Source organism: Ambystoma mexicanum, chromosome 5q, assembly GCF_040938575.1.
Source record: "Ambystoma mexicanum isolate Mex_15411 chromosome 5q, UKY_AmexF1_1, whole genome shotgun sequence".
In the NCBI taxonomy this organism is placed as follows: domain Eukaryota; kingdom Metazoa; phylum Chordata; class Amphibia; order Caudata; family Ambystomatidae; genus Ambystoma; species Ambystoma mexicanum.
Genome location: NC_090933.1, coordinates 283,028,411 through 283,172,589, shown reverse-complemented (window position 1 = coordinate 283,172,589; position 144,179 = coordinate 283,028,411).

Sequence of the window (144,179 nt, the reverse complement as noted above, 5' to 3'; positions counted from 1 at the left end):
ATGCAACACAGAGGAACAGATACATCAAAAAATATAGAGAGGCTCTTTCATCATCATTCTGTTCCACATCCTGTAGTATCATCAGTCAGCGATCAGTACAACTGAGAGCGTGCACATACAGGAAATGATAATAGAGAGGAAAAGGCATAAATAAAATCCGATTATAGAACATTCTTTTCAAACATTAACAATTTTCCCGTCCCCCCTCCCCTGCCCCGGGAAAGAGAGATAAGTCCTTTAGGGAATAAGGTGTTATGTTGCTGTGGTCGTCAGTAAGGGTGAAGTTTCTGTTGTGTGTAGTATGTTTTAGGGGTTCGACACGTGGGAGGAGTGCCTGAGACCTTCAGGCAGTGCTTATGTAATGGAGAGGGGAAGGTGCATTCCATGGGGGTGAGAGTCAATGTGTACTTTCCAAGAAACGTGTTTTATTTCATTCATGACGGGGGGTCATCCGCGTCTGAAGTTGGGTATTCGATAGACGTGTGCGCTCTCAGAAAGTCCGACCATATGAGTTCGGATTGTGTCGCTCTACCGTGGATGGATGCAGTGATTTTTTCCATGGTGCATATGTTCAACACCACATTGATCCACTCTTGTTTGGACGGGGTCGTGGGGGATTTCCATTTAGTGGCAAGTAAAGCTCGGGCCGCGAGCAATAAGTAGGGGGTTAGGCCTCGGACCTTTGTCCATTCATCTTCAGTTTTCTCGAGGCCAAACAAGACTAAGTGCGGATCTGCTATCCTGTAAATCCCATCAGTGTGCCTGATCCATCCCAGGACCTCATCCCAAAAGATCTTGATCTTGGGGCACTCCCACCACATGTGCCAGTAGTCTGCAACCTGCCCACATTCGCGCCAACAGGTGGGGGAGGAGGATTGGTACATCTTGGATAATCTGTACGGATCATATTGCCAGCGATGTAAGAGTTTTATGGAGTGGAGTTTATATTGACATGATATGGAGGTACGTGACGCCATGGCACACATTTTGTCCCATTCGTCATCATCTATATCAATCTTCATATCGATCTCCCATCGCCGTTTGAGTGTGTGTGAGGATTTACCACCTGCGGTCAGAAGTAAGGTGTACATGAGGGAAATCAGGTTCTTCCTGGTCGTCTTGGAGTCTAAGATTTTTTCGAAAGGGGTCAGATCTCTACTCAGTTTTTCTTTCCACTCGGCTTTGGTCAATACCCCTTTAATTTGTAAATATTGGAAGGTGGAGAGGACTCCAATATTTAGAGCTTCTGTTAACTCTGGGAGGGTGATAAATGAGTCACTGCGGAGGAGCTGCCCCACTCTTTCTAGTCCCGCTTCAAACCATGTCTGAAACCGCTCGACATTGGGGATATAGTTATTAATGCCCGGAGACCATAGATGGCTTAGTGGGGACGGCCACGTCGTGATACCCGTCATCTCCGAACCGTCTTGCCATATTTCCCATATAGCAACAAAAAGCGGGTGGTTTCTCGTTCTCCCCAATACCCGGTTTCGCGGGGCCCATAACCATTCCCCAAGTGTTGCTGGGGTCAAGTAATGATTATCCATCGCTACCCATTGTGGTTCTTTGTGATTGCGTAAGTGGGGGATAAACAGACGTAGTTGAGCAGCAGCATAGTATTTCCGGAGATCAGGGAGTCCCACCCCGCCTTTGTCTTTGGGGAGCGTTAATATAGAGTAGGCTATCCTGGCCCTTTTGCCCTTCCAGAGGAATTTTAGAATTTCCCTTTTTACCTCATTAAAGTATTGATCCGGTATTTTAATTGGTAGCATTTGGAAGGGATAAAGAAACCTCGGGAGGGAGGTCATTTTGACGGCGTTAAGGCGGGCAAGCCATGAGATCGTCAGTTTATCCCACCTGGCGAGATCTGCGCGGAGCTTAGTAAGAAGTTGTGGGAAATTTGCCTCATATAGGGAGTCTAACTGTTTCGTTATGCGTACCCCGAGATATGGCATCTTGTCATGTTCAATCGTCAAACCCAAGGAGGAGTATTTTACAGTATTCGCCTCAGCGTCGCCCTGGAGGGGAAAGAGCGTGGTTTTAGCGCGATTGATCTTGAAGCCCGATAGGCGACCATATTCCTCCAAGAGGAGGATGGCTTGGGGGACTGATTTCTCAGGATTAACCACATGTAAAAGGATATCATCCGCATACAGAGCGAGTTTATATTCAGTGTCTCCTAGATGGATCCCCTCTATGGTTTCATCTTCTCTGATCTTGTGTGCAAGCGGTTCAAGTGACAAAGCAAATAAGATAGCTGAGAGGGGGCATCCCTGTCTAGTGCCTCGTTTTAGTCGGAACCACCTGGAGTACTCCCCGTTAACGAATACCGAGGCGATGGGAGACGAATATATCGCTTTAATTCCCCTCCTAAGGTTGGGACCTAGCCCGATATTTTGAAGGACTTCCATTAAGAAATCCCAGTTCACCCTGTCAAACGCTTTTTCAGCATCAATAGAAAGCAAGGCTGGGTCAGTATTTAGGTTGTGCGAGGCGTGCACCAAGTGTAGTGTCTTGCTCATGGTATCTGCGCCTTGACGGCCGATTATAAAGCCCACCTGGTCGGGGTGGATAAGGCGGGGCATAAGGGATTCAATCCTAGCTGCGAGAACCCTGGAGTATATTTTGGCATCTATATTTAATAGGGAGATGGGGCGATATGATCCACATTTCGTGGGATCTTTTCCCTCCTTTGGGATAACTGCTATGAGTGCTTTGACAAATGAGTCTGGAGGATTTCCTGTTTCTAGAATTCGATTGAATAAGTCAACTAGGAAAGGTGTAAGTTGCGGGGCAAATGTTTTGTAAAAACCCGCTGTATACCCGTCCTCCCCCGGGGATTTGCCTAATGTAAGTCGCTTAATAGCCTCTTGGATCTCCTCTCCTGTTATGGGGGCGTCAAGCGTATCTGATTCGGTTGTTGTCAATTTGGGCATGGTAACGTCATCCAAGTAGGAACGAATGTTGGAGGTCTGTGGGTCATCTTCAGGGGTATACAGGGTCTCATAGAAATCCGCGAAGGATTCCGGAATGGTAGGTCGAGGCGTTCCCACACCCGATTCCTCCTCTAGTATCTCCTGGACCCTGCGTTCCGCCCTTTGAGCACGGAGTCTAGCCGCTAATAGCGCGTCAGCCTTGTCCCCTTTCTCATAAAACTTTTGTTTCAAGAGGAGAAGTTTACGGGCTATTTGCTCATGTTCCAGGAGGCGTAGCTCCTCCCTTTTTTCCCTCGCCTCTAGAACTTTTTCAGGGTCAACAGTGTCCCCCTTCTTCGCGTCACTTTCTAGTTGGATAATTTCTGCACGGATTCTGTTTTCAATTAGGGCCCTCTCTCTTTTTTTCTTTGCACCCTCCCGCATGAGGATTCCCCTCCACGTTGCCTTCCCAGCCTCCCAAACCCCTTGTTTCGAGACTTCCCCTGTATCATTCGTTCGGAAATATTCCTCAATTTCAGTTTCCATCTCTATTTTAAAGACAGGATCCTTCCATAGCGTCTCGTTACATCTCCATTGTCCGCATCTAACGGGCAAGGAATCGCATACTAAATCAACGGATACCATTTTGTGGTCGGACCACGAGATGGTCCCGATTCGTGAGTGTATGGCCGTGTCAAATAAGTCACTGGAGGAGTACAGGTAGTCTATCCTAGTGAACGTGTTGTGTGGGGCCGAAAAGAAGGTGTATTCTTTCTCCATCGGGTGCATGCAGCGCCACACATCAAGCAAGCCATACAAGTCCATCATTGCTTTGAATTGAGTGTGGTCCCCTCTGCCTGTCTCGCGTTTTTCTGGGTTACCAGGGTGCCAATCGAGATCTGGGTCAGCCCATATGTTAAAGTCACCGCCAATGATGACGTGGCCTGTTGCCTCTAGCATTATTTTGGGGATTGTTTTGGATAGGAATCGGAGTTGTCCCACATTAGGGGAGTAAATCGTGGCGATCGTAATGGACAGCCCGCCAACAGTCCCTGACACTAGAAGAGCCCGACCTTCTACATCGGACCAGATTTTCGAGACCTTGAAATCTAGCCCCCTTCTAATGAGTATTCCCACTCCCCCTTTCTTCAGGGGTCCCGAGCCCCAAAATTCCAACCCAGTTCTTTTTCCCAGGATCGTCCTCTCCTCCCCCCTCATGTACTTGGTCTCCTGCACAAAGAGTATATCCATGTTCGACCTCCGAAATTCTCTAGCAAGGAGTGATCTTTTAGTGGGGGAATTAAGACCTTTAACGTTAAGCGTTCCCACCCTTATGGAACCCCTATTGCATGGTTCAGCGGTCAGTATAGCAACATTTTGAGTGCTCGTGTGGATCTGATGATCGCTGTAACTTCAAGCCCTGGAGTTTTGACGACCGTACCAGCATTTCCCCTTCTAAGACTTTCAAGTATTCCCTTGGTTCTGTCCTGAATCTCTTCCCGGTTTCCCACCCACCGCCCCCCCCCCCCAGTTCGGTGGCTTTCGATCGAACCCAGTTGTAACCACTGGTCCGAGATCGAACCACTAGAGGAGACCGTTACTTCACGGTCCCCGTATCGCATAAACATTATTAATATCCAATGAGCCCCCTATATCCCACCCCCAACAGTAATCAGTGCAGTGTTATATAGGCAGAAGATTCAGAACCAATTTTAAAGCACATAATTTCGAAGTCTTCATATCAAAGATTGATTCAATATAGGTGGGTTACACTTGTTCGGAGTCAGCTGCCTCCTTCTGAAGGGCCATTTTCCCTGCGGTACTTCCTCGAGCCCTTCACCTTCCTCCGTTTCGGGCCCTGCACTTGCCATTCCTCTTGACTTCTAGGTGGTTGGCCGCGATTGTTCTCGTGTCCCTGCGGGCCCAGTAGGTCGGAAATGCAAGCTTTGATTTCTTGTTCCGAGTTTAGTCTGATTCGTGTGCCCTCATGCTCGAAGGAGAGGGAGAAGGGGTATCCCCACCTGTAGCGCGTGTCCCGACTCTTAAGCCAGGTAGTAAGTGGTTTGCACATTTTCCGTAGAGCTAGAGTCAAAGACGAGAGGTCCTGGAAAATAGATATTTGGGCCCCACAAAGGGTAATAGCACCTCCACTCCTCGCCTTTTCCAACACTCTCGTCTTGTCCTGGTAACGGTGAAACCTGGTCTACACCGATCGTGGGCCTCCAGGTGGGCCTCCAGCTCTGTGGATGCGCTCCGTTTTAGGCTCGTCTATGCTATCGTCTGCGACGAGAAGCTTGATGATGTCGTGGAGAGTCGATTTCAGGTCCTCTTCCGTTTCCCCTTCTTTCTCTGGAATCCCAAAGAAGCGCAGGTTGTTTCTTCTTTCGCGGTTTTCCAAGTCATCCATCTTGAGTTTAATTTCCTGTTCCCTTCGTTCCAAGTCTGTAATTCTGTTGTCTAGCTGTGTTTCGTGGATATCAATTGAGGCCTGATTATTTTCGACTCCTTCGACCCTGTCTTCTATACTGTCCAGGCGCTGTGTGAGCTTATCGATTTTCCCTCCAATGTTGGCCCCCATGTGTCTTATTTCTGCTAATAAGTCCGCTATATCCCCCTTCGTGGCGGCAGTTTCTTTATCAATAGTGGGAGATGCAGCCATTTTGGGCCCAATGTAAGCGAAGGCAGCAAGTTTCCGTCGAGCGGTCATGCGCCTGTGGACCCGCTCCCTACACGTCGATTCATGGAGTTGCCGGAGTACTCTGAGGAGGCACTCGCCCCTGTTCCCTGTTCTTCCTTTCCTCACCTCTCGGCTGGAGCCGGGTGTGTCAGAGGGCCATACCCTCTGAGGAGCTGTTGTTATTTATAGCTCTTATTTTCCGTCCCTTTAGGGTCCCGATGCAGGGGGTCTTTGCCGCATATGGTGGAGTCAGCAGCGTGGGGGTCGGCGCGTTATGGTCCCCTGGTCTTCCGCGGGGTAATGTCACTGGTGTCTCGGAGGTCCGAGGTATCGGGGTGGGAGGAGGCACACGCCCTGGAGTCAGGGGCCCTACCCTCCCGCTTGAAGTGAGCCACACGGTTCAATTGTGCCTCGTGGGGGCCAAAACGTAAGCTGGGGGCGACCATAAGCTTGGTCCGTGCCGTTCGCGCTGCACTGTTTGCCGGGGCAGTGAGGAAGAAATGGGGCCCCTGGGCGGGTCGTAATAGAAGCGGGCCGCAACACGCTCCAAGGAACGTGCAATGGGGAGCCGCGCTTAGCTCCGCGTATCAAAGGCGTGTGGGACTCACCAGCGTGGGTCTGCGTTCAAGGTGGGCCGCATCCGATTCCCCGAGGGGAGCGGTCGCCACTCGTCGAGGGCTCTCCCGTTCCTCGAAATCCTCCAGGCGGGACGTCGCTGAGGGAACTGGGGCGGGGAGCCGGAACAGGGCTCAACGGCGTCGCTGGTCTCCGACGCAGGGGTGCCGCGTAGGAGGCCCTGAAGGGAAGTTCGGGCCGGAGCTCCTTTCTCCGCCAAAAACGCTCCGATTTTCACCGGAGTTTCGCCAACTGGGTGGGGGCCAGGGTCAGCAAGGTTGGGCCGTCGATGTTTAGCAGGTTGGGGGGCCAAAAGTGGGGGCTCAGGGCACTTTTGGGGGACCGTGAGACGGAGCTCACACGGGGAAGGTCTTCATCCGTGCGCCCCCTGGTGGCCAGTCATAAATATGTGTTTTAATGCATTATACAGCACACTTTCTGAGAAAAATTGGCTAAAAGGTCAGAGCATTAGCAATTGTTATGCAGGGTAACACCAATCCAAAAATCCAATACATGCAAGTCAGCAACAGTGCATAGGAACATTAATGCTCTGATAAATATAATTGTAAGGAACTCATGGTGGCACAGTAAAGAAAAACACAAGTGATCACAGTTCAACAGTGTTTATTAAAGTGTATATGTGGATTGGAAAAATGCCTAATCTAAACATATACCTAAGATGCGAGCAAGCTACAACCATCAAATAAAAATGAAGCCGTCCTAGTGGTGTCTTGTCAAAATAAAAGGACCTATATTAAGAAATACCTATTGCCAATCCTTACGCTAAATACAAATAAAGAGTGTGGGATGGGCTTCATAAGCTATCAGAGCCTTCAGTGGTTAAGTCTCATTTGTACAAAAAGTCTCTTGCCTCAGAGGACCTGATGTATTCCAAAAAAACAACAAACAAAAGTGTCTTTCTACTTGTATGTTGGGTGATGTCTTCTCACCCTTGGATCCCCTCTTCCGGGCTCAGACTCTTCTCGAATATTAGCTTCCCTACATCGGGTTCACTACCGCTTTCAACTCAATTTCATCTGTGACATTCACGACTCTTAATTTCCTTTGAAATAGTTCACTGCGGACATCCCTCTGCCGGATTCACTCTTGTCAACACACCATTCATTGGGACTTTTGGCTTCACCCCCTTTCTATCGGCATCCCTCCGTAAGGTTTACTCTTGACAACTTTGCCAATCACACAGTTTCTTGAACAGTTCTTACAATGCTTGATTCACTTACCTTTCACAATCATCTGTCGGTCAAAGACTTTCAATTGTAGCAAGGATTTCAGTAGACCCCTGTGTGACCACTTTGACCCCTTTCAAGGCCTTTCCCAAGGCTTTCTGGTAACAGTAGTTTCAACAATAGGGTAGTCGCCCAGAGTTTTCTGAGTGTGCACCAACGTGGTGCCTCACTTCTCTGTAGCTGATTTTCCCCTTTCGTATTAACAGTTCTTTGGACGTTCTTCAATTAGCCACTTGCTACTTTTGTTCGACACAGTTCGGTTTCTTATAGAGTCTCCCCTCGACTCACCTGTTGTGATGATCGGCTTGGCCTTTCTTGTCTCTGGAGTCAAGGCCCATACCACGGTGGCAAGCGTCTCTGCCCTGCTTGGTTATCAGCAGAGGAGGGCCCCCTGTACCATTGGCATCTGCTGCAACACACGCTGGCTGTTTTTTGATGTGTGTCGATTCCGTCCGTGGAGGATTCATTGGCCTGGCTCTGTTGCTTCTCTCCTTGTCACCCTCTCGATTTGCGCCATCTTTCACCTCCTCTTGAACTGCCATGCTGAGTTAGCTCTCTCATCGTGTGGTCTGCCTTGCTTGTATTGTGCTCTCGCGCTCCACCTTTTATCCCTGTGGGGAAGGGAAAGGGCTTTCAGGCATGTGTGATTCAGGTGAATTGCCTGACCCTTGTGGTGGGATATGTCAGGTAAACAGCTCTGGTGTTTGTGCGTCATCTTTTGTGGTGTGTGAAAGTGTTTGTGTTGGAAAAGGGTGCGGGGGTAGAGTGTCTGAGTATCCTACGGGGATCGTGGGGAAAAGGTGTCATAAGAAGGGGGATACCGCGTCCCACCTGTCAGTGTTCCACTTCCATTCCCAGAGGATCCCCCATTTAGGTAATTCACCCTCACTGGTCCATACTCAGGAACTCAATCCAATAGCGATGGTCATGTTCAGGCCACCTGGATGACAGATCCATGGGGACTAGTCAGGGAGACACCTTCAGGTTTCTCAGATAATGCTTTGCTATTATACATGCCATGCCACAATGAAAACATGGCATTACTCTGGGCAACGCTCCAAACCATCATTCTTCAGCTGTCAACCCATTACAAAAGGGGAAGACAATATGCAAATCAGGCTTGGACAGCCCAAATGTGGCAGGCCAGCGTGAACTGCTACAACACATCCCTTCTGCACAAGACCACAAACATCCCCAATCATCTTTCGACCTCGTTTGGCCTCATCATTGAGGAGTAGATTGGTTCTCTAGGCCTAGCAGGCACAGGACCCACGTCTGGGCAAACCTGTCCCATTCAGGGTGACTTCAGCAAAACAATAGATGTGATGGCTGGATGGTTTAGAATTAATCTTAACCCCTGGCATTGCTCTGGGCAACCCTCCAGACCATTGTTCTTTTTCGGCTGCCAAGCCATTACAAAAGGGGGAAGACAATATACAAATCAGGCTTCATTCCACCCCAAAAGGTGCAGGCAAGGTGAAACTGCTTGGTCACATCTCTTCTGCATGAGACTGCAAGCATCCTCAAACACGTGTTGGGCCTCATCAGTGAGGAATCGCTTAGGTCTCTAAGCCCAGAAGGCACGGGGCCCAAGTCTAGACATACCCGTCCCACTCAGGGTGACTACAGCAAAACAAAATAGGTTGTTGGCTGGAAGGTTTAGAATTAATCTAAACATCTGGTATTCCTCCAGACATCGCTATAAGGCTGCAAAAAGGGAAAGACCATATACAAATCAGATTTGGTTCCACCACAAAAGGGGCAGGCCAGCCCGAACTGCTAGTTGACATTCCTTTCGCAAACATGTTTCAGCCTCATTGGGCATAATCAGTGAGTAGCATGGAACTCAGGCCTCAGCAGGAACGGGACCCATGTCTGGGCATACCCGTCCCACTCATGGTGACTACGGCAAAACAAAAGAGGTTGATGGCTGGAAGGTTTGGAATTAATCTTAATCCCTGACATTGCTCTGGGCAACCCTCCACACCATTGTTCTTTGCCTGTCAAGCCATTACAAAAAGGGAAAGACCAAATGCAAATCAGGCAAAGTTAGGAAAAAAACGGTGGTGTGAAATGTTGCCAGTGGTTCAGATTAATTCAAAGCCTTCCACCCATCACTTTTTTGGTTATAGTTTGTCTCCCTAGGTGATAGAGGGTATGCCCCGATGTGGGTCCGTTGCTGACTGTGCTATAGGGAACCAAGCTGCATCTCACTGATGAGGCCCATAAAGGCTGGAAGAGGTTTGGGGTTGCTTGTGTTTTTGTGCAGAGGGGACCTGGCCTAACAGCATGGGCTGGGCTGCTCCCATTGGTGGCAGTACCTGCCTGATTTGCATATGGCTGGACCCCTTTTTCAGTGGCTCAAACAGGCTATAAAACAGTGGTGTAGAGGGTTGCTCGGAGCTTTGCCAGTGGTTCAGATTAATTCAGAATGTCCCACTGATCACTTTTTTGGCTATAACTTATAACTTATAACATGCCAAACTGCCTGTCTCATGATACAATGGTTTTCTAATATGTCCAAGTGTTTCTAAAAATAAGGAACACTTTGCCATATTGTTAATATTCAGCACTTTTCCAATTGCACTGGTGCAAGGTTTCTGTAATATAGCCCCAGTTATCCACCTACATGAATGCCTTCGTTCATGACAATTAAAGCAAACATGTCACACTTTTATAAATATCTATTTAATATTCATGTGTTCTTATTTGGCGCACCAAAAAGTATATTTTTTTGTTGAAGTCACATTTACCTCCAATGCCTTTGTGAAACAATAAAAACAACCAGGTTACCTTTTCACACATTTTTGTTCTGACTATAAGTCTTGAAAGTACAATAACAAAAAACATAGGTAACTGTTTTGCCTTCTGCTACATTGCATTTTGGTAATAGTAGTCTTCCATTCAAGATGAGGGAAACAAACTCCACAATTATACTCTTTTTGCTCAACATATTACTTGAAATATGGATATTTGTACCTGAGTACTTTATTATAATGTGTATATTTTTCAAATCAGCTTGATAAAATGTACTATTGTTGAAAGCCAAACATGGGGACGAGGAGGCAAAAGGGGTAGACGGCATGCCAGTCATGATCTTTATCTAGGGATGTGGGAGATTGGATTGCAAGCTTGCATTCCCTGGACTTGGCCTTCTGCTAATTTTCTAGGCATAAGGCAAGGGTACACATGGTGGCCAGTGTCCACCCACTTTTTCCAGAGGGTAGATGCTACCACCCTTGGTTTATTGTGAGGGTGGCATTTAAAAAAAATATTAGTTTGCTTGTGTGTTTGGCCACTGGCATTTGAGCCCAGGTTATCACATTCCCAAGGCAGACACTTACAAGACCACATTCAAGTGTCATCAAAACAGATCTGGTATTTGGGATTTTGCTTTTCAGGGGATGTTTCAGTGTGTATTGAGAGCTTATTGGGGTGTGCAAATGTTATACTTTGCTGGCAACATAATCGGAACATCTTCTCCATTGGGTTATTTTTCCGGATTATGTTTTTTTTGATAGGCCAATGCTCATTTTATCCGGTGCACTTTCTTTTATTAAGAAGTCATCTGAAAAGAAGGTCGAACCCAAGATTGTTGATTATCGAGGGGTCTGTGAAATATGTCTGTATTTATATAACGAGAAAATAAAATGGGAGAGAATCACAGACTTCCTCCTGCTCTTGCTCAACAGTGACTCTGTATCGTCATACCCACAAACTAGTATCCAAGAGTGAACCATTATTTTACCTCTTGTACACCAAGAAATCTACAATTTTCACATTGTCGGAACACAGAACCATATTTTATTCGTTTCTGCATTACGGTTTCCTGAGTTGCACACAACCATTTCTCTTTCAATAAAAACAATATAGCACATAACAAATAAGAGAATCACAAATAGCATGTTTCCTTATATACACATCAAATCTGGTTTGAAATAGCACAAAATCACAACTGTGTGTCTTACTTGTTACTCCATTCTCCATAGTTATAGAAATGTGTGTAGCTTTAACAAATCTCTTAGGCAGAGTAACGTTAGAATGGGGTTTCACCAAGGAAGAAAAACAATCATGTATACAATACATCAGACACAATAAGTTCGAGGGATTGATGTTATCTAATTTAAAGTCTCTCGATTGGTGTCACAGCTCGTTTAGTAGCAGCTCTGTATAGTAATTTCTTGGGCTTCTCTGCTCTAACCCCTTTTGTTATCTCTGTGAGGTGCTGACTCCCTGTCACCTCTAATGTATCCTTGGTTCACAATGGATATCTTTCCAGATATAGTGTTGATGCGGTGCATTTCGGCCCTAGTGGTGGAGATAGACCACATTCAAACTTGGTCTTCTCGATATTGATGCTGGGCCTTCGTCAGGACAATGATGAATAATCGTGTGAGATCTTTGATCTTCTAAACCCAGGTAGGTATGACATTTCTTATTGTACGCACAGCGCAAGGATGGGGTACAATGTTGAGGCGTCACATAAATCACTCTGAGGTATCGGTACCTTTACTTGGTGATTGTCTAGTGTATTGCAGTGGTTCTTCATCTGCACGCTCTGTTGACTTCCACAAAGTGCCAACTGTTTCCAGCTTGCTTTTAAACACCTCTTTTGGTGTGCAGAAAAATGTGTGATTCAAAGTCTCCACCAGGAAACCATTCATGGTACTACTTAGTGCTTCCGGATTCTCTCATTAACCAGGGCTCATTCCTGCATTACTGGTAGGACACGGCTCTGGTGATGATGCGCGTGACCATATTCCAAACCCCATGTGGATATGACGATGTAGAGTCAGTGTTGCGCAAGAGCAGGAGGAAGTCTGTGATCCCCCCCCTTTTCTTTTCTTTTTATTTTTATTAAGAAGGGCTAATTGAATTCAATTTGCAGATTTCACTTTAAGCTGTGCTCACTTCTTGTTTGTATATCAATGAAACCCCTTGCCCGGTGCCTCAGTTTTTAGGTCTTGAGCTGATTTTGGTTACATGTGAAGACATGGAAATTGCTTGCTCCCACTGTTTCACAGCCGTTCTGCTAAGTAGGGTCTCCTCAAGCACAATCTCTGCCCTAAGATTCTTCAATCCTGACGTCACAGCAGCAGACGTTCTCTAGGTATGTGGATTAAAATAATAAAAAGCATTGCTTGGAGATTCATTCAAAATAATCCTCACCTATACTTCCGAATGAAAATCATAGTGGTACTTTTGACGATATGCCCAAATATATACAACACAAAAATAAAAGCAATCAATAACTGTTATATAAGCCCAGCAGTTGACATAAGTTAGCAGAACACAGCCGAAATTGTTTGCACTGCATTCCAAAGTCAGATGTAGTTTTCACACCAAAGTTGTAAAATGTAGTGTAGCAAATAACTGGACATAACAGTTTATTCTCTCTGCTCTTACTCTTGGCAAGTTGGCAACTTCTTTTTTTATGAAACTTCACATGGTCACATCAAGTTTTGCAGACTCATTCTGGGACCTCATTGAACATGCAAATAAGTGGAGCCCCACATATCTCTTGCTGCGCAGGGCCCTGCAAACCCTAGGTCCGGCCCTCCTCCTGAGGTGTGTTAAAACTCTACACCAGTGATTAGTCTGGCATGGATACTGACACGGGTATGGCATTATCCCTGATGACTGGAAACTAAGTGTCTGTAGGTAGTACATGCATCGATTCACGAACAACAGCCTTGTGATAGCTGTCTGTGTGGTTGCAACCGCAAGGGTGCACCTTCATGTCTGCATGACAGCACCGAATAAAGGAATGCGGGAGTGGACGGGGCCTAAAATGATTTCCAATGGGAATTCAGGACGAACATACACGCCCTTAGCAAGTATGCATTCCAGGGGCCAGATTACAGAAACACAGTATTAGCAATAGGGGAAATGTTGCCCTATTTTTCAAAACACTGGGACACATTAAAAAACTATTGCACCTCGACAAGTGTAGTTTGTCATATTAAAAGCACCAGGGCAAAGAAGATGCATTTTCGTGACATTTTTTCACCAGGGCAAACTTTGTCGCCCTGGTGCTAATATTGTGCAAACTTTGCACTTGCACCAGTGCAAAGTTTCTGTAATCTGGCCCAGGTACCTTAAAGCCCATCCACCGAAATGCATAATTTCCTCCGTTGGGAATGGATGGCCACAGATTTGTTATATTTCACTTTATATTATTTTATTCGTAAGTGTTATAGAGCGCCCAAAAGCACCAAACTCTTTTGAGACGCATCAGGAAACAACATAGGAAAGTAAAACCCAGCTGTCAGGAATAGAAACACGAAATCGTCCTGTGTTCTATAAGGGAGGGAGCTGTGCAGCGCTGTGTTACAAATACAGGGTTCAATGTCAAACATCACAGCACAGAAGACTGTACATTGCTTGGTTTCAGTCCAGAAAGATTCAGGGCAGGCATCTGCTGATAGGCGTGGCTCCTGTCCCTCCACCCTTGTGGACGGTCGGAGACACATATGCATCTATGCAGAGGTGGCCAGCGAGTGCAGTCCAAGCAATGTCTGCCCACATCTCCCAACATCCTGCAGGTTCAGTTCCTGAATACCACACGAGTGCTGCACACCGATCAACCCACGCCACGTTTCCCACTGCGCTTCTTGCCAAGACCTGCAAACAGAACAGACTGTTCACTGGCTGCCTCTCCCTTCACAAACGCTGCAACTCTCTGGCTCGGAAAAGTGCGCTTTGAGTTTCCAGGTGATATATCTGCATCAGTATTAAAATATGACAGTAGACGGAATGGAAATTGGTGGACTGTGAACGAATTAGCGTCTCCGAAACATGCCATCATCGCAAATGTTAATGTTCCACTTAAAATGCATTTAGAAAAAAAATATATTGAACAGAAGGCTGCCTAGATTTTATGAGCGATTGCTCTCGTTTATCCCAGATCAGAAGAAATTAGAATTTAGAGATCCGTACTTCAAATTAAATGTTTGACCTCTTTAAAACCTATTAAATGTATCAGTTAACAAGTTGCCTGGGGAATTCGAAAGTACTTTAGAGTCTGAAGCAAACAAAGGATACTGGGCCTGTGCAAGGCTCACGCCCCTAAGAAACACGTCACACAGGCACACATTCTGAATGTAACTCGTTGAGTTTCCCAATGGCTTGCAGCTGTATTATCATGCATAAAATCGCATTTTTAGGGAAGCGTTTGCAAATACTAGACTGATATTTACTTAACAGCACTCTGGTGGGATGTTGAGAAACAATAGTACTGCCGATAGCATCACTGCTGTCTGCTTTAAATTTTAAATGTAAAAGTAATTTGTATCGTAATTTGGAGTGTGAATGTTGGCATGACCACACCTGGATGGAGTCCTCAGTGTTGGCCTGCCCCGCGTCTAGATGGGAATGTGAGGGCCAACAAATGCTGCACTCGGACAGAACTGTAAATGTTAGCATGGTAAAGGTCAGGTAACCCACTAACCAATATAAGCTCAAACTCTGCATACTTATCTCACTCAAAAAACTCACACAACCATCTCTCGCACAACAAGCCGCACGCACTTCGCAACACTGCAACAACACATAAGCCGGAACAACAGCACACGCGGACTGACTCCGATCCGATACCCGCACCAAAGCTCAGCACCCGGTGTATACCGAGTTGAAGCTGCCAACAGAACACCATTCCTCTCACTATCCTACTCCCTCTTCACCTTACTAACCCATCCCACCTTTATCGTTCACAGATCCGCCTGAGCGCCTCGGGACCAATTCCGTTGGTGACGAGATGATTAAGTTACAGTGTTTGACAAGCAAGTACATAACTCCAGTAATGATATTTAATGAATTTGTTAGTACATTTTCTGTAGAAGAAAAGCACATTTGTTCTTGTTTCTGTTGATAGATGGTTAATATGTTCCACTTGCCACAGAGCAAAATCAGAGCAAAATCTTAACAATGATTATGGGCCTAATTCATAGAAAAGTGTGCATAGACCCTGCAAAGTTTGTGCGGTGTCAAAAGGAGTTTGCTTGCCCCCTCGTGCACGAGGCACCTGTTCACGGTGTGCATATTCATGGAATCCTTACGCAAAGTAACCCTATGCACAAGTCACGGCCGGAACGCCCCGACATAAAGCCTCCCGCAGAGCAAATGTAGCCTCTAATACCTACCTATGCGCGGTGTTCCTGTGTGGTGTCCTCCGCAACCAAGCCAACACCCCGGCGGCACTGCATAGGGCCCCCTTTAATTGTGCACAGCACCACAACAACATGCACACTATTTTCCATAACAAGAGTAATTTCATGATCAAACTGCGTGTGAACCACGTAAACCACGCCTGTACCCTGCTACTCTGCATATGCACATCTACCTGCGATCGGCACCCTGACTGCGTGTTTGCAACCCTATATTTCTGATCGGGCCTTAACTTTCCGTCATGCGATTCGGGGCACAGTGTAATACCACATTTCACTTGGGGTATTCCCCCCAGCATATCCCCATCCTCCCCTACCCAGATTATTCTCCCTTGCTCGTCCGGCCCCAGGGTTGGGATCTGAGAGCGCCAACCCTTCCCGGGCCACCCGAATAAGGGATCCTTGCGGTCTACTTCGGAGAATATCCTCAGGTTTTTCACACACCCCTATCCACTAACAGGACTGTAGACTTTAGGAAGTGATTCTCTCTGTTCCTTTGTAAGGGCAGTTAACACCTTTTCCCCATGAAAGCCTCTCCTGCTCTGAGAACAGAAATCAAAGGGCACATCCATTCACAAAAAGCTAGGCCGCACACCAAGGGCTGTATTTCTAAAGGTATTTGTTTCTAGTGAGAAAGAAAGCAGGTCATCAGAGATCTGTACAGTTTTGGGAGGGTTCTGTCATCTTGAATCTCTCTCCCTGTCTTTCTCCTTCCTATCCCCTTCACTTCCTCTGGAGCAAAGCAACTTGAGTGTGACCTACACATTTCAAGAGCAGGAAATGGACCCCTAAATCAGGCTAGCTTTAGTCCAATTACCTGGGGACATTTGCCTATAAAAGAAGGGGTCTCCCACCTCTTCTCTGAATCATCTGGACTCATTTTGAACCATCGTGAACATTTGGTTGGACCCTTCTGAGAGAGCAGTCCTTCGTAAAGTCCTCCAGTTGTGGGGTGGAGTCAGAGCTTCCAAATGCCGAAACATGATCTGTCCTCTTACAATCCCATGGACCATTGGGGTGAACACTGCTGCTGGACCATAAGCCTGCCTCTCTGCCAGTCACCCTGTACCTTGGTCTTCACCATGCTGCATGTCCCCTGAATGTGTGTGCCAACCTCCCCCATGTTTGGGAGCCTGAGAAACGGATTGACATTGCCCCTCGAGACCCTGTAGTGGGACTCACAACACCTGGAAGCCAGAACAGTCAAGATCCCTTTAGTCAGTGATGACCTACTCTGAGCCGTGACTCAAGTGCACTCGACGCCAAGCAACTCTAGCAGTACCTTTCAATGGTGCGCTTTGATGTCCATTGTTCGCAGAAACTATGTCTGCTGTTTGACTCTGTTTGCCGCTCCTCACCTAGCAAAAGCGATTTGTTGCCTTGGCTCGAACCATCAAGTACACCTGCCTTGACTTGTTCGAGCCGCCGTATTAAATGCCAGCATATTCATCACTGCCCCTGTAAATCAATCAGCTGGACTATGGTGTTCCCCAAACAGCAACCTCCGAGCCTCTGCATAGAATTCACTTGCCTGCAAATCCTGGTGCCAGCTCACCGCCGGCGAATTACAACCAACGACTGAACCTGGGGACTGCCCGATTCGCATTGCTTGAGAAGACAATTCTATACCAAGCCACCTTCCGTTTCACCACAACTGAACGCTAGCTTGCCGATGGGACTTTGAGTGCTGTATCCTCGAACCGAGCCGACACTGCAATCAGTACTAAGCAGCCTGTTTCAGCACTGTCGAATCTCCAAAAACTGCAAAGAATGTACTAATGACTTCTAACTGCCCCCTTCGTCCATTTATGGATCCTAGAGACTGGTTAGGTAACTTTGAACCCTTTTTGGCCACAAGTACATATCCTTTTTCAAGAACATTGCTGCTTTTGCTTGCCTTGCACCCCATATTCATTACCCCTTGTACTGCACCTACTATCTTTGCTTATTATGTGCTCTTTCCTCAGTGATGGATTTTGTGTGGTGTTATTTCCATTAGTTATTGTTGTACATGGTGTTTTTAATTAAAGAGTATATATTTTTATAAAACCTTGATTGGACATTCCTTTATTTTGGACTGTAATACTCCGCTATTTGGGTTGCTACTGAACCACATTCACACTCCTCTTAAGTGTATAGCCTTCCCCTGGCCCACGTTACCACAAAAGGCGGAGGAGATATCTCTTGACTGTGCCTGTTGTACCTTATGATTGTGTTGGCTCTTGGTTTGTAGACGTGTGAGGGCTGAGTGTTCTAGCCTTTACTCATCATTATACCCTTGCAGGGCAGAAGCCAATTCAAAATATCTGTGTTCTGCAGTTTTAATGAAATATAACAAGAGATATGTGGCCTTGCACTGCCTCGTGCTTCCAGCCAAGTAAGACTGTGAGAGGGCTTGCCTGCACTTTGACTTCAAATATTTTCAAATGTATCTTACGCACCTCTTCCAATATCTGAACAGCTTTTATTACCATAATTAGACCCAGCATGGCAAGCATTATGCTTCATTGCCAGCCAGTGTATTTATTTTCTGGATGTGAAAAACACATTGGGCCTCATTACGACCCAGGCGACCACGGAATGAACGGTGCCGGTAAGGGACCAGCAACGTTCATTCCGGGCCACCAGGCGTCCTTAGCGGGACTCGCTAGCAGACCAGGATACTAACAACGGGCCCGTCATTAATGGGCCCGTTGTTGGCATCCTCCCTATGGGGGCTCAATGGGAATGGGGATGTACTGGGTCCGGGTCCCCCAAAAAGGATTTACCGGGCCCTCCAAGGTCAGAATGGACAGGTAAATCCCCTTTTTTAAAGTCATATTTTTTCTTACATCTTGCATTGTCTTTAGTATTGTATATAATTTCTCTGAATACATGGGAAATTGCAGTATTGATTTTTTCTTCCCAAACATTACTTTGGCTTGTGTTTTACTTTCCTCCATTAATTAATTCCTCCATTTAAGATGGACTTTGTCATACTTACTTTGCTTAAAGAGGGACTGTATGTTGAAGTTTACATGTTTGCTGAAGAGCTCAATATATTGTTGCCCTCCTATTTTTGTGATTTCTTATCACACAAGTCTGTCAACTACTTAAATCCATATTTACAAAATGTGTCCTTAATCACTTCCTAAAATTTTGAATTCCACATCAGTAGATATCTAAAAAAATGTGAGATGTTCTGGAATCTCCTAATTTCAACCAAATGCAACATGAGAGTTGAATACGTTTCAGCTTGACTTTCTTGAAATATTGTTTATTTCCCAAAAATGTATTGTATTGTCTACAGTCCTGGAGAAATGTCGATGCCTGTGATCACTTATTTTGATGTGCTGCATTAATTTTTATTTAATACACCCTGATTTTGTTTTAACTATTCCCAGTAGCACACCGGTATGCTTGGTCTAGAGCACAACTCCATTCCTTAATTATCTGGTAGATTTTTCCTAGATTATGACCAGGGATTTGTGGCAAGGATGAAATTCAAAATTATGCCACCACTTCATTAAAATAGAAGGTTGGTAGGCATCGGATGACTGTATCAAACAGAAAATAACAAGTAGACTCAATTCTAACATGTTTCATGAAGGTTGCACTGGACCTGATGTCATGTTGCATCTTCAAGAAAAGAATGTTGCTTGCGTTTGCTTTGATGTGTACACTCACAGAGTGTGACACATTCAACATTATGATGATGTTCTCTGAGAAGCAACAAATGGGAGACATATAATCATGCATTGTTTTAGATGGGCAGCTTATTCCACTGGAATTAGGTAAGAGGGTGAAAGCATGATTAACTCTCAATTGGAGAAATCCATGTAAAAAACAGCAGGTCTAGAGTCTGTTTTAAAACTGTGCATCAATGTTATGTTATGTTATTGGGCATTTGTATAGCGCCTTATATACTATTAGTATGAGCTCAAAGTGATGTGGGTTGAACGGCCTCAGGGACTGTAGTGCAGGTCAGTGGAGAGAGTAGGGTGATTTAAAGTGCTTGGGTGTACTCAGTAAGTGTGCAGCCGGTGCGTTGAGTAGGTTAGTAGACTGAGTGCAGCAGGGCTGATAACCTCAGGTGTGAATTCTCGCAATAATGATGCTTGTTTATGACATTATGTTTTATTTTACCGTGGGGTATTGCTGCGTTCTAAAGACTGTTGAGGTGTTCATGGATGTGAGTAGGTATGTGTGCAGCTGGCCCGAATTAATAGGGGGGTATCACTGCATTCTATTATTTGTTGGTATAGAGGAGAGAGTACGCATATTGGTATCTGTGAGTGCCATTGCGGATTGTTTGGAAACCCTTGTTTCTGATTTTTTTTCCAGTGTTCATTGAGCTGACTGTGTCTATTCTACTGGAGCATTTGTTCTCCGAGAGACATTCTCTGTCAGATTCCTCACCTGTTTCAGAGTGTCTTCCAATGAGTTTGGACAGACATTCTGTTTCAGAAGCTTGGTTATACGTGCTGGTGGGCCCATTGTCAAGGTCCCAGGCAATAGTTTGCAGCAGTTGGTTGGGCATTCCTGTCATAGTTTATGGTTTGTATTTTGGAATTGTATTGCATTATTGTCCCTTGTGGGAGATGTGAGTGCTCGAGAGCTCCTTGGATCGGAGGGTGTTGTGCATATCTGCAGGGGACTAGAGCAAGTCCAACCAAGCGTGGTTGATACTGCGTCCCGGGTGATGGAATTCATTGCATCAGTTCCTAGGCAGATGTATGGGAGGAAAGGTCTTTAGGAACCCCCTCCCCCACCTTGCACCCCTACGTGAGGCTCATGACTCGTCAGCAGCCCCCATGCTCTTGGGCCCGGGAGGCAGGGTGGCTGCGGATCGACACATGGGGCTGCACCGCTCACCTTGTAGCATAACATAGACTCCATTTTGTAATACACTTAGACTCCATTTTGAGCATACTGAACCCAGGCCTCTGTGGAACAGGCTGCCTACAGAAGCTGCAGCTCACTCCCCACTTGTCTGGGCACAGTGAGCCTTGCACCTCCCCCCAGCCTCCTCCCCATGGTGGATCCGTTGAAGGCCCGTTCTCACGAGCAACTAGATGAAAACAAGTAACAGAACAAACACTGTATCATTTACCTTCCGCAGTACATCATTGCCCTGGCGGTGACCTGACTTTTAGTTGAGGTCTGGGAAATAACAAAGTCGTCCCTATCGAGTATACCTCGACCCTGCGCAGACCCACCCAAACCCATGATATATGGTGCTCATGATCCCCAACCCTGTTCCCCCAGCTGAAGTGTTAAACACAAATGTTAAACCCCTGGGTCTCCCAGCCGTATCCAATGCTGCTAAGTCTTTTGCTGAAAGGCCCCAAACCCATAGTGCCAGTTGCTCGTGTTAATATGATACAACTCCCGCCTACCCCAGGACATTTCCGTTTAAGGGTGTCAAGCGTATGGACACTCAAATGCTCCTTTTACTGACCAATGTTTGCTGCTAGTGTAAAATAATTAAAAGACCAATATATAAAATGCTTGTGTATAGTATGATTGAGAGTGTTATTATATTTGTGAGTTATTTGAAGTTCTGAGCCACATCCGCTGTGGTTGAAATGATAAGATGAACTCGTTGTATTGCTGCTCCTTGAGTCACAAATCCTAATCACACGTTTAAAGTTGTGATATGTCACTGAGACCCATGCATCCTCCAACTAGGTTCTACCTCACGTTTTGTGTACATTTTTCCCCCTGTGGGATCAAGGCAACAGAGTAATGAATGTTATATGATGTGATGTTAATGAAAACCTTTCACAGTATTGATGTGCCCATTACATAATGCCCCCAAGCCACCCAGCCACTCTGCCCAGTAAGAGCATTCATGCTTTTCCATGAACAGAGGCCCGCAAAAAGTTACAAGGCCATCTCCCCCTCCTTCTCGAGAGCTGCACATCTAACTCCCCTCCTCCCCTCAAGGCTTGCCGTGGCTTGAAGGTCCCCGGTATTCTGTTGTTGAAACAGTACAGCTACACCTCACTGCATTCCTGCTGGACCTGCACCAATCGTTTACCTTCCCCCATGCCTCCAACGCCAGATGCTATCATAAAATCACTATGTGCCGCCCTGGCCAGGCCAAGAAGAATTACGACCCACACGACCACAACTCCCACCACCTTTTGAGGTATTAGCTATGTGGCCCCTCTGACCCAATGGTATTTCAGTTCACTCTAAGTTGAATGGGCCATAGAAACAGTTATTCACCTTTGTACTAACATACCGTAAAACAATTACTCACTACATCTTACAGAATATAATGATGAAGATAGCCATAACTCGTGCCCCTTGACAAGACACCTGGGCCCATGAGATTGGATCCTTTGTTAGTGCCAACTTTATGATGATGTATAAAGGAAGCCTCGTATTGCATACTGTGTTCCTGTGTCCCCTCCCTGGTACTAGATTGATGTGTTGAAGGTTCTACATACCAACTTGACATAGACGGGTGTGATGAATGTGTATGAGTGGCCACAAGGGCAAGTTTTAGTATTGAAGTAGTGAATCTCCTTGGAAAGCCTGTGCCCTGGCACCTCACCCCGATGAGCCCGGCTGACCCAAGCTCTACGTGATGCCACCACGTGGATCCCTGCCAATCATGGAGCACCGTGCCTGCAGCCGACATAGTAGCTAGTCGTCACCATCCAATCCCAAAGATTATGTAACCACTAAAGCTTAGCTCATGCATGACGTGTATTTGTGATATAAATGACTGTCTTTGCTATTGTCCGACAGAGCGCTCTCGGAGTTTTCAGAGTCCTTTGCATGCCATATATCGATTTAGATAAAAAGACTTTTAATCTCAACCGCACTTGGTCTTGGTCTCATTCTCTCCAGTGGTGTTTCCATCATTGACTCTCATTGGGGAGTGTTATATGCCTTTTGGGGGACGCTCACTTTCACATATCAGGGTAACCTGGCTTGATCAGAGACCACCTTGTATGCCTGATGGATGATATGATCTGTCCCAGTCATATTGTTTGTACGTAAGTGCTGTTAGGTTCCTGAATTGTAGTTCTGTGCATTAATTCCCAGATGAGTGAGATTGACACAGGTTAACAAGAGCAGACCTTATCGTACTGTTTAGAAAATACACGTAATTGCACTGTGGTTTTAGAGATCTGCGAATTGATTTATAGATAGTAAGTTTGACTTAGGTTGTCATCTCCTGGACTTATATGAACGGCCTACTCGGAGGAAGATAATGATCAAGCTCAGTCCAGGTGAAGAACCTAAGTGCTGGTAGGACTCGGGTTTGGAGATAGGGTTTTGGTTTCTAGATAAATGGGTGGAGATAAACATCTTCTAATTTTAGAGTGTAGTGCATCTTTGGTCGAGAACACTGAGGGAGCCCTCTCGTAGTGCAAGAACATTGGTGTTATGTTTAGGTTTGGAGTTGTGGGAATTAAGATTTTAGCGATGTCAGGGGTGGCATGGTTAGCATTATTCTAACGTTGAGATGGACTGGTCATTCGGCTTCTGAATACTGACTGTTCTTACCTCCCTGTCTTGATACAGTTCCAGCCAATTCTGGCCATTGGTGGTGGGCCGAGTGGCCAAATCAGTCACTTATTTGCATCAATTGATGAAGGTAATCATGAACCCAGAGTAAGTACCCATATCTACCTGGAGGTGCAAGATGGGACTACATTCAGGAGCCACTCTCAGAAGCTGTTTGTTCCCGGTAGAGAGTCAGAACTGTGAAGAAGGAGTAAAAAAAGGAGCAAATCCTGGAGTAACCAGAAGCTCAGCAAAGACTATCCAGTCATGAGCAGCAATGTGAGTATTGCAGCTGCACACAATGATAATAATTTAGCATTTATATAGCGCAACAAACCCTCAGGTATCTTAGCGCCGCTAATTATTACCCATGGTGTGTGGTGTTCAATTATCAACCTCAGAAAGATGAAAGGCTGAGTTTGGCCCTGCCGGGATTCAAACCTGCGTCAGCAGGCTCTGCACAGATACCAAAGCGAGCGCTCTACTTGCTGTGCTATTTGACCGGCTATAAGATGGGGAGGAGCCTGTGTTTTGGAACTTGTTCCATGCTCCTACCTTCCTAGTTTTGTACAAAATCCCTTCTGCTACCATGTCCTGGCTCCAGTACAGCTACAGTTTGTGGAGGAATGTGGATTTGGATTTCAGTGCTATGTTCCGTTGCCAACATAATATCTCTCAAAAGAATGCTTGATTGTAAATGCGACTACAGAAGTCTTTGTTCTAGACTTCTACCATACCATATGAAGTGATCAAAATAAGAGAATAAGCTTCCCAGTACATTCCTTTGCAGCAGTGTTCACAACTTTGTAAAAGCACACTACAGATTAACACCATGTAACGATATTTCATGAGCAACCAAAGCAGAAGAATTTCAACAACATGCAAGGAAACAAATCTACCTTCCTCACTTAGGCTTTGAAAAACATAGTTTTAGGCTCCTCCCACCCATGCCTAAAATGATTTGCCCTGATCTGGGTTAGCAAACTAAAAGGTTGTCATGGGTGGGGTAAACGTCCTAATCTGTTGGCATTGAATGGCAGAGAATCATTCACACAAATGGGTGTTTAGTTTTAAGAAATATAGCCACAAAGTTGTGGGAGCTATCAGACTGCATATTTGAGTGGCTTTGAGAATTATGAGTAATGAGTTCCAACTGTGTTAAAAATAGTGATTGGCGAATCGTGTAATTCTAGTTCAGTAGTAGTAAAGGATGCTCAACTTGCCTTCCGTTCTAATACTCAAAGATTGACAGAGCAAACCACATGCATTTTCATAAGCAGTTCCTATACAAGAAGAATGTGTTAGAGCTAGATTGTTATAGAGCTGTAATGTTGCACAAATTCATATAATGAATTGTCAATGGGCCTCATTTCCGAGTTGGGCAGTAAGGGTTACCAGCACCGTTAAGGATGCCGGTGCCGGCAAACCCTTACCACCCAATTCCAAGCTCCCTTAGCGGGACGTGTGGAGCGACACGCTGGACGACGTGCCTGGCTGCTTGGTAATTTGCATGACTGGCACATGGCATTGAAATGGGGGGAAGAGATGCACACACCACCATGCTGTCAATGTTGATGTGACTGCACAATGTGCACTTCACTGAACACTGTGCCCCAAAGCATCACAAACGATACATGACACCCAAATCCCATAGGAATGAAGTAAGGTCGATACCTATCACTACATGACTATCAGTAAACCACCCCACATCCCACAACACGTGCACCACTCATCAGCAGACCTCACCCTCCATAACGCCATCCAGCAACATGCAGCGCATATGCACTATGTTGCTGTCTCCAGCAAATCACCACACAGGACAAGCATCCCTGGGAGTGCATTGAACTGAACCAACAAGGGAATCCACTGTTTGTCACAGGACCGCCACACCCACAGGAATGCTGCATGTCACCATATAAAAATCAGTGCTAAATGCCTAATATTGCACAGACTACTGCCAACGCTCCCTGTAAGTAAATCTCACAGAACACAACACATCACAAATTTGACACGACCACAGCTGTATGCTTACAGGATGCATGTGCAACAAGACAGCAGTGCACACCATGTATCATCTTGAAGATTCAATCCACACTATGAGTCTATGGCGCATGACACACTGAGGGCCTGAAAATGGCGTGCATACAACCAGGGACATGTGCATGTGACCAACGATAATCTGCAGGCATGTGTGACTAGTACAGCTGTCCAACATGATTAGACTGACATGTATTTGTTGTTGCCTCCCATGCAGGTGACAGTGGCTATCCCTTGAAGCCATGGCTCCTCACCCCTATCTGAAACCCACAGAACAGGCATGAGGAGGACTACAATCGTTCCCACACCCGTACCTGTGTGGTCATTGAGCAGATGTTTGGCCTGTTGAAGGCACGATTTCATTGCCTTAGCCGGTCGGGTGGGGCACTCCTCTACAGGCATGAAAAGGAGGCCAAGATCATCATGGCATGTGTCATGCTGCACAATATGTGTATCCGCCGGCTACCCAGACTATTAATTAGCACTCCCTGGACCTGGCGGTGGCATGTCTGGCCAGCGCAGGGTGCATGATGACCTGTGGAGCAGGCTCGTCTGGGTAGAGCTAGACGAGGATGGTGTGGCCGCCTGCTCAAATTATGTTGCCGGACGCCCTGACTCCATGGCATCGGCTATGCGGCTTAGTACCTGGCGCAGGGCGGATACCTCCTCGCAGAAGCGGCTAGTGTTCTCCGCAAATATCTTGCCCATGGAGGTGGTGTTGTCTGAGATGGTCCTGCCTAGAGAGGGTATGTTCTCCCACCACTCCTGCCTTGCCTGTGCGTTGTCGTCAACGAACTGCTGCACAAGGGCAGTCAGCTGCTCAACACGCTGTGGCCCTGCGGGTGCACCTGTGGAGGTGGGCGGTTCCTGGGTGTCTTGCTTGGCCTCACTACTCGCCACTATCGGACTAAAGGGCCCTTCAATTAGCTCCTGCATAGACTGCTCCGGGGTGGTGGTGTGGTCTGTCTCAAGGGATGAGATTTGAGGGGATGCCTGTGGACTGGGCGTGCGGGGCAAATCTGAGGAATTGTCCTCTTCGTGCACCGATACCTCATCGTGTGCCTCCTCCACAGACTCCGGTGCTGTGGCTGCCACCTCCCCAGCCAAACTTGACTCCTCCGAGTGTGGTGTCTCGGCTGATTCCTCTGGCTGGGAGTTTGTTTGTTTGTCTGGTTGTTGTTTGTTCTATTATTTGTAATGCACGGTCATACCCTCAGGTACCAGTGTGCAGCATTTACAAGAGATTGCAAAGCTCAGTTACAGCAGCAAAGTAAAGAAATTATACATATACATAGTAAAAATAATAACCGGAAAAATATACATATATACAGATGGGCTATAAGTACACAGTAAGTACAATCAGTAAGCAGTGCAATATATATAGCTGGCAGTTTGGGGTTATTCATAGGCCTACGTTTTCAGCCATGAAACGACCTTAGAACGGAAATTCTGAAAGGGAAGGTCCATTCTGAGAGTTGGCAGAAGGGAGTTCCACAGTTTAGCTGCTTTCACTGGGAAGCTGTTACCCCCTATAGTGGAACATTTGAAGTTGGGGACTGAAAGGCAGTCTTTGTAGGCCAATTTTATGGGTCTCAGAGAAGTCTGTCTATGAAATATGTCGATCAAATAGATAGGGGCAGCGTTGTTGAGAGATTTGTGCATGAAAGAAGCAGTTTTTAAGAGAATTTTGTCTTTGATAGTGAGACAGTGATTCTGTTGGGAATGTACTGTAATATGCTCTCTTTTGGAGATGCCTAGTGCTGCTCTAAGAGCATTATTCTGGAGAGTTTGCAGTTTGCTGGTGGTGGCTTTGGAGGACCCGAGTTAGAGAGCGTTACAGTAATTCAGGCGGGACAGTATGAGGGCTCTAGCAAGGGTCAAGCAACTAGTGTCGGATAGAAAGGGTTTGGCTGCACGAATCAATTTGCACGTGTAGGCCGTGGAGGAGGCTAGAGAGTTCACCTGTCTGTTGAAGGAAAGGGTAGAGTGCAAATAAAGGCCTAGTGTTTTAACCTCTTGTCCTACGTTGATGCTATGGCCATCGATCGTGAAAGAACAGTAGGCAGGGTCTAATTTCTTTAGGCTGGTGGTAGTGCCTAAGATGATGAGTTCTGTTTTATCATCATTCATGCCTAGTCCATGTGTGGCCATCCATGCCTGGATGATGATGTACACCCTATTCACCAAGGCCAAATCCTTCCTGTGATCTCCCGAAAGTGGAAGGAGGATTTGGGTATCATCTGCGTAGTTCGTGTAGATGATACCAAGATGATCCAGATCATCAAAAAGGGGCTTGGTAAATATGTTGTACAGTGTGGGGGAGACACAAGAGCCCTGTGGCACACCGCAGGTGATGGGTATGGGGTCTGCTGCAGGTGTGGGTGAAAAGACCCTCATGGTTCTGTCATTGAAGAATGATCTGATCCATGTGATGGCCTCAGCCGAGAAGTGAGCTGATGTGTGTAGGTGTGTGCATAGGACAGAGTGATCAACCAGGTTGAATTCTGCAGAGAGGTCTAAGAGGAGGAGTAAGGCTGCTTGGCCGTTGTCTCTAAGCTTGTCGTTCTGTGCTTTAAGATGGATGAGAGCAGTCTCAGTCCCATGTTGCGGACGGAAGCCTGATTGTCTAGCTCCTAGTAGGTGGTGTTCTTCCAAATACTTCTGTATTTGTACATAGGCGACCTTATCCAATATTTTTAGAAGGAATGGTATGGTCGTTATGGGTCTATAGTTTGTAGGCTGTTACGCTTACCTGGTATCCACAGGGACTCCACCCAGCCAGGTTTCTCGCTGGTATGCTTCTCAGCTTTGCCCTGATGTGGTCTGCGGGGAAGGTTCTGCCTTGTGGTAGAATTAGGCGTGCTGTCCGTCCTGCCTTCTTTGCAGGGGCGCATTGTCTTTCATGGGCGAGTGTGGTCCAGTTACTTCACTGATGCCGGCCCGTTTGATATTGTTCAGGTAGGTCTTTTTGCTGTTCTTTAGTTTTGTTGCTATCCTGCATGCCTTTCTTTGTTTAAAATGTCTCTTTTTTCTCCCTTAGATATGCAGAGCTTCAGTGTGGCGAAATGTCTTGGCTGATCCCCGCTGGTAAATGATGGCGCATTAAGAGTACTATGATGCGGTAAGTAAGTGCTATGCGTAGCGCTGCAAAGTATTGCATTTGCTAACCTGTGTTTTCCTTCCTTGTAATGTCGCAGTGTTCTTCAGCGCGAGTGGAATGTCCGGAGTGGTGCCAACCGAGAGGCGACCAGCGAGGTAAGCCTTTTGAGCAGTTTGTAATTTGTAAATGTCTCTACTGCTTTTTTTAATGTTGTCTCTATCTTCCTCTTTCAGGTCGTTCTGTCCAGGAGGTGTGCAGATTCGAGGAAACTGTTCACAGTAGCTGTAAGTGTTTAAAGATGAAGACTGAAGGTACGATTCTGCTGCTAATGATGTTCTTTTTGTCTCCTTACAGGTTCTGCTTCTCCGAAGTTCGAGGGAATAGCTGGACACGGTGAGCATCACGTTGCAAGCTGCAAAGTAACGCAAAGCGTGTTGTCTTGCTCGGGTGTGGTTTAAATAGCCCCATCAAAATAGTCCAGGTAAAGTAGTCCCTAGGCTACCACATCCAAAACACTAGACCACATAGCTTGGTTCTTAGGAACCAAGCTATGTGGATGCCTCCATGTTGGCTGACAATACAATAAAGTAGGCACACCAGACTGGCCCCATGAGCGCTTTTGAAGAGGATGCCAGGCTCTAGAGGCCCGAGTCCTGACTCCACCTGGCCAATGGGTTTTCCAGAGGGGGTTTTGGGTGAGGGTCGTGACATAGGCATGGCTGGGTCAAGTGTGTGTTTTTTTTTAGTATTGGGAGTACCCAGGGTTGTGTTAAGTTGGTGGGGATGAACCAGTGGAGAAGGAGACGTTGATTCATTTAGTGATGAAAGGGGAGAGGTCACGGGCAGGATCTTTAATAAGCTGTGCGGGGCACAGATCACCCTGACAGTTGGAAGGTTTCAGGGACAAAATATTTTTTCTACTTCTAATGGGGTGACTTTGGAGAAGTTGAAGCGGGTAGTTTCCTTTGCAGTAAGCTTCTCAGGAAGTTTGGAAGGGAAAGGGTCATTCAGGGAAGCTTTTTTGCTAGAGATTTTGTTTTGTAGGGTGGCAATCTTGTTAGCTAAGGTATTTTGGATTTCTGAGCACCAGTTTATATCTTTGGAGCAGGTATCTAGTGGTGCTGTATGGGTTTCTTCTTATTTAAGGATAGAAAATAATTCCTTCAAGTTTGAATTTTGCCTGGGATTTGCGGGAGTCAAAGGAGGTTCAGTTTGCAAGGTAGATTGCTTTTTTGTAGAGGGCAGCTAGTTTGGTGAGTTTGAGTTTGTTAGCTGCTGAAGGGAGTTTTTTCCAGGTGGCTTCATAGTTTCTTTTTTGCTGTCTTAAACTTTTGAGGAAAGGTGTGTACCATTTGTTCAGATGGTTTTGGGCTTGCTTGGTCTAAGTTTAAGTGGGGCGATTAGATCCACTGAGGTAGAGATGATTTTGTTGAATTCATCAACCAGGGTCTCTGGGTTCATGTTATCAGGGAGTGCGTTGAGTGTAGGGAGTAAGTTCGGGATGAGTCTCTCCACAGTGATACTCTTTTTGTTTCTTGTAAGTGTGGGTGGGGCCCTACTGATTGGCAAGGGTGGGGGATGGATAGTCGAGAGCATGAACGATACCAGGTGGTGGTCGGTCCAGGCTAATGGTGATATGTCAGTGATGTTAGCTAGGCAGTTGTGGTCAGCCACCCAATCAAGGATTCTGCTGTGTGTGGGTTCCATACATCTTTGGGTAAATCCTAAATCGGAGAGGGTATTGAGTGTAGTACTGGCCATTAGGTCTTCTGGGTCATTTAAACCCATGTTATAGTCCCCAAGGGTGAGTACTTGGGTGGAGCTTTTAAGGTTGCTAGATAGTATAGTGCTGATGTCCTCATCAAAAGTGCCTAATGGGCCTGGGGGCTGATTGATCAGATGGATATTGAGAGTTTGGGCATTGATGAGAGGGATTTTGACCGAGAGTAGTTTGCAAGAGGGGACGTTGATAGTAGTTACATTTCTCATGGTAAGACTACATTTCTGTATAATTGCAACACCCCCACCTCTAGAGTTGGGTCGGTCTTGTCTCAGGATGGAGTAGTTGTCTGGAACTGCAAGCATGAGCATTGGGCCTGCTTCTGAATGTAGCCAAGTCTCTGTAATAGCAAGGAGGTCAAGGTCTTCTTTGAGGATTAAGTCTGCAATTTCTGTAGCATGCGCTACTAACGACCTGGCGTTAATTAGGGCTCCCTTGATTTGGGGGCTAGCAGTGGTGTTGAGGTTTGTAATTTGGGCTTGGTCTTATAGAGGTTCAGGAGAACCCTGATTAGAGGGACTGTGTGGAGGTATAAGGTTGGAGTTCTGGGACGAGTTGGAATTTATGGTAGTTGGGCTGGGCCGGACAGTCATAGTTCTTAGTCTCTGTCTGGTGGGCATGGAACGGGAGAGGGGCTCATAAATTTAGGCTAGTCTGGCTGTGAGACCTAGATTCCTATCATTAGTAGAACGGGGGAGGCTGGTAGGTAGCAGTGGTTGTGGGTCATTTGTATGTAGAGAAGGACTACTAGGTGACTTAACTTTGAAAATTTTCAAATGCATAGTGATAGGTGGTTGAAGTGACATTCTAAGCAGTACTGTGGTGTTTATGAGGAGCAAGAGGCAGGCGACCAAGCTGATGCTTGGGAGACACATACTAGGTCATTATGAACTAGTACAATTGAACTGGAGTGCACAGGGGTGACACCTGGGTTAGAGATAATGCAAGTGTGCTAAAATACAGAAAGGTAGCACCTAAATTTGAAACAACACTGTTGGGCTAAAATGCACTAGGGTAGCACCTAGATTTGAAACAGCACAGTTAGGCTAGAATGCACAGGGTAGCACCTAGATTTGAAACAGCACAGTTAGGCTAAAATGCACAGGGTAGCACCTACATTTGAAACAACACAGTTAGGCTAAAATGCACAAGGGTAACACCTAAGTTTGAAACAGCACAGTTAGGCAAAGTACACAGGGGCAGCACCTAAATTTGAAACATCACAGTTAGGCTGGAATGCACAAGGAAGCACCTAAATTTGAAACATCACAGTTAGGCTAAAATGCACTAGGGTAGCACCTAGATTTGAAACAGCAAAGTTAGGCTAGAATGCACAGGGTAGCACCTAGATTTGAAACAGCAGAGTTAGGCTAAAATGCACAGGGTAGCACCTACATTTGAAACAACACAGTTAGGCTAAAATGCACAAGGGTAAAACCTCAGTTTGAAGTAGCACAGTTAGGCAAAGTACACAGGGGTAACACCTAAATTTGAAACATCACAGTTAGACTGAAATGCACTAGGGGAGCACCTAAATTTGACAAATCACAGTTAGGCTAAAATACACAAGGATAACACCTTAGTTTGAAAAAGCACAATTAGGCAAAATACACAGTGGTAGCACCTACAATTAAAACAGCACAGTTAGGCTAAAATGCACAAGGTAGCACCTAAAAATCGAGATAGCACAAATAGGCTGAGATACAGTTACGCAAAATGCATAGCATAACGGTGCTAACATGCAAAAGGCAGTATCTGTGCACAATGGGACGCGTTAGACAAGGTGCATAACATGGTTAAGCAGATATGCTGTTTGGCAGCAAGACATAGTTAGTCTAAGGTGCTGAGGGCAATATCTAGTATCAATATGAGGCAACGGGCTAGTGTGCGGAAGGGAGGACCTAGCATTAGGCTGAGAATATAAGGGTAGCTGTTAGATTAAAGTGCTCTGGGTTACAAGATATGCAGAGCCTGGATTCAAATAGCATATGTGATTAGGGGTGTAGTACGACTGGGATCAGAAGATTGCATTGGTCTATTGTGCCGTGGGGCAGCAGAGTGCCAAGGTAATGACATATGTGTTATAAAATGCGCATGCCAGTCAGGGGTTAAACAAATTGTGGATGCGCTAAGGCAAAAGTCAATTGCAACAAAAGTTCAGGTATGCTTGTAAATGAGACAGCTTAGGTGTGGTCTTAGTGGTGCGTTATGGCTGCGAGGTGCATAAGAGTTACCTTAGCAGGTGTGCGTGGGAGGACCAGGGGGTCTGGCTGACAGCAGAGTCGGCAGAAACAGGCTGAGAACAGGCGATTGACTTGTTCCCGTGGGCCTTGGAGGGAGTGGGTCGGCTTACCTGCCGGCGGCCAATAGGGCAAGGGATAGGCCCGGTGGCCAATCGACTGTCTGCTGGTGGCCTAGTTCGGCATATGGGACTGCAGGCAACAATGGACGGCCATCTTGTAATGGATGGGTGCCTCGTGTGCTTCTATGGTGGCGAGGGCTCTCTGTAGCCTTTCCAATGCAGGCTGTGTGGATAAGGCCTTCGCGTTGGTAAATTCGAAACGTGCTCACAATCAGCAAAGTACGGGTTGAAAAGGACAAATCTGTAGAAGGTAGCGCAAGAACATCAGCGCTTACCGTAATTCGAAACCTTCATGGGTGGATCAGTGGCTGCCTCCGTGGGTCCTCTGCTCCTGCAGGGAATCGACCTGGAGCTCCTGTTCCTCAGTTGGGTGGTGGGGACAATTGGTGTTGGCGCTTCCACCTCTACGGCCCTTGAACACACCGGTGCACTGGCAACCTGGGGGTGTCTTCACTGGTGGTGCACGGCGGCCCCTAGGTTGGCCCTTCAAGGTGGAAGGCCCGTTGGCCTCATCCCGGGACCTCTTCCGGGGTGTGGTTTTCTCAGGGGTTGAGTCGTGGGCATCGCTGTCATGGTCAGAGCCTGTGGGGGTCAAAGCGAGGGACGGCATGAGTGATGTTTTGATAGGCATGATACATACATTTGGACAATTGATCATCCACACAATCGAGGGTAATAGGCATTTGAGTTTGGAAATCATGTTGTTTGATACATGGGTGGGTTATGCAGGAATAGTTCGGGGTCACTCATGTTTGCCAAGACCTATGCTATGTGACATGCATATTTGTTGGGGCCTGCATGCTGTTTGACTTATGACATTTACATTTTGTGTGGTATGTGTCAGGTACGGAATTGCCTTGCTGCAGTCACCTGCGTGTGTCTGTGATGCGTCCGGCTACTTTGCTGGGAGTGTGTGTGTTTTGGGCCATGGTTTGCTTCTTTGGACGGGCATATTGGTTGACTTTCATCAGACTCTGCACTACAGTGTTTTCTTAGGACACTCACCTCCATCGGCCGATGTGGCACCAGACTACATGTCACCGACACCTTCTATCCCCTCAATGCCAATCATGCTGGTGCAGATGTCCTCCCATGGGGTCAGCTTGATGGGGGAGCAACCTCCGCCTGTTGCCATTGCCTGGCTCCTGTTGACGGAGAGTATGTTCTTCACTCTGAGCCGCAAGTTGTCCGTGTGCTTCCTACAGTCTTTTATGGTGCATGGGGTGTTTCAGACTGCACTCACTTTCTGTGCCACAAGTGCCCAGATCTCTTTTTTCTTAATGATGGCCTCCCTCTTCATGCTGTTGGCGAACACAATCTCAGCATGTTCCTGCAGTGTCCCGGCTAGCATCTCCAACTCGTCTTCGTTGAAGCGCTCCTTGCGCTGGCGGGCAGCTCCCTTCTTAAGGGCCTTGGGCATTGTGGTGTGTTGGATGAAGGTTTTCAAATAAACAGCAGAGTCCCACAGGTCCTGTGTGCTGAGGATAGCAATGGATTGTGTTTTTAAAGATGGCCGCTGTGCTCCTTCCCGTTCCTGTGCGATGACGCTACTTCCGGTTCCGCTTATTTACGGTGACTGTTATTAGCGGTCACCGCTAATTCCACATTTGTTCATGCCGGTAGTGCAATCTGCGCTATGCATGATGCCGCATGGCGCAAAGCTCGTGCCCGTGAAGTCATAATAGCCTTCTATTAGCGTAATAGTCCTCTATTATCGGGATATTGACTACACGGACACGCTATTTGCCCCATGCCGGTAAGGACCGTTCCTTACCTCCAACCTCTGAATGACCCCCATACTCTTTAAGAACTAAAGACTTACCTCAAGAGCAGAGTTGCAGCAGAACTGGACTCCCGGGCCCACACCAGTGAAGTAACTTGGCCATAAGGTGCCCAGCCATGACGTGCCCCTGCACAGAAAAGCAGGACAGAGAGCGCACCTTATCGAAATACAAGATGAGGAAGGCTCTAAGGGGATCGTTAGGGGGGCACTTGGGAGGTGGGCCCCGAGAGAAGTTGATTGTGGCTAAAACTGAACTCTTGTCTTCCAGAATAGACCCACAGCAGCACAAGTCCCTGGGGGAGGTGAATCCAGCTCAGAAGCGATCCAGTAGGGTGGTGTCCCTGTGGATACAAGGTGAGCGCTACAGAACACAAAGCCCAAACATTATAAACTACCCGGGCACCTAGTATGGAAAACTCAAAAACTGACCAGTTGGCTTAGTTGTTGAGGCAGTTACACACAGAGGTGCATTCAGCCCGACAAGAAACCAATGCCTTGCGGAGAGAACTAATTGTGGCCAAGGAATGAACGGGTAACCTCGGCAGACAACTCCTTCAATCATAGGCCGGACAAGCCCCATTGCCTGGAATTAGCCCATCAATGCCAACCCCCATGAGTAATCCGGTGCAGATCAACCTACCCGGGGCAGTTCCACTAGCTCCACCGGAGCGTTTCTCTGGGGATCCTCGAAGTTACGTGACTTTTATGAATCAGTGTCGCCTCCACTTTTTGTGCAGACATGAGGCGTTTCCCAATGACCAGTCGCGAGTGGCCTTCGTTTTTGTCATACTTGAGTGGTAGTGCAGCAGACTGGTCGGTGCCGTTCATTAGTCGGGATGATCCACTGCTACACGATTTTGAGGGCTTTCAGAAGGAACTGGAAAAACTCTTCGCCCGTCGCTCTCATGGACAGGCCTTGGACAACAAACTTTTGTTCCTCCGTCAAGGAAACCAAGATCTGTTGACTTACATAGCCACCGTTAATAGGCTGGTGGTTGAAGCAGGATGGCCAGAGGACAAAAGAACCACCTTGTTCCACCAGGGCTTGCAAGGGGAGTTAAAGGATGTACTGGCGCAAGTAGTGGACCCACTCAAGGACTGTGCCGAATTCATTAACCTGGTGGTACAACTAGACCTTCGGTTGCAAGATCGGAGAACAGATCGAAGTAAACCAGATGCACGCCCCATGTTTGTGCACCCCAAAGATCATGCTCAGCGGGGAACAGAACGTTCCGTAGAACCAATGCAACTAGGAGGAGTTAGACCCCTTTAACCAAAGCAGAACGGGACAAGAGGAGAGAACAGCAGTTATGCCTGTACTGCGGAAAGGCAGGCCATTTCCTCAAGGAGTGTCCATTAAAACCACCAAGAAGAACCATAGGAGCCCCAGAGAAGGAGACACCAAGTGAGGAGTCGGAAAACTAGCAAGCCTGGCAATTGTAGGGGTCCAATTGTCGAACAAAGAAATCCAATTACAGACCTCCCATTTTGCTTAACGCGTGATCCTGATCACCCATCAACAGCCATCAAAGAAGCATTTGTTAGGAGCTTCCATTGATAGCAGAGCCGTGGGGAATTACATGGACCAGGATCTTGCAGCAAAGATGGGTCACCCGCTCTGCTCCAAGCCCACCACAGAGACTGTAACCACTGTAGATGGCAGCGAAATGGCCTCCGGTCCCGTGTCTGAATGTACCACTGAACTCAATCTCTTATTTCAAGATGGTCATCGAGAATCCATCACTTTTGACCTCATTAAAGCACTGCAGTTCCAATGAATCCTAAGGATGCCGTGGCTGGTTGCACATAACCCACAGATCAACTGGCGTGTCCGTGAGTTGGTCTTCTCCCATGACTGCACACATACCTGCTATCCCAAAGGAAGGAAGGGTAAAAATGCCGGCTCATCCATTCAGGGAGGTGCGATAAGTGTCTTAGGTGTGGTTGCTACCTTGCCAACTCAATATCAGGACTTTCAAGAGGTGTTCCAAAAAGAACAAGCAAATACTTTGCCGCCCCACAGGCCCTATGATTGCCAGATCAATCTGATACCAGGTGCCCAAATTCCTTGTGGCCGTATCTACGCACTCACTGAACCCGAGAACCAACATTTGAAGACATATCTGAAACAATATCTAGCCAACGGTTTCATGTGTCCCACAAAGTCATCAGCAGCGTCTCCCTTATTCTTTGTGCCGAAGAAGGAAGGAGAATTGAGGACCTGCATCGACTACCGCGCTTTGAACCAAGTCACCATCAAGAATCGCTACCCCCTATCCCGGAATTGTTGGACCAAGTCAAAGATGCCCAGATCTACACGAAATTGGACCTTGCAGGGGCCTACCATCTTTTGCGCATTAAAAAGGGTGACGAGTGGAAAACGGCATTCTGTACCAAATATGGCTTATATGAGTATCAAGTGATGCCGTTCGGCCTCTGCAAAGCCCCGGCCGCCTTCCAATATTTCATGAACAATGTTCTGAGAGAGCTGATTAACGTCTGCGCCTTAGTCTACATAGACGACATCCTGGTATATTCGGCCTCAGAGCAAGATCATGTTAAGCATGTACGGTCCGTCCTAACCAATCTCCGTCAACATCATCTCTGCTTGAGAAATGCTGATTCCACGTTACAAAGTTCCTGGGTTTTATCCTCACTCCAAAAGGAATACGAATGGATATGCACTTGGTTGGTGCCGTCCTCAATTGGCCAGCCCCAAGTTCATTAAGGGAGTCCAGAGCATGCTAAGTTTTGCAAACTTTTACCGCCGATTCATCCCAGGGTTCACGCAAATAGAACACCCGATCACTTCGCTGTTAAGGAAGTGCAACAAAACATTCCAATGGACAGAAGAGGCCAAAAAAGCCTTTCAATAACTCAAGGCAAAATTCATAACTGCTCCAATCTTACGACATCCACACCCAGACCTTCCATATGTGGTGGAGACAGACGATTCCAGTATGGCGATGGGTGCTGTAATATCACAAAGGGTCCCTCACACCGGCCAGCTACATCCTGTGGCCTTCTGGTCACGTAAATTCTCACCACCTGAGCTCAACTATGCCATCACTTATAAAGAGCTGCTGGCCATAATAAGCTGCCTTCAAGGCCTGGCGACACTATCTGTTGGAAGCCAGACACCCCATAACTGTGATAACGGACCACTGAAATCTACAATACCTAAGGAGTGCGAAGGCTCAATCCTCTCGACAACTATGCTGGGCTCTTTTCTTCGCTGAGTATGACTATGTGATCACGTACCGGCCAGGAGTCAAAAATGGCAAAGCTGATGCCCGTTCAAGCATGGGCATCGACGAGTTGGTGTATACACCTCCTGACCCCGTGGCCATCATTCCGGGTGACAGTCCGGGTGCTGTATGAAGTCCGACAAGTATTGACTCAGGAGCAACTACAAGAATGGAATTCGATAGGAGAACACTATAGCGTTAAGAACCAATTGCCTTACTACAGGAATCGGCTATTCGGGTCTATAAAATAACTTCAAGAACAGGTTATCTCGGAGTACCATGACTCCCTCATGGAAGGCCACCTAGGAATTGCTAGAACCCTTGTCAAGGTGAAACAAAATTACTGGTGGCCAACGTGGCGCAAAGACGTTATTCAATTAATCACCTCTTGTGGTATCTGTGCTCAAAATAAATCGTCAAAGCAAAGACCTGCTGGACTCCTGCAACCACTGGACATCCTGTCGGCTCCATGGCGTACGTTGTTGCTTGACTTCATCACTGATCTACCCTCCTGTCAAGGTTACAACACCATCCTGGTGATCATAGACCTGTTCTGCAAGATGGTCCATTTCTTTCCGTTTAAAGGTTTACCAAACGCATCCAGTCTAGCTAAAACCTTCCTTGAACACATGGTACGGCTGCACAGGTTCCCATCAGTCTTGATCTTGGATAGGGGAAACCAATTTCTGTCTAATTTCTGGAGGAAGTGTTGCTCGATGGCCCAAATAGACATTCTATTATCCACTAGCCATCACCCCCAAACGGATGGTCAAAGTGAGAGAACGAACCAGACGCTCGAGCAATACTTGCGCTACATGCTTCACCAAGTGGAAGGGAATTGGAAAGATTTATTGTGGATCGCTGAGTATGCCTATAACAATTCACTACACAGCAGTACCCGGCGGACTCCATTCTTTACTGTGTATGGCAGACAACCATGCACATCAGAACTGGACATTCCTACGACTCTGGAAATGCCAGCCATCAAGAACCTACACGCAACTATTTTGCAGGCTTTCACGAGAGCCATGGAACATCTGCACCAAGCCAAAGTTCACCAGAAGAAATACGTGGACCAGCATTGCAAAAAGGCCCCCGACTACCAAATAAGGGACAAGGTGTGACTAGCGTCTAAGCATGTGCCTGTCAAGGAGTTCCCCCCTTCTCACCTGGGTCTGTTCTTTGCTGGAGTCCTTGGTCGCTGCCTTCTTGCGGACAGACCTGGTTTTGAACAAGACTGCCCGAGTCTCTTCCGACTCCAGAGTGCGTTCAGTTTCCGGGACGTGGGTCCTGGAATCCGGGGAACTAGGGAAGGTGCAACTAGCACACAGGTCCAAGAAATAGGAGGAAAGGAAGTGGCAAGGAACGGGTAGATAGACAGGTACATGGAAACAATACCGCGAGCTACGGGACACACGTCGGATCGCTACTTTGCAATAGCATTGAGACGTGCGGAGCCGCAAAGGCGTGGTCTATTAATAGAATATGTTACGTCCAGCGCGTGGAGCGAGAAAGGGGTTTCACGCTGGATGACCATGTTGGGAGTATTATGGAGTGCAAGCCCCGTTGTGACAAGGACCAGGAAGTCCAAAAGGGACGTGTTTTGTAGTTCATGACAGCATGCCTCCTCCGAAGACCCTTTCCTCCAGGTTTGCCCGGGTGTATGAGGTGAAATCTTCTGAGCAACCGAGGGGCCTTGATATTAGAAATAGGTTCCCAGGTTCTTTCACTAGGAAGTTATCCTTTCCATTCAACCAGGTTTTAAAGCTGGCCCCGTTTATACGTGGAATCGCAAATCCAGGATACCTCATATTCCAGTTGGTTGTCGACCAGCAGAGGAGGAGGTCTACAGGATTTCCGGTAGGATGAAATGTAGGGTTTCAATAAGGAGGTATGAAAAACTGGATGAATTTTCTTCCAGGAGTCTGGCAGTTTGATCCGGTATGAGACGGGGTTAATCATTTCCTTGATGGGAAATGGACCACAGTACCGGGGGGCCAATTTGTTTGGCCGTAGATGCCGGGGTAGTAATTTTGATGACAATCATACTTGGTCACCGACTGCATAAGAGGGGCCTGGTCTTCTTTTGGAATCCACATATCTCTTGGTCTGCGTTCTGGCCTTCTCTAAATATTCCTTGGCCTCCTGGTGTATGTTGACGAGGGTTTTGATCCAGGAGTCAACAGTAGGTACCGGTGTAGAATGAGGAAGAACAGAGGGTAAAACCGATGGATGAAACCCTTGACTACAATAAAAAGGAGTGGTTTTGAGCGCTGAATGTTCGGAGTTGTAGGCGAATTCAGCAACGGGTATCAGGAGTGACCAGTCATTCTGGACCTTGGCGGCGAAACATCGAAGATACTGTTCCAGGGTCTGAGTCGCACATTCTGTTGCTCTGTTGGTTTGGGGGTGATACCCTGAAGAGAGGGCACGTTGGATTCCCAGAATTCGACAGAGATGTTTCCAGAATTGCGAGATGTATCGGGGTCCTCTATCAGATATGATCTTGGAAGGAAGTCCATGCAGGCGGAATATGTGTTCCAGAAAGATTCCAGCTAGTTCGGAGGAGGATGGTAGTTTACTGAGGGGCGTAAAATGAGCCATATGAGTGAACAAGTCTATGGTAACCATGATAGTAGTGTATCCTCGAGATGGTGGTAGTTCGACAATGAAGTCTGTAGCGATGAATTCCCATGGCCTAGTTGGCAGTGTTGGTTGCAGTAGAAGACCCGCCGGTCTCTTGTTATCATGCTTATTTTGAGCACAAACAACGCAAGCTTGGACGTAGTGCTGTACGTCAGTCTTCATCTTAGGCCACCAGAACTGTCTCTGTATATAACAGAGGTTATTGGTGATGCCACGATGCCCGGAGTGAAGTGTGTCATGACAGAGGTTTATTATTTTCTGTTGTAATTTCTGTGTAGGAATGAGCAGTGCTTTGTCCTTGAATAAATATCCTTCCTTGGCTCTTAGATTCCATTGATTTTTCCTTGAAATATCCTTCCATAACTCAGAGGATTGGGTTTGTGCTCGGATTTCTTCCAGGAGGTTGATTGCTTGAGCTACGAAGATCGTGGGGGAAAACATCTTAGGATATGCCTTATCTTCAGTGGTTATGTAGTCAGGACGTCGAGACAAGGCGTCAGCAGTCAGGTTATGTGATCCGGGGACATGAGTGATGTGGAACTGGTACTGGGCAAAAAAGTAGGCCCAACGCGCCTGACGACTATTTCTACATTCCGATGACTGGACAATACGGACTCGGACTGGATGTCTAGCTCCCAGAAGTAGATGCTGCCATTCAGTGAAGGCTTGGCGGATGGCTAACTATTCCTTTTCCAGGACAGAGTAGTGTGTATTACTCGGAGTCAGGGTTCGTGAAAGATAAGCAATGGGGTGTTCCAGTTTATCTTCTAATTTCTGTTTCAACACTGCTCCTGTGGCAAAATTAGAGGCATCCGTTTCCACTAGAAATGGTCGGCTTATGTCGGGTTGGGCTAAGATAGGAGCATGTGTAAACTCGATCTTCAAACACTGGAACGCTGTGTCTTGCTGTGTGGACCAGATAAAAGGGATATCCTTCTTTAAGAGAGCAACGATCGGTTGAACAATCTCGGAAAATGTGGATATGAACTTTTGGTAGAAATTGGAAAGCCCCAGGAAGGATTGAACTTGTTTCACGGATGTGGGAACAGCCCATGCCAGAATGGCCTTTACCTTTGAAGAGTCCATACCAATTCCCTCTGGGCTAAGGAAAAATCCTAGGTAGTGAACAGAGGTAACGTGAAACAAGCATTTTTCGGGTTTGGCCAGGAGTTGGTGTTCAGGGAGTCTTTGTAGTACTGCCTTTATGTGTTCTTCATGCTTTTGAGGGTCTTTGGAAAAGATCAATATGTCATCCAGATATACAATGACAAAGAGGAACAACATGTCAGAGAACACCCTATCCATAAAACGTTGGAAGACACCCGGGGCATTAGCTAGTCCAAAGGGCATGACCCAGGTATTCGTAATGGCCAAAGGGTGTTCTAAAGGCGGTTTTCCACTCGTCTCCTTCCAGATACGGATCAAATGATAGGCACCCAGGAGATCCAACTTGGTGAATATTACCGCGCCTCTTACGGCTTCCAAGACATCTGAAATCAAGGGTAGTGGGTATCGGTCTTTGAGGGTGCATTGATTTAGACCACAATAATTGAGGCAGGGTCTGAGTTCCTGGGTATCCTTTTTGGGAACAAAGAATAACAAAGCACCTGCTGGAGATTTTGAAGGTCTTATGGTGCGATTTTCAAGGTTGGTATCCATGTATTCTTTGAGGGCCTTTTTCTCGGGTTCAGAAAGGATGAACATCCTGCCGAAGGGAATCACTGCTGAGGGTTCCGTTTCTATTGCGCAGTCTTCAGGCCTGTGTGGGGGCAAGGCCTGGACTATGGCAGTCGAAAACACATCAGCGTAACCTTGGTAGGCCTCAGGGACATGTATAATATTGGAAACCATGAGTGGTGTTTCTCGGTCTTTATGCGGTTCGTTAGGGGGTGTTAATGAAGGTTCCAGGAATAGACAGTGAGACATACAAAACTCTGAGCCTAGGAATAGAGATCCTGCTTTCCAGTTGATATACGGATTGTGTTTTTGTAACCAGGGCATACCCAATACCATGGGGTAGTGGGCTGACTCAATGATGTCGAACCTAATCAGCTCATGATGGTGATTTATTGAGAGCTGGATCTCTTTGGTCTGCAGGCTTATGGTCCCCGAAGTGAGGGGTCTTCCGTCGATGGCTTCCACCGGCTGCAAGGTACTACGTGTCTCGTGCAGAATCTGGTGACTAGCAACCCAATCATGATCAATGAAGATCCCCACAGCTCCGCAGTCTACCAAGGCCAAAATGGGATAGGTCTTGCTCTTGGAGGGTGATAGAAATGCCTGTAGTATGACCAATTTTTTTTGTCCAGGAGAGTTCAAGGATGGAATTTATGTGGAGAAAAGATCTCTCTCCCGAAGCTCTGCTCCATCTAGGATCGGGATCTGGCATTTCCTGAAGGCCAAGGGAGGGCTAGAGGATATTCCCTAACCAAATGTTTGTCCGAATCACAATACATACACAAGCCCGTATGAATCCCTCTCATCATTTCTTGCGGGGATATGGGTCCATGGAAGGCTCCTATCTGCATGGGTTCTGGTTCTGTGACTGAGTCTGGGTTTGTGTCCGTTCTGACGGTGCTCTCAAAGGACACCTTGGAAGGATTTCCCCTGGATTTCTTCTTTTCAGCCTTTCTTTCCTGGATACGGAAGGGTATTTGCATGGCAAGGTCCATTAGTGCCTGGAATGAGTTTGGTCGAGCCACTCTGGCCAACTCATCCTTAATCTCATCATTCAGTCCTCTCCTGAAGAGGGTGAAACTCGCCTCAGAGGACCAATCAGCTTCCTTGGTCAATTGTTTGAATCAGGGTCACATAAGTGAGCATATCCTGGGAACCCTGCTGTAAGTCTAACAGACGTTCCTGGGCACTAAAGACTTGCTCCGGGCGATCAACATGTTTTAAGGGCCTGTATTAACCCATCATAGTCATCTAGGAGGGCATCGCCAGAGTTGAGGGGTGTAGCCCAGGTTAAGGCATTCCCGGAAAGGTGGGAAATTATGAACCCCACCTTAGCCCTGGGAGTCGAAAAGTAATAAGGCTTAAATGTAAAGTGGACCAAACATGAATCCAGGAATCCACAAAGGGTTTTTGCCGACCCATCGTATTTGTCAACAATGCCGCCCAACAAAACGCTTTCTTTTGTGGCCGAATCCCGGGATAGGACCAATTGTTTGAGTGCAGCGTTTTCCGCCTTTAGATTTTGGACCTCGGTTGATAGTTCTTGCATGCGATGCATCAGGTCCTGAACAGTGGCTTCCATGTCGCTATCGAGTTCGGTCGAGTAGCATCTCAAACTGTCACGGAGTTCCCCCCTTCTCACCTGGGTCCGTTCTTTGCTGGAGTCCTTGGTCGCTGCCTTCTTCCGGACAGACCTGGTTTTGAGCAAGGCTGCCCGAGTCTCTTCCGACTCCAGCGTGCGTTCAGTTTCCGGGAAGTGGGTCCAGGAATCCGGGGAACTAGAGAAGGTGCAACTAGCACACGAGTCCAGGAAATAGGAGGAAAGGAAGGGGCAAGGAACGGGTAGATAGACAGGTGCAAGGAAACAATACCACGAGCTACGGGACACACGTCGGATCGCTACTTTGCAATAGCATTGAGCCGCGCGGAGCCGCGGAAGTCGTGGTCTATTAATAGAATACGTTACGACCATGTTGGGAGTATTATGGAGTGCAAGCCCCATTGAGACAAGGACCAGGAAGCCCAAAAGGGACGTGTTCTGTAGTTCATGATAGTGCCTCTAAAGGTAACCCGGCCATTCCGCCCACAGTTTTTAGGGCCGTTTCCCATCAAGTCCATCATAAACCCGGCCGCTGTAGAGCTGACATTGCCAACCAACATGCGGATACACCCGGTGTTTCATGTATCCCTTCTGAAACCAGTTCAGCCTGGAACTCGAGTAACTACCCCACCAGGACCTGTAATAATTCACAGAAAGCCAGAATTTGAAGTAAAGGGCATCCTAGATTCAAAGTACATCAGAACAAAACTTTACTATCTAGTAGACTGGAAAGGATATGCCCGCAGGACAGAACGTGGGAGCCCAGAGACTACATTTATGCCCCACGTCTAATACGACGCTTCCATCAGGAGCATCCCACCAAGCCGGACCGGAAAAAAGGACCACCTTGAGAGGGGCCTTAGGGGGGAGTGCTGTCACGACCATAACCCCTGGCCTTGGAACTCGGGGTCTCTGGCCCTCGCCAGAGTGTTCCTGCAAGGCCCAAGGGCCCAATCATGCCCCTCTCGGATGTCCTGGAGTCAGTCCTGGCGCCTTTGTCACCAGGCTCATATGGCAGGTGGAGTTTCCATTGGGGAATGGACCAACATGGCTGCCCTCACATGGTTCGGCGTGGAACTGCACCATGCAGTCTAGCATCTAGGGTGTGGTCCGCCCTGGAGGCACCTGGGATATCTGCTGGCTATTTAAGCCACGCCCGAGCTGAGGCACGCACTTCGCGTTGTTCTGCACTCGCAGCGTGACATTCACCGAGACCTGCTCGCAGCATCCTTGGCCTGCATCTACAAGGGGTGTGAAGAAGAACACCAATGTACCTCCTTACCTGTTCAGCAACCAACTCCTCAACCGCTCCATTGTCTTCTCAGGAGCTCGTCTTCAGCCGCAAGCAACATCCTAGGGAGGAAAAAATAGAAGAGGACAATTAGTAAGCATTCGTCTTCTGATTCTGTCACCTTTCAGACTCACGCTTACTTACCAAGGCTCTCCTGGAGTTCGACAACGGTCTGGACATCTTCCACGCTACGTCCCATTTCCATCTTCCAGGAACTTCTCGGTGACTTGTAAGGAAGAATAGCACAGGTTAGCCCGATTCAAAAGACGCCATAGCGCCATGCTTCACGCATTCCTTACCTTCTCAAGCACCGCCCTCTCCATAAGCTTGACGTCCTCATCATCCCTTCTGCATCTACAAGAGAAGGAGAAGGTTACCAGGGCAACTACTAATACGGACACATACTCTTTAGGAACTAAAGACTTACCTCAAGAGCGGGGTCGCAGCAGGACTGGACTCCTGGGTCCGTGCCAGTGAAGTAACTTGGCCGTTAGGTGCCCAGCCAAGAACTGCCCCTGCACAGAACAGCAGGACAGAGAGCGCACCTTATCAAAATACAAGGTGAGGAAGGCTCTAAGGAGATCGCTAGGGGGGCACTTGGGAGATGAGCCCCGAGAGAAGGTGATTGTGGCTAAAACTGAACTCCTGTCTTCCAGAATTGTCCCATGGCAGCGCAAGTCCCCGGGGGAGGTGAATCCAACTCAGAAGCGATCCAGCCGAGTCGGGTGGTGTCCCTGTGGATACAAGGTGAGCGTTACATACACCTGTGCAAACAGTTGTCAAAACATGCACCTAAGCTAAAAAAATACAGAGCAGAATGGGTTAAGGGAACCGCAAACAAAATGTTTATGCCTTGGCCCCAGGGTGGATCGTTATCTAAAATGGTCCTGCAACATATGATGACACATTTGCACGCTACATACGCGGGCAAAAAGTTAGACAAACACCTAGCTAGTCTAGAGTTGTGGAAAATGTACCAACAAGATAAAGAGGAGGAGCCACCATTAGATTGGATACTTAATGTATGCACAGAGGGGGGTGAGACACCCTCAGCGCCACCCGCCCCGTCTGAAACATAAATTGAAGACAGTAAGGACGAAGGGTTATACCCACTAAGAGAACTTAAAGCAGCCACAGGGTATAGCAACCTGGCATATTACCCACCTACACAAAGCGGTGACAAAAATCTAGACAAAGATAGAGATAAAGATCAAAGTCCCAAGGGACAAGAAGAGATGAGAGAACGAGAGAAAAGACCAGACACAAGCAAGTACATCTCTTGATACAGAGAGAGAAGTCAAAAGATGGAAAGGGAATGAGGATTGAACAGATGAGATAGCACTCATACAAAATTAATGGATGGGAGGTCAGATTTTATTGAAACACGATAGCAAAACCATTGATGACGCAAAGAAAGAGAGAAGCTAGATGATGTACAGAGATAGGAGAAGGGAAAAGAAAAAGGGTTGAGACATGAAAGAATAAGGAAAAATGATAGATAGAGACGAGAACAGTTATATCACGAAGAGCAAGAAAGGCAACATGATCATAAACAGAGAGTAGCCAATGATCAAGACAGACAGGAGCACCTAAGGATAGAGTAAGATCAAAGGATATGAGAGAAAAGAATAAAGAGATGAGGGATGAGGAAATCTGAAGGGCAAATGAACGTAGGGATGCAAAGAAAGAGGAAGAAGATAGGGTCAGAGAAGAAGCGAGGAAGGGCAGAGAATTCGATGACAATGTAGAACGTAAGCAAAGACAGAGAGAACGCAATCTCGAATATCTGGAAAGAGAGGTTAAAAAACCTGAACCAGTAGTAGATTGGGAAGACATCGAAGAATTATTTCCTGAGTACGATTCAGTACCAGGCACGTCTAGGGCTAATATCAAGGATGACTTTGACGCTAGAAGCATGGGAGAGACGATCGATAGAATATATGATGAAATGGGACTAGTACAAGTACCCCAAGGGGAGGGGGAAAACGAACGCCAGGAGAGCCCTCAGCTTTACGATACTGAGGATGTCTCCCGAAGTAGTGGAAATAGAGAACTGTCCCTAGATATGTTGGAAATAAGTAGGAACAAAGAGGACGCAAGAAGTTGCACGAGTTGGGGGCAGACAATGTCTGAAACCGAAAGAGAGAAGCATGAGGAAAAGGAGGAAGAAAGCTGACGTGAAAAGCGATTCCCAAGAGGGAAAGGGATAAGATGGTTAGATCATCAGGATCAGCCACGCAGTCAGACTGACACAAAGAATTATCTAACGGCCAGAGGGGGGTGTTTACACCACCCTACGTGAGGCGGCTAAGGACGTTGCCAGGTAGACGGCGATGCAGGAATATTACTCCAGCAATAGAGAGGAGAACAATGAGAGAAGAGAGAGAGGGCTATGTGTCCCAATTTCCGTTGCTCGAGAAATGAGGAGCAAGACCACAGTATATTCCATGGCCACACATGGATCGGGAAAACCTAAAAAATAAGCTTCCAATGCTGACATCGGGAGCCGGAAAATGGATACACAGGCTAGAAAAAATGACAGGAGGAAACACGTTAGATAGAGGGGATATCAAAGGTCTCTTAATCGCCATACTTGGTGATAGAGTTGACGATGCGTGGACACGGGCAGGTTACCCTGGTGTGACCACAGATAATACCGCACATAACAGAGCTCCATTTAATGATTGCAGAGCCGCAGCATGGAGAGCATTACTATTGCTATATCCAGATACTTCCGACATGGGAGCTATCATGACTTAGAAAATGAAGGAGTCGGAAGACCCGTTGATTTACATTCAGGATTTCCAAGATGTGTGGATACTCGAGACTCAGGAATCTTGGGGGAAATCAATACCCGTGTTCTACCATATATTGTGCCAAGGACGGCCAGAGCCGGTACAGAAACTGCTCAAGAAATTAGAAGGAATCGAGGCCAAACCATGATCAGAAATACAGCTGACAATCGCACATTATTGCAGGCTATTGCAAGAAAAGAATCACAAAAAAGAAGCTGCACAAAAGGCTGAAGAGGCAAAATTAGTGCAGAAGAAATTGTCAAAATATGCCCTTGAAGGAGCAATGACAACTAGCACAGACAGATCAAATGTGCAAAAAGCCAATAATCCACAGTAGAATAATCACGGCACTACTGGATTTTACCCCAGGGGAAGAGAATTTAGAGGAAGAGGATGGCAGAGTAATCAGGGAGGTTTTCAGAGTAATCAGGGAGGTTTTCAAAACATGCAAAATGGCAACCAAGATTTGTCAAATGGGCAAATGATCAGACCACCGCCAGTATGTTGTTTGTGTGGGATGACAGGGCATCTAGCACGCACATGCAGAAGTCAAGTCATGATGCAAAATGGCCAAGAAACAGGAGCAGGTATGGTGAATCCACCTGTGTTTTTACAGCAGGGGGGAAATGGAGTTGCACACAATCACACGGTGCAACAGCAAATGCCAGGAGCACTGCAGAACTTGCAACCTCAGAACTCGATGAGTTTTCTACAAGGACAGTCTCAACAGTCGCCAATGCAACTGACACAGACAGTAAGTGCAGGACAGGCTGCGAACCCTGGAATGAGGAGTAACACTGGTGATGGGGGAAGTCCATTTGCACAAGGTGGGACAAAATGATATATGGACTAGGACAGCTCACTGGGAACCCAGATGTGTTCTATCCTATCAGTGACACCAGACCCTCACCAGGAACCAAGGGTGGATGTCATTGTAGGGGATAAAGAATATTCCTTCCTAGTTGAGACGGTCCAACACGTTCGTGTATATGTGGAGGCAAATTTTCCTTGTCCGGTGATGCTATAAATACTCACAGTTTCACAGGAGATACAAGTCATGTTCCTTTTATCAAACTCACTTCAAGTCTCTATGGGAGAATGTGATATGGATGTACCTTTGTTATATTTGCGACAAACCCCAGTAAAAATGTTGGGTCGAGATTGAATGACAAAGTTAAATATGACAATCTCGTTCACGGAGGAGGGCATAGTATGTTCAACTCCAGGAATGCACTATTTGAACGTATGCGTAATGATTAGAGTATACGCAGGACACACGGCTATGAGGGCTATACCATTAGAGCCTGAAATATTCGGGTATGGAATACGTGTGCTAATGGCAGGGCTGCCATGCCTTGCTAATAAAACCATGAGGACCCCAGATGAATTTCTCTTTAGGCCAAGAATACCTATGCACAAGGAAAAGGGACAAGTATGTCCTTTGGTGATACACACAGCTGCAATACGAGGGAAAATGGTTGTGATGACGAAGGCCGACAATGGTGCACAGTAATCACCACTGAAGAAGGGTACAGATTGACCAACGTCACTGATGACAATCTGTTTGATGAGCAAGCAGACAAGGACGAAACAGCAGTTTAGGTAAACCTCACTTTTTGGGTGAAAATGATCAAAAGAGAAGTGCTTCAGAGAATGATGTTGGCACAGAACCGTCCTGAATATTTCAAGGAAGACATGGCCCAGGTACCAGTCTCAGTGTGCACCAGAGGCCCCTATGAGGTAGGGTTACTGAAAGGGGTCGGAGAAGTGAAAATCAATCTGAAGCCAGGAGCAATTCTTACAAAAGCACGACAATACCCAATGTACATGGAGGCAGATGAAGAAATATTTAAGTCAATTTTGGTTAAGATGGAGCAGGGCATCTTAGTGACATCAGAGTCATCATGCAATACTGCAGTTTACCCTATCAAAAAGGGAGGGTCTTGGAGGCTAATTCAAGATCTGAGGCCGATAAATGATATTGTTGAAGCCAAATTCCCTTTAGTCCCTAACTCGGCTACAATCCTATGTAATATACATGTTGAGGCAAAATATTTCACATTGATTGACTTAAAAATGCATTTTTCTCAATCCCACTGCACAAAGACACACAAGATCTGACGACATTTACATTCAGACAGATGCGTCTGAAAAGTGCGAGGCTACACCAAGGGTACTGTGAGTCTCCTTCTATTTTTAACAGAGTCCTGCAGATGGACCTAAGAAATATTGCATTAGAAAGTGTTATCTTGCAATATGTGGATGACATCTTAATTTGCAGCATAACAGAGGAGCAATACAGACACGATTCTATTCAGCTATTGACTATATTGGCTGAGAAAGGATATAAGGTTGACAAAGAGAAGTTACAATATTGTCAACAAGAAGTGTTGTACATAGGTCAGTTGATCACTCATGAGGGGAAAGGTTTACCCCAGAAAGAGCTAAAGCCATAATGAACACAGCCAAGCCACACACAATAAAGCAGATGCAGAGTTTTTTAGGCCTTTGCAATTATGTCAGAGCATGGTTTGTCGACTACAGCTCATACACCAAGCCTTTGCTTCAGGCCCTAAAGAAGGCACAAGTGATGAAAGGGAAGATTAAATGGTCTGAGACCATGGAGAAAGGATTTGCTAAACTCAAAAGAGCAATTTGTATGGCATCAGTTCTAGAGATTCCCAATTATGCAGAAAAATTATACCTGTTCTCACACACGAATGGCAGCGTTATGACGGCAGTGCTCACACAGAGAACCACATTGGGTTACATGCCCCTGGCATATTATAGTGGGAATTTGGACACAGTGATCAGGGGCCATTTCCCATGTGAACAAAGTTTAGCTGCCGCAGCGGTCACCATCGAGAGGGCTACTACCATTGTGATTGGATGCTCAATGACGTTGTACGTCGAGTACTCGCTATTTGCTATTCTAGAGAAACCGAAGGGCACACTAACATCTCAGAGAGCTTCTGCATATGAAGTGATCATATTGAATCCATCGATTAAATTAGTCTGATGCAAACTAGTGAACCCAGCTATGCTCATAGCCGAGCCAGTCACTGAAGGAGAGCCAATACATGACTGTGCGAATTATGAAGAATTCTATGATGAAATCCCCAGAGTGAAAGAAAATGCACTGGCAGAAGGAGAAATTGTCTTCATTGACGGTGCTTCGAGAATCGATCAAAACGACGGGCAAAGATATACAGGCATTGCTGTAATGAAGCACACAGCAAATGGAGAATTTCGGGTGCTTCTTAGTGCATGAATACCATCTCATTATTCAGCAGAGGCTGCAGAATTATTAGCGTTGATACTCGTGATTGGGAATCATGCAGACCAGGAAGTAACGGTGTACAGTGACTACACCTATGTGACCTCACAGTGCACGCAGGCTTACTGCACTGGAAAAGGAGGGGCTACCTCCGAGTGGATGGAACGTCAGTGCAGCACGCAGCCCTATTGGACAGGTTGATTAAGGCACTACAACTCCCAGTGCGCATAGTGGTCGTGAATGAGCCGCCCACACGAAGGGGACAGATTTTATCTCACGAGCAAATCAAGCAGCAGACACAGAAGCCAAGCATATGGCATCTAAGAGCGAGACGATCATGGATGTGGAAGTCACTAACAATAATGAGAAAATGTTTGTCACACAGAGTGAACCTGAGAGTTACAACAATATGGGACAAACACAGTTAATGGAACTCCAAGGGGAGGCACCACAGGAGGAGAAAAACCTCTGGAAGCTGTGAGGGTGTTCTTTAAACCCCTTGGAAAGCTTGTGGCGACAAGACAGCACTGGTAAACCAGTAATGCCTATAGCCCTGTTAAAAATAGAGCTGGAACAGTTACACTATCCAGCACATATGACAAAAGAGAATCTAGCAGCAACACTTGCGGAAGACTGGTTCATACAGAACTTAGCAGAGCATGTTGAATTTTTTATGGTGAACTGTATAATTTGCCAACGGTTCACAGCTGGGCACCCACTAAAGATAATTAGAGGAGTTATCCCAAGGCCCAATGGACCTTTTCAGCACTTGCATGCCGCTTACGTCGATATGATGCAAGTATGTAACGGGTACAGGTATCTAATTGTTGTGGTGTGTCCATTCTCCTAGATGGATAGAAGCAGGTCCATTTACACACCCAGACTCTACATGTGCAGCCAAATATCTAGTGAGAGAGGTATTTCCCAGGTGGGGGGTATGCAAAGTCATGAGATCAGATAAAGGGACTCACTTTGTATATGAAGTTTTCGAGCAGATTAGCTTGTTGCTTGGTATAAAGCGGCGTATCATCTGCAAGGTAACGGGACATGTGAGAAGCTCAACGGCTTATTTAAGGAGACGATAGTCAAGTTGAAGCTTACTCTAAGAAAGGGATGGTTACACTGCCTTCCTTTGGCACTGTATGCACTCAGGAACCAACCTGGTTCTGACCATCATCTTACACCGCAAGAAATAGCCACAGGAAGAAGAATGCGCACTCCACTGACACCCCGAGGCAGAGCTATATGTGATGCCCAGTCAACAGGAGAAATCTTAGGTCTGAAATGTAAAATTACTTTAATTACATGACATCTTGCCTTACTGTAATTTCAGGCCAGCTGCAGCGATGAAGAAAAGGGTGCAGGGCAGCACAGAACACAGAAGGAGATCTTACTACAGACACAGCTCAAGGACTACATCTTCCATCCATCTTGCTTGGAGACACCATCCCGGTAAAGAATCATACGAGGAAAAGGTGGGACGAGCCAAGGTTTAATGGTGCCTTTACAGTGGAAGACTGACTCCCTCTGCAGTAAAGCTACAAGGAAGAAGAGCTTGAATCTTTTTGGGTGACATTAAGCCATACATTGGAGAAAGCCCCCTGCCTGCACCCAGCGCGAGGAGACTACAGACGACGGGGAAGAACCACAGCATGTCCAGACAAGATCCATGACGGGGAAGAAGGACGCATGAGCAGCAGCAAAGCAACATTTTGTGCAAAAATTGTGGCTTCATTTTGGACCTTTCTCTGAAAAAAAGTGGGGATAAGGACATAATAAATGGACACTCTGTGCATCCTAGTTGCAGGGTGAAGAAGAAAATTGCATTCATAATTCACAACTTAGTCTGTTGACTTTGAACTTTGGACTGAGGCTCACTGAAGCCTTGACTAGAAACGAATATGCCAAATTTTGACCAAGGACACATAAATTGGAAGAAAATACAATAACCAGACTCTTTCAACACAGAGACCTTGTTCAAAATCACTAATGGTGTCCCTCAGTAGCGACATCACCAAAGATGTGGTGACATATTTCAATCTAGTGCTAAGATCGTACCCATCACTGGTGGGGAGGCTCACCAGTATCACTGACTTTCTTCAAGATCCCAAAAACAAAAAGACTATAAGGGGGCTGCTTACTGTAATTGCCAAACAGTTCCTCCTACTTCCGGAATATAGCGAGGAAAAACCAAATGTCCCAAGCGGAGGAAGAAGCAAATAGGCTTATCAATATACTATTATTTTGCCTAATTGAAAACTGTCCAGATCTTGTCGGAAGAACGACAGATGTATTGACATTTCTTCGAGATCCAGCAAATACAGAACGTCTGAGCATAATCCTAAATAGTATTATAATCCAAGTTGCTCTTCACGCACAGCGAAATTGCAGAAACTGTTCACAGTGAGTGACAGCCAACAGTCCCAAACTTCTGCAAGACAGGACAAATGTCCCTGTCACCAGAAGACAGAAGGTTGGTGCGTAATTGTCTTCTTTCGCCTAATCGAGGATTTTCCAGAACTTGTGGGGTGACCTATAGATGTTGACTTTCTCACATTCATCAGAGACCCAGCCAATTCTACAGAGGTGAGCATGCTCTTGCATGGTATTGTGATGCAAGTGGAACTTTCTAACCATCAACAGAACTGTTTGAGAAGATTTCAAACTTTCCGCCGAGGGACAATACCAGAGAGCAGTGCCAGAGATTTCATTTCTTATTTTTATATTGACAAGGACACAACATGTCTTCGGAATCAAACAGATCAGAGGCGTAGATTGGGAACTAATATATTTTGAACATGCACAGTAAAGAGACTTGCTAAATTATTGCCTGATTTGGTCACTTCCCGTAGCCTACAAGAGAACTGTGTCCAGAAATAATAGACAATCCAGTGTTCAGACAAAGGGGGACAATTGTGTAGTACCTTCAGTCCACAAACAGAACCAACAGAATCCAGAGATAATATTGTTTAAAAGTCATATTAAAAGTTAGCATATTTCAATGGATGATCGAGATGGGGATCCAGAGCCGCAATCTCTTCCTCCCACAGGAGGAAAGAAGTCCATACTTTTGTGGAAGTAAAGGCTGCCGATTGACCTACAGGGGCATAATGTATTTATGTATTGTATTCATCATTGTTTTACTGTCACTGACGATCAGAACTGCATTTTTTATTGGTGCACAAAGCGTTCCAATTCCAGTGCACCCACCGAATATTGCATACATAAAATCTTCGAAGGAACCCAGACCTTACATAGTCATTCCAGTCCCTAGAAGATCTGATAATGGAGTGAGTGAACTTGAGATGGATGTGATTAGCAATGACATACACACACTTGTGGTAAAAAACAAAAAGTGAAAAGCCAGAGACAGGGTCGGCAGATTGTGAATGTAAAAAGGTTACTGACAACCACACGCATGCAAACATTGAATGCACACACACTAGGCCTAGTGTCAACAACTGCAGAACCACAATCCAAAGAATGGGAGAAGAAAAGACTACCTACTATGAGAAGTTCCACTACAAGTGAAGTGAAAAGACAAATGGAAAAGGGTGAACTCCTGAAGAGACAAGAGGAGTCAGAGAATAAGCCACCAGAGACAACATTAGCAAGCACACATGACCCAATGAAGGGGACAAGTAGAAGTCTTACAATGCAGCCATATACTGGACAATTGACAGAATGGATATCGACATTCTTAACCAAAAGAAGAAGAATGCAAGAGGATTTGTAGAAGAAACCAACCAAAATAACATTAATGAACACACCTGATAAAACACGGAGAGGGGCAGAGACAAGCACAAAGAAAATCACACGAGCACAGCTGATAGCAGAATCAATACGGCCGTCATTAGCCAGAGCCAGGAAGAAACAAGAGGAAATAGAAATAATTGCCAGACTTTCCTCCACCCGACTGGCACAGATGAAAATACCTGCACCATGGACCAGGATACCCGAGAATCCTCCAGAAAGGAGAAGCCATACAGATGCATTCAGGGATGTAGTTCTAGCGAACTACTTGAGAACTTTAAGGATCAAGAGAAGCATACAAGGAGACAACAGTGAACTAGGCAATTACTTGGACAGCACAGCACATTTGGGAAACAACATCTGGTACCAGCATATGAAAGAAGTTGGAAGACGGAGTTCAGAAGGGGAATGCTTTATTTGTGCACTCCTATCGTAAAGCATGGGGAAGTCCAAGATCTTCGTAGCTGTAGAAATTGATGTCCAGACAGCACACTGTCTTTCACACATAGCAATGTGCAAGACCAGAGGCCAGTTCATGGGTAGTGATGCCTCACTGAAATGGGCAACTGAAGCAACCGATCCAAATGAAGACGATTATGTCCAGGACATAAAGACAAGAAACAATGGAAATATGAAACACATTGTGATCAGATATGAGAAGCCTCGAGTTCAAGGAGCAGAAACCAGAAGAGAAGCGAACCAGAAGCTAAATGTCCAAGGAAAAACTGCAGAAGAAACTCGGAGATGGAAGAACAGAGGCCAAATGCAAATATGGGGAACAGTGCTTTCACCAGACAGATGGGAGAAAGAAGTAGTGATATGCAGGGCATGGATTGTCTTCGGTCACTACAAGCCTACCATCAACATTGTGCGAAATGGATTCAAGCCATTGTGGCCAAAGCTTGCAAAAATGCTGACATGGGTCGAAGACAGAGGAGGACCCTTGAAGATAGTGCCACCGGAAAGCCCAAAATCTGCTTCAGGAATAATGACACAAGAAAGATGGGAGAAAATCAGAACTGTGGACACGTTTTTGATGCTCCAGGAATGGTGCATGTACCTGCAGTAATTATGGATCATTATTGGGCATGTGGATCCAAAACATACATCAGACTGCCAAAAAACTGGGGAGGTATATGCACAATAGTGAATGTCCACATTCCAGCGTTGGTGATCCCGAAAAGTGACTTGAACATTGACAGTTTCCGAAAGCAGATGCTCACCTGAGAAAGAAAAGATCTGTGGAACTGCTGAATCGAATGAAGAGAGATAATTACTTTTCTGCCAAATCAGAAGAAGCTTTTCATGCAATCCCATATGAACACAGGCCAAGATTTCAAGTTAAAGCAAATACTAAATGGTTGCAGATAACCAGATGGGAGCTGCTGCAGACCATCAACACAACCATAAATGTATTCAATGCAATCAAGGAAGAGTTAAGGGCAGTCTGACTTATGACTCTCCAGAACGGATATGTACTTGACATGATCACAGCTATGGATGGAGGTGTTTTTGCAAAAATTGGAAAATCATGTTGCACATTTATACCATCTCACGATGAAGAAAATTGAACTCTCATGGAGGCCATAGGTATGCTGACCAAACTACAGAACCAGATGATTGATGAAACTGACAAAGTTGATGATGACAGTTGGTTCGGATCACTATTCTCATGGGGTCCACAATGGAAGGCATATGCATTCAAGTTCCTGGGAGCCCTGCTAGTGATGATATTGCTAGGATTCTGTGTTATCAAGATAATATCTCAATGCCATAAAACTGTGAAAAAAGCCATAGGGATGAAGATCATGATTGATGTCAAGCCAGGATGGAAGCTCAAAGACCTAACTAATGAAGAAATAAGAGACTTTGTGAAGGCCAGCATTCATGCACCAGAACTAACAACGTTTCTATATCCAAAGAAGCATAGAAATTATGTGGAAGATGGGTTTACTGCAGCCCAAATGGACAGTGTCAACTGATGACGTGGAACAAGGATGAACACGTGAGAACAGCAGGAAGTTTAAAAGGAGTCATAAAGATATGGACTGCCAAGAGACATTTCTTTAGACCACATGTATAGACCCTGAAGATGAAGAAAGAATGGACTCAAACAATGGAGCAAAACAGAAACTGGAAGAACTGAAGAAAGAGGTGAAAGTGGTCGATGAATCGCCCAGAGGGGGTAGTGTAGAGGATGTCCCAAATACAGCCTGCACTCCAACCGTCCATTTTGAAGTACCGGAACGTTCACACCGAAATATGTGACATGTGATTAGCAAATAAACCACCAGAGAGCCGCGGTGGGACCCTGTCTAGTACCTATCAGAAGAACAGCACCTATTGAAGTACCAATACTAAGGAAACCGTGGACAGTAAGGAATCCATTGAGAAAGCCATATCAACAAATGAAACAAAATAAAGATTGTCTAAGTACAGTCCCTGAGGAAACCAAAAGGGTCTTAATGGAAGATGAATGGTGACGTCACGAGAACCCGGACTGACTCACATATAAAAGAAATGATGACCAGAGAATGACGTAAAGAGACAAAACTCCATGTGCCAAGGATATCATGAACCTAAAGTGAAAGGATGATGTCAAATGTAAGAAGCTTAAGCCGTGAGCATGATGAAGATATTCGAAAGTTTACGCACGTACATGTGCTTGGAACGGTAAGAAAGCTAAGAAAACCACTCGGCTTGCTATGCTTAGTAGAAAGATAGTGCGGCAAGCACCACTATACATAATCTACCCCAAAATAAGCACATTATATAAGTATATTTCCACTTTGCACTTGCACTTTGCACAAAAGCAGAATTAAGCAAGGGTTACTAAAGGCCACACGAGGAAAACTTCATATTTAGCAAAATCGAGAAGAAGTAGCAGAAAAGAAATTTAGAAATTTAGCAGAGGCAACTCGTGCCAGGAAAGCCAAGGTCGTATCAGTAGAAGAGACGGACAGTAGCTACAATTAATTGAAACTAAGAATAGAATATCCTGCTGCAGAAAGGTCAAAATAAGTGTTACTCACCTCTCCGGTAGTAGGTCAGGAATGCTGGATTCTAGGACCTTGGAGACGATAGTAAGACAGGAATCAATGTTCAGCCTCCAATATTCGTGCTCCCCTGAATACAAAGATTCAGGATACCTCAAAGAGGGGCTCTTTTCTACCATGTACCTCTCTACTATCGACCTGAACAGGCAGAGGTGTCAATTGGATAAAAGAGTGGGGAGAACACACACCGCCAAAACCCAATGCTGAAAAGAAATAAGAGAGGATTAGCAGTGTTGAGAAGAACCAGTAATAAAACTCAAACAACAGTCGCAGAGAATATACCTAGATATGAGTAGTAGCGGATTCCCCCAGTGATGGAATTTGTCTACAAAGAAAAGTAAACACAATTATGAGATGTAAATAGAAATGATGAGTTTCTATTCCTAGAATAACTAAGCAACAGACCTGAGTGGTGGGATATCCAAAGGTTAATGAAGTCCAGCACATAACAAAAACGACAGGAAAAAGTAATAAACAGGTAAGGTTAATACAGGGAAGATAACCCGGGTGGCACGAGGGTCGCCATAGGTCCGGGTTGGTGCAATCTCTGGAAAGCGTCAATATTGCACTTAAAAAGTGGGTGAAAACGAGTCTTCCTGAATTTCCCAAGAGTTCAGCTACCTAGGGCTACCTGGGGAGGTCCAAGTACTTTCAGCAGGGGTGGATCCTGAACAAGTGGAGCAATAGTAAATGGGCAAAACTAGCAGACAATCAACACACGAAACACCTCAGAGTGTAGAATGGAAGTCTATCATAGTGTCTGAGGGCTTCTGACGTACTCTGCGTATGGACTGTAAAAGGTGGTTGGGCGAGGACACAAAGCAGAGACGTACCGTGTTGTTCCCTGAGGCAACGGCTGTAAGCAGGCAATCCAATAGCGGTCTGGGTCAGTGGCATAGAGGAAAAAAATGCCAAATCAGAAGCAAAATCAATCCAGGAAACGGGCAAGGGTCGGAACCAGGAATTCAATCAGGAAAATGCAGATAAGTAAGCGAAACGGACGTAACTATGGCAGCGAGTCAAGCACAATTAGCAGCAATGCGCCCACGGAAGACGGCAGCTTTTGTGCCATAAGGGGGCGTGGCCTACCTACAAGCACGTTTCCTACGTGCACGGCCAGTCAGCTGACTCGAAAAAGCGCCGACTGTTACACAGGCGCCATGGCAACCTGTAGCGATCCCACAAATATGTCCGTGAGTGATCAGCAGTCCGCAGAGGAGCCAATCCCTGCCGAACCGTAACAATAAGAAACTGGAGGCAGGTGGTGAGCGAAACGAAAATCAAATACACAAATTATGCGGAGAAGAGGCAAATTCACGGTGTCTGAATCATATGACCAGCCAAGCGAGAAGAAGCAATATTTTCACACCTACGCATGGCAGCAGGCCAGGTGAAGACATCAGAACTTTTCCAGACAGTAGGTACAGTCCCGAGGCCACCACAGTGAAATAATTAACACATAGCCAATAAATTGATGATTTATGTAACAATAATTGGAGGAAGGCTGGGGGAACTAAGGGGCACCCTGCACCTGGCCGACCATTCTGCATGCTGCTAAGCAAAGTGGAAAAGTATGCATGGGGTTGTTGCCAACCCAATCACAGTGGACCAAGTAATCTAGGGTCCTATAGTTAGTAGAACCAATGGGATGTCGTACTTTTAGTGACGTCTACAGTAGCCATTTTGAAGGCAGGGCTTAGATGTCCCACCTGACAGTGTTTATCCAATCCTTTTACTGCGTTACCATATACAGATATAGTACCTATATTAAAGTTACATTTCTTAAACCAATAGAATTGCATGCCAACTTTTAAGCGTTAAACCTCAGTGATGACGAGATCTTAGTATAAATGGTGTTGTTTTTATGAAGCTCTTTGGAGTTGAAGCGAGAAGGATGATCGCGCCACTGCTGATATTCATAACTCCCCGTTTTTTGTACTTGTCATTAAACGGACTCCCTTTGCCAAACCGTTGAGTTGTCATTATTGATTTGGTGTTGGAGTATAAATCTGCACCCCCATCCATCTCAAGGATGCTTCTATCTTGTCTTAAAGTGCTTCCGGACGCACCCTGACTCTATGGGCCGGTTGGGGGTATCTGAGCACTATAATTACATATTGTTATATTTTTATTGCACATATTTACTGTAAATAAAATGTGTTGTTGCTAAAGTGGGACACTAAGGAGGGGAACACGTTTTTAAAGGTTTGTCTACAAACTGCCTTTGGCAGGCGCATGAACCAATGAAATTGCTGCAAACCCATTTGAAATTTGCTGACGCAGGACCAGGTTCACAGTAACCTGAATGCTTAGTGCAGCTGCCCAACACAAGCAGTGTTATTTTTCTTCCTTTACTGACTCTTGCCCCTTAAGCATCCCTTCAACATAAGTATATATTCAGTGTTCACACAGTACCATTATGAAGAACACAAACATCAGTACTGTTTTTATGCTTCCTTTAGGACATATATTCTATTTTCATGTACAGATGTCTTGGTGAGTAAGCTCACAAAAGGGAGAAAAAAATGAAAAAGTTAGGTAAGAAATATTGTAACACATAGTTTGGTTTGTGACCTGCTTTTAATGAATTGTTTTGCACGTTAAATGTTTCATTTTTTTAAAAAGCATTTTTAGAAAATATATAACAAAGGAAATATATTTGCTATGGTATAACAAAACCATTCACATTCATGGACACAACTTTAGTTGTGGGGACATTAAGGTGAGTAACACATAGTTGCATAGACGTTGAGGTGAAAGTTTAACACAACAAAACCCCTGAAATTCAGCTAAAGCCCCCTTAACTTGATGCCCCTTATTGCACACCCTATGACCACAATGATGACATCACAGACATCATTCAGTCTGCTGGCTCTCAAGTGCCCAAGGATTCACAATTTTAACCTATCTCTTAGTACTTCCAATGTATACTTTTTAACATGGTCAAAACAGGACATAAACCACATATTCTGAGTTACAGTCAATACAGCAAGCTACATAATGAGTCCAAATGGTACAGCTGACATGAGGCTATTTTCCTTAACTTGTGCACAAACACTGCACGACCCACATGGGAAGCATCCAGTCTGTTGTTGGAGACAGTTAACTGGTTTGGGGACTTTAATATGTCTACTAGTTATTATGTTCCCAATGTTTTACAATGTCTGCAAGTAACTTGTACTTTGTGATTAAGTAATGGTTTCAAATTAACATCTTTGCACAGTAGGTGTCAGTGTTTATTTATACCTCCATAGACTGGCTGGCTTGTAAACCATAGGAGGCAATACATTTGATATTCTACAATTTAGAAACCATTGTCTTCTTGGGTTTCAGGAAATGTTGCCTAGTATGTGAATTGGCTTTTCATATCATGTGACAAATAGTTTCTTTAAAAGAACCTGATACTGAAAATAGTGAAAATAGTCTCAAAGTCAGAATGGTGGGAACAATTCCTCTTAGCCCTGAAGCATTCAGCATATGGAATATTACTGATGGTACTTGGAGGATTAAATTAATTAGCCTGCAGAATGGAATTCCCTGCAGTTGGCTTCCGGTACATTTGAGTTTGGATCAACCCATCACTTACAAAGATTCTAAGATCCAAATATTCAATGTGAGTTGTACTTATAGACGTGGCGAAGTTTGCATTTCCTTGCCAGAATAAACATAAAATATTTATAAATCGAAGCCAATTGGCAATATTATCATTCCATATATTCTTTTAGTAAATAGAGACATACACATCCTCCCAATATCCCATCAGTAGAGTTGCACATGTGGGGTGCATATTTAGTGCACATGGTGGTGCCTAATAATTCTAAGTCGACATCACTAAGTATACCGCCATGGCCAGTGATTTTTCACCCCTGACGTTACTGTAGCTATCCAGGTAACATGTCACTACAGATTGCTGGGTTCGAAAGTTGAGTCTCTTTTATACTTTGCCAGCATATTTATTGCAACAAAGTCCAATGCTATTTTGTTGTGCACACTTTCTTCTAAGGGGAATGTCAATTGAATTGCATTTGTATATTTCACTTTAAGATATAATCTTCTCTTCACTCGTATCTCAAAGACACAACAGATTTTTTGAAACACATTGAAAATATGCCATGGGAACAGGATTATATCATGGCGACAATGGATGTGGTGTCATTGTACACTTCCATTGGGCATGAATATGGCAAGCAAGCATGTGAGAGGTTTTTAAAGACAAGATCACTTAACTATTTATAACACACCCAAATGGTTTTAGAGATGATTGACTTGTGTTTAACTAATAATGTATTTCTTTTTAATAATGAGTTTTTCAGACAAGTGCAAGGCACTGAGATGGGCACTACATTTGCCCCATCGTATGCCAATCTTACAATGGGAGCCTGGGAGGATTCCGATGTCTGGTCTGACCAAAATCATATGTTTACTGAGAATGTTGTACTTTGGCTAAGATACATTGATGATCTTTTTATAATTTGGAAGGGGTCAGAGAAGGCATGGGTCGATTTTGTAAAGCTGCTTAATGATAATGAACACAATCTTAAATTCACAGAGACACATAGTTGTACTTTTTAACTTTTTTAGATGTGAATGTTAGAATTGTGGATCACATGTTGACAATAGAATTGCACAGAAAACCAACTGGAACCAATACACCTTTGCATGCAACAAGTGGCCACTCTAATACTTTAATTTGGAGCATACCTTATGGTGAATTTATAAGGATCAGAAGGAATAGCTCGACATTGAGGGCCTATGATCAAGAAAGCAAAATTGCAGCAAATGGATTTTCTGAGCAATGTTATCCAAAGAAGGTCATTGAAAAAGCTTACATACAAGCTAGGAAGCAGGAAAGATCAAACCTTCTCACAGGATCCAAAACATTAGCCAAAACAGACAAAGAAGCAACAAGATTGATTTTAACGTTTGACAATGAAACACAGGAAATAAAACGTATACTTCAGAGACATTGGTAGATTCTCTTGGCCAACAAAGACCTTGCCAGTCATCTGAAACTGTATCCAGAAATAAGTCTCCGACGTAACTGCTCTTTGAAGGACACCCTGGTTCAAAGTTTTAGGAGTAATGATGCAGCCCAGACAAAAGGGATGTGGCTTTCCACACAAAAATTGGGTTTTTATAAATGTACAAAATGTAACATTTGCAGGTATGCCAAAAACTGTACAACCTACAAGCATCCAATTTTGGGCAACACAATCAAGATAATGGATGCAATTACGTGTGAGACAGAGTATGTGGTGTATGCATTGGGATGCACCTGCCAGAAATGGTATATAGGCAGCACCAAATGCAAGCTGAAGATACGGATTCAGCAACACGTAAGGGCTATCCGACATCAAGACCCAAATTACCCAATGGCCAAACATTTTAAGGACCATCATGCCAATAATTTGCAGAGTTTCTAGTTCTTTGGCATTCACAAGATTGATAAGGAACCAAGAGGGGGTGATCGTGAAAAAAGACTTTGCAAGAAAGAGACATGTTGTATATTAGACTTTGAAACAAAACATCCATTCGGCCATAACATGGACGAGGAAATGTATACATTTTTGGGAGAATAGAACTGTGTCACTAAGGCAATCTAGAATATTCCTTATCAGCTTAATAGTGTGTTCTTCTGATCTTCTAACCACTCACTTTACTGCCTGCAGAGAGGGCATATGTTCATGCCCATATGGCTGACACTATTTCCGTTCCATGTTTATTCCATCCTGTTCTATTTTATTTTGTACTCTCCTCCTTTTCATGTGTCTTTCCCTTCATCTTGTTATTCTTTTCTCTTCTTCTTTATATATATATACCTTTCTCTCTTTCTCTCCTCTATACAGTAAGGTTTATGATTCAAGGCGGCTGTCCAACATGAAGGCCAATCATGGGACCTTCTCTCTCGGTTTTATGCACTCAGGGTGATTCTTAAATAATGTTTTTATTGGTGAGTCATGTGTCAGGAAATTCTTTAACGATAAGGAAAGGTGATGCCCATGGTGCATCTTTGATAAGAGGAGCTGGTAGATTCCAACATTGAGAACGGTTTACACTAAGTACGAGCATCTTGAAAACATCAGCATGAATTGACTATCTAATACCTACATAGGTTTTTGATATATGTTTAATAATGAATTTTATTTGTATTAACAATATGTTTAATCAATTCTAGTATGCTGAATTTTAACCAAGTATCACTAATTGTAGACACTATGGGCCTGATTACGACTTCGGCAGTAACCCTTAAATCCGGCGGTAGCGCTAATACCGCCGGATTTAAGGGTCCGCCGAATCAGGGCTTTGGCGGATTTCGCCCCAGCTCTGAGCTGGGGGGAAATCCGCCGAAAATTTGCACTGTTACCGCCAGCAGGAAATATACAGTGGGCTCAGCCGACCATGGCTGCTGTCCCTTAATGTGTTACAATGTACAGGGAAAATTTGCACTGTTACCGCCAGCAGGAAATCCGCCGGTGATAAGAGCGCGAAAATTCCCCATTGAGCCCAATGGGGAATGAGGCATTCCCGAATAGGCTCAATGGGGAATGGGGAATTACTTTTTCGCCGAACTCATGATCCGGCGCTATTAGCGCCGGGGAGTTCGGCGGTAGGGCTATTACCGCCAGAGGTAATACCGCCGGCGGTAACACCCAAGTCGTGATCAGGCCCCATGTCTTTCACGCCTACAAAAAAGTGAAAATGATACTATATGATGCCTCGATGTTACCGGCTGAAATTCTACTTAGATGTTTAAAGGAATGGTTCGCCCAAAAAAATTTCTTTCAAAAATAGATAGGCAACATAAAAAAAAACGATTGGCGTTTTTTTTTTCGAAGTCCCTATGTAACATTTTGAGCAATTCAAGCTCAAAAATTGAAAAAGCAAGCACATTTTGTGAAATGGCTGCCCGCCTGTGCTGGCTTTTGCGGCACTAATGAAGGAAAAGCCAGCCAGCTGTAGTAAACAAAAGCTACCACTGGGTGGCTTTTCCTTCATTGGTGCCGGGACTCGGAGGTCGAGGACCGGAGACTACAGGCAGAAAAGCTGCAGCTGCATCTCGGTAAGTGCTGTTTATTTTTTTTAAACAATAAGCACTAGCTGTGTTTTTATTCTCTACGTTTTGCGGGCTGGAGGAGCCTGGAAAACTTAGAAATAAAACTGCAGCTTTAAAAACGTTGTATTTATGTTTGCGGTCGCTTTTGAAGCGACCGCAAACATAAATAAAATGTTATTGTGTTTGAAAACACTGCGGTTTTTCTTTCTAAGTTTCTCAGGCTCCTCCGAGCCTCCTGGGGGAGCACCGGAGACCCAAAGTGATAGCCACGGCAGGCAGAAAAACAATGCGGTTGTGTTTGAAAGCTGCGTTTTTTCTTTCTGAGTTTCTCAGGCTCCTCCGAAAACGAGCACAGCGGCAGGCATCCATTTCACAATATGGATGCCCCCATGTGCTATCTTTGAGCTTGAATTGCTCAAAATTTTACATACGGACTTCGAAGAAAAAAAACGCCAATCGTTTTTTTTTTATGTTGCCTATCTATTTTTGAAATAAAATTTTTTGGGCGAACCATTCCTTTAAATACGGCTAAATAATAAAAGTCTGGCATTATATATAGACCATGATACAGGTATGCAAGATTAGTGATCATATGTTGTGCGTTACACCTTAATTTTTAATTTTGCTGAGGGGCTAAGGTAAAAATATCTTCCGGAATCCACTATGATTATGCCAGAATTTCAATAATGTGAATTGATAGACAGCATGGTTGCACTAAGCGTTTTATGTATAAAAACAGTAGTATAATGCATTTTAATAATACTTATTTGCACTTTAATATTGCAGTATTTGCACATGGGCAGAGCCCACTCAATTATATGAAGTTGGGAAGCTCCAAAGGCAGTAGTCACTTTAATGAACTGTTTGCACATTGCACTTTATACTGTTTTTATGATGATCGATATGTAATGGCATCAATACGTTAATAGTGGGTTTTTCGAATGCGAATTTGAAATGTAAACGTGACATCTACTACCAGCGAATCAATGAGCCCGTTCTAAGATGGCCGAATCTTAAAACATTTGGCCACTCAGTCGTTTTTCTATGTTAAACTTCCTGTCACATGGGGTGTTTTTAAACAGCATTAATTGTATGGATCACTTGTTGTGAACAAGCGGTGAGGTTACCGCGAAACGCATCGATTGGGGCCATACATTTTTGGAGCACCACGCTTTAGGTGGTTTTTACTAATAGCCATGTGTTTTGAATGGTCAATAAATAAAGAGGACCATTTTTTGAGAAACTGCTGAGTTCCTGGTGTTTCTTCACGGAACGGGGGAGTGCCTCTCACTTTGGCTGCAAGAAAAAACAGTCTCAAGACACACTTTAAGATATATGTTCATTTACTGTTCGTGGGTGCCAGCTTTTGATTTTTCGCTATGGGGGCAAACGTACCTGGGCATATGTTATACTTGAATCTGGTTATTTTTTTCCATGCTGTTTAAATGAGGTTAGTTGGGGTTGTGTGATATATCACAACAGTCATGAAGAGACCAGCCAGAAAACAAGGTGCTTGTATCACGCTTCTTAACCAAAGTGTGTGATCCTTGGCAAATAACTTACACTAGCCATGGCCTTTGGCTGTGTCCATATGTAATGGCATCAATACAGTGTGTGATCCTTGGCAAATAATTTAATTTCACTGCGCATTGCCTAAAACCTTTTGTGTACATAACAGTAACACTGTCAAAAGAGGTCAAAATCAGTGTGTGATGGATGAACGTCTTTGAGCGATGGTTTGGTAGTGTTTTAAAATGGACAGTGGGCACAGCCGAAGATCATGGCTAGTGGGCTGGTAGTGTTTTTAAGTGGGCAGTGGGCACAGCCAAAGGCCATGGCTAGTGGTCTGGTAGTGTTTTAAAATGGACACTGAGAAAGGCCATCTCTAGTGGTCGAGTAGTCTTTTAAAATGGACAATGGGCATGGCCGAAGGCCATGCCCACTGGCCATGGCTGAAGGCCATGGCTATTGGTCTGGTAGCATTTTAAAATACAAAGTGGGCAAACTTAAGTTGCAGGAACATTAGGTGAGAACATAACGCAACAAAACCCCTGAAATTCGGCTAAAGTCTCATTAACTTTGCACCCTATGTTGTGCAGCCTATGACTAAAATAATGACATCATTGGTGACCTCACTGATTACATCATCTTTTACATCACTGATGGCATCACTGGTGACATCACTGTTTACATCATATATAATCTGTGATGTATCAGACCTGGGGGCTAATTCGAAGTGGGCGGGCCAGAAATAAGGGTGCAGGTCACACCGTACCGGCACACTTTCTGGACTGCCATACTCCAACTAGGCCTTCCTAGTGCTGGTGCTGCTGAACCCATTCCCATGGAGTGCTATGGGACTCCATGGGAATGGGGACTTCCAGAATCCGGCGCCTGATATCCTGGGCCATAGGAACTTGTAATGGCCCATGGGAAAAAGGGATATCAGGAAGCAGATTTGGTGTTACGAGGACGGTGGCAACCCGCCGGTAGCACCAGTGGGTTACCGCAGTCCTCGTAATAAGGCCCATAATATCATAAATAACTTAGCTTTGATTAACTAAATAAAAATTTAGGCTTTGGCCTGTGCCATGGCGAAGGTTGTGGACACTGTGCTGGGCCAATGGCCAAGGCTCGTGGCTGGTTATTATTGTACAATATATAGTGGGCACAATCGAAGGCCGAAGCCACTAGCCACTATCGAAGTCCATAGATAATGGCCCTTAATGTGTTACGATATACAGTGGGAACATCCAGAGGCTTGGACCACTGCCTATGATATGTGTGTGCTCTAAAATATACAGTGGGCTCAGCTGACCATGGCTGCTGTCCCTTAATGTGTTATAATGTACAGGGAGGTGGCTGAAGGGTGTGGCCAAAGGCCATGGCTAGCGGCTTGTCAGTTTTGTGAAATATACAGTGGACATAGCCAAAGGCTGTAGCCACTGGCCATGGATGAAGGCCATGGCTAGTGGCCCCTTAATGTAGTAAAATATACAGTGGGCACAGCTGAAATGTTTACATTAAAGGGCTGATTCATGGAATTATTTGCGCCGAAAAACGGGGATTTGTGCGCCTTTCTGCCCGCAAATCCCCATTTGTTAAACAGGGATTTGCGGGCAGAATGGTGCACAAATCTCTGTTTTTCAGCGCTAATAATTCCATGAATCAACCCTTAAATTTGGTGGTCCAACTCCATTTTTGCCTTTGAGTGAGATTGGAAATGATAAAGACGGTGTGAGGAAAAAAGGTCCATTCGTTTTTCCATGTCTTGTTTCATCATTAAAGTAAGGGACACACCTTGTACATTACCCAAATCATTGCCTCCACAATGAATTAGTATGATATCTAGCTGCCCTGTACTTCTCAGACTGAACAGTTTTAGAAATATTTGGTACTAACGCATTCCCCGCAATCCAAACCATTTAATTGTAAATTCACTGAAACCTTGGCTCATGCTTATATTTAGGTTCTTACACAAAGAAAGTAACCAAAATAGCCAACTGTCTCTGATCATCCACACAGTTTAAAACCCAGGTATGATATCTACAGGCTTTCTCTGTTTCCAGGAAAATGACTCCTAGTTTGAATTTCTAGTAATTTGGAAGAGCAGGGTTTGTATGATATGTTTGTTTCGGAGATTGTATTTGAATGATGTCACTCTTGTAATTCTGTACTTGTCTGTGATAGGTTACAGTCAAAATGTGTTGGCCATTTTAGTATTTTGCTTATTAAATACAGTCCTCCTTTTGTGATTTTGATTTTGGAAAGTATAAAAGCCACAATGTTGTGCAGGTTTATCCTTTTGATTCCAGAACAGTGAGAGTGTGGCTGATGTGAAAGTTAGTGTCATTACATATTTACATATTCGAAGGTTTATTTGCAGTCTTGTCTGTGTTATTTATATTAACCTCTGCTGTCATATGGTATTCATTGCCATTTTTGTCATCTGCTTTATTTCCCTAACATGGACGTACACAATTTGATTTTTCAATCAATTGCTTTCATACACAGGTAGTTTATGTATGCATGTTAGGTGAAGGGTTATTTGATTGTATTTGTTGTCATCTTAATGCAATTTCACCATGCAGTATTTCTAGCTGTTTTCGGTGTTTTGTGAGGTAGTACAATTGATGGTGTTTTGCACGTTCATCTTAGTCATTTCTTTATTTTTTTGCTTTCTTGTGGCTGCTTTTTTATTATTTGTTGAAAACAAGTTGGATTCTTTGAATTTATTTTCTTAATGGGTTTTTATTGTTTTTATGGTGGGCAGGTGCTGATAGGATTCAAGTACTTGAGGTGCTCTCTGGCTAATGAAGATGTTGTTCAGTTAACTTCAGTGAAAGGTCAATATGTATTCAAAATGTAGGAGTGAATAAAGAAAAACTGAAGAAATAACTTGTCATAGGAAATCGGGATTAGCTAAAAAGTAGATGTAACTCTGTGTCAAAATTCTGTTGTTGCAACCCAATTGTGGCTTATGGAACACTTGATTTTCTTAACAGGTAAATTATTTCTGATAGTTTAGCAAGAGGTGGAATTGAAGCAGCACCTGCAGGAGTTGAGGGTTGACTGTTTATAATGAGGCGCATGCATTTTCATTTTGTGGTGGTAGTGCAATTTTTTATATGCATCAACCACATCATGCCAGTGGACATGCACCAGATGTTTTTTTTAGCACTGATTTTCATGAGCTTTGAGAGTGATCATTTGAAGGCTGACATCTCAGTGTCTTTTTACACAAAGTGCATTGGACTTTCTCAATTTATAATTTTTTCAATAGTGTTATTTCACTTAGAAGTATTGTGAACTGTCTGTGGTGGTCTTCATGCTGCTATAGTTGTCAGCCAAGTTTAAGGGGGTAATTCATAGAATTCAGCGCACAAGTGGCGCACGCGGCTGGCGCACAGTGTGCGCGTGCAAATCCCTGCACCAGCCGCGTGCGCCAAAACCCATTTCAGCGCACAGCGTATTCATGGATACCAGCCACCAAAACCAGCCGTGGCGCACAGTGGCGCAGTGACCCTGCAGCAGCGCAAGTTACGCCCCCAAGAACGCCTCTCGCGCAGGGAAAAGCCATCAAAATCCCCAATCCAGCGCAAAAGTCTGCGCTAACCCTGTACCAGCACGGCAAGCGGGCTACGTGTATCACTGGGGTGCGCGGGAAGTACCTCACGTCATTTCAGCTGGGTACGTACATTTCAGGGGTGCGCGGGAAGTTCCACACGCAAATGTCCTGGCTACGTGCATTTCGGGGTGCGCGGGAAGTTTCACACGCGATATCAGCAGGGTACGTGTATTCCAGGGGTGCGCGGGAAGTTCCACACGCGAATGTCCTGGCTATGTGCATTTCGGGGTGCATGGGAAGTTTCACACGCGATATCAGCAGGGTACGTGTATTCCAGGGGTGCGCGGGAAGTTTCACACGCAATATCAGCAGGTACGTGTATTCCAGGGGTGCGTGGGAAGTTTCACACGCGATATCAGCAGGGTACGTGTATTCCAGGGGTGCGCAGAAGTTTCACACGCAATATCAGCAGGGTACGTGTATTCCAGGGGTGCGCGGGAAGTTCCACACGCGAATGTCCTGGCTACGTGTATTTCAGGGTGCGGGGGAAGTTTCACACGCGATATCAGCAGGGTACGTGTATTCCAGGGGTGCGCAGAAGTTTCACACGCAATATCAGCAGGGTACGTGTATTCCAGGGGTGCGCGGGAAGTTCCACACGCGAATGTCCTGGCTACGTGTATTTCAGGGTGCGGGGGAAGTTTCACACGCGATATCAGCAGGGTACGTGTATTCCATGGGTGCACAGGAAGTACCACACGCGATATCAGCAGTGTACGTGTATTCCAGTGGTGCGCGGGAAGTTCCACACGCGAATGTCCTGGCTACGTGTATTTCAGGGTGCGGGGGAAGTTGCACACACGATATCAGCAGGGTACGTGTATTCCAGGGGTGCGCGGGAAGTTTCACACGCGAATGTCCTGGCTATGTGTATTTCGGGGTGCGGGGGAAGTTTCACAGACGATATCAGCAGGGTACGTGTATTCCAGGGATGCGCGGGAAGTTCCACACGCGAATGTCCTGGCTTTGTGTATTTCAGGGTGCGGGGGAAGTTTCACACACGATATCAGCAGGGTACGTGTATTCCAGGGGTGCGCGGGAAGTTCCACACGCAAATGTCCTGGCTACGTGTATTTCGGGGTGCGGGGGAAGTTTCACAGGCGACATCAGCAGGGTACGTGTATTCCAGGGGTGCGCGGGAAGTTTCACACGTGATATCAGCAGGGTACGTGTATTCCAGGGGTGCGCGGGAAGTTCCACACGCGAATGTCCATGCCACGTGTATTTCGGGGTGCGGGGGAAGTTTCACACGCGATATCAGAAGGATACATGTATTCCAGGGGTGCATGGGAAGTCACACACGCAAAGTCAGCAGGGAACGTGTATTCCAGGGGTGTGCGGGAAGTTCCACACAAGATTTCAGCAGGGTACGTGTATCACAGGGGTGCGCTTGAAGTTCCACACGCGATTCAATCAGGGTACGTGTATTACAGGGGTGCGCGGGGAGCACCACACGTGAATTGCACCCTCCACGGCCCCTGCAGGTGGCTCACACCACAGGGGCCTACCCTGCACATGTCCTGCAGGCACCCCATCCACCATGGCCATGCCCCCCAGCCAACCCACATGTCAACTTGCACTACTGCCCACCAACGCATGTCCACCTGCACCCCCAGCCACCAGGGGCACCCTCCACCAGGCCCGACCCATGTCTCCCACCACCCCCACCCCCCAGCACTGTGGGGCACCTGCCAGCAGGCCCCCACCCATGTCCCCTCCACCCCCACCCCCCATCAGTGCAGGGGCAGCCTCCATCAGGCCCCCGCCCATGTCTCCCACCACCCCCACCCCCCACCAGTGCAGGGGCAGCCTCCACCAGGCCCACACCCATGTCTCCCACCACCCCCATCCCCCAGCAGTGCAGGGGCACCTGCCACCAGGCCCCCACCCATGTCTCCCACCACCCCCACCCTCCCAGCAGTGCAGGGGCACCTACCACCAGGCCCCCACCCATGTCTCCCACCACCCCCACCCCCCAGCAGTGCAGGGGCAGCCTCCACCAGGCCCCCACCCATGTTTCCCACCACCCCCACCCCCCAGCAGTGCAGGGGCAGCCTCCACCAGGCCCCCACCCATGTCTCTCACTACCCCCACCCCCCAGCAGTGCAGGGGCAGCCTCCACCAGGCCCCCACCCATGTCTCCCACCACCCCCACCCCCCAGCAGTGCAGGGGCAGCCTCCACCAGGCCCCCACCCATGTCTCCCACCACCCCCACCCCCCAGCAGTGCAGGGTCAGCCTCCACCAGGCCCCCACCCATGTCTCCCACCACCCCCACCCCCCAGCAGTGCAGGATCACCCTCCACCAGGCCCCCACCCATGTCTCCCACCACCCCAACCCCCCAGCAGTGCAGGGGCAGCCTCCACCAGGCCCACACCCATGTCTCCCACCACCCCCGACCCCCAGCACTGTGGGGCACCTGCCACCAGGCCCCCACCCATGTCCAACTCATGTTCCCCACCACCCCCACCCCCAGCACTGTGGGGCACCTGCCACCAGGCCTCCACCCATGTCCAACTCATGTTCCCCACCACGCTCACCCCCCAGCACTGTGGGGCACCTGCCAGCAGGCCCCCACCCAAGTCCAACTCATGTTCCCCACCACCCCCACCCCCCAGCAGTGCAGGGGCAGCCTCCACCAGGCCCCCACACATGTCGCCCACCACCCCCAACCCCCAGCAGTGCAGGGGCACCTGCCACCAGGCCCCCATCCATGTCTCCCACCACCCCCACCCCCCAGCAGTGCAGGGGCAGCCTCCACCAGGCCCCCACCCATGTCTCCCACCACCCCCACCCCCCAGCAGTGCAGGGTCAGCCTCCACCAGGCCCCCACCCATGTCTCCCACCACCCCCACCCCCCAGCAGTGCAGGGGCAGCCTCCACCAGGCCCTCACCCATGTCTCCCACCACCCCCATCCCCCAGCACTGTGGGGCACCTGCCAGCAGGCCCCCACCCATGTCTCCCACCACCCCCACCCCCCAGCAGTGCGGGGGCAGCCTCCACCAGGCCCCCACCCATGTCTCCCACCACCCCCATCCCCCAGCAGTGCAGGGGCAGCCTCCACCAGGCCCCCACCCATTTCTCCCACCATCCCCACCCCCCAGCAGTGCAGGGGCAGCCTCCACCAGGCCCCCACCCATGTCTCCCACCACCCCCACCCTCCAGCAGTGCAGGGGCAGCCTCCACCAGGCCCCCACCCATGTCTCCCACCACCCCCACCCCCCAGCAGTGCAGGGGCAGTCTCCACCAGGCCCCCACCCATGTCTCCCACCACCCCACCCCCCAGCAGTGCAGGGTCACCCTCCACCAGGCCCCAACCCATGTCTCCCACCACCCCCACCCCCCAGCAGTGCAGGGGCAGCGTCCACCAGGCCCCCACCCATGTCTCCCACCACCCCCACCCCCCAGCACTGTGGGGCACCTGCCACCAGGCCCCCACCCATGTCCAACTCATGTTCCCCACCACCCCCACCCCCAGCACTGTGGGGCACCTGCCAGCAGGCCCCCACACATGTCCAACTCATGTTCCCCACCACCCCCACCCCCCAGCAGTGCAGGGGCAGCCTCCACCAGGCCCCCACCCATGTCTCCCACCACCCCCAACCCCCAGCAGTGCAGAGGCACCTGCCACCAGGCCCCCACCCATGACTCCCACCACCCCCACCCCCCAGCATTGCAGGGGCACCTGCCACCAGGCCCCCACCCATGTCTCCCACCACCCCCACCCCCCAGCAGTGCAGTGGCAGCCTCCCCAGACCCCCACCCATGTCTCCCACCACCCCCACCCCCCAGCAGTGCAGGGGCAGCCTCCACCAGGCCCCCACCCATGTCTCCCACCACCGCCACCCCCCAGCAGTGCAGGGGCAGCCTCCACCAGGCCCCCACCCATGTCTCCCACCACCCAAACCCCCCAGCAGTGCAGGGGCAGCCTCCACCAGGCCCACACCCATGTCTCCCACCACCCCCGACCCCCAGCACTGTGGGGCACCTGCCACCAGGCCCCCACCCATGTCCAACTCATGTTCCCCACCACCCCCACCCCCAGCACTGTGGGGCACCTGCCACCAGGCCTCCACCCATGTCCAACTCATGTTCCCCACCACGCTCACCCCCCAGCACTGTGGGGCACCTGCCAGCAGGCCCCCACCCATGTCCAACTCATGTTCCCCACCACCCCCACCCCCCAGCAGTGCAGGGGCAGCCTCCACCAGGCCCCCACACATGTCGCCCACCACCCCCAACCCCCAGCAGTGCAGGGGCACCTGCCACCAGGCCCCCATCCATGTCTCCCACCACCCCCACCCCCCAGCAGTGCAGGGGCAGCCTCCACCAGGCCCCCACCCATGTCTCCCACCACCCCCACCCCCCAGCAGTGCAGGGTCAGCCTCCACCAGGCCCCCACCCATGTCTCCCACCACCCCCACCCCCCAGCAGTGCAGGGGCAGCCTCCACCAGGCCCTCACCCATGTCTCCCACCACCCCCATCCCCCAGCACTGTGGGGCACCTGCCAGCAGGCCCCCACCCATGTCTCCCACCACCCCCACCCCCCAGCAGTGCGGGGGCAGCCTCCACCAGGCCCCCACCCATGTCTCCCACCACCCCCATCCCCCAGCAGTGCAGGGGCAGCCTCCACCAGGCCCCCACCCATTTCTCCCACCATCCCCACCCCCCAGCAGTGCAGGGGCAGCCTCCACCAGGCCCCCACCCATGTCTCCCACCACCCCCACCCTCCAGCAGTGCAGGGGCAGCCTCCACCAGGCCCCCACCCATGTCTCCCACCACCCCCACCCCCCAGCAGTGCAGGGGCAGTCTCCACCAGGCCCCCACCCATGTCTCCCACCACCCCACCCCCCAGGAGTGCAGGGTCACCCTCCACCAGGCCCCCACCCATGTCTCCCACCACCCCCACCCCCCAGCAGTGCAGGGGCAGCGTCCACCAGGCCCCCACCCATGTCTCCCACCACCCCCACCCCCCAGCACTGTGGGGCACCTGCCACCAGGCCCCCACCCATGTCCAACTCATGTTCCCCACCACCCCCACCCCCAGCACTGTGGGGCACCTGCCAGCAGGCCCCCACACATGTCCAACTCATGTTCCCCACCACCCCCACCCCCCAGCAGTGCAGGGGCAGCCTCCACCAGGCCCCCACCCATGTCTCCCACCACCCCCAACCCCCAGCAGTGCAGAGGCACCTGCCACCAGGCCCCCACCCATGACTCCCACCACCCCCACCCCCCAGCAGTGCAGGGGCACCTGCCACCAGGCCCCCACCCATGTCTCCCACCACCCCCACCCCCCAGCAGTGCAGTGGCAGCCTCCCCAGACCCCCACCCATGTCTCCCACCACCCCCACCCCCCAGCAGTGCAGGGGCAGCCTCCACCAGGCCCCCACCCATGTCTCCCACCACCGCCACCCCCCAGCAGTGCAGGGGCAGCCTCCACCAGGCCCCCACCCATGTCTCCCACCACCCCCACCCCCAGCAGTGCAGGGGCAGCCTCCACCAGGCCCCCACCCATGTCTCCCACCACCCCCACCCCCCAGCAGTGCAGGGTCACCGTCCACCAGGCCCCCACCCATGTCTCCCACCACCCCCACCCCCCAGCAGTGCAGGGGCAGCCTCCACCAGGCCCCCACCCATGTCTCCCACCACCCCACCCCCCAGCACTGTGGGGCACCTGCCACCAGGCCCCCACCCATGTCCAACTCATGTTCCCCACCACCCCCACCCCCCAGCACTGTGGGGCACCTGCCACCAGGCCCCTACCCATGTCCAACTCATGTTCCCCACCACCCCCACCCCCCAGCACTGTGGGGCACCTGCCAGCAGGCCCCCACCCCTGTCCAACTCATGTTCCCCACCACCCCCACCCCCCAGCAGTGCAGGGCCAGCCTCCACCAGGCCCCCACCCATGTCTCCCACCACCCCACCCCCCAGCAGTGCAGGGTCACCCTCCACCAGGCCCCCACCCATGTCTCCCACCACCTCCACCCCCCAGCACTGTGGGGCACCTGCCACCAGGCCCCCACCCATGTCCAACTAATGTTCCCCACCACCCCCACCCCCCAGCACTGTGGGGCACCTGCCACCAGGCCCCCACCCATGTCCAACTCATGTTCCCCACCACCCCCACCCCCCAGCACTGTGGGGCACCTGCCAGCAGGTCCCCACCCATGTCCAACTCATGTTCCCCACCACCCCCACCCCGCAGCAGTGCAGGGGCAGCCTCCACCAGGCCCCCACCCATGACTCCCACCACCCCCACTCCCCAGCACTGTGGGGCACCTGCCAGCAGGCCCCCACCCATGTCTCCCACCACCCCCACCCGCCTGCACTGTGGGGCACCTGCCACCAGGCCCCCACCCATGTCCAACTCATGTTCCCCACCACCCCCACCCCCCAGCACTGTGGGACACCTGCCAGCAGGCCCCCACCCATGTCCAACTCATGTTCCCCACCACCCCACCCCCACCCCCCAGCAGTGCAGGGGCACCTGCCACCAGGCCCCCACCCATGTCTCCCACCACCCCCACCCCCCAGCAGTGCAGTGGCAGCCTCCCCAGACCCCCACCCATGTCTCCCACCACCCCCACCCCCCAGCAGTGCAGGGGCAGCCTCCACCAGGCCCCCACCCATGTCTCCCACCACCGCCACCCCCCAGCAGTGCAGGGGCAGCCTCCACCAGGCCCCCACCCATGTCTCCCACCACCCCCACCCCCAGCAGTGCAGGGGCAGCCTCCACCAGGCCCCCACCCATGTCTCCCACCACCCCCACCCCCCAGCAGTGCAGGGTCACCGTCCACCAGGCCCCCACCCATGTCTCCCACCACCCCCACCCTCCAGCAGTGCAGGGGCAGCCTCCACCAGGCCCCCACCCATGTCTCCCACCACCCCACCCCCCAGCACTGTGGGGCACCTGCCACCAGGCCCCCACCCATGCCCAACTCATGTTCCCCACCACCCCCACCCCCCAGCACTGTGGGGCACCTGCCACCAGGCCCCTACCCATGTCCAACTCATGTTCCCCACCACCCCCACCCCCCAGCACTGTGGGGCACCTGCCAGCAGGCCCCCACCCCTGTCCAACTCATGTTCCCCACCACCCCCACCCCCCAGCAGTGCAGGGTCAGCCTCCACCAGGCCCCCACCCATGTCTCCCACCACCCCACCCCCCAGCAGTGCAGGGTCACCCTCCACCAGGCCCCCACCCATGTCTCCCACCACCTCCACCCCCCAGCACTGTGGGGCACCTGCCACCAGGCCCCCACCCATGTCCAACTAATGTTCCCCACCACCCCCACCCCCCAGCACTGTGGGGCACCTGCCACCAGGCCCCCACCCATGTCCAACTCATGTTCCCCACCACCCCCACCCCCCAGCACTGTGGGGCACCTGCCAGCAGGTCCCCACCCATGTCCAACTCATGTTCCCCACCACCCCCACCCCGCAGCAGTGCAGGGGCAGCCTCCACCAGGCCCCCACCCATGACTCCCACCACCCCCACTCCCCAGCACTGTGGGGCACCTGCCAGCAGGCCCCCACCCATGTCTCCCACCACCCCCACCCGCCTGCACTGTGGGGCACCTGCCACCAGGCCCCCACCCATGTCCAACTCATGTTCCCCACCACCCCCACCCCCCAGCACTGTGGGACACCTGCCAGCAGGCCCCCACCCATGTCCAACTCATGTTCCCCACCACCCCACCCCCACCCCCCAGCAGTGCAGGGTCAGCCTCCACCAGGTCCCCACCCATGTCTCCCACCACCCCCACCCCCCAGCAGTGCAGGGGCAGCCACCACCAGGCCCCCACCCATGTCTCCCACCACCCCCACCCCCAGCACTGTGGGGCACCTGCCAGCAGGCCCCCACCCATGTCCAACTCATGTTCCCCACCACCCCCGCCCCCCAGCACTGTGGGGCACCTGCCAGCAGGCCCGTCCCATGTCCAAATCATGTTCCCCACCACCCCCATCCCCAGCAGTGCAGGGTCAGCCTCCACCAGGCCCCCACCCATGTCTCCAAACCACCCCCACCCCCTAGCAGTGCACGGGCAGCCTCCACCAGGCCCCCACCCATGTCTCCCACCACCCCCATCCCCCAGCTCTGTGGGGCACGTGCCACCAGGCCCCCACCCATGTCCAACTCATGTTCCCCACCACCCCCACCCCCCAGCAGTGCAGGGCCAGTCTCCACCAGGCCCCCACCCATGTCTCCCACCACCCCCACCCCCCAGCAGTGCAGGGGCAGCCTCCACCAGGCCACCACCCATGTCTCCCACCACACCCACCCCCCAGCACTGTGGGGCACGTGCCACCAGGCCCCCACCCATGTCCAACTCATGTTCCCCACCACCCCCACCCCCCAGCAGTGCAGGGGCAGCCTCCACCAGGCCCCCACCCATGTCTCCCACCACCCCCACACCCCAGCAGTGCAGTGGCAGCCTCCACCAGGCCCCCACCCATGTTTCCCAAGCACTGTGGGGCACCTGCCACCAGGCCCCCACCCATGTCCAACTCATGTTCCCCACCACCCCCACCCCCTAGCAGTGCAGGGGCAGCCTCCACCAGGCCCCCACCCATGTCTCCCACCACCCCCACCCCCCAGCAGTGCAGGGGCAGCCTCCACCAGGCCCCCACCCATGTCTCCCACCACCCCTACCCCCCAGCAGTGCAGGGGCAGCCTCCACCAGGCCCCCACCCATGTCTCTCACCACCCCCACCCCCCAGCAGTGCAGGGTCACCCTCCACCAGGCCCCCACCCATGTCTCCCACCACCCCCACCCCCCAGCAGTGCAGGGGCAGCCCCCACCAGGCCCCCACCCATGTCTCCCACCACCCCCACCCCCCAGCACTGTGGGGCACCTGCCACCAGGCCCCCACCCATGTCCAACTCATGTTCCCCACCACCCCCACCCCCCAGCAGTGCAGGGGCAGCCTCCACCAGGCCCCCATCCATGTCTCCCACCACCCCCCAGCACTGTGGGGCACCTGCCAGCAGGCCCCCACCCATGTCCAACTCATGTTCCCCACCACCCCCACCCCCCAGCACTGTGAGGCACCTGCCACCAGGCCCCCACCCATGTCCAACTCATGTTCCCCAGCCAACATGTCATCACAATCTAGATCCCTAGTCCCTATGGTCAGCCTCCAAATGCAAAACACCCACCCGAGTATTGCATCCACCCACTCATAATTGGCAATTACATGACAGAACACCAATTGCAAGTTCCGAAACAAACACATTTCCCTCACATACACCCAATGGGTGTCAGTGAATCTCAAAACCATATCATGACATGCATGAAACCAATGAGATACTACACATTGAAGTTCAATAAAAAAATATGTATTAAAGGAAACATAAATAGAATCAAAAATAAAGAAACAGAAATGGGAATGTACAAAAATGAAAAGAAGCATGTCCGTGAAAAAAAGCAAAACCAAAAATCATAATCCAAAGTAATGGTTTCCAAAGTCACTGTCCACAAAAGAAAATCCAATGGGAAATAATAATTGAAAGCCATTGCTTCATGGTCAAATTGCGAAAGAAAAATACAATCCAACATTGAACTATGTACATACGAACAAGCCAGGGTCCATTATCCCAACAAAAAAAATGAAACCTATCTAACTACACTAACTAATAAAATAAACTATATACAAAAATGTGGCCAATGTCCAAAAGGTCCAAAATAAATAAAAAAAAAAAAGGAAACCTAACACTACCTACATAACTATGTACAAGGGCAGCGGGCTAGTTTGACGGCTCACTTTTGGATGTCCCGGGCCAGGGCATCATCGAACTCCTGCTCAATGTCCCGGAGGCGGTCCTCCTCCATGGCCCCGAGGGCCCGCAGGGCCGTCGACGTGTCCACCTCCAAACCCCTGCGGATTGCCTCGAGGCACTTGGCCCGCCTCAGGGCCCTCCGCATGGAGTTCTCTGCCCTGACCATTGTGAGCCGTGCCTCTTCCGCCCGCTGCCGTTCCGCATCTATGGCGTGGCCCAACCGCTGCCACACGGAAGTCACCCTCTGTCCTGGGTCCTCCTGCCCTCCGGCCGATGCCTGCCCCTGCGATGTTGAAGGCCCCGAGCCTTCATGGCTCCCACCACGTTGCTGCTGCTGCTGTGCCTCTGCCCATGCACTGCCTCCTGCTGCCTGCACATCCTCCGCCGGCTGGGGTGCAGTCGTTGATGTGGCCACCCCTGCTGGACGTCCGACTCCCGACTGTGGCTGGCAGGGATGCCTCCTCCACCAGCCTGGCCGCACCGTCAGAGGCAGCTCCACAGGGCACCCAGGTGACTGATGGGTGGGAAGATGGCACGGAGGACGACTGGCGCGTCGGGGGTTCAGTTGAGGAGGGGGTCGTAGCAAGCCCCATCAAACGGAGGAATCCGGCCTGGGTGACCTGTCCCAGCAGGCTGACGTGGTCAACGAGCCATTCGAGATGACGTGCAGTCTCCTCATGAAAAGACTGCAGGTCACCTCGCATGGCCCGTTGACGCAACGCCACACCAGTCAGGACAGGCTCAACCCAGACCCTGATAGCCACGTCCGCAGGCAGAGGAAGGCCAGTTGTCGTTTGCTCATCCCCTGCCTGAAAACGGGTCTGGACGTAGGCATCCCTGCTGGTGCAAGATGATGCAGGACAGGATCAGGGACAGGATTGCACACAGGCACCTCCGCGGAGGCCTGTGCTGCCTCCTGTCCCTGGTCCTGCACTGCACCACTTGCACCAGTGGGATCCCCACCTCCATACCCCGTCTCTGTTGCTTGCACGGCCTCCTCCTCCACCAAACCCCCCAGCAACCTGGATGACTCTGTGCCATCTTCCCCGGTTGGGCCCTGTGGGGTCCCAGCTGCCCCTTCTGCTGCCGAGGAGTCCAACTCATACCTCCGCCTCTTGGACCTCCCCCTGGCAGCTGTGGCCTGGGACGCGGCACCGGACTCCTCACTCCCAGACGAGATGACAACATGGGAGGGGAGCCGGGCCTTGCGTCTCCGGCTGGCGGTGGGATTCCCGCCGCTGTGCTCCACAGCACCTTCTCCGCCCTCTTCATCAGTTGACGCTGTAGACAGGGAGAAATAAAACACAGGCATCAGGGCACTGTACAATGGACACATACACACATGACAGTTATACATGAGTGGCATTGGCAAACCTCAGACATGCCATCACAATCCCCAACACACATGTCATTTCTTCTCGCACACATGAGCCATACCACAGCCATATCGCAACTGCCAGCACCATCCATACCCAAACAACAGCATGAGCAGGCAAAGCTGAGCCAGACATCACATGCAACACAGGAAGTGCACCACACATGTACACACACCACCACACTTGCATGCATGTGTACACCTCTGCCAAGTGTCGCAGTGTTCAGATGGGCATCCATGTCACATCTGCCAATCAGGCTTCCACATCCGGCTGTCACATGCATCCATGTTGCATCACTGTTGCACCCTTGTCAAATACACACAAATGCACATGTACACAGTGCTGATACATGCAGCTGAAAACAATATACATGCGTGACATCACAGACATGTCTACTTACATACACATTCATCCAAACATGTGTGCCCACACAACTGCATTTGGCATGCAAGCCTACACACACAAGCACCATCCATGTCTCACACATTACAGCCCTCGCATGTGTTAGCCCCATGGCCCTGTACACCCCCACCCATACTCAACCCCATACAAACAGATGTGCAACCTGCACACTACTGAAACATCACCACACGCACAGCTCACAATCAGGATGCATGTACACTTACCGCTCGACTCCAGACGGGTCTGCCTCTCAAGGACCTGGACGTGGAGCACTGGGGATATGCGTTCCAGGACCCTCATCTGATCTTCCGACAAGTGGCCCTGGCGCCCCTTGGCATCCGCTGCCTTCAAGAGGCGCCGGGCCTTGTTCAGGGTCCTGGACCTGAAGTCCTCCCAGCGCTTCTTGACATGTTGGAAGTCGCGGACTGCCACCCCCTCCGCGTTGATGGCAGTCACGATGTCAGTCCAGATCTGAGTCCGTCCTTCCTTGTCAGCGCGGGAACGTCCGAAGAGGGCATCATACTGCCCCAGGACTTGCTCCACAAGGACACCAACTTCGGTGGCACTGAAGCTGGTGCCCCTCTGCCTCTCTGGCCGGGGGTTGTCAGTGGTCTCAGATGGTGTTTGCCCCGACATGACAACCCCAGAGGAAGGAGTGGGTGGGCAACTGGGTCCTGGGGCTGGGCTGTGGAGCGATGGAATCCCAGTCGGGAGTCTTCGGTTCCAGCAGGGGTGGTCACAGCAACAGCACCCCTGGCTGATGTGCAGGCAACAAATGGCAGGGCACGTGGGCAGCAGGCAGTCAGGCAGCAGCAGATGGCAGGTGGGAGCGTGCTCGTGGCTCTGGGAGGCAGTAGTTCGGCCTTCTGGGCAGGAGCGTGGTCTTCTGTGTGCTTACGCGTGGCCAGCTTGATACGGAGTGATTTGGCACGTGAAAATTCGGCACGTCAGCGTGTAATTCGAGGAAAGGCCCTTAGCGCGTAAGCGCATCTGCACGCATACGCAATTTCATTGGACAGAAGGCCCCTGAAGCGCAAGCGCCCCTGTGACGTGACGCGCACAGGCGTGCATGGGCATTTCAGCACGCGTGAAAAACTGCACGTCCGCCTGTAATACGAGGAAAGGGCCCATGCGCGTAAGTGACGTGATGCGCGCGTGCGTTTCCCTCAGCACGGGTTAAAGGTGAGCGGGCCCAGCAGTTCACTGTATGTGCCTTTCGTGGAGATCGACGTGTGTTGCTGCTTCCTGTTGTTTAGCGCGCCATCACAACTTCACAGCTATCAAGGACGTATCTCATCTTTTGGTGGGGGTATTGGCTACGCGTGTTTTTCTGCATCGCGCTAGTCACACGGTGAGCCGCACACGCTCTTTTTCCCACTGCGGGTGCCCCTGTGTATCGCACCCATTTTCGATGTCATAGTAGCCTGCGTGTCCCACGCGTACGCGTTATTTGTGTTACTGGGTGCCACTGTGTACTGCGGGAGGTTGAATCCACGCATGTAGGCTGCAGGATTGCGTGCACGGTTTTACTGCAGTTTTGGGGTGCCTGAGCATTGCGTGACCTGTCACCACATCACCGGGGTCACATACAGCCTTGCAGGTGCAGGGGGGCTGTTAACATCTTGCTTCCCACCCCCTTCACCCCAATTGCCCAGGTCAATTGTGGTGTACACCTCCCATTGGCACCACTCCATCTGTGCCAGCACTACTACATCTTTGCCATGGTTGGGAGGGCACCAAAGGTGAGGGGCGCCTCAGCTGGGCGTCCTCCTGGTGGCGGGCGTGGTCGGGGACGTGGCCGTGGTGACCAGGGAGTAGGGGGACTCCAGGGTGTCCAGGGCGGCCACAGAGGGGGAAGAGGCAGGGGTGCGCCACTTGAGCACAATGTTGTGCCATGTGTCGGTGCAGTCATGCCACCACCCCCTGTGGTTCCGGGGGATGCAGCTTCTGCATCTGGCACTGGCACCCGTGTGACTCAGCAGTCCGTTCCATCGACTGCCACGGGCCCAAGGGTAGTGGTAGCTGCAGGTGCAGCTGTGGACACCGCCACCCAGGCTCGGGGTCTGCCAGCGCAGGCTGCATTGGCACTTGAAGAGCCCTTGGTAGATCTCCAACAGTCCAGGGGGGGAAACAATAGGGGCAGGCCGAGCTGCTCAGACCAAGACACGTGTCCCTGGGGCAGTCATGTCATCTGCTGCCCCGAACAGCCGGGTGTTGGCAAGTGCAGGGGCAGATGCACCCAACAGCACCCCGGTTGTGAGTCTGCCAACCAGGACCGTTGCGGTCAATGACCCTGCCACAGCTGATTTTGCTGCGCAGGGTCCATTAGTGGGCACCCAGCTACCACTGACACAAGTCAGGCCTTTGGTCATCCCTCCACCTGCCACTCCCTTGGCTCAATCCACCGAACCCACTGGCCATACTGGTCAGGGCGGCATTAGCCAGCCAGGGTCTGCGCCACAGTCCTAGAGGAGGAAGGTTGCACCTGCAGCACAGGCTGGGACCCCACACACAGCCACGACCTCCTGCATGTCGAGGAAGAAGCCTTTCTGTAAGCAGGAACTGGACTTCCTCGTGGACTACGTGCGGGGCCACAGCCGTGACATGCTAGTGGGTGCCAATAGTCAGTCTACGGCTGCCCAACGTGACACCCACTGGAAGCATGTTGCGGAACATGTCAGGTCATTCGGCCATGAGGTGCGCACGGCGCAAGAGTGCAAAAAGCGTTGGAATGACATCAAAAGCAGCACTAAGTCTAAGCATGCCTCTAATTACAACTTGACTCTGGTGACTAGCGGTGGGCCTGCACCAGAGGAGGAAGTGCTCATTCCGCATGAGGCACTCGTTGCAGAGTTCATACCACCTGAATTGGTCGAAGGAGTGGGAGAGATGCTGGACTTTGATGCCCAGTCCAGTGAGTGTTGATGCGTGTTTGTTGAGGACGTGTGTGTTTCACTTGTGGGATGTGTTGTGCATGATTGCCGCTACATGTGACGTGTACATGGTTCTGATGTGTAAGTAATGCAATGCTTCCGTCATGCATGTCTCCTCTGCCTGCATGCAGGGACTCCATGTAGGCATGCTCCCTTGCCCCTCCTCCGCCACTCTGCACCCCAGTTCCACCTTTGCACTGGTGTTCTTCAATCTTGCCAATGTGTACTTTCTTGTTCATGCGTCCTGTGTAGATGCTAACTTCCAGCGTAGAATCTGCCAAACATATGCCGTGTGGTACAGCCTTAGTACTTGATGCAGGGTATCTCACTTGTACTGTGCATAGGTCAGATCTCCCGCAGGGACATGAGTGCCCATTCATGCTCCATATGCATTGCACGCAAGCCCCTATGTGTCCTTGACTGGATGATCACTGTAATACAAGTCCTTGGTTACATACATTGCCTGCCATCTCATCAGCCTTCCCATGTCAACTATGGCTAAGTCCTGTGTTGCACACATGTTTAGGGTCTGACAATCTGTGTGGCTCACAGGCCTCAGCCTGTTCAATGGCCAATGACTCTGTCCAAATGTTGTTGTGTCTTCTTCACATATGGGCGGAATCCAGAGTTTTCATCATGTGTCCTGCTTACTGTCCCTGCATCATTTTCAGTGTTGTCACTTGAATCACATTAAGCTGTTGATGCCAGTCAACACTGCCTGTCAATACACAGGTGCTTGGTCAGCCTTTCGATACCATGCTAGGCATCCCTGCTTTGGCACTGGGGTGGAGGGGTGCTTGGCTTTTAGATATGGTACACATTGAATGCACAATGCACGTGATGTCTGAATTTGACATTGCACTGCCTTCACATTTCCTGGCACACACCATGGAGTCCTTGTACATGTAGGTAGTGAGTGGTGTACACATTTTCTGCACTGCATAGACCCACTTCCATGGAAACTGCCACCTTTCAACAGGTCTGATCACAGAAGCAATTCATAGTTGACCCAGCATGCATGGCAGGTTATATGTAGTGTGTCACATGTCTGCCTGATGCGTTTGCTGTCGGTGTGTGTGTGTGTTGTGTGCTTATGACATGTGTAGTGACCTTTTTCCTCTCTATTTTTCAGGTGATGACGCAATGGAGGCGGAGGATGGTGTTGTCATGCCAGACACAGGGTTGGTACCGCTACATCAACCCGGCACTAGTGGGGGTCGTGGGGTGGTAGGCCACGAAACCCCCCAAGTGCTACAGTCCATCTTGTCTCTGGCTGCCTATGAGTCCAGCCTTGATGACGACTCTGACGTCCATGTTGAGTTGGATGAGCATCAAGTCCATGTGTCAGGGGTGAGTGATTCTGATGTGGACACTCCTCTGTCTGCGACATCTGCACTGAGGGATCAGACAGTCTTGGTTCCTCCGCCCGTGGTGGATCGGGACACAGGGTCACCTTCCACACCAGTCACTGATGTGCCTGGGACATCACGTCGACGAGGGCATGTAGTCGTGCAGCCGCGGGCGGTGCCAACACAGCGAGGACCCCCGGTCCTTGGGTCCCGCAGGGGTGAAGCCCAGCAACGCGGTCGCCGCGCGCAACCGCAGTATACTGAGTGGGAGCAAGACATGACTGCCAATTCAGAACGGCAGGGGGCAGCAATGGAGAACATCGCTGAGAGCATGGATCGTGTGGCCCGATCTGTGCTCCCCCCTGCTAGGCAGGTGCTTCTCCAGCAGCAGGCGGCACGGTCCACGGCCCGCTCGCTCAGGCTGGGCATGGCAGCCTCAGACAGGGCACGCCAGGCTGAAATGTCGTCTCTGCGTCAAGCAGTTGCTGCTCACGCAGAGGCGCACATGGATGCCCTGAGGGAGGAGTATGCTTCCCTCAGATCCACTCTGGGTGTCCTTATGATGTCCCAGAGGCAGCAGGCAGAGGAGAGGTTTGCACAGCTTGAGCGTACCATCTCGGCTGAGCTACAGGCTTGCCGGGAGGTGCAGCGGTTGTCCAGCCAGGCCTTGCAGGAGGAACTCTGTGTTACACGTGCTACCTTGCAAGAGGAAGCACGTGTATCACGTGAGGTTCTGCATGCAGACCTATGTCACATCGCCACACAGAACCAGGCTCACCCGTCCGGCAGACTTGCTGCTGATGAGGGGCAAGCTGCGGATAGGCGTGGCCAGGCTACTGTGCCACGTCCTCCTTTACAGGATGAGCTAGACTCGGACGACCATCTATCTCCCACATAGGTCGGGCTGTGCAGGCGTTGAGGCCATGGAGGTTTTTTTTTTTGGCTCAGCATCATCGCATGTGGATGTTGAGCAGCACCCTGTACCTCCCCCCTCCTGGGTGCTTCCCCTCCCCCCGGGTCGTATGTGGCCATTTTTGATTTTTCTTTTAGTTTAGTTAGTTAAGTTTCTGTTTGATAGTTAGTTTAATTAGGTAATGTAGGTTTTCCATTGTTAGTGTAATTAGTTAATAGTTGATTTAGTTTAAAATTGCTAGTCTATTGTGCTTTCATGTGACGGTGCAGTGCTTTGTGGCTTTTGAAGGCATCCACTGTCTGTTCAAGCAGGGCCCTTCAGGCTTGTCTTGTGTATGTGTTTGCTGCTTGGGGTCCTTGACTCACATATGCCACTCCTGCCACCCTTATCCATGGGCTCGCAAGGATGGTTCGGTGTTACAGAATATTACACAAGGGCTTTGGACTGTCATATCTGTGGCATGTCTGGTGCTGTGTGACTTGTGTTGACACCCCTAGTGGTGATGATTTTGGTGTTATTGTCCACTGTTCAGCTTTTGCTAGAAGGGGTGTGTCATGATTAATGTGTACATTGATTGCTATGCATTGTGTAGTATGTTTCTTATCTTTACTGTACACGTGCTTGTTGCAATTCATGCTGTAGATAGTGTTACACACTTTGGATGTGAAAGACGGACTGATGGTGTGATTTATGCTGTGACTCTCTGACATGGTCAAGTGATGAGATGCCTGAAGAAACACACACAGATGACTTTGAAGCATTAATCATGTGTTTCATGCCCTTTCTGCAGGGGGATGAGCCTCCAGAGCACCTGAGCCAGCAGACATGGCCCATTGGACGACGGAATTCTGGACACGTTTGTTGGTGCCCACATGCAAATGTGTGCACAAGCAGAGGCACAGGGATTGCAGACCTACATCCTAGAACTGCTGACGTGTTCCAAGGAACTCCAGGCAAGGTGAGCAGCACAGGGGGGCCACTACACAGCAAAGCTTGCACCAGGCGAGTTGCACATGCAGGCTTAGTCACAGCACTGAGGGTGAGCTTGGACGAATATTGGTGTTGAAGCACACAATGTAGCTCAGATGTATTGGTGGACTGATGGCTGTTGATTGTAGGGTTGTCTGGGACACCTGCAGGGGCAGTGGCACATGCCCTCCGGTACATCAAGGTCCATTGAGGCACTTGTATCAACCATGTAGCCTTCCGAGACATGGAAATGGGCCGCTCACAGGGACATACAGCAAGGGACATACTCGGGTGCAGTGCATTTCATTTCCATGTACTTTATGATAAATGCACTGCCAACTTTGTTTCGGTCATGGTGGTACGCAACTTGCTCTGAAGTCATGGCTTGCTATATGGGTCTGTCTTCTTACCCAGGGAACATTGCATGTTGTGTGAATTGTGACACATTGGTGTTCCATTTGCCACGCACCCACCAGCGGCTGACTTATTGACTGTGTATGACCCATCACAGGGGTACTGTTATATATGGGTACGAAGCATCTACACCAGATTGTCTGTTTGTAGAGTAGTTTGTTGCTATGAGGCATGTTTGGTGGTGTGTTTTTGTGTAATTGGCATGTACAGATTGTTGACTGTGGCTCTCTTTGCAGCATTGCAGTGCTCCTGTAACCAGACCTGAGAGTGCGCAGGCGGGAGGCCAGCACTCAAAACCAGAGCTAAGTGTCTTGTTGTTTTTCTTTCAGACTGCTCTGCATAGGCTTGCTGGGGGGTGCACTAATGCATGGATGTATGTGTGATTCAATTTGGTATGTTTTTTTCCCCCTAATCACCCGGAATCCTATGCAATTTTGAACCCTGTACCCTCTACCCAGTGTTCCTGCTTCCCGTACCTATCCAAGCAACGTTCCCTAACCCTCTTTCCCTGCTGGGGTTGTGGATGCCTGTGTAAGCCCCGAACTTGCAGGCGCCAAAACCCTAGAGGGGGTGGTTGGTTCGTACCACTCCTATGCCTGGACTACAGAAGGCCATGACAATGATGTCCAAGTTTGTTTGGATTGTGTATGTGTTCATGCAGGTAGTACATTTTCGTGCATTCCCTACTTTTATGTGTCATTCCTCCTCCCCTCTCCTGCCACTCATTCCAGTTATCCATTGTGCCAACACCTGTCCCGACTGCATATCCCTGAACCTCCTTACCCACCAGGGTCTCAGGGGCCTGTGTGAGTTTGACCTTGCAGGCACCCGGGACACGGTGGGGGTGGTTGTTTCGTGACACTCCCGCGCCTGTACACGGGACCTGTGACAATACACATCCGTTCATGATGCATCATCCCATGTTATGTACCACACATGGTTCACATCCTGTTGTGACATTGTTTTACTGTGCTACCTTGGTTGTTGCTTCATTGTGGTAGTACTTGGCCTTTGTGAGGTACTGCTACATCAAGTCATCTACTGGAGGGTGTTCAGGTTTGTTTTTATGCTTTGGATTTTGTGATTTTGGAAATGAGTGTGGATTCTGAGGGTGCAGGCATCTTTTTACACACAAGGTGGGAGATGGTGACGAAGGGTAAAGGTGCTCCTGTGGCCAGGTGGAATTGAGGGTTGAAGGATACATGACCCAGGTGCAGTTGTTCAGTGGGTCATGGTCATTTGTGAGGGAGGGGGGTTTGTTGTTGATAGTTGCCTTGCCCTGCAGTGTGATGGGAACTCTGACATTGTAATGGTGGTATCCTATGTACATGTTGTGTTCTGCTGATCAATGCCTGTTCATGTGTTGTGTTTAGCTTTCAGGTGCGAGGGGATAGTTGTGGTTTGACATGCTGGGGTGTACACATGGTGAATGTTCACATGTGATGTGTAGAGAACACTGATGGTCACTTGAGTGCACATGCATATGTTGAGTGCATGTCCTTGCAGACCCACACACTTGCACTCTGATGCACTACATGTACTCCCACCCTTGCATATCCACGTGTACACTATTTGCCTTCTGGTGGCCACTGTGTCCCTGCAGCACATGTTCTGTCACCAATTATGGATCCTGTACATGCCTAATTTGCTTTTTGATGTGGTCTGTCGCTTAGATGTGATGCTCAGGGTGTGCATCACACTCAATGGCTGTTCACTGTGCTGTGCGCTGAGCAGTGTGTTGCAGGAGTAGGACACAGCACACAGGAGCTGCAGTGTTGATTTTGCAATGCACAATGTGCATGTAGACAGGCATTCATTGTTATGTTACGTGTACAACTCTTGTAATGCATTTGGAAATGACTTATTTTGGGTGGGAGGTTGTTGGTCTGTCATTTCATCTGATTCCTGGTCAGGCATCATTGTCTGATGCCACTGTACATTTTGGACATGTCAATGTGTACCTTATTGTTGCTGTGTTGGTGTGTGGGTATTGCTTGCCATGTCATGTTGTGGTTTGGGAGGGTTTGAGTGACATAACAGTGATGGCATGGCCTGCTGTGCAGGTGTGTGTGATGCACACCTTGCATGTCAGGGTCATCCGCTTCTCAGAGCAACTAGCTGGGGGTAGATCTCTCTCCGCGGCAGGGCCCTCCCTCCGGAACAGCCTTCCTGCCTCACTTGAACTTGAGGGGAACCATCTTTGGTTCGGGAAGCACCTCAAGACCTTCCTTTTTGCTTCTGCTTTCTCTCTGCCTCTCCCTTGCGGAATTCTTCACTGGAACTGCACTGAATCTGCAACTGGGCCCTCTCACCGACCTCGGTCCCTGGCCCAGCCACTCTCCATTTGCACTGGCTCCCTGGCAACCCCTGCACTGCGGTACTGTCTCTCTATCCCTACAGACCCCCCTTCCCAGCACTTGTCTGCACTTACCTTTGCAGTTGCCACCAGCTGACCTGTGTATTTGTTTTTTGGTCTACTTCCCCTGTACTGCACTCCCCCCTCCCCTTCCCCTTGCACTTTTCCCTGCCCCCTACCCCTGCACTTGCACAATCTGAATGACACCTGGCCTAGTTGTACCGTTGTCTGTCTTCCCTTGTTCCCCCCTCCCTGCCTCATCGCACCTTGAAATACTTGTGTATAGGCCATATCATGTCATATGTCATATGTGTGCCTATTGGTCACACAGGATAGCTTGTGTTTAAGTAGCTAGGGATGCAGACAATGTGGTACATCCATGGCAACATTTTCAGGGTGGTAGGGTTGTGACAGTTGACTGTCTCTTTGTCATCATCGATTGTCACCTGGTATGTGCCAGGCCTGTGTGCACTCCGCAGGGGTGGGAGTTTAGGTGAAAAATGTGGCCACAAGCTGGGTCCGGGCTTCCTCGCCACGTGCCCTGTCCCCTCCCATGGGCAGCGCCTGTGCCTGTGGTTGGGGATGTGGGGGCACCACCATGTCCACCAGTACGCCCTGCCGTGTTGCAACATTGTGCAGGACACATGCTGCCACAATGATCCTGCACACTACTGGTGGTGCATAGAGTAGTTGCCCGCCAGAGCGGTCAAGGGAGCGGAAACGTGACTTGAGCACTCCGAATGTGCGCTCCACTATGGCCCTGGTTGCAATATGGGCGGCGTTGTATCTTACCTGGGGTGGTGCGGTGGGGTTCCGGATTGGCATGTGGTTGCTCAGCGGGTAGGCACTGTCCCCTGGGGAGGTGATAATAGTTGAGATTATTAGGGTTTGGGTATTTGTCTGTGTGTGACTTGCATGCATGTGCAAGGGCATTTGTACTGACCTAGGAGCCATGTGTCGCCATGCTGCCCAGCTTCCAGGGCCCGGCTCAGGGCAGACATTCTGTATATGAAACTGTCATGGGTGGAGCCAGGGTAGGTTGCATAGACAGAGGTGATGATTCCCTTTGCATCGCATACCACCTGTACATTGATGGAATGCCAGTGCTTGCGGTTTTGGTAGATGTGCTCAGTGGCCCTAGGTGGACGTAGGGCCACATGGGTGCAATCTATGGCACCGAGCACTTTGGGGAAGTGTGCCACCCTGAAAAAAGCCAGGACAACGGCCTGCCTCTCTGCGGGTGTTCTGGGCATGTATATGTGGCTGCGGACAGAGGGGCGCGCTGTCATGATTGCCAGTACCTGGTGTAGGCAGCGTGACTGCGTGGCCTGTGAGACCCCACCCACTATGGCAGTAGTCCGCTGAAATGACCCAGTGGCCAAAAAATGCAGGACATTGAGCAGCTTCTCCAAGGGGCTCAATGCTTGGGAGCAAAGGGTGGGGGATGTAAGGTCATCGTCCCACTCCCTGACCAGGTCTAGGATGATGTGGGGTGGAAACCTATACCTGCCATAGACCTGGTCGTCAGGCATCCCAAAAAGGCTTCTCCGTGGTGCGAAAATGCGTGCCCTGGCTATTCTCCTCCTCCTGCGGTGTCCCAGGATCAGTGCTGCGACAAATGGGGCATTCATCGTAGCTGTATATATGTGTTTGTTGTTTGCATGCACTTTTGTACTGTGCGCGGGGACGCTTCCGCCTGCCTTCGTGTGGCGGACTCGTTGACGCCTGTGTGCGCCTTTTGCCGTGCGCGGTTTTCCCGTATTCGGATCCATGAATACGGGTTGTTCGCATGCGTGTGGGCGTTTCGGTGTAGTTCCCTGCAGTACTTCCCCAGTTACGCCTTCTTTTTCATGCGTTGTTCCCCATTCCACGTGTTATGCCCACTGTTCCGCCCACTTTGGTTGTGTGCGCCGCGCTATGTGCGCTTTTGCTGTGCGCGTAGCGCACGCCGTGTATGCCTGCGTGCGCCATGGCTGGATTGGGCGCACGGACAGCGGGAAACACGCGCAGCGTCTTCCTTGAATCGCTGCGTTTCTCACGCTTGCGCTCCCTTGCGCCTTCTTGCGCATGGATTTTCGGCGCACGTTTGTTCCATGAATCGGCCCCTATATGTCTATCAGGGGAGGAAACTATACAACCACAGATATGACAAGATGAAAAAGACAATGTTACAAAAAATGAAAACATATGTTTTTTTAAATACTAGTGTTTCTACCTGTGTGATTGTTTTCTATTTCTCCAAGTTTAGTTATTCCACCATATAGTCTCTTGCTCTCCAAGGTACCCTTCCTCATCCATTCTATTGCAACTACCTAGTATAATTTCCCCTGTTTATTCTTACTCAGTTTATATATTTCTGTTCATTTTTTGTAGTGACAGTTTTAATACTTTTTAAATGTATGCACAAATGTATCTTATATTGTGTATCTGATGCACTGAATACAAGATATGAGGGTAATAAATTAATTGTGTTTCTTAAAGTGTGTGTGTTATTTAACTAATTATGTTTTCTATTTTACAAATAGAAGGATATTATTTTTGAAACATAGATGAATAACCACAGCTACGGTAACGGCCAATGGCGTGTTGAATTTTGGAGATGTGGTTAACCACAGCAACAAATGGAGAGGGTCATAACTGGAGGTTCTTAGAACCAGACCCGCAGCTATAGGCCTCAATGCGTAAAAATGTACGCTGTTTGTACCGAAAAAAGTCCTTTCTGAGAATTATCTATTACTTATATATGTATAAAAAGCTGTGTGACTTACTCTCCAAAGTTTCATATCGTAACCATGGCTAGAAAAAAAAGTAATTGAACTCTAGCCTCTGCTATGAGTGATGAGTTTCTTTAGAGAAGGTTTTTGGATGTTATGTCATTGTATGTGTGTTTTTATATGTGATGGGTCTTATTTCATTTTATTTGTACATTTATGTGTGATAAGTAGTCCTTAAAAGGACTGTTCTGGAGCACACTGAGTGTAGTATGTTAACACATTTGGCATGCTCTCTTTATTATCATGTAACTTACATAACTCCTTTTAGCTACCATTGTATCATAGCTCTCTCTTTTGCCATTCATATTCTATTTTTATTAAAAAACACAATTCTGTAGCCACGACTACATAAAAAACCAGGTGCCATTAGCATATAGAGGATCATGCCTAGGAACAGCAACATATGGGGGTGTTTACCTACGGCTATTCCAAACCCGTCCCACACCATGGGTTGTTACACGCGGGTATACCATGCAGCCACGGCTATGCAGCAGCACCGGTGCGTCGTGCGTTGTAAAGCCACGACTATAGAAATGTTTTTAAAAATATATAAATCTGTGTAAGTAGTTGTCTTGGAAGGTTTTTAAGATGTATTGAGTGTAGTATTTATGAACAGTTATTGTAACATTTTTAATATGTTTTATTCATAAAAAATACATATGAGTATACACACTTTAGAAAGGTAAATACATTTGCAAACAAAGCTTGTTAAAAACAGGTTTATTTGGGGGGATGTGTTTGTGGGTTTTCTTTTTCTTTTATTTTGAACACATGATGCATCTTCTTCCAATTATCTGGATTATTACTGTCCCTGATTTGTTTTAAATGTTCATTGTCCTTTTTCAAGGATTGTACTTCTTTTTTAACATTAATTAACAGTTGTTTTAATGATGTTAATTAATCCTTCATAGGTTTCCTGGGTTTCTTGTGGTGCTTCTTGTTTAATTCTTCAGGATACTTGAATGACTTCATCTGTTTGAACATATTTGAAATATCTTTAAACAATTCAAGATAAAAAGCAATTAGAAATATTTGTTTTGGTAGCATAGATATTTAAAAGAAGATAGATAAACTATATCTGTTTGGTGACTGATATTTGCTCAGTAACATTATTATCTGGATTATTACTGTCCATGATTTGTCGTAAATGTTCAATGTCCTTTTTCAATTATTGTACTTCTTTTTGAACATTAATTAATAGTTGTTTTAATTATGTTAATTAATATTAATCCATCATTAGTTTCCTGGGTAGTGCTTGTGGTGCTTCTTGTTTAATTCTTCATGATACTTGAATGACTTCTTCATCTGTTTGAACATATTTGAACTATCTTTAAACAATTCAAGATATAAAGCAATTAAAATATTTGTTTTAGTAGCAAAGATATTTAAAAGAAGTTAGATAAACTATATCTGTTTGGTGACTGATATTTGTTCAATAAAATATTATTGTTAGTCTAATTTTAGATAAAGAATGGGCTGACAAAATCCTGAATGTGATGTATGTTCTTCTAGTTCCTTTTCTTGAGCTTCATTTTTAATTTCCTCTTCTGTAGGACAATTCTCCTCCAGCCATTCCATGTAATTTGAGATTGTACTGTGATAGGAAAAAATACTCCTTGTCACATCAGATATTAGAATTAGAACTGGAGGAAGATTACATGAGGAGAGAAGGTGGAATTGTTTGCATTTATTTTCTGATTGGTTGTTTATTGTTTTTGTGGTGGGCAGCTGCCAATAGGATGGCAAGTACGTCAGATGCTGTTCAACTGATGAACCTATCAAAGAATGTACTTTTTTTGATTGCCGCTTATATGTGCCAATAAACATGTAGATTATATTGTATCATTATTAGGAGTGTTTCTATGTAGTACATTTGTATTGCTTGAGAGTGAGGTGTAGTTTTAGGAGATTCTGCTATTTTTGGGGTATATCGATTCGATATAGCGATATAGCGATACCAATTCTTGTGCGTTAATCATCAGCACTCCAATCTGACATTGAGCATTTTGGTGGGCTGGTGTAGCCGCGGGTATGAGCCTTTCTGCCCTACCAGCAGCTACAACTGTTCGTATTTTGGTGCAGTGATCATATTATTTCATGTATATTCTAGCACATAATTTTACATGTCTTTCTGTTTGAATGCTCTCACCTCTAGGCATGTGTGATTTAAATCTGAAACCTTTGCAAAGTGTGTTTTTCAAGGTATGGAAAATGTTACGTGTACCCATGGATATGGGAGGGTCCTCTCAGTGTAACCGGTTTTATAGCCACAGCTCTGGAATTTGTCCATTTTTTAAATTAGGTTTAGTTTAATTGTCGTTTTACATATTCTATAAAATAGTCTTTAGAAGGACTGTTTAGAGGTTCATTTACTGGAATAGATACTGAGATCTTGGTTAGTTGATTCAATCTGTGAATCCCAGTGTGGGAAGGGCGGTGTCCGCTAGCCATGAGGGGGCTGCAGCCACTGCTTCGAGGCTTTGTCGCTGATCCCTACAACACACCCTGTCTGAACATCATTTTGGGGGGGAGAACAGGAGAGTGTGAATGGCGGTTTACCTGCTTTGCCTCCTTTTCCCTGGTAAAGCTGGTCATCCAAGGCCAGGCTACTTTGATACATTTTCTGTCTCCTGGCTATCCGCTGAATTTTTAAATTATGAAAAACCGGCGTTAGCTCTAGCCAAAAGAAGCAGCAGGGAAAAACTGCTGGGAATTATTGTATGTGGCACTGCCCCAAGAGAATCAGTCATATAGACTTGCTGCCATCCATCTCTCTTTAAACCGGCATATTATTAGAATCTTTGCTTGGGTTTTTGCCTTTAATTTGTTATGTTTTTTCTGCATTATGCTGGCTTTTGGAAAACTTGGAATGAATATTTAAGTGGCTAATTGACTAACCCTCGATCGACTCTGTGTGTCCGGCATACTGCAGCCACGTCTGTTTAACACATTGCTTTCTAGACACAGGCGAGGGGTCGGAGACATACTAAGGCTGCCTCTTGAGCATTCAAGCATACCTCAACTGGTCTAGGAAACAGGGCTGCAGCATTGCCTGGAAGGTGATCTACACAGCCTAACTGCCAACCACGCTCAATCACGTGAACCACTTGAAGGTGGACGAGTGGGCTGACTGCAATGGCTAAGCAGAAGGCAGAATCCTTGATGTCCTGGAAGGGAGAAGCAGCAAGTTGCAGAGGGTGATCCAGCCAATTACTGATTTCAGTCTCCTAATTTCCGAGATTCAAAGGCTTTTATCGGATATTAAGGAGATAGGAACACCGCCCGGTAAATTACCAAAAAGAAAGAACTTGGAACTCCAGGGAACATTGATAATCATGCTACAAAGTTTAAAGTAAAAAATTCAATTTGCGCTGTGAATAACATCATAGAGGATAGTATAGGTTTGTGTGAACCTCAGACTGGGGCTTCCAATAAAGAATCATTCCCGATTATCCCTGCACATAAAAAAAAAGACAGTGGATCCCCTAGTGCCATTTGAAGTAGAGCTAAGGCAAGGCCAAGAGGGGGGAAAGGACTATGGGCCTCATCACGAGTTGGGCTGCATTCCCGGCTGTAATACCGCCGACTGTAATAGCCCTAGCACCGACCGGTCCGGCTGTATTAGCGCCGGATCACGAGTTGGGTGTTAACGGTAAATCCCCATTCCCCATTGGGTCCATTGGATTCAATGGGGAATTTTCAGCGCTAATTATGCAGGCTAATACAGCCGGCGGTAATACAGCCAAAAACAGGGGATTTTCACCTCCGGAGAAAGGCTGGAGGTAAAACAGCCCATTTAGCGGCCAACTCGTGATAGGGCCAGCCCTTAAATGCGGCTGTAATACCGTTACCACCGTATTTAAGGGCTACAGCCCAACTCGTGATGAGGCCCTAGTGTTTTCAGCTAATGGGGCTAGAGTCAGTAATGTGGACGACAGCACCAATACAGTGGATATAGTTGAGATCTATGATGATTGTAGTGGTGCCTTTATTGGTCCTTCCTTGATGTGTGTCATCCCTTACCACTCCCTCAATATTTGCAGTTAGAGGTTGCAATGAATGTAACAGGGAGAATTTAGGGGATTTCAGTTGTGCCCACAGGAGCATCCCAATCCCTCTCTCAAATAGCTTTGTAATATTGGCAGTGGAGGAGGAGTGGATTGAAGTACCAAAGCCAACTGAGGCAAATGGTACAACCAAGGAACCTACAATATCTGGTTCTGAGGAATTGCCCAGTAACATAAATGCTAGAAGAGGGAATCTGGTGGAAATGTCAAAATGGGAGCAAAAAGCAAGGGCTGGGCAACCCAAAAATGCCTCTATAGATACCCTAAAAAAAGCATCAGCACTGTGGGAGTACAAACCAAACTATTGGTCCCTAATTTGGGGTTAATTCTGAAAAGCACTGTATGGGCAGGGGAATCGTTATCACCTTTATCTCTGGACCCTAAAGGAAGTAGCAACAGCAGTGCCCTGCTCAGAACATTTTTGGAGGGTATAAATGCTTTGAAAGAGATGGTTGAGGCTCTGGGTAGGACCGTGGGACTAGACAGTATAAGTGTAGTACCAACCTCAAAGGAAGATATTAATACAAGATGCAGATCATGCCTCTGAGATATTGAAGTGGATGACCAGGGAAGAGGCGAGGGGGTGTGTATGCTGTGCCTGCCCCTGTGTGTGATCAGGTGGGGCAAAAATGTGTCCAAGCAACTTCTTCGAGCCTGGGGCAATTTATGGTGCCAATAAGTGGAAGGAAAAGGTCTTGGCCCCAGTCCCACGTTAATGCCCTCCGCAGAGCCCCTCCCAACAACATGCACATGCAGTCTGCTAAAGAAGCAGAAAGAAGAAACATTCAGTACAGGGGTATGTGCCCCCCACTCTCAGGCCCACATTTATTTCCACCGGCTATGAGAAATGTTTCTGCCTCAATCCACGGTTCCTGTAATAAAGTTGATAATAGCAGGCACCCCTCTTTAGATTTGACTAATTTCTCCCTTTTATGCCCTGGCACTTTTGAAGATGAAGATGCTTTAAAAAACAAATGTCTTTACTGGTTAAGGTCCACTATGGGCCGGCTGACAATTATTAAAGGCAATATTATTAAATGCTCCAGGGGCCCACAATTGAATTCTAATGTTGACTATATCCAGGTCTATCTGAATCATGGAGCCTGGTTGACTGAATCCTGAGCATTGGCCTCTGCGCACTTCCCCTAATAATGTGAAGATAACAGTTAGATCACAGCAATTCTTTGACACTAACTATGGGCCAGCAGACATGAAAGGGAATAGTTTATTGTAAAATGCAGGGATTTACAGTGGTAGGATATGATATGATATGATATGGCATTTATAACACACTTATACACAAGTGTTTCAAGGCGTGACGAGGCAAGGGGGGGGACAAAGGGACGACAGACAACGATCCTACTAGGCCCGCTTTCATTCAGATCGCGCAAGTGCATGGGAGGGGGGAAAGGGGAAAAGTGCAAGGGGGGAAAGGAGAGGGGAAAGTGCAGGACAAGGGGTAGTAGAATAATAAGATAAAACAGCCAGATGGTGGCAAGTGCTAGGTAAGTGTAGACATAAGTGCTGGTTGGGGGACTGTAGGGAGACAGAAATAATCCCAAGGTGCATGGTTGCCAGGGAAGGCAGTGCAGGTGTGCAACTGGCGATGCCTGCGCCCCAATCAGACAGGGTGGGCAGGTAGTTTTGACCAGTGCAGATTCAGCCAGGAATTCAGCAGGGGAGAGAGGGAGAGAAAGCAGAAGCGAAGAGGAAGTTTTGAGGTACTTACGGAACCGGAGAACGGTTCTCCTCAAGTTTCAGGGAGGCGGGAAGGCTGTTCCAGAGGGAGGCCCCTGCCGAAGAGAGAGATCTACCACCAACTTGTTGCTTAGAGAAGCGACTGACACTGAGGGAGTTGGAGGCAGATGAGCAAAGAGCTCGAGAAGGAAGATATTTGGGAAGAGAGAGTTGAAGGTAATTTGGCCCCAGGCCCCAGTAGGCCTTGTGGACAATGCAGAGGGTTTTGAACTTAATCCTCGCGGCCACTGGGAGCCAGTGCAGAGATTTCAGTCCTGGAGAGATACGATACCTGGGCTTGAGGCCAAGGACAAGTCTCGCAGTCCTGTTCTGGACAAGTTCAAAAGGGCAGAGAGTAGAGGCAGGCAGATTTAGATAGTGGCTGTTACAATAGTCCAGCCTAGAGAGAACCAGGGCTCTGGAGACAGTGAGCTCTGGGAGAAGGAGAGGAAAGGAAGAATACCTCTGAGGAGGTGCAGCTGGTAGTGTGACTTCTTAGAGATGTCGGAGATGTGAGGAGAGAAGGATAGTGTGGAGTCGAAGATAACCCCAAGATTGTATGCCTTGCAGGTGGGAACAGGAAGTGGGCCAAGAGAGGCCGGCCAGAGGGCTGCAGCGAAGGAGGGGGTGCGTGTGCCGATGAGTAGGATCTCAGTCTTAATGGCATTAAGGCAGAGGTCATTGGCGGCACACCAGGGGAATCGTTATCACCTTTATCTCTGGACCCTAAAGTATTTCTAAGTGCGACAAGACATGGGTGGGAAGACAGAGGGAGGACAATACTAACAATCTTACAAGGCCTTGTGGCTTTCAGATCGTGCAAGTGTGACAGCGCCAAAGTGCAGGGAGGATGGAGAGGGGGAAGTGCCAGGGAGAGGGAGCGAAAGTGCGATCTGGACAGCAATGCTCTGACGAAGTGCAAGCAGGACAGCGCAGATGTGGGTAAATGCAGGGAGGCAGGGGACTGTAGAGGTTACAGTTAAAGCCCCTAAGTGTGCGGTGGCCCGGAGGCAGTGCAGGGGAGACTGATAGTGGAGTAGGCTGGTAGCTGTTATGCTCAGTGGGTAGCCAGGCAACCAGTTGATGCGGCAGACAGGTAGGTGGGGGAAAGAGAGTATGTGAGAAGATCTCTGGTGTGTTGTACGAATGTGGTGACTTCTGATCTGGATTTGGTAGATTGACTAGAGAGGAGAGGGAATGATACCACTGGCCATGCTCTATACAAAATGCTTTCCTGGATTATAGCAGGATTAAACAGAGTAATCCGGACTGGTATCACTACGTTAGACGGCATCAGGTAATTCTCTTCCAAGAGACTTGGGTGTGTGAACCCACTGAGTTTCAAGGCTATATTTTCTATTTGATCCCAGCCACAAAAGGACCAAAGAGAAGACCAATGGGTGGTCTCCAGATTTGGTTGGATGTATTTTTGGGATGGAACGTGGCTAATATCGAGACACACCCACCAGACTTTCAGCTACTATCCATGATAACAAATGGGGACAAACGGTTTCTACTGTTTAATCTATATCTTTGTATCAGCTAACAGCTGGGACGAAATTCGCAACTTCGAAGTTGTAAATAGACGAGAGAGCGATCATAAACCTCTTTTGGCCAATATCTTGAGGCATGTGCCCAATATCTTCATTGGCTGTAGGTTTAAACCAAGCAATAGCTGTTGAGGGCTGTGCAAAGAAATCTGTAAAGTGGGCCACTTGGGATGAAAGGAATACTAAACCAGAAGAATATGCAGCAATTGTACATAATTTGGAAGAATCTGTAGCAATAGTGCCAGATAGGAGTGTAATAGCAGAATTTGAGTTGCTGAGCAAGAACATAAATCCCTACTCGACCTACACTGTTGGCAAGATAAAACCGAAGGCTTTGGTGATAAATGCATGGTACGACTAGGACTGCATTAAGGCAAAGACAGATATTATTCTATATGCAAGATCCGATGCAAACCTAGATAAGAGTAAGCTCCGGTCCCTTAGAGCTGATTATAAAAATCAAATCAGTACGAAACAAATGAGTATGCCAACATGCAATGGGGTGCTCTGCAGTTGGCCTTGGAAGAGGGGGTTGTAGTAAAAATTATGTTTACATTTTACTTGTTTGCTTTGTACAGTCCTCTTTTGTACTATTGATTTCTGAAAACTATGAAAGCAACTATTTTGTGAACTTTTGGCATTCTCATTGCAGACCCTAGAGTGTGCACATATTCTGTGTTTGGTTATTGTGAAGATCTATTCATTCATTGAAACTGCTGAAGGTCAGTGATTGTGTGTTTTTATATATTGCATGTATAATATGAATTGTTGTTTTTATAACATATATTAAGTATGTTTATGTTTGTAATTTAGTACATTGTATGGGCATTATTTTTAAAGTATGGATTTCCTTATTTTATTTCAGTGTTTTCAGAAGAGTGATAAACCAGTAGTACATATTATGCTATGGTTATGTGTGAGAAAAATATAATTTCCATTAAAGGTTCTTTCTGACTGTTTTGTTGAAGGACATATTTAATTTGTTGATAATGTGGCTTTGAAAATTGTTTGTTTTATCTTCCTTATTTGTTAAAAATAATGTGATGTTTGTCTGTATGTAAGAAATACATCATCAGATCTCTTAGCGGTTATTTGTTAGGGAAGAAAATGCATTTTCGTTTGAAGAAATAGGGTGTTTTTCTGAGTTTCGTTGCATTATGTACCTTAGCTTTTCACAGTTTCAACACAAAGAATATATGTCAAATTGAGTGTTGCATTTCTGTCCCAGATTTGAAAGTACATTGCTTCACTGCATTGTATTCAGAACACCATTGGTAAAATAATGTACAGCACCAGTGCATGCATATGAGCACAACATGTGTACTAGATAGAAAACAATATTGGTAGTAATTCATACAGAATAAACAGCAACCATATTTGGCACTTTCACAATATGTTTGGAAATTGTGTGCTTTAGAAGGGAAGGAACACACCTGGGTTCTATGCTATGTGATCACATATTTTATTGTTCAATACACAGTCAAATGAATGTGGGTGAATAGCAACCCCTACCATCAAACAAGCAGAATACCTTTATTTTTGAAAAATATTGCAGCTGTGTATGTGCTTTGCAGTTGCATATGAAGCTCTTCCCTCTCACCGTTTATTAGTGACTCCCCATTCTGTAATAATTGATTTTACTTGGTTATGTCATGTAGGATCTGCACTGTGTTTTAAGACGGCCCTGAAATTGAAAAGACCCTTCTGAGGTATAGTGGTTAAAGGAAACCTACCCTTAATATAGGCTTTTTCAGTGTAAGTTGTAGACATGGACGTACTCTCATTGAAGAATTCAGTTTTGCCCTTACTATTAAAATATTCTGTTAAGTGGAAAAGAATCAGGTTGCCTGTATTTGTGTAATGTAACTGTCGATCTATTCAGTTTGTAGACGCATGCATGATACATGTGGATGCATTCATCATTTAGAATGGTTGTTGTAAGCACCTTAGCTGTGCACAGTTGCCTCACATATCATGTATATAGCTATGGGCCTAGCAGTTAAATCTGCTCCCATAAACACCATTAGAATGCTCTCGTTTGTGAAATCTCTGATTAGGTAAAAAAGTCACTGATTCATTTTTTAGTATGAATTTTCCCCAAGAAAGAGGTACAGTATGGTTGTTGGCAGTGCAATGTAGCCGACATTTAACAGTTGGAGTATGGGTTGATTTCATCTGGTCAAGTTATGTACAATAGGTACCATGTTTTAAGATATTCTTTGACATTTGAAAGAGTTTGTACAGTGCCTCTCTACCTTGTTGGCTGCTATGATACTGTGTTGTCGGAGTGCAAAGGGAGGAGCTTCTAACAAATACCGGCTTCTCCCACAGATCTGCAGCAGAGTTGGCAGCTCTCTACCTTGTTGGCTGCTGTGATACTGTGTTATCGGAGTGCAAGGGGAGGAGTTTCTAACAAATACTGGCTTCTCCGTGGAGTGGCAGTGGAGTTGGCAGCTGAGTTTGCAGCCTCTCTACCTTGTTGGCTGTTGTGATACTGTGTTGTCGGAGTGCAAGGGGAGGAGCTTCTAACAAAGACTGGTTTCTCCCACAGAGCGGCAGCGGGGAGCTGGCAGCCAAGTTTGCAGCCTCTCTACCTTGTTGGCTGCTGTGATACTGTGTTGTCGGAGTGCAAGGGGAGGAGCTTCTAACAAATACCGGCTTCTCCTGCGGAGCGTTAGCGGAGTTGGCAGCCGAGTTTGCAGTCAGTGCGGATCATGCACAAGAAGAAAGTTTTGCTCGATGGAGGAAGGACGAAATTTGCGGAGATCTAAGCTTCACAGATACGGGGAAGGAGAATTTGACCCCCTGGCTACCCAAGTGTCTTCTTCGACTTACCTGCCCAAAGGCGAACCAGCACACTATTTGGGTAAGCAGAAAATTAGAACTACCTCTGTTAACATTTCATTGCCCCTCACCCCCACTTCCTCCCTCTGCCTTTTTGAGTTGAACTCCAGGCACTCTTCCCATTTCACCCCTTCTCCTGTGCGGCGGTTACCATCACCCTTGTCCCCACCCTTACTCTTTCAAAGGAAGCAGCCCAAAAACAGCCTAAGAAATGGGACGGGAGCAGGCTTGCTCCATGATCCCAACACAGCTATTTATCTTTTGGAAAGATAATGATTTAACCACCAGTCTCCCACGGCACCAACTTGACCTGGAGTTTCGGGACACTCCTAATTACATGCTGGACACATTAAACTCATCAACTTTCATGACCCTAACTGAAATAACTACAGTGGCAGTCTCAACAACTTTCCATCATGAAACTACCAGTGAGGAAACAGAGAGCCACTCTCTTATCATCAGCTTGTGAGGTTAACATATTGAACTCTTTGGCCTCACATTTGCCTCCGATGCAACCCACCGGTACCTCTACTATCCTGCTTTCGAGTGGCGAGATTCAAACCACCGAGGGACCCGCCATGTCTGAGACCACGGTTCAAACTGAGGTGCATAATTATTTCTCAAATGCACCAAACTTTGATGAAAAAGACTCGGGTTTCAGACCCACTCGAAAATACTTCTATGCTCGACCCTGCAATTCTAGCTTTCGAGGTGACCCATGAGCAGAGCCTCAAGGGCCCACCAGATCCTCCATTGCGAGTTGACCCCATGAGAAGTCTTGTTCCCATAGTATCCCAAGCAACCTCAATTGCAGCGGGAAGGCAATAGGCTGTTTCCCAGATGTCCTCGGGCATCAAAATAACAACACCGGACTCACTAATACTTGAACCTAAAGCGGTATTATTGCTGAAGTATAGAGCTCGCACTTCTCCTTTAAATAAGCCCTCCATACCAATCCATTGTAGTGGGGATATTTTGACCAAAAGAACTTACCGGAAGGCAGCCTCTAAAAGAAAGCTCCCAGTTGCTAAAGCATCTGCTTTCTTTCACCCAAAAATAAAGAAATTGATCACCATCGATATTCCAAACAAACTTTCAGATGTAGAAATCCTGGAGGGACTCAGAAATATCTCTCTGCCCTCAAACTCCCCAGGTCACTTACCAGAGCCCAGCGACCAAATCCTGATAAATTCATCCATGAGCAGGCCCTGCCAATCATTACCCCAACAATTACCAACACAAAATGGTGGCTCTTACACATCATAAGCTCCTTCAAAAACAACAATTCCCCATCCTATTTGCTTCCTTGAAGGGGAAGATTCACCCAAGATTTCCTCCAACAAATCAGTCCCCCAACAAATATCTATCCATAACTTTTCATCAGTGAAGACAACATCTTCAAAAGACACATTGGGTCCAGTTCCAAAAAGAACAAGTGCTGACCATCTATCAAAATCACTTCTTGAGGCCCAACAAGATAACTTACTGAACAGGAAGTCTATAGCGGTAGGGGAAGTCCTGCGGACAAGTATTCTCAATGAGCCTTTGACATCCATGTAACCTGGTCACGATATTTTGGTCAGTGTCTCAAAGTGTGGGAAAACTGGGACTCAACACGACCGTTCCAATGGTCTGAAAACACCTGATTTGTCATTGGACTCCTCCACTTCACTTCGGCAAGAAAAGAACAAACGGTTGGAGCAACCACAGCTTATCTCGGAAAAGGACAACAAAAATAATAAACCTGACTTACTAGCAATAATGTCATCCTTCACTTTTGCTCTTGCCCCCTTTACCAAATTATATGAATCATTAAATGACACTCTAAAGGACCACACAACCTTGATGGCAATGATGCATTCAAAACTCTTGTTTTTGGAAGGATACATCACTGCCAAGGACTCAAAGAAACGCGAAACAGAACCAAACTTTTCCCGTTCAGAAACGAAGGCATCTCATTCTTCGTGTCCATTGTGTCATCAATCTACACAGATGCAAGTCTGGGATTAGATACAAGTTGATTTTACAGGGGATGAAAGACTATCAGATACCCTACTGTAACTAAAATAATAACTGGGCCCATGGGGGATGTCTCCTTAACACGGCACGTGGAACCCAGGGGCAATGATTGCGAAACAACAACTTCCGTTTCTCCAAGTACTAAGTCTGGGGTTTGTAGACCATTGGAGCTACCGGCCCATGGTCAGTCCCCCCACCTATGGGTAAGAGAAGAAACCACTGGTCTGAAAGGTCACCTTACTACCTTAAACATAAATAACCAAGATTTCTCAATCTTTCTCCAAAAGACCATAACGATAAATAAATACATTAAATATATCAACTAAGGAGCAGCTGAAACCCCGAATTGCTAAGGCTATAATTAACTCTGTAGCCTCTCTACCAAATCTAATAGCCAAAGTAGTGTCTAAACCGGCTCCGAGGAATGCCCAAAGGAAAGAAATCTCACAAACTGTAGGTTCCCCTCCAAACAACATATGTGCACGAAATGCCGGGGCTACAGAATCACCCGCAAGTGCCGAAAACAAAACAATACAGTAGCTGATGAACTTATCTCGCTACTGTATTGAAGACTCTGAAACCAAACTAGTCGTGGAGGATACAAGTCAGCAGGATTACCAATGTCCGAAGAAGGAAAACAGATCATCCTTACCCACTCTTATGCCTATAACAGAAGAACAACAATTTCCTATCTTCCTGACTCTTTTGGAAAAAAGGAGAGTGTTGAGGAGATACATTCCAGACAAAACTATGGCCCACAAGTCATTGTATTTGGACCAATGCATTATCATAGATCTTTCTGGCCCTAATCAACCAGGAGTGGGAACAAAAGGGCTTGGGCATTGTTCCACCAAGTTCAGAACCCCAGTCACAAAATCCATCACTGGGAAGAAACCCCCAATGCCACTGTAGACAACCCCCTGAACGGCAGGAAACCGATTGTCCCGACTGACGCCACTGACACTGGGGCATCCAAAGATGCAGTTACTGGCCCTCGTAAATCGAGTACCGTAACTTTTAGCCGTAAAAACAACAGTTTTTGATCACTAAAACTCGAGAGAATTCTTGATAAAGGGGCTGATTTGATATTAAATAGGAAGACTGTCATGGAATTACTTCTCTACATCCCAAATTTACGTCAAATTCTATCAAAAGATTTGAAGATCATTGAATTTGGGAATGGACAGAGAATGGACAGTATATATCTTCACATCCCATCACCTGTGGTAAAAATGATGCTTCTGGATGCAGCTGAAAGCTTGTTAATACTGGGCTTTGATTTAACAGCCGTTAAAGACCCTGAGGTCTCCCTGGCCACCCTTCAGGAACCAGCGGTGGATACAAGGCCTCCCAGTAGGACAGTCGAAGGTTCTAACGACTCGGCCCTAACTGGGGCAAACAAATGTCTTCAAGATCCACTGGGGACGGGTCACTTTCGTGGAAGGCCCGAGATCCAATCTGAAAGTGACTATCAAACTGGACCGGCAGATGACTAATGGACGAGAAATCACAACAACCTCGACCGCTCAGAAACAAGAACTGGACAAATGCAACTGGTCGTGGTTGTCGGGAGCCTTGGCCCAGCAAGCCCATGCATAGCGATCCCAGCCACCTATGCCACCCCAGACATAAACAGTCAGTCAAGAGAGAGGTTTGCTTTTGCTAAACGGTCTAAAGATAGCCTGTTGGAACACCAGAGGTTTCAAACATTTGACAGTTCAAAGTGATGTTCATTTGGGAGCCTTTGATCTGGTATGTCTCCAGGAAACCTGGGTGCGTGAGAAGCCAGCCTTGGGTGGATACAAACTAGTTCTGACTCCAGCTGCAAAAGCGGTGAAAGGAAGACCTACATCAGGCCTATTGACCATGCTGAGATCTGCCAGCGACCTAAACTTGAGGGAAATACTGTTCTCTAATCTTTTTGCCCTAGAGCTTTTGGTGGAATGGAATCATCCAAAACACCCTGAAACTCAGGATTATAAATCTGTACTTGGACCCCCAAGCTATCTCCAATCTGGCCTTTCTGGATTTGATCGCTAGCCTTATTGATGATGCATATATTAACCAGAACACTCAGTATATCATCCTATGCGGAGACCTTAATGCTAGATGCAAAAAGGGTGATTGATTCTGGAAGTGGGGGATGTCAGGAAGATCTGCCTCTGTGGCTAGGGGAACTTTGTGGCTGTCACTTATGGCTTCACGTGACCTGCATATGCTAAATGGTCTAATTGCATGGGATTCACCCCTGAGGACGACCTGGGAAATAGAGGATCAGTCAGCCGTGATTGATTACATTTTGCATCAAGGAACCGCCTGCCACTCATTTGCTCTTTTAAAGTAGTAAAGACATCAAACAGAGATCATAACCTGCTGTATACAAGTTGGTTGGCCGCGATACAACCAGAAAGACTGCAAATGATGTCACCAGTAAAGGGATGCAATAGGGGTACTTATTTTAAAATGACTAAACTCGCAATTGACAAGTTGGCTCTAAAATTCACAGAAAAACTATAGTCCAATGACACTAATGAAAATGAATCAAATGTGGAAAACAGCCCTCTTCTCGAATGCTACCGCACCACCAAACGCAGGTCTTTCATCCAAATGTCTAAAAGACTTGTCTACAACAGCTCAATTGTGGAAAAAAGAAAAACATTGAGAAAACTACGACTAAAAGCGGCAAAGACAAAACACCCTGATGAAATAAAAAAAGCAACATGGCAACTAAGACATAAACAAATTGGTTATTTACGCTTAAAGCACTAATGTACCAAAACGATGCAGGAATCTTGTTAAAAGTGTTATGCCGAAGGAGGGCTAGAGACATCTGGTCACTAGTCAAATCCATGGCAGGTCAAAACATTGACCTACAACAGTACAAAGTTAAAGAAGAGGTTTGGGTGACTCATTTTACTAACCTTTTCTATATGAAGCCAGCCCTCGAGCCCTTGCCCCGTGAGACTAAGACCAAATCATGGGACATTCCTCATGGTGTACAGGTACAAGAGAAACTATGGAAGATAATTCAGCACATGCTCCTGGACCTGATGGCCTGAATAACTCCATGCTGAAGGAACATCCAGAATCATGGGCCCTCGTCATCCACAAACTAGTGGAGCAAATCACTCAAAACTGCTTAATCCCCAGTTCCTGGAAGAAGTCAACATTTGTCCCAATCTTGAAGAAAGGAGAAAGAGATGATCCAAGGAATTATCAACTTGTTGCCCTCCTAGACATGATTGGGAAGGTCTTTGGATCTCTCATTTTGGAAAAACTGCAAGACTGGACCAAGGAGGTGGGCTGTAATTACCCTTTTCAAATGGGTTTTGTTAAAGAGATTGGAATGGCTGCAAACATCCTTCTTTTGAGCATCTTGAAGGGAACGGTGCAAGATGGTAGACCAAGGCTCTTTGTGGTGTTTTTGGACCTAGTTCAAGCTTTTGACAAGGTTAACCGACAACGCTTGTGGAGGAAAGTGGGACAGCTGAACTGGCCAAACTCTATCTTGGAACCATTGATGGCTCTTCACTCTAAAACCACAATGCAAGTGCGGCTGAACCAGTCTGGCATACTATCACATGAAATCCCCACTGCTAGAGGAGTAAAGCAAGGATGCCCACTCGCCCCGGCTTTGTTAAAAAAAATTCGAACAGACATCCAGCATTTTGAACACTCAATAATACCCCCCTCCCCGACCATAGGGGTCATCCGTCTAAGTCGTCTTTTATATGCTGATGACCTAGTTTTAACAGACCAGACCCCTGTGGCTCTTCAATGCCAGCTGGACAGCATGCAAAAATACTTTGAAGAGAGCAATCCGGAAACAACATAGAGAAAACAAAAATCATGTGTTTCAAAAGAACAAAAAACCACAAAAAAACTAAATAGTTTTTTGGGACATACTAAAATCGAGCAAATACAGCAGTTTAAATACTTGGGAGTCTTACTAAGTAACAGTACAGATGAAACACTGATGGTCGATCATCTTCTAGATGAAGCATAAAACTTGGCTATCCAGGATGTGGCCCTGAACAAGACATACGGAAGCTTCTCTATACAACCAGTGCTGAACTTTTATAAATCAAAAGTATTACCTTTCTTGATTTACGGTGCAGAAGCAATGATGATGATCCCTGAAAAAGTATTGCCCTGGCTTGAGGAACTTTTTTGGAAGAAAGTGCTGGGTGTTCCCACTTAAAACCCGGTCCAGATTATACAGAGAGAGCTTGGTCTTCTGTCCCTAAGAGCCGTGGTGGAATGGAACAGTTTAGCACTGTTCCGTAAGATTATAGCATGCCCGCAGCCGGTCATCCTTCAGATCTTCAATAAAGAACTGGGCAAAATGAAACAGAGACATTCTGGAACTGATTAACAGTACTGAAAAGGATTTGAAAAACAACCAAGTGTGAGTAAAAACAAACTAGGATCGGGGGACTGGATAACAACTCTTGCCAGTGCTGCTGGCTACGAGTTAATTGCCTACCTTCCTGTGGAAAAAAGGTGCCTAAACACACTTCCGAGAATCCTGACAAATTCCCGAATAGACTTTTCTGTGATGAGTTTCTATGAATGCAACTACATCTCCTATCAACACATGAGATTATTACAATACGAGCCAAAGTTGATACCAACACATGTCGATTTTGCAAAGATCACGAATGCGTCCAAACCTTGAAACATCTTCTGCCCTACTGTCCAGGTTTGACCAAAGATTGGGACAGCTTCTTGCACAATTTCTATCGCTGAGTGCAGAGGAATGGTGGGCAATTTCAATGAGTGGAGAAGCAACCGCTCTAGTGACAGCTGCGGTTTTGTCTGTGACAAAAATTCTTTTGGACACAGGAGAGCACACGGCTTGGCCTTAAGATCAGATGTGTGGTGGATAGAATACAATTTCCTCTTTTATTGAACTTAATCTAAACATAAAATGATCTGGACATGCATGTCATGGGAAATATGACAATACGATCATTATATTTTTTAGGACTCATTCTGACGAATAATGAGTATTTTCTGAGTGCAAATAATGCCCAAGCATTTTGAATTGAAACCTCATGGCATTTTCTGAAAACATGTCTTAACCATGTGGACTCTTGAAGATAATAGGTCATTAGCCAAATGCATGGAAAGCTATTAGTTTGTAATAAACATACTCTGTCAGATGGGACGTTAATCATTCCTGCATACTCTAAATTCTTGCTTAACTTAAAGATCCACGTCTGATGGCAACATATACATCTCTTTTGAATGCACTTAGCAGATCAATACAATTTATGTGCATCACACTTTCATGACTTTCAATCAGAATATATTCTGTGTGTTGTTAATCATTTCCGAGCATGTGCTTCTTACATTAACACAGATGGGCTACGCCTCTAGCTTGTACAATAATGGAAGGAGACCACGTAACACTTCTTTTCTGGCTACATTAACCTGGGCATGAACTGACACACAACCATTGTTTGACACATACATTTTAATGGAAATGACCAGTGCATTTGTTTATAACATTTAAATAAAGAATGTAGAATTAACCTCCTCTTGTGTTTCAGAATAAATGAATAAGCACCCTGTTAGTGATTTGAATAGCATGTACATATTCTCCCCCCAAAAAAATGAACTCTTGCAGATACCTTATATTTGTGTGTATATGATGTGGATGGAAAATAAACTAGCAGTTTTCCAATTATATTTCTTGTGCCAGCATTCTAGAATCCAATATTAGTTCAGGCTGCATTTGTATACTACAACATAAAATAACATAGAATACATAACATGTTTTTTGTCAAACCCATGTAGGAGGCAGGTCTGGGAACTAAGACCAACTCATCTGTTAGATTGTTTTTCATCCGTTGAACCAATAAAATGACCAACATAACTTCAGGACGACTAGTTTCTTCTGCAATCTGTTTACAGCGGGCCATCTGAATCAACAAATCCATGGAGACTAAAGTATTAAATAGCAAAGACTCCTGGGCAGTATACACATGTCTTGGTGTTCAAATATTCCCTGAAGAGCAGTCAATATCCTTGGTATTCATCCAAAAGGGCCCTAAATGAATGGACCAGCAGAGTGGCCCAGGACAAGGCCACAGCACACATACTGGAATCTGTAGGGCCAACCGTGGCATTGGTCAGTGGAAAACCGGTGTTGTTTAAATGTAAATTGTACTGCACATCCTTCCAAGAACTGTCAGAGCATTTTCAGGGACCTGTCACATTTCTCTGTGACAGGGGACCCCAAAGGTGATCAAGTGTTGGGGCATCATGACTGGCAATTGCTTGACGAAGAGTGCCATGCTTGGTTATGAGAGCCTGGGACTCTGTGGTTAAGACTGTTACGCATGCGTCAGTTCCTGTATTTTGTCCATTATTCCTTGAGTTAGGAGGCATCATATTCTGTCAGTGACTGCTCTACGTTGGGTCATCATTCGTGTTGTGGCATGGAAAGATATGGCCTATCACTTCTGGAAGCCAGTTTGCCCCCAGATGACGGACAGCTGGCAGGCAGCTACTGACAAAAGGGATGCCAATTGTGGATGAAGAAAAACTCTAAAGGGAAAAACCATCTCATGTCTGAGGATGACTGGCAAGTAAGCACAGCTGGAGTGCTCATACAGATCTTCCAGTGTCAAAGATGTAGATGCAAGCAGAAGCATACAATTCTCACTGCATAACAGAGGAAGGGGATTAGGATGTAGGACACACACACACCGAGGAACAGAGACTGGTGCAGATTGCTCAAATACCAGGATCTAGAAGGCAGGTAGACATGAAAAGGGAAAGCAAAACAGGGTGCATAGAAAGTGCAGTTAAGGGAAAGTAGTTTGAGCATGGTGATGTACCATATTCAACTTCATTATTTTATGAGAGCTGGTGTTCACATGCCTAGGCCCACCCAAAAGCAGAGGTCAGACATCTTGCTTCAGGCCACCACCATGCCAGGGATTCCAGTTGCCACCATGTTGAAACAATTCTCCCTCTACATTCCTGAAGATGTCCCCCAAATAGACACCTGTCCTGAGCTGCTGATGTGCTGTGAAGTGGGCCCTCTTCTGACACCCCCACCCCACCCAGAAGGATGTAAACACTGTCACCACCATTGCGGGAACTAATTTATTTATTTTATTTATTTGCATTTGTAGAGTGCACAAGCCCAAGGGTATCAGGGTGCTTTTTCCAAATGGTTATATTTATCTTGACAAAAAATGCATAACAGTATATAAGGGGACAGGTCCGACACATAAGTAATAAGGTAGGAGGGAGGAAATAACAAGGATAAAGTGATACATCTGGAGTCAGGACAAACTCATCAGTTTTTAGGGCAGGCCACGTTATAGTTCGAAGTACGGCCTTTCGAAAGGGATGGTAGGCAGATTCTACTCTCAGGTCATGCAGGAGGGCATTCCATTGGGTAGCAGCTACTGTGGAGAAGCAGTCCCCTCCTGCTCTCACCTTTTTTACCTTTGGTAGGACAGGCCGGTGTGTCTGGGCAGCTCTCACTTGTCCGGAAGATTTGAAACATTACATTTTCCAGGATAGGTACTGAGGGACTGTGTTTGACAACTTACAGGATTGGTCATGTCTAATCCCTTCTCGCCCTCCAAAGGAACACACAGATGACTGCCTGGTTCCTGTTCCTCCTCCTGCTTATATTATCATGAGTACCTAAAGAGCCCATCTGCCAAGCAGAATTCACATATTTTGACACGTAATTGCCCTTCTGGAGTGTCTCCAGATGGGGGATAAGGGCGCTATAGCCCTGGGTATTTTGGTTGTAGTCCTGGATAGAAGCTTGGGGGCTACAAGCAAAAGGCTAGCTAGCCCTGAGTCCCAACAGTCCCGACTTTAGCGTAGCCCTGGATCTTTTCCAGACCTAGCAACACCCGTGTATGACAACACTTACCTAATCGTTCTTTCAGTTTGTTTTAGCTTCTGTGATGTACATTCATGCAAGTTTGCTCCTTGGCTCTTTGTGGCCTGTTGATTCAGAGTGGGGGCAGTAAAGGAGTGGTTAAACGTTTGACTGATATGGATGCACTTTTTTAGATATGATTATCCTCTCTCAGATGTATTGAAACACAGTTTGAGTAGAAAAGGCAAACATTATCCTAGTGCCTACCATGCCTGCAGTGCCTCTCCCATACTGCTTGTATCTTCTGAGATTGCAATAGTGGGCCAGTACTTCCCTAAGGCTCCAGATCCTTCTCTGTCCCTGAGTAGCCCACCAACTGCATTTCCCTTGTAAAAAGACCAAGCAACTCATGAAGAAATCTGTTGAAAGGTTGGTGGTTAGTACGTTCTACATTGCTTTTTGGGTACATTTGCTCAAGGCCAGATTGTTCTAAACATTTTTAACACATTTCCTTGCAGATAAAATGCAAGGGGAGACGACCTTTAACTCCCCCTACATCTCCCTGCCATAATTAAATACATAAACCCACCCCCATATATTTGCGAGGAAATGTGTTACATATTGGGCCTCAAGCAAATAGGCCAGCGATGAAGTGGGCATGAACGGGTTAGTACATTGGCGTGTGATGATGGAACATTGTTAAAGCACCCCAGGATGGCATTCATTGGGGCCAAGGTGCCTGAACAGGATATGAAATAATTCACTGAATTCCCAGCCTGCTATGCGATCAGGGAAGTTGTAGAAGTGGCCGTGGCTCGTATTGGGGTCTCCATGGGGTTGTTTGAGGATTAAGTGGCATCTATCTTAGATGTGGGTAAACTGAGACAATGTCAGGCCCCTCCCTTAACTGGCTTTCCTATGATGGAACACATTAAGTCAGCCTTCTCTCATAAATGAAGGGAGGCAGACTTCACTAATGTGTTATGCTCCCACAATGGCATGTACCATAGTTAAGGGTTTCAGGAGAACTACACAGTGTCTTTGAAAGTAGACTATATAGCATATGAGGTGAAACCACAGTGGCATCCGAAGATACAGAGCCCTGTGACACTGCTGGATGACTGGAAGACGCACTGGGGAGCTATTTCACATATTTTCATTTGTTGATCAAGGTGTCAAACTATGCAACCTACACTGCCCAGACTGTACCCCTGACTGTTCTTTATGGGCCACCGTGGAGGAGAATTCATACTGTTCAGGGATGTGTAGGATGGATGATGCACAAGCTGGCCCAAAACCTTGGGGACATTGCTTATGACAATCTCAAGTCCTCTGAATCCGTGGGCTCCTCCGGCATTGGTCATCACCAACAAAATTGGATGCAGGAAATTAAGACTGATGCTTCCCAAAAATCTTCCCAAAATAAAACTCTGCTGGTTAGGACAAAAAATATGATATGATATGATATGATATGGCATTAATAACGCGCCTATACACAAGTGTTTCAAGGTGCGACGAGGCAAGGGAGGGGAAACAGAGGGAGGACAAAAACAACAATGTTACTAGGCCTAGTGACATTGAGATCATGCACGTGCAGGGGAGAGGGGACGGGAGAAGTGCCAGGGGGGCTAAGCAAGTGCCAGACATAAGATCACAAACAAGTAGTGCAGCCAACAGGTGGAAAGCGCGAGTGTCACTCATCTCGAGAACCTTGTGAAACAGGTAGTGGAAGGGGGGGGATTAGGTTGCAATTCCGGACATGTCCCTCTTCCGGACATGTCCCTCTTCAAATACTGTGGGGCCTACCCCAGAATGACACCGCAGGTGTGCAGAATTGTCTAACAAAAGGAACCTTCTTTCTTTCACAATAATGGGAAATGGGCTAGGATATTATTTAATCCGTTTTTTTTGGTGCAAAGACTCTCTGGTAAATGGAAACCAGTGCTGGAACTAGAGGGATTGAACTTGCCAGTTCAGGATGTTACTTTCAAAATGGTTTCTTACCCATCTATTTCTCTATGACTTTTAAAGGATTGCTGTAGATCTGAAGCATTCATATGTCCACATTTCAAAAGATCCCTGGCACCAGAAATACATGACATTTCCTGTGTTAAATCACTTGTGTTCTGCCTTGCTGACTTAAGATGACACCTTGAATCTTCATGAAGTTGCTGGCACCAGTGGTTGTTTTCATTCTGAGGTTATGCTGTTATGTGCTTACCTATATGCCTGTTTGATCCATTTATGTTCTCTGCATGATTTCAGAATCGATTACAAGTGAGTATTTATCTCCTGTGCTTCCATAGTCGGATGTTGAAAACATAGCAGTCACTGTTCAGTTATCTGAAAATGTAGACTTTATCAGCACTATCTTCCTGGAAGTGTCCTTGCTTATCAGGGCTGTTTCACCCTTCTGTGTTGATATTTGGGCACACTGGTACTAACACTGTTGGCTTGAAGCCTGAAATATGCCCTCCCTAAATGCTCAGTGAAGTGAGATGGCCTGACTGTTCAAAGAGAGCATGGAAACATATTTAAATTTACATCTAGGTGTGGACATTACACTTTTACTTTATTAATTTTGTCCACCTCGGTCCTTTTCCTTTTATTACCAACATCATTCACCTCCCACCTGTCCTACTCTTGGATTAGGTTGGCTTCACAGTTCCAGAATTCGTATGCAGGAATGTAGCTACAGTACCATAATAGGACAGTGGAGCTATTTGATGCTTACATATCTACCAGGGTAGCTTGATCACTCTCTTGAGCTCGTAATGCACCTAACACCCCTCAATTTCTATATCACAATACTCCGAAACTGGCTTGGAATCCAAGTGTACATATTTGCTCAAAGAAAACTCTTCTGGGTCACCTCGCTCTAGTAGATTGTCCATATATAATGGATGTATCCGTATCCACACTAATACAAGCATTTAGCCCTGTCTTATTCTCTCCCCGTGCCTGCAAAGTTATTTCCCGCTTTCCCTCCCTCTTACTTCACCCTTGCCCATGCTATTCTTCCGAGTTTCAAGTGTGTTTGCGTATTTGTGTGTGTGTTTGTGTGTCTGCGGGGAGGTTGAGGACAATGTTTTTGGCGGGGAACCACATGCTTTCAAGGAAATCCTGCCAGCATAGGAGAGGGTGGGTGTTGGGACTAGCGGAGGATTTGCTGCCAGGGCGGTTTGGTGAGATGAAAACCACTAAAATCATGAACATCCCAGAGCTGAATATAGGTCTTTTTTTGCATGCTGCCTTAAATATTCAGAATTATCACATATAACTATGCAGACTAAGTTTTGGTTACTCGGGCTGGGTCACAAAATTCCCTAGACAATAATCCAGCTCTCTAAACTAGTATGGTGGTCAGTCAGTGAAGTATCAAATCATAATACCATACATTATGAATTGCATCTGCCTATTTCTTGTAGGTGGTGGTGGTGTTCCTCTGCACCAAACCTAATCTGATTTCTGCCAGATGGTTGTCATTTATTGATCGTCTTGCTTTGTGCCAAAGGTCCCTTTCAGATGTCACGGAAACTGATTCGTACAACCTTTTTTCATCAGGGTGCTCTCGGTCTACAACAATTGCCTAGCCTTGTGCCCTTTCTTCCCCCCCTGCAGTGTATGCCGCCTCCCCTGACCATCACCTATCCCCCTCCACCACTCCCCTCCTCCTGCACTTCTTTTATTGCACTTACATGATCCGAATGTCACAAGGTCTAGTAGAACCGTTATTGCTGTTTATCTCCCATGTCCCCAGCACATTTTTTTTGTCTTGTGGCGCCTAGAAACACACCTTTTCTGCATACTGCACCTTATAAATAGTCAATAAATAAAAAAAAAATGTTAAGGTTGTTTGAGCTGATCAGCAATAGATGGACAGTATGAACTTTTTTAGTTCTTCTGAATTTTTGTTTGTTAACTTTGGTTCACTCATCCAGCATGTTATGGTATGTTATGTTTGTTATTAGGGTTTGTACAGTGCACCGCTGCCATTTTCACATTCTGGCAGCTTTCAAAGAGAGTGGGTGGGTTTAGTAAGTTAGAAAGAGTGGAGGAGGAGGCAACATTGCAGTGTTAACCAGTCTAAAGAGGCAGATCAGAAGAACCTTGAGCTCTGTGTGCCTGAAAGCTTTGTAGGTGTGAGGTATGAGGCAATGAGGGATTTGCACCCATGTAGGCAAATCTTGTGCCTGTAGTGTTGGCGTCCTTTGGCCGGGAATGAGTATGCAAGCTGGGGTGAAAGGTGTGATTTTGCATTGGGGAAAGAGTGTTTGTAACGGATATGTGCAAGTGGCTAGCTTGTGATTGAGTGTGGCCAGAGAGATGTTGAGAGTTAGTCAAGAGGTAGGGGTGTTCTTCTGAAATTTCCTTAATTCTTTTAAGTTATAAGTCTTGCTCTTGGTTGTGGTAAGGTGAGTGCTGGTTGGTGTTTTGTGGTATAAATGCATCTGTCCTGTGTTGTGGTTGTTCAATTATGCTTTTGGCAGTGTCCTGATGTGCTGTTTTCTAGTCGTTATGATATGATACGATATGATGGTTCCATGTAATTTCATCGCCTGCTGTTACATCGCCAGGCTTTTAAACGTGCACATTCCATCGAATGTGCTCCCACCCCCACCCACACTTATTTTTTTACTATTAGAAACCCTTATTTGCCCTTTCCCACCCCCCTAAAAGAAACAATGAGCACATTCGATGGAATGTGTACGTTTAAAAGCCTGGCGATGTAATAGCAGGTGATGAAAGGACGTCGTACCGATATGATATGATATTTTATTTATAGTGCGCCCAAACACAAGGGTTTAAAAGCACCATGATGCACGGGAGGGGCACAAGTGGGGGACAGGACAACAATCTTGCTAAACCCAGTGACATTGAGATCACACAAGTTCAGAGGAGAGGAAAGGGGGAAAAGTGCTGATGGAAGGGGAGGGGCAGCAAGTGCAAAGTGCCGAGGGAAGGGGAGGAGGAGCAAGTGCAGGACATAGGATCAAAACATCAAGAGATAAGAGGTGCTGGCAGCAGGTGGCAGTGCAGGGTTAAGTGCAAAACAGCAAGCGATTGATAGTGCAGGTAGGGGGACTGTAGGGTTACAGATACAGATACAGATCCAAGTGCAGGGTTGCCAGGAGGCAGTGCGTGTGTGCAGCTGGCATGGCAGGGACCTGAGCCAGGTAACCAGTGCAGTATCAGAGAAGAGATCAGCAGGGAAGAGGAAGAGAAAAGGCAGAAGCAATGAGGAAAGTCTTGAGCTGCTTCCAGAACCGGAGATGGTTCTGCTCAAGTTTCAGAGAGGCAGGGACGCTGTTCCAGAGGGAGGCACCCACCAAAGAGAGAGATCTGCCCCCAGCTTGTTGCTTGGAAAAGTGCCTGACCCTCAAGGAGTTGGAGGTGGAGGAGCAAAGGGCTCGAGTTGGAAGATATTTCAGAAAGGAAAGCTGGAGATATTTTGGCCCCAGGCCCCAGAAGGCCTTGTGGACAATACAAAGGGTTTTGAATTTTATCCTTGCAGCCACTGGGAGTCAATTTAGGGATTTCAGTGCTGGAGAGATAGGATCCCTCGGCTTGAGGCCGAGGACAAGTCTTACAGTCCTGTTCTGAATGAGTTGCAGAGGTCGGATAGTAGAGGCAGGCCGAATGAGAAAGAGGTTGTTACAATAGCCAAACCTGGAGAGAACCAGAGCTCTAGAAACAGTGAGCTTCTGGGGGAAGGAGAGGTGAGGGAGAATGCCTCTGAGGAGGTGCAGTTGATAGTTTGACTTCTTAGAGATGTCTGAGATGTGAGTAGAGAAGGAGAGTGAGGAATCAAAGATAACCCTAAGGTTCTAAGCCCTGCAGGTGGGAGCCAGAGTAGGGCCAAGAGAGGCTGGCCAGAGAGTGAGGGAAAAGAGGGGTGCTGGTGTGCCAATGAGGAGCTTCTCTGTCTTGCTGGCATTCAGGCAGGGATCATTGGTGACACACCACTCTTGGATTGCAGAGTGATAATCCGGGATGAGAGAAGTAGTGGGGAGTCTGAAAGCGAGCTGGGTGCATCCGCATAGCACTGGAAGTTGGTGCAGAATGCAATAATGCGGTGGGCTAGTGGTGCCAGGTATTGGTTGAACAACCAGGTTATAGCTCTTTGAATGCCACTCATTATATTTTTTGGCGGACGCATGTATAGGTCACACAAACATTATACATGCCTTCATCTTATAACCATAGGAGACATATCGGGTTGAGCTAGATTGTTTCTTATGGAAAAACTTTAAGGAAAAGCTCCCCTATTGTGACTGAAAACTGCATGTTATGCTAAAGTGGCATTTTTAGAGGCACCCCTCAAATTGTCAGGACAATCTTCATGTTTATAGGCAGTAGTGGTACTAGTGTGTTCACTTTAGAACAGGGGTCTGCAACCTGGAACTCTCCAAATGTTTTGACAGCATCTTTAATCCTCTTCCAATTTATGTGGACAAAGCCCTGCAACCTATAGTCCTGGGCACTAGCACCTATTTGAAAGACACCACAGATTTCCTTATCCACCTTGACTCACTAACAAACATCCAGGAGAACAACATACTTGTTTCTTTTGACATACAAAGTCTCTATACATCAATTCCGCATCAGGATGGATTAGAGGCCCTAGAGTGGGCACTTTTGAATAACAACTGTGAAGCCAACAAAACTTTCATATTGGAATTGAGTAAAATCATATTGGTTAACAATTACTTCAGGAATAAATCACAATTCTACCTCCAAGCATCAGGAACATCGATGGGCTCATCGATGGCCCCAGCCTACGCTAACTTATTTATGTTTTACCTAGAGAGCAAACACATATTGAACGAACAAAGATGGCAACAAATCTTGATAACATGGAAGAGAAACATAGATGATATTTTTGTCATCTGGAGAGGATCAAAAGAAGACCTGGGAACCTTTCTTGATTACATCAATAACCTGCACAATCGGATTAAGTTTACAATAGAGGTGGGAGAACCTGAGTTACACTTCTTAGATGTTGAACTAAGGATTGGACCTGAAGGAAAGGTAATTACGAGTATTTACCACAAACCTACAGATGTGAACAACGCATTACATATCTGAGTCATCATCCAGATCATTTGAAAAATAATTGACCTTATAGCCAATTTCTACGGCTCAAAAGGATAACGTCAGATGCAACAAAATTACAATCAGAGAATCAAGCACTATCAGACAAATACAACAAAAGAGGTTATCCTACTGACATTATTGAAAAGGCTAAAAACAAAGTGGATGAACTGGAAAGAAAGGATCTTCTCATTAATAAGAACAAATTTAAGGACATTCCGTTCCTCCATACATTGAGATACTCTTCCCAAAGTCACCATATCACCGGGATCATCAAGAAAAATTGGAACATCATTAAAATGGATCCACAACTAGATAGGTTGTTCTCAAAACCACTCCTCATTGCATACACAAGGGGTAGACATTTTAAAGATGAATTGGTGAAAGCAGAAAAAACAAAACAAGATAAACAACAGACCTTGCAGAAGAGAAAGACAGACACATTCCTGTACCTAAATTGTTGCAATTGCAACAATGTGATGAGAGGCAATAATGTGAGACACCCCAATAGTGAACATAAAATCCGTCTGAATGATTACACCACTTGTGATACGAAATCAGTGATTTATGGCCTGAGTTGCCCCTGTGGCATCTTTTATGTGGGACAAATGATCAGAAAGGCGAAAGAAAGGTGGAACGAACATAAAAGTAACATCCGTACCAACAGTGTAAAATCTCCTGTTGCTAGGCATTTTGCCCAAAATAAACATACCATAGCCCAACTCGAAGTAATTATCCTCGAAGAGGTAAAAAAATCACCAAGAGGGGGTGATCACGGCAGACATATGAGTCAGAGAGAATTATACTGGATTGAGAAACTGAATGGACTCTCCCCCAATGGAATGAGTGAAGAGTATAATTTGGGCGTTTTCTTATAACGGTGATAACCAGTTAAACAGTCCAAGTTACCAAATGCCTAACAATGTGGGACAATTAAGGTGCTCAAAGCTGTTTAAACCATGGTTGATAAGTATGGGCATTGCAAATAGAATGGAGAAGGTTGATGAATTGGGAGTAAATTGATATGCATTGAGTAATGAAGAGATACATTAGTTTGAATAACTAGGTGGACACTTATATGTCAATTTTAAGTAAAAACATTATGCATTTAATAATGTAAGTACATGCAATATTTTGTAAACAATTAGTATGTATATCTCTGGGAACAGTAGATAGATTGTGAGCATGCGGGACTTCAATATAATCATCATATGTGAAAATGTGAAACAGATGCTGATATCTGTTAACTAATACCACTGTTGAATACAGCTCCTTTATACATTTGTTTACTATTTCGGGACGTAGCCACGCCCATTTTCTATCAGGTGTCTGAGGCATTAACATTTAGAACCTAAGGTTAAATGCTAACATTCAGTCTCATTTTGGATCTATGTTTTTTCACAAATACATTTCATATACATTTAAGAAGATGCGTTTCAAATTTATTACCCTATGTCCAAACAGAGGGGCGATAAATAACCAATGCGGTGTTACAGATAAAGAGAAAAAAATTAAATAGCGTGACGTCTTCGCACGCTGATGCGATGACATCGTCGCGCACTTACGCAATTACGCCATTACTTCACGTAAATATAACGGCGGCCATCTTGGTGATACCACTGTTAAAAGCTACAGGAAATGCAGTTCAAACAAGAGCATCTCTTTTGAGGTAAGATAAAGAGGTCCTTAGTCATAATGGACTTGAGCACACTTAATGCAGAGAATAGCATGGTGAATGGCCTACTGGCCTATTTAAACAGGATTTGGATTTGTTCTTATATTTCTGCAGGCACGCACCGTTATGGTTGTGATGCCAGAGTTAGACATTTTTCCAACATTTAAAAAGGAGCTGCTTTTGGAAATCTTGTACGTTCCTACTTCATTACACGTGGAAGGACAATAGTTGACCACACAGGTAAGCTGGTAGTTACCAGCTCTATACCCACAGAATGTTTTTAACGGCATCAACAATAGCTGTTTATATCCTAACATTAAGTATATGAGATAAGGGTATCCTTAGAGGATCTTTTTTCAACCCACAGGAGCGCTTACACTTTGGAAAGGGCCGTTTTGGCTACGTACTGGAAGACTGAACATGCACAATTGGCTAGAGCCTATACTTTTCCTTCGGCCTTGAACATCTGATGGTTCAGGTAATTACTGGTACAGACTTTCCAATTGTATTATAAAGACCATATAGTTGGTTGTTTTTAGATAAACACTCCCCATTAGGGCTGGGACTCACAATCTCTCTCATCCCCTTTTTAGGATAGAACATGCAAATCAAGATGGCAAATGAATATTAAATTGTGAACAGACCAAGACACAAACAGGTGATTATATATAAGGTATTATCCAGTCATGTCAGACAGAGATTGATTAACATTAATATTATTAATATTATCAATATGGTAATACTCTTCATTTATCTATTGTTTCACATAGACATATGAATAAAGAAAAGTCGAGTAGACATCTTCTGAAGAAGGGGCTATATTCTCCCCGAAACGCGTAAAGAGTTTTTGCACGTCAATGGATTGGGCACCGTAAATAACACTCAGAACAACACAGGTCACTGTGAAAATTTGACTAAGTCAGACCTTCCAGGATTTTGCGGCATGAAATGGCAAATTTTGCGGCATTAAATGGCAAATTTTGCGGCACAAACCTTTTTTTTATTGCGGCATTTTTGCGGAACATTTTGTATTAACTGGAGGGTGTAAGATTGCCACATTGCAGGAAATAGGCAGAGTGCAAGGCTACAAGAGAGTCAGGGTATCATTATTATGTGTCTTTTGTATTAATTGAATAGGAAGAGTCCCAGATGTGTCTGGCTTGGCAGAACAGTGTTTGATTTGGCTACATTTCTGGTTTAATGTTCATGCCTATTTAATAGTATTAACTAAATTGATCATTATCAATAGTAATGCTGAAAATATTCCCCTTCTATGTTCCCCAATCCCCCAAACACCCACACACCTCTCTCACCAACACACATCTCACCAACTCTCCATCACAACTTACATTCCTTAACCTCTCACTCTGTCATACAAATACTCACGTGCTATTTCACACTGTCAAGTCACAATTTGCACTGCCCAGCCCCTGCCACACTCCAAATCATACTCCCAACTGACACCTTACACTCTACAAATCCTCCCGCAATAAACAGTTCTTAATTCTTTAGTGCTGCTTCTGCATCTTGCATCCTTTCTCCCATTCTATCGCACTCTTCCCTCATCCTTTTTCCCAATCTGCAGCTCACTGCCTCTTTCTGGCCAACTGCTTCCTCTCTGCTTTCTGGCTCACTGACCACATGCTCCCTCTACTTTTTGTACATCTGCTCGCTCTCAGATTTCTGGCCCACCGCATCACTGCTTCCTCTGCTCTCTTGTGCAGCGCTTTCTCCTCTGACCCACTGCTCTCCCTCTGCTTTCTTGCCTATCACTTCACATCTCACCAATCACTCTCCCTCTCTCTCATAGTGTAACCATTTTTTTTATTTTTTTTAAATGTAGATTTTGACCCAGTTCCTCAAATAATGGGGCATTTAAAAAAAGAACGGAGGATATGATATTTTTAGACAACCCATTTTTGGAAATGAGCAGGTCACCTTATTCTCAAAGGTGACCGGCGCATTTCCACAGGCTTGAGCTGTAGCGCAAAATGTGCACTGGCCAGCTGCCTTGAATGGTGTTCTGGGTTGTTTGACCGAAGTGTAATTATTTGCAGCGGAATTGACCGTAGTCCATTTCGCTGCAAATTGATTTGCACTTCAGCCAAACAACCCAAAACCTTTCAGCACCACCCCACCCCCCCCTCCTTAACTCGCTGCCGCTGCCCCTGAAACCCTGTGGTGCCAGATCCGTCCCTCTAACGCGGGTCGGATCCGACTCCGCAGGGTCCCTTTTTCGTTATTTTCTTTTTTTTCTGTCCCTGCCTCTAATTTTGAGGAAAAAGGGGAAACCACTTCTGCAACCACCCTAGACCAAAAATACTGAACATGGGGACCGGGTGACACGGCCGCAACACATGTTCAGTATTTATAAAAATCCATCGAATAGTACTGGACAAAATAGGTCAAATTGTAACATTCGATACATTTTTGTCATCAAAATGGGCAGTACTTTGAATTGAATTGCTCTCCCGACAGTGTTCTGCAAGCTCCCAGCGCCTTTTACAGGGACAGGCCCTCCAGGTGCCTGCTGCTGTAAAATCCGACATAAAAAATGCATTTTTATCCTGTTTGAGGAACAGAAATTCAAGCGACACAGCAGCGTTTCATACCTTAAAAGAAATGCATACAATTCTGCACATTTAAAAGTGCATCTTGCTTGGAACCTGGCACCCTGAGTATTATTTTTTTGTAAAAAAGTATTTTTTGCAGATTACTTTAAAAAAAAAATGTTTAAAAAAAATATATCTTTTTTTAAAGATGCTGTTTTTGCACAAAACGGCCGTTTTTGCGGCATTTTGCGCAAAACGGCCGTTTTCGTGGCATTTTGCGGGATCGCAAAATCGCTATAAGCTGGAGGGTCTGCTTTAGTAAGTGTTGGTACAAAGTGCAAATTGTCTACTTTTTGACATATGAATTGTTGTATATAGATTGGTTTACTGAGACTATGAATTAATAGCTATTATCAGAATTGTGAATTACACTTGACAAATTTGATTTATGTTCAATGATACTGTTGAAAATATATAATTGAATTGCTGTTCTTTTTTAAAAAAAAAAACCCTTGTTATGGGCAGAATATTCAGTGTTGACAAGTTCATCTTTATATAAAGTTCTTTATTTTTAAACATTTCATGAGTATTTGGTTATCTTTGCAACATTAGGGTGTGCCGGGGACGGGAGTGTTCCACAAGTTTGTGGACACCTGCTTTTCTCACACTCCCATGATTCCTGTCAATTGATTATGCTGGCAAGGGATAACCATAGTTGTAATCCCGAACATCTGGTAATCTAAAGGTTGCAAAACCCTACTTTAGAATGCATTGTAGTTCATGGTTGATCCCTAGGTTTTGTTTTGGACCTGTGTCATGTATAGACCCAGTATGCCTTTTTCTGTGTTTTACTTGATTTCTGACAATTATGATCTGCCTAGTAACCATCCTCAAGCCTTCCTCCTTTCTAACTATAATGTGTGTCCCTGTTGGGGTTTATCTCTTTCCACCATTGGTTTAGAGTGAGTAGGAATATGTCTTGATAGTTGTTTTTAACCTGATGCAATACTTATTAAATAGTATTTACATGCTTGCAGTATATTATGTATAATATATTTCATTTTCCATGTTTGCGCGTGATAGTTCTTTGTGACCAGCCCGTCCCCACCTAAAGGTGAAGCCTGAGTGCACTGTCACAACGACTCATTGAGAGAGTCTGAAGTAAGTTGATGGACACCCTGTTTTGACATTACACGTGCTCCTTTAAAGAGTTTCTGAAACGTCTCCTGTCAATGTTTGAGGAAGACCATTGTGAAGGCCTATGAACAACAAGCAGGTTGCTAGACAGGTCGAGATGGGTGGGTTGCATGTAAGGATGTGCATGGGCCTTTCCTTCTTCATTCACTAACCAATACAGGCTTTGTTGTGAACGGAGGCTAGCAAAGGGGCAACGTGCTGGTCTTTTAAGCAAGACCACGGAGAGCAACAGAGGTAGTATCCTGGATTCGTGCTTAGAAACCGAACTCAGGGATGGTATTAGGCGTGATATAAAAAAACAATAAAATACATAAATGTTGCTGATTTAACAACTTTTGCCAATGGCTTTGTTTGAATCTTCTTCCATATGTTGCATATGATACTATTACCTAGAAGAGTTCAGCATCAGCATGCCTAAAAAGGGCTTTGCTCCTGGAACCTCCTTGTAACGTTAGGACTGGGATGTGAATGAGTGTCAAGGGGGTAATGTCAGGCTTACCTACCTGTTCAGTTCATCACTTTGAGTCCCAATCCTCCTTGTTCGAGATCTCTTTTTCCCTATCCCCCTGTATCAGGACCAGCCTTCGCATAGGTTGACCTTGATACATACCGGAAGAGTCACGCTAGGGATTGTACTATGATTTATTGATTGATTTTCTATTTGTATAGCGCCTATACACAATGGGGCTGATTCATGGAATTCTGTGCGCCCAAAAACGGGCTTTGTGCGCCATTCTGCTCGCAAATCCCCATTTGTGAAACAGGGATTTGCGGGCAGAATGGCGCACAAAGCCGTTTTTCGGCGCACATAATTCCATGAATCAGATCCAATGTGTTTCAAAGCGCTTAAAGGAGGGAGGGAACATGGGATAATACAGTAATATTCTTACAGGTCCTTGAAACAAATCAGAATGTGAGAATAACTATCATATCATAAAAGATAGTACAAGTGCATGGAACAGTAAGGGCGAGGAGGGGAAGGCAAAAGGAGACAATACTAGCAGTAACATTACTATGCCTGATGACAATTGTTGCAGTGCAAGAGTGACAAGAGGAGGGGGAGGAGGGGAGGTGTGGGGGAGGGGAGAGAAGGGGAGAGGAGAGGAACAAAACAAGTGACTAACTTAAATGCTCAACGACTGATGAAGCCAGTACTGGGAAGGAGAGGGAGGAGAAAACAAGGAGGAAAAGGGGGGAACAGACAAGCAATTATCAATGGTCAAGGGACAATGATAAGTGTAAGTGCTAAGATAATTAAAATGTGAAGGGGGAAGGGAAGGGCAAGAAGGCTGACAGACGCACTTGGGAGCCAGTGGGTGCACACAAGTGGACACAGGGGCCAGTGGGGCACACAAGTGGACACATGGGTCAGTGAGGGAGCACAAGTGGACACAGGAGCCAGTAGGGGCACACAAGTGGACACGGGGGCACAGTGGGGGCACACAGGTGGACACAGGGGCCAGTGGGGGACACCAGGTTGACACAGAGGCCAGTGGGGGCACACAGGTGGTCACGGGGGCCAGTGGGGGCACACAAGTAGACACAGGGATCAGTGGGGGCACACAGGTTGACACAGAGGCCAGTGGGGGCACAGAGGTGGACACGGGGACCAGTGGGGGACAAAGGTGGACACGGGACGCAGCAATATTCCTATTGGGTGGAACAAAAGGGGATGCTCCGTAAGGTGAAGTAGAAAATACACAGTGGTACAAAACACAATGTCTAGAAAAGATATTATTGGTAAAAAAGAAATGGCAGATAAAAAAGTTGGTAATAGTCAATATAGCAATGATCTCACCTAGTGATTAACAGTGTGCCAGTATTCTTTAAAATATTTCTGTATGCGATAGAAAGTTGGTCACAGGGGGCCTTCAGAGCGGCAGAATATATGGCTTAGGTATGGTCCAGTCCCATCACTGGATAAAAAATAAGTCGAGAGAAAGAGAAAAGGAAATTCGCCTTCAGAATTGTGATTTTGTGATTATAATCAAAGCCATTGTTCAGTGCGGATATTTGGAAGATGACATTGTAGACATACCTAATAATTAGGCTTCCGGTCCAGCAGTGTTTACAAATCTAGTAAGTGCGATCCGGTAGCACATGAAGATGACGTGGAAGGTGGACGCTGTAACTTTTAACCTTAGAAAGGCATTCAAATAAGCTACAGAAAAAATAGAGAAACAAGCATCAAAGCGTGATAGTAAAACAAACAGTGTGGCACATTTGATAGGGTCAGAGGTTTCACTGGAATTTAAACGTTTTGAGCTATTTTATCCTGCACTGCTGGCTCACCTAAACCATAGACTGAGCTATCTATCCAAAGAGCACATACTACATACAGAAACGTGTTGCTTCTAAGAAATCATGCTTGCATTCCCAAAAACAACGGTATTGAACTGGGTGAAAAGCTCAGGAATCCAACCTATGATTGCAGGCCCGATACAGATCTCTGTAGCAAGCGCTAAACCTCCTAAGCTTAGGTGATACAACTTTACACAACCCAGCACACGAAATAGATAGGCCCAGGGATCTGATCAGGACATCGAATCCCAACATGTCACAAATATATTAATAAAATATGCAAAAATAAACATTTCTAAAAGATAACAGATTCCCCTACTATATGATACGTTAATGTACATTATTAATCTTTATTGCTTTCCTTAGCACTTCTAAGCTGTGCCCGCTTTAGAGGGACCGAAAGTCCTAGTTGCAAAGCACTTGCACTTTTGACTGTTTTCATGTATGGTACATTGATATTTCCCTGTTTAGGCCTCATGACATTTCTCATTGGATATTAAACACGGTCTTGCACATTATTACATGTTACCGGGATATGATGCAAAAGGTTAACCTGCTCCTTATGTGAAGCTCCTTTACGAATGGGTTTTTGGGTTTTCTCTGGATATTGGAATCATTTTGTGTTTGATACTAGACGAGTGCTCTAATGGGGAGGAGGTGCAAGTGGATCTAGGTCACTGGCCTAAGACCCGCCCACCTGGTGCCTTCCTGCCTGCCACTTTTTCACCACTTAGCAAGCCCCGCCCAATTGGTGCCTTCTTGCTTGCCGCTCTTTTTCACCATCTAGCAAGCCCCACCCACCTGGTGCCTTCCTGCTTCCCGCACTTTTTCACCACTTAGCAAGCCATGCCCACCTGGTGCCTTTCTGCTTGCCGCTCTGTTTCCCTACTTAAGGAGCCCTCCAGCTTCTTTTCCTTTGCAGATGGGGAGCAGGTGCAAGTCGATCTAGGTCACCTGGCCTAAGCCCCGCCCACCTGGTACCTTCCTGCCTGTTGCTCTTTTTCACCACTTAGCAAGCCCCGCCCAGCTGGTGCCTTCCTTCACCATCACTGTCTTGTGGCCAATGCTGGATTTGACTTTTATGGACTTTATTCATTCACAGTGTGTCACTCTTTCTCAACTCTCATGCTGGACTTCCCTTGCATCTTGTACTCATGGTGGCCCTGAATCATGCTGTTCCCATCTTCATCTTGTATCCTGACTTGCAACATTATGTGTTACTACTGACTTCTGCAATTGTATTCGCTCTCCACTCTTGCTTCTCCACTCTTTTTGACTGCTTACTCTCTTTTCTCTCCTCCTTTCCCTTCTCCCTTTTCCTATCTCCTCCCCTTACTTTCTTCTATGCACTTACTCTATCAGAATTGTCCTTGGACCTAATATGATAGCAACCTCGTCTGTTTCCTCCACCCTCCCATTACTGTTCTGTTTTTTTCCTCCCCACCATCCCTCCAGCACTATCTGAAATGTCGTCAGACCTAGAATGATAGTCGCTTGTTTTGTTCCTCCCCTCCCTTTCTGCACCGCTCTCCCTCACCTTTTGTTTTTCTCCAGCTCTAACAGAAATGTCGTCAGGCCTAGTACGGTAGTCACCGGTCTGTTTCCATTTCCTTCCCACTCTCCCCTTCCCTTCCTTATCTATGTCTTAGCTCTTGCACTATCTGAAATGTCGTCAGGCCGAGTACGATATTTAATTTCACATCCTTACTGTTCATGGCCTGTAAGAATGTGGTTGTATTTTCCCTTGTTCCCTCCCTTGCCTTGAAGCGCTTTGAAACACATTGTGTATAGGCGCTATATAAATAAACAATCATATCATATCATATCATGTGGGGCTTTCCACAGGTAACACCTGTGTAAATTGATCAATGATTCCAAAAGCCTAACATTGTATCCTGCAAGAGTGAGTGGAGCACACGTTTCCCTATTTTGACATGGCGTCTGTCTATCTCACAGAACAAGGGTGATGTTGCCAGAAAAAAACATTCCTAGATGTTGGTCTGGTTCCTCGGTATGACATTAAGTCTTCAGCCGAGTGAACGATTCAGAAGATGTCAGGAAAAAGGTAAAAATGGCAGCACTCACTGAGTTCATAGACGGATGGCTGTGTCATCTTTTCATATGTACAACGCTGCATTAATTAGACCCGGGACCCTCCCTGCTCCCGATTTAATGTACAACTCAAGGGACTGATTGCATACTTGGTTCATCCCGAGGATCAATCCTGTAGAAGCAGCTGCCCAGAGAAGTATCTTGTAGAAACTCTGCCAGACAGCACCCATCAATGAGCTCTTCTGAGGGTAAAGCTCTGCCAGTGTGTCTGAGCAACAGCCTTTATACCCTTTTACCAGAGAGAGGTCCTGTGTGGTGCTCTTTCCTTTGACTAATCTGGTAGAGGCACATCTCCACCTCAAGGAACACTTGCTACTGCCCCTGCATAGTTCCAACAGGAAGTGGCAGCGGCATTGCAGCTGATAGTGTTGCCAATTAGAAGCACCTTCCACCAGTGGTGACTAAAAAACTGAACTTCAGTGTAACCTAGTGTGTCCGCTATGATCTGTTGCCCCCCTGCAGCCTTGCTTACATCGATCACTGCACTGGAGGTAAAGAGGTGAGCATACCTAATCTAGAGACACCAGGCAAGTGCCCGCAATGGTGGACAAGCATTAAACGCAAACCCAGGGTAAAGTTGTTGAGTGCACCATTTGGGTGTGCAATTTGGGATCCATATTCATTATACAACACTCTGAAGATGTATGTATTATTATTATTATTATTATTATTATTATTATTATTATTATTATTATTATTATTATTATTATTTTATTTTGTATTATTGGGGTATTTATTGATCATGCACCTCGCTTCGGAAAGCAATGGAACCCTTTACAAGGCATATGTGGAAGGATATCACTAGGAAACAGAGATGCAAGAGAACAGGGTGCTAACGACAGGGGAAAGGAGGTCAGGCAATTTGATAGCAAAGGATGTACAAGCAACCACAGTAGGAAAGATGGGGGAGCAGATCACCCAGTTTCATGTTAGTGGGGGAGTAGATGGTGTGTGCACCTAGGCGTTACGGAGAAGTCATTCCTTTTGTTTGTCAGAGCCTGCACTGGGAGTGACTACTGTCTTTAAAGGTACAGTTCTCTGCGATTCACACGCTGCTTGGACCTGGGCGATTACCATGACCTCAGAGTAGGTTTTACCACAAAAGAACACACTTTGGTAACCTTTTGGTATTTCACAGTCCCTTGTTCATTTGTTTCTTGATGCTTTCGTTCCTCAAAGGCATTGGTCGAAGTGTATGAAAAGAAGTAGTGGAACTGCTCCCTACAAACCACATCACCACGCAACCCCCCCACACACAAAACAAACCCACAAACACTTGCTCCTGCTGTTAAAGGGAACTTTTCTGGAACAGTTTATTTTCAAAATAAAGTATAGGAACAGTAAAACGTAGCAAAAAATAGTAGAGGAGCACTGCGACAACCGCTTCCGCCCACTTCGATCACAGGCAGTTTAGTATAGGATGTTGTTGTTTTTTGGATAGGGAATGAAGATTCCCCCTGCTAATAGCGCAGGGAGCTCTTGATTCTATTAAAGACAAGGAGGGGAGCATTATGCTTCATCTTTTTATTGTATTACTCTCCAGCAGTTTCAACAAATTAATAAAAATGTTCAATCCTTTCATGGAAACAACGTTTTTTTTTTCTCAAAAAACTTCATTTCCCATCAGTCTTAGGTCCCTGTCCCAAGTGTCCTGGTCATGTGACCTACTCCGTCCTCTTCCTGTAACCTCCTCTTCTTTGAATGCTTCCAACTGCAATCTTAACTATGACTGAACTGTCAACTTGTTCCACAAAGTCTCTGAACTGTAAAGCTTCGCTGATATGATCCCTAGCATTCCAACTTGCGATCTTGGTCAACGTGTCCCGGTCTTTTCTTGTACGTCTTCAGCTGTTCTTCTGATCGTCTCCTAAAGTCAGAAACAACAGTACATGTTAGGGCAGCGGATACACACCCTATTCTGAGAGGGAATCCTGTTAATTATTCTGATACATATCACAGTACATTTCTTTATTATCATTTTGTCTCTCCTGTGTATCTAGGGCAGGAAAGTAATGCTTGCCTCCTTGTCTTTAATAGAATCAAGAGCTCCCTGGCTATTAGAAGGGGGAATCTTCATTCTATGTCAAGACGCAGGCGAGCATTATGCTTGTTCAAAGTTTCTTACCATAGCTTCTGCTAGTGTGTTAACTGGTTTAAAATAAAACATTCTGAACATATTACCACTCGCCCAATCAGCTGCTTTCAATATATCTTGTAATGTTGCACCCTGTGTCAGTGCCTTCGATGCCATTGCACCTCACACTGAGTGTGCTCCAAATTTTGCCATGTCTATACCTGCCAGAGACATAATCTCTCTAACCCATCTCGCTATAGTGGCTGGCGCTACGCCTTTATGCGGCTTCCTGCACGTTATCAGCAATTGCGTCATCCCCATCTGTCTCAGTTCTGCTGTCTTATATGCATATTCTTTTTATACATGCGGCTACGCACCATTTCAGGTGTTCTTGCATATATGGATATGTTATAGTGGAGGAATCTGTCTTCGTTCTCCTGGCCAGATGGACAGTCACTCTGTCTGGTCCATATACCATTCTGTCTATTTCTAGTGCTCTGACTTCTGCTACTCTTTTACATGATACCATGCATAGTAGCATTGCCAATTTACCCGACAGTCTGCCTAGAGATATGTATCTATTGCTGGGCCAGTCGGCTAATAGTTGCAGTACGACTGGTACGTCCCATAGAGACTTGTATCTAGTTTACGGTGGCTTCCGAAATCTTATCCCTTTTAGAAGTCTAATCACCGCCAGATTCTCTCCTAGTGGGACTCCTTCAATAGGTGTATGTCCTGCTGATATTGCGGATCTATACACTCCTATCGTTCTGTAACCTTTGCCATCCTACAGTAGTTCTGCCAAAACATTTATTGTCTCTACCAAAATGGCATAAACGGGGTTGAAAACCTCTCCTTTTGCACCACCTTGACCATCTGTTCCATGCTGCATCAGAGCTCAATTAGTCGACGGAACCCATGACTCTGTGCTGAGGCTCGCAGCTTACGTGGAAATTCCTGGGAGATTCCAGTGTCTCCTGCTATCCTGCCCGCCATCAGCGGCAGTGTCCCCTTCGCTCTCAGAGGGTGACACAACCCAACTGGGTCTGTGAGAATGTTTTCTCTTTGAGGCATAGTCTGATATCAGCTCCATAAGCACTGGAAACCATACTTGCGACTTCCATATCGGAACTACTTTTATCAGATTTGCTGCTTTTCTGCGTACTTTCGTTAAAACTCTGCTTATCATTACGAATGGAGGAACGCGTATAGTGTCTCTTCTCTCCAATCTTGTAGGAAGGCATCCATCCCCCTGCCGCTGGGTTCAGCCTACAACTGAAAAATCTGTTCTTCTGTGCGTTCAGTCTGGACACAAACAGATCTGTGTGAATTGGCCCCCAGAGCTCTTCTATTTGCTGAAAGATTGCTCTGTCCAGCATCCAGTCACTGGAGTTTGTTAGATGTCTGGAGTCCCAGTCCGCCGCTACATTCTGAGCGCCTAGTAAATAATCTGCTATTACTGCAGTTCCTGACTCCAGGCAGGAATGCCAGAAGTCCTTGGCTATCTCCGCTAATAATCTGAACTTCCTTCCACCTAAGTGATTCATGTATCTGACAGCTGAGATGTTGTCCATCTTCAGTAGGATACATTAATTCACTTTGTCCTTTGTGAAGGCTTTGATCGCGAAGGAGCTGTTTAATAGTTCTAGGCAGCTTATATGCAGTCTGAGTTCCTCCACGCTCCATCTGCCTCCTGTTCGGAGTTCCCCACACCGGGCTCCCCAGCCTGTTCTGCTGGCATCAGATTCTATTACTAAGTCTGGACGGTCGCCGAAAATGGCTCTGCCGTTCCATGCCTCCATGTTCTGTAGCCACCTTTCCAGCTCTGTTCTGGACTCTTTGTCTAGAGGCACTAGCTGGTGGTAGCTGAGGCCCTGCTTTAGGTGTCTTATCTTCAGCCTCTGTAGTGCTCGATAATGCAGAGGTCCTGGAAATATCGCTTGAATTGATGCCACTAACAGGCCTACAATCCGTGCGATCGTTCGCAGTGATATGACTGGTCTGCTGAGGGAGTTCCTTATTTCTCTTTTTATGTCTCAAAACTTCCTGTTCGGTAGCTCCAGGGTTGATGTCCTGGTATCTATGATAAAACCTAGGAACTCTATCCTCTTTGCTGGTATCATCTCCGACTTCTCTCCGTTCACTAGGAAACCTAGTGAGGCTACGAGGTTCGCTACCCATCTGGTCTGGTAGCGAAGTATGTCTTCGCTGCTTGCCATTAGGAGGATATCGTCTAAGTAGATGATGATCCGTATTCCTTTTTCCCTGATCGCTGCTGCTACTGGTTTCATAAGTTTCGTAAACGCCCAGGGCGCTGGTGCTAATCTGAATGGCATCATCGCAAACTGCCATAACTGCCCGTCCCAGTCGAACACCAGGAAAGGTTGGTATTCTCTTTGTACTGGAATCATGAGATATGCATCTTTCAGATCTATCCTTGTGAGCCAGTCGCCCTGTCTGAGCGTGTCTCTCAATAGGTGGGTACCTTCCATCTTGAAATGGTTGTAGACTACCCACTTGTTCATGTCCTTCAGATTTATGACTGGTCTCACTTTGTCTTTTCTGTGGACCAGAAACATATTGATTATGAACCTCGGAGCCTCACACAGCTCGATAGCTCGTTTCTTTGCTAGACTCTGTAGTTCTGCGTGTAACAAGTCTTTCTCTGTTTGCGCTGATACTATTGGTCGGGGGGCTTTGTACTGGGTTAGGGTCTGGGTAAATTGTATGTGTAAGCCTTTGGCCGACTGCAGTACCCAAGCGTCGATGGAAAGCGCGTACAGTTTTCCCAGTACTTTGCTGTCCTCCCCCTACTGAAGGATATGTGGATGCTCTCACCTGTGGGGAAGTTTTGTCCTCTTCCCTGTCCTCTGCCTCGTCTTCCTCTGGGGAAGCAACCTCTGGGCTGGAAGAAGGTGTCTGGCAAGAGTTCTTGCTCTTCCGGGCCTTCTTACACCCCTGTGGCCCCTCCTGCGTGGCCGCTGTGGACGTGCTTGTTCGTGGTGTGGTGCTTTTGTCTCTTTGGCTCAGAAATATTTCAATTGTCTCTAGCCTTTATTGGAGGGATCTGAGCCCTTGAGCCACTGCCTCTACGAGTGATTCACCTGAGCCAAGTCTTCTGAGTACATGGCTTCTTGCTCCCCATCACTCCATTCGAACTCAGCCATGCTGCGTGCTAGTAGGTACCTAGAATTACCTTCACAGGTGTGGTGGCACGACCACTGCTCACTCTTACTAAATGAAGCTGCACCTGGGCTGACAAGCAGCTTCTGTGTTATTCTGTGCTGAGCACTGTATTACTGGTATGCTCCGCTCGAGCTGTAAAGATGTATTTTCTTGTTTATCTCCTTTTGGAGTCTCCGTGTCTCATTAGTTATGATTTGTGATCTGTCACTATCAGGAGACAGGGGCGCAATGCCTGCAAAGCGTTTTGGCCCCCCCTTTCCAAAGGAGGGGGCATCGCGCTCTTCCAATCACTATGCCGGTTTTCCTAGCATTACGCCCCGCCCCCTCAAGGCTGGGGCTGCGCTCGTGGCTCTCTGAGAGCTGCGCTCTCATCTCACTCCGCCCCCACAAGGGTGGGGGCTCCTCACTCACTCGCATATTACGCGAGCGAGGAGAAAAGGCCTTGTCAGGCTCTCTGAGCCCTGATCCGCCCCCACAAGGGTGGGGGCTCCCTGCTCACTTGCATCGTACGCGAGTGAGCGCGAAAGCCTCTGGCGAGCTCCTGGAGTGCGGGAAATGCAGCACAGGGCCGCCGAATGATCTAAAGTATACTAATAAGTATAATTCTCTACGCTGCACGGTCCCCGCGCCTATTGTAGCATCAAGCTCACATTCTAATACAATGAAATCTTTGTTTATCCAGTGAACTATATGAATACCCTAATACAAATGCTGTCAAATTACGCAGCTAAATGAAAAGGGTACTTATCTCTGGAGAGCAGGAAAAGAAGAGGAGGTTACAGGAAGAGGAAGGACTAGGTCACATGACCAGGACTCTGGGGACAGGGACCGAACACTGATGGGAAATTAGGTTTTTGGGGAAGAAAAAAAAACGTTTTTTCAATGAAAGGATTGAACATTTTTATAGATTTGTTGAAACTGCGGAGAGTTACAAAATAAGAAGATGAAGCAAAATGCTTGCCTCCGTCTTGACATAGAATTCTATTAACGAATCCACAAGTTCACGTGTTTGAAAGACTGAAATGCTACAGTACAAGATATTGATGTAATGTTCTCTTTATGTTAATTCCAGTGATGGGAGCTGCATGTATGAAATAGTTTATATCGTGTGGGAACCAATCAAGAGCTATTTTGGCATTAATTGGTCTCTTAATTAACATTGAATCATTAAATCAGTGTTCACACTCAATGCTTTGACCCACTGCAAGAAAGCACAAACCATTTTTCAACCGAGAGAGACTTTTTTGTTTTAGTTCATTTTTAAAGATCATTGTTCTGCCTTCAATTTACTAAGCTTTGAGAGTTTACATTGTTCGAACAATCCAGACGATTCCAGCGCTTTTCCCTTGGTGAAGGTTAAATCTGCCAAAGTGTTACTTGGGTCTAAGGCTGTCCTGTTAACTTAGTCAAGGTCAACACTTCCGGACAGGTAGGAGTGCTGGGGCCTTGCAAGATTAATGAGGCAGTGCCCACTTTCTCTGCTTTCATTTTCTTGCACTAGTTGTTATATTTAGTCCCAGAGGTTTATTCTGCAGAGACAGAAAACAAAGAGGAGGAGGGAGCAGGGCGCAGTGAGCCACCCCCCCCTATGTCCACGAGCTGAGGATGTGTTGGCCTTTTAAAACTCTGTCTACATAACCAATCTACTGGCCGATTAAGTACACCTCTGATAGGTTAGTGTATGAAGTGAGAACACCCGCATAATCATTGCCAACGTGTAGTGGCTAAAATATAGATTATTTTGTATTTGTACAAGTTAGCATTTTAGGTAACCTGTCTTCGCCTTCACAATCGGCCGGCTCTCAGCAAACCCATACGTCTCATGAGAGACGCAGCATTGCAGATGTATATCGTTTTTATGTTAACAGTTAGGTGGTTTGGGGGACCTTTCCAATGACGTGCAAATTGCATTGAGGGGATCACACACTTACAGTCCTCTTAGCGCTGTTTTCATAATTTCAAACACGTAGTGCAAAACCAAGGGGTACAAAGAGGCAAAATCACCTTTACGTCCCGTTTTAGCATTCCTTTGGCAAGAAGTGTAAATACTGCCAGACATTTACGAATGGCAAACGATATTTCGGTAGGATTCCTATGACATCCTGTTGCATTCATGAGTCCAGGTATGTTCTTGGATAAGTCTTTTATCCGAGTATAACAATTCAGGTAGTAGTGCATATGTATGTGGACCTACCGTCCCCACCACCCAGGCATCTGACTCCAGCTCTCCTGGATGGAACACTGGCTGAGTCACATTCCCCTGGTGACATCATCAAGTGCCGACCTCATAGGTACTCAGGATTGATAGGAGAAGCGGGGAAGATGTAACACATCCTCTTCCTTACCAGAGGCGTAGCCAGGATTGACTACCAAGGGGGGCCTACTGTGACACATTTCCTGTTCTTATATCTGCACATATCATAGTATATGTAGCTACATCACCGTTCCTCTTGCATGCCCAAGTCATAGTTTATGCCAGCCGACCATCAGTCAGAGTGCCACTGTGGTCTGAGCAACATCGAAATGTTAAACCACAGTGAACATTGCAACTTCCCAGTTACTGGACAACTAAACTTTACTGTAAACATCCCGACTAACACGGTTGCTGAACCACTTTGCACCGTATAACAAAACCATGTGTTCATTGCAATCTTCCCAGTTGCCTACTAAATGAATATGTGAAAGTGAAACCAAAGTGGTTGCTGGGTATTAATTCCCACTGAGAATGGCATGAGAAAGCCACAACCATCCGGGTTGCTGTATGTCTAAGACCGTGTGAATGACTGAGACATTTTATTCATCCAACCCTCCAGTGTCTCAGCAATGGAAATAGCACTAGAATTTAAAAGGAGATGAGGCAAGACGCATCCCTGTCCTACCCCTTGCAAACAAGATAATTCAGGGGATAACTCGCCCCATTATTCCTATTGTCTTCTCTCTGATGAGTTATCATGCATCGTTCCAATGTTGCTGGCCTCTTGTCCAGCAGAGTATCACAGAGGTGTGTACGATTGGCATAGTTAAGGTCATATGTTGGGTCGATTGGCCCCAGACATAAGGATCTCTTAAGGTCTAGCATGTATTTTACCATATTACGCTCAGATTTGCCACCTTCTGGATGGGATATGGGCCTTCACATAAATCATACTGTAATTAAAGTAATGTTTCATTTAGGGTTGTACTGTATAGTAGATCTTGATGGCCCTCCACTCTGACACCTCTATCAGTGTGCAGTTGAATGCACATGGTAAGCTGTCAACACCCATGTTCACTAAGTGTGGTTTGAAACAGTGCTGCGTACTGGCCACTCTATTGTTCAGCCTTTAGCTATCGGATCTTGCTGAAATCTTCAAAGGTATACGTAGTTCTTCCCTGAAATTAGCCCTCACTCATCTGGTTTACTTGCTTTATATTTTGATAAAACGCCAATTGGTTTGCAGTACAAGCTTGATGTCCGGGTTAAATATACTGAATCAAATCACTTGAGTATTAATGTAATAAAATCACAGATACTGACATTTAGACCAGGAATGCATCAAATATGCACTAGCTTCCAATTGAATATTGGGGGCTTGCCCCTAGCAAAGGTTTCACATTTCTGCTATTTGGGGTGTAGAATATCTGAACTTCAAAAGAAAATGGAGCATCAAAATGACTTACGCTCCAAGATGCTCAAGCTTGCAACTCAAGTCTGTGCTGCAAACCGGTCCTAGAATTGTATAGGGCTATAGTTGTGCCATCGATAACCTAGAGGGGTGAGATTTGGGGCCTCCCACCCCTGGTGCACTGTGACGCCCTGGAGGGCTTGTTTTGGAGGAAGGTCTTGCACCTACCTAACGATGTTCCGGTGGCAGTAATACATTATGAGCTACTGTTGACTTCCATAAACTTTCATCTTGATCGGAAGAACCTCTCATTGCTAAAGAACATTCTTTGTGCTAAGTAGGGGTCAATCTGGTGGCTCCGAAACCAACTGCTACTTAAAATATTTTGGATTGCCTTACAAAAATGGGAAATAGAGTGTGGCCTGCACTGCAAAAAGTATGACATCTCGAAAGAAATGTGATGCTTTAACTCAACCCAAACGAAAAGGAGACTCAGAGAGTGGGACTGGATTGACACAATTAGCAAAGTCAGAACCCTCCATCTGTACGCTGATTTGATGATTGATGTCAGACAAGTCGGAATTTGCCCAGAATATCTGCACAGATCTCCCAGTGCATCGTGGCAGACGAGGGTGATGAGACTAAGACTAAATTGAATCCATACAAATTAAGTAATGGGGGCATGGTGTAAAGTTCAGAGAGACCTGAGAGTATGTAGATTTTGTTCTAGCATGAGGAGGTGGAGACGCTACGCCACATATTGCTACATTGTAAATCGCTAGAGGGAAGGCGAACATCATACTTTGGCCACTTAATCCAACCCTATGTTCAGGTTCACATTGGTAGAGTATGGCAGTTGATTGTGAATTATTTTGGCCATAATAAATGGATGACTGCTGCGATTCATTTCTTAAAGGAAGTTTTAGATGTACGTGAAAGCGCAAAGAGTTTGATATAATGTTCTCTTTAACATAGTTTGATCATTTCTGTACATTTCTGTTTCTTTCTGATCTTAAAGTCTTTTTTTTCTTTTCTTTTTTATGTGAACAATTTCTTTTAATGTACAATTTAAATTAATCTATTTTACTGTGTTTGTTAAAGGTTGCCTGCTTATTTTACTTATTTGCTTCACTTGTACATCCATTTGGTCCAATGTTTCCAAAATGTAAACTTGTATCGCCTCATCATTATTACACAAATATCCTTCTTTTTTAACGCTCTAATTTTGGGAGGAATATTTCTGCTGCCACAGACTGGGGCATGTTGGTTATACATACTCTTTTTGTAAAACTTCCAATTCTTTGGATAGCCAGATTCTTTAGTAACATCTGTCACTTTCACCCAATTTAAAGGGAGTCATTTTGGCAACATGAGACAGTTGTAGGGCAGGAATTGTAACCTATGTTTCATTATTACAAGAACATATATGCTGCAGGCCCATTTTCCACTGAGCCATTTTACGCGCTTCATAACCTTAGGCTACAGTTTGAATACAGTTTTTTGCTGCTGGTCCACTGCCCCTGAGCTATTATACTCAGTGTTTGGAATCGCCTTGCCCTCCATAGCAGTTATGCTAATCCATTGTATTACATTACTTGGATGGGTATTGGTGGACTGGAACCTGTAACTTGTAGATTATTTACACATGTCACCAGCAAATCAATAAGTCCCTTAAGAAAATACCATTGTGCAATAGCACATGTTTAAACTATTGTTCCAACTCAATAGTTTTCATCTCCTTAAATACAGGGAGACCACAGGCATCTCATTGCACATTAAAAATATTGAATCTTTTGCTTCGGCTCACCCCTCAGCAGCAGACCACCAGATTAAAGTGTGTCTGTCCAGCACATGAAGGGTTGAGACTTTGCTGGCACTTTCACACCCCTGCTCTGTCTGCAGTCAATCAAATAAAGTGACAGCAACAATTGTTTAATGATCCTTTTAAAGGATTAAGATGATATGCCTGAATGTTTCTAGGCAGAGTCAAAGGAGCACTTCATGTGTTTTTTAGGGGAAATTATTCGGCTTTGAGTGAAAATTAATTAAATACTTGGCTTTGGCCTACTACTTACTTGAAGCCAAATTTCGGTACCCCCTTGGTTTCATACTTAGGCCGATTTGTGCACTCTACTGTCTGTCACTCTGACAAAGACAGATGATTTGTACCGGAGAGTGGTGGCATGGTAGACTTTCACATTTCTTTTATTCCCCTTTTTCTGTAGGCACTCACTTGCCCTATTTAAACTACTGGGTAGCTGTCCAGTTTCTACTATAGAGGTAAGAATTCAAACCCAGATTTACTTCGGTTTTAGTAAAATCTTTGGGACAGCATAGGAATAGTGGCTCTATTCTAAACTACCAAACTTAAAGCACTGAAAATGTCTGTGCTTTTATCCTGTGCAGACACTGTATATCCTCTCTCGAAACCTTTTCTGCACAGAATCTAAAAGGTTTACTAATGTCCCCAAATTTCTGGTTGTCGTTACCATTGTCAAGATTATTTCAAACAGAAACAAATTAAAGCCAACGTTGGTCGCCGATGTTCGCAGTTAGGTAGGTGGATGAAAAAACCTTATTCTGGAGTAATTAATTAATTATAATGTGTTTCTTTATTTTCTGTTGGTTAGCATCACAAGACAGATAATTTGTGATTTCCATAGGTTATTTCTCATATATATATATATATATATATATATATATATATATATATATATATATATATATATATATATATATATTCAGTGAAAAACACTTTGTTAAAGGGACGTTATGGTTAAGTTGCGCTACTAAAAACCTATGAAATTCAGTGAAAAAACTTTGTTAAAGGGACGTTATGGTTCCAAGTAAAACCGAAAAACCCTTGAAATTCACCAGTTATGGTAAGCTAAGCAACCATAACTCGCGCCACCACCGTGCACTGCTAAGACTAACACCCAGGACATCAAAGATGACATCACATCACAAACTAATGGTGAACAGTCATATTACGCGAAGGGTAACAAGGCGAACACATTCCTGGTGGCCAAACTAGCCAAGCAGAGACACGACAACCCAATTACGGGCCTGTGTGATTCCAACGGGGTCACACTATACTCAGAGCCCGAAAAGCAACGCCTCGCAATAGATTATTTGACCCAAATCATGAAGGCAACCCCACGAAACTTACCACAACAGAAGGAATACCTGCAGCAGGCAGCAGTGCCCCGGCTCTCCGACGCAACGAGAGACGAACTGGAGGAGCCCATTACAAGGGAGGAAATTGAGGAGGCCATCAAATCACTTAAAACACGGGCCCCGGGCCAGACGGCTTCTCAACCAGGTTTTACAAACTATTCGGAGCACAATTGACCCCCCACCTGGCTACCCCATTCAACTCCTTCAGGGAAACGGGAGCGGTGACCCCATCGATGCAGGAATCAACCACCAACCTCCTGCCTAAACCTGGAAAAGATCCAAGAAGCATAACATCCTACAGACCGATCGCACTTTTAAACATCGATGCAAACATATACTCAAAAATTCTAGCAACCCGCTTAAACCGCATCTTGCCGAAGATCATTCACCCCGACCAGGCAGGTTTCATCCTTCACCAGACAGCAGGTGACAACATCCGGAGAACCCTGAACCTGGTGGACCTTGCCGCCCGGAGCTCCCAAAAACTAGTCTTGGTGGCTCTCGACGCAGCTAAGGCGTTTGATAGGGTGGATTGGACGTTCATGAGACACACCCTAGGGGCCTTCGGCTTCGGGCCAGCTTTCCAAACGATGGTTCTAGCCAACTATGATAGCCCTAAAACAAGCCTGAGGATCAACGGTCATAACTCGGCCCCAATCCCCTTATCATGCGGAACCCGGCAAGGCTGTCCACTGTCACCCTTGCTCTTTGCACTCACCATGGAGCCCTTTGCACAAAATATCAGGCGAAATGACCAAATCAAGGGCATACAAAGTGGCCCCACGCATCACAAACTCGCCCTATACGCGGATGACATTCTGCTTACGATCTCGGAGGCCCACTCATCTCTCAAACACGCGATACGTGAAATCGCCAGCTACGGTGAAGTCTCAGGCCTCACCATAAACTTCGATAAATCATCCGGTTTGGGTATCGGCCTCACCCCAGCAGAACGAGAACCGTTGACTAAGATGTGCCCGATAACATGGGAAAAGAGTGCTATCCCCTATCTAGGGGTCCACATCCCGGCTGACTCAAGAGACACGTACAAAGCCAATTTCCCCCGACTCTTTAAAGAAGTGGAAGGCGACTTGAAGTGCTGGGAGACCCAAGAGATATCACTGCTCGGGCGCATCACTGCATGCAAGATGAACCTCCTTCAGAGATTCCTATACGCCTGTGCCTCCCTACCAGTAGCAATCCCCACGCCAACTCTTCGAGGGATCCAGAGAAAAATGCTGAACTTTATCTGGAGAAGTAAGAAAGCGAGAATCCCTCTCAGAACTATGCTGGGGAGTTCCAAATTGGGAGGGCTGGGGGTCCCAGACTTGCAGGCCTACAGAGTGGCAGCCCAACTGGCCCAGGTCCAGGCCTGGCAAAATACGACAAACCGCCCCAGATGGGTAGAGCTGGAACAATCACGGGCGCCCCTACCCCTACGATTTCTACCACACATCCCCCCCCCTCAGGACCCAATGGGGAGAGCTCCTGCTATCAACCAAACACACCCTTAGCACCGGGGAGTGGGCGCTAAAGCGAAAGGGAGTGCCAAGAGGACTGAGCCCACGTTCCCCGGTCTTCCATAATCCAACGTTCGCACCGGGAACGAATCCTTGCAATTTTCATAACTGGATCCAAGGCGGGCTGGAGACCATAGACCAGCTGTATACGGGGGGGAGACCTCTCACATTCGCCCAATGCAAGGAGAAATTCCAACTCCAGGAACGGGATAGATTCAAATACATTCAACTACGCCACTGGTGCTAACATCCCCAAACTTTGCAAGCAGCGACACTCCCTCCTATTGCCCTAGAACTCACTCTGGGAGACCTTCCAACCCGCGGCAGAGTATCCACCCTATAGAGGCGCTTCCTAAGCGACTTCCTGACCACAAGAACCCGCTGCATGGCCCAATGGGAGGCGGACCTGGGTAACCCGATAGAGGATCAAACCTGGGTTGACATATAGACCAGAACACACACCTCGTCCACCTGCATCACCAATAGGGAATGTGCGTACACGATCACGCTGCAGTGGTACTATCCGCCCCTCAGACTTCACCATATGAACCCCCAGGTGGATCATTCTTGCTGGAGAGGATGCGGCCACCCAGGCTCCTTCTTCCACATGTGGTGGGCTTGCC